Raw genomic sequence first — 144179 nt, forward strand, 5'->3', positions numbered from 1 at the left:
TTGTGTGTGGAGTTTTGTATTAAGACACAGTCTTAGCATAGAGGTTTACTTTATGCAGCTGGCCACTAATTCAACAGTTAACACTTTCAACACTCAATGTGTTTTAAAAAGTGATATTGTGTTTTGTTTTTCTAAATCATTCACAGGTAGGGATTACTCTAAATGTAACTTTATTATAAATAGATGCGTGGGTGTGTGTAAGTCTGAAAAACGATCCACTGATGTATGATCTAGTCTCTTTTCTGTTTATATTTGTATACAAATTAAGTATGCTTTATTAAATGAGTTTTAATTGAAAGTAATCAGACTGTTGTGACCAAGGCACAAAATGCTGCCTTCTGCCTGCACTCTTATCCTGGGCCCCTTCAACATAAAGATGGATTTGGGGAATATGGCCTCTTCCTGAGGCTGCAGATTGACCTAATGTTAAAATGCACTCATCCCAGAGCTGACGCTGCCGGGAGGGTAAGCCAGTCATGAATGGGACTGCTGATTGGCACAACAGCACACAGATTTACAAACTTCTCCATGACTATTGTTGTATCAGGGCCAAGCTAAATCATACACCGAGGGTAAGAGATGACAAGACCTTCACAATAACCTACTAAAATGTCTGAAGAGCTACTCTTTTGACATTCTTCTGTAAAATGTTTGTCCAGGCATGTATTTTATCTTTCAAATCTCAGATCTCAGCTCTGCCTACAAAGGCATTTACTGTACTCTGTGTGACATGTATGGCATGTCGACAACAGGATATAATAATGACCAATCACCTGTGACATACAGGCAACAGGTCGTTTTTCAAAAGCTGCATGCTTTATTAGCTGGAAGAATCACAACGACTTGTCTTGCAGCCCTTCGTGGAAGTGAGCAACATGAAATAATTTTCTGCCTTTTCAGTCCTCCTTTTGAATCCAATAGGGTCCACCGTAATAAACCACACACACTGCTGTAAGCTTTATACTTTATTGGAGGAGACTATGTGTACATTAATTCCACTTTCAGTGTCATTCACACCCACTGACCCAAATTACACATATCATTTTCTTTCCTAAACCTAAAAGGGACTCAAATAAATAAATAAATAAATAATCACAGTTATATATTATTCATAGTTTTCACATGATGATACACCCTTACAGCAACACCCACATAGAGAGCAAAAGAAGGCTTTCCTCTACTGCCTGCCAGTTATTTCAATGAGCTCTGGAACAAATAGAAAATTGACAGACTTGTGCTGCAGTTCTGTCAATGTTTTGCCCGCCAGGTCTTCAAGCCAGTCATGACTGAAAACTATGAATTTACAGTTCTGATATTTTAAGGTTGTAATTTGTAATTGTCTAAATTACATCACAATGAAATACTTCACCAGAAGCTGACACAGTATAATACATTGTTAAGTTCCTTAGGAAATAGCATAAAAGACTTGAATACAGATGACATTAATTTTTAAAAAGTTTTTTAAGAAGGTGAATAGTACTTATATAGTGATTTAATGGAGTAAATCTGATGTATTGTATCTCTGCTGTAGCCTAAATCATAAAATACACAGAAACTACCACAGCCTGATAAAAAAATATTCTGTTTCTTACCTTAAATCTTAAGTGTGACTACAAATAATTTCATATGGCACTGACATTTGTGTAATTAAAGACCAATGAAAAACTTTTTTCTTCTGACAAGTTGGTCTCTTTTGCTTGAGTCTGTCTTTTCTAGCAGTGATTAACTGATAAGTTGTCTTTTTAAAAACTTGAAAATTACTAAAAAAAAAAACATACTTATCATATTGTATTGCCTGTTGGCTGCTCACAAATGAGTCAAGAGCAAGGCTTTACAGTGGCGGCTTCTTCAGAAAGCATCAGATATATTTAACGCATACACACACACACACAAAAACATCTTGAGGAATGTATGTTTTATACTCAGCTTTCACACAGCAGATCTGAGAGCTGAGTTCTTTGATCGCTATCAATCTGCACAGGAATTCCTCAACAAAAGCAACGTTTCAGTCAGATAGTAGCAGCAAAAAAACAAAAACAAAAAAAACTGATTTTCATTAATAAATCTCATAAAGAAATATGTATATATATATATATATATATATATATATATATATATATAAACAGTATACACACACACTATTTTTCGTGTTCATTATCATTATTATCATGCAATTAATTTTTTTTATGGGATAGTTTACCCCAAAAATGAAAAGTGCCCTATGATTTAATTTAATAAAGGTCCATATTTAAAACTTCATAAACTGTAATCTCTAGTTTACGCTAACTGTCGTGCATGAGAAAGTGGCGTTCCATCAGACGAAGGATGTTGTATAGTGTAAGCTTCGGTGAGAATGTGTTTCCACTTTTTGTTTAAAGAAAAGGAAAACCAGTCTCTTATTGTCTTATATCGAAATCCTTCGACAATTTTCTTGACATATCCCAGTTTGATATTTCTTATCTGTGACTGGTGTTTTGTTTTGCTCTCTCCTCTGTACTTCTGCGTTCATCACTTCTCACTGGAGCTTACGCTATGGATATATCCAACGTCATCCACTGGGAAGCCACTCTCTCATGTATGTGTGTACGACACTTAGTGGAAGCTAAAAATTACGGTTTATAAAGTTTTAAATATGAATATTTTTCTAACAAAAACGCGTTGCTTCAGAAGGCCTTCATTAACCCTGTGTAGAGTACTTTTTATGATGAATGGCTGCACTTAATTGGACTTCAAAATCTCAACATCCATTCACTGTCATTATAAAGCTTGGAAGAACAAGGACATTTTTTTTTTAAATATATATAACCACAATTGTATTTGTCTGAGTGAAGAAAGTCATACACACCTAGAATGGCTTGAAGGGGAGTAAAGCTTGGGTTCATTTTCATTGTTTGGTGAACTGTCCCTTTAAGGTGCATAGCCTTAAAAATTATATATTTCAAATCTATATATTAAATCCAAACTAGCCCCACACAGTAATGCAGTCTTTCTCTGTATATCCCTTTAAACAGCTGCCTATGTATCTGTTATGTGACTCAGGGAAAAAAAAAATGTTAAACAATAATTAAGCATATGACCAGTTCACTGCAGTGCTTTCAGCCTAAAAGTTATTAGTGCCGCCTGGCAGATAAAATCCACTTATAGAGCATAATTTTCTCTCAGCTGACATGACAAGTGTCTACAGCTGTAATTAAAGGTGCAGCACGTAGTGGAGTGGAGTTTTGAGAACTGTTTCTCCAGAATAATAAAACAAACCTAACATTCAAACTCAGTCTGAATTTGCTTTAGTGTTTGAGCATGATTTTGATGAGCATCATGTTTGATCATGACCCCTATAGGCAACTGAAAGCACAGCACGCCGTTATAAGATGCTGAAGTGATCAGTGGGAGTGGCTCGTCGTGAGATAGATACCTTTTACTGAGACGTTAGCAGCCACAGGCAGGTAATCTGTACCTGTGCAGAGAAGGTTTGGAGGAACAGAGCAGATCTGTTTCGTCTGTTTTGCGCCAACGGGACTGCGACGTTTTATGTTGTTTCTTTTTGCGCGTGAACTACTGGAGTCGAGAATTTTGGACATATTGTGCACGAGAAGGATTTAACAGTCTGCTGTATTTACGAGAAATGGATTCCAACGGCATTGCTGAGAAACAATGTAAGTGTTTAATGAAAACTGAAATGGAACTTTTGCTGCAACTTTATTAAAATGATTCGGAAATGGTCACGCGTGTCACAAAATTCACTCTACACACTTTTGAAGTTCAGTTTGGGAGCAGTGAATGTTCAGACCTGTTCACTAAAGCTGCACGCGCTCTTGAGTTTCAGCCACGCGCAACTGAATGTTAACCATTACAAAGCTTTAGTCCTCGCACTGATTTATTAGATATTAGATTTAAAGGTCGATGTTGCAATGTAGAGGGAAACAAAGCGATGATAAACCGATTTTATATGCCATGTATTAGATATTGGATTTAACTTGTGCACTAAGTTTGAAAATACTTTTAAAAAAATCACACATTCTTTGTTTTCAGTCAGCTATTTCTGTGGATGTAGTATGTTAAACGCATGAATGGGTGGTGTATAGTGTAAATTGAGTTAGAGGACATAATATGGCTGCCACACCCTTAGAAACTTTGTATTGTCGTTTGTTGGGTGTGTTTGTCCCTCTCTTACAGTGCTCCAATTTTGCAGCAATATAATAACCTACTAGACTTCCTATTAAGGATGGGGCACAGGAGAGGTGTCAGTGGCCTGGAGCAACATTCCGTCGACTGTCTCACATAACATCCCTTTCATTACTTCAGTTCCTCTGCCTGAAACGTCTGTCAAATTATGGGTTTACTCGCTTCTTTAAACCAAGGCTTAACTCATTTTAAAGTGTTTGTCTACAGTTCAAAGTTTTAGAAAAAAAAAGTTTAAAAAGAGTAACATTTGTATTTGGAAAACAAAAAGTGAATTTATGCAGGTTTTTTTTTTTTTTCAGAAGGTGATAATATGCAACAGTAAACGTGACCTACGTTTGGGTTCTAAAAAGCCTAAGACCTCTAAATAACTGTGTGCTTGTTGTGTACACACCTCCTGAATCTCCAGTATCTCTCTCACCCAGACGGATATGAATAGGACCTAACTGTCTTTTAAAACTCTCTTTTACTGAAATGACAGCAGGAAGCAGCCTTAGGGTTTGTGGGGGCAGATAGAGCCACTACAAATTGTTGTCTTATAAAAAAAAAAAAGCTGTCATTCTGTATGTACATACTTATATGAAAAGACAGTTAGGCCAGAACTTAAAAAAAATAGATGCATAAAAAACTATTATGCAACTTCAAATGTTTACAGTGAAAGTGAGGCATAAAAATGCAGATTGTTAAATTATGTTAAAAAATATATAAATTAAGCATCAAAGTCACTTGAGTTAACATGATCTTTATCTGTTTTATTTGAGCATTTATATATACTATTGTAGTAATTATTCATATTTTGAAGCAGCTTTTATTTTTCATATTTTTAGTTTTCATTTGAATATTAGTTTAGGTTTTATTTTTAACTGAAACTTTAGATGCCAAGTTAGAATCCAAGATTACATTTTAGATTACATTTTAGATGCCAGTGTTTTAAGTTACTCTCATCAAATATTTAAATGTTTTTTTTTTTTTTTCAATTGATAAACTATTTTTAATGGTTTGTTTTAACAGCAATCCTATCATTGACCTGGCCCTATACATGTAAACATCACCTAAAAATATATGCATTTTTATGTTGACATTGCAGTACAAATACGCCACTCTGAATAAAATGCTCTTGGCCGACTGTCTACCTTTTTATAATATTTGAAAGGAATATTTGTTTTCTCACTTGGTTTAATAGACTATGCCAAATCCCGCCAGTGAAGCATTAACCACTTTTATAAATTTAAGAAGCCCCTGTATAATTATGAAGCGGTCATAGGCTACACCAGCACATCTAAATCCTAAGATCATGGGAGTGTGGCTGCTGTGTTTTGGACCGGAAGTGATGCCACTAGATGGCGCCATTGCCTCTGCACAGAAAGACACGCTAAAGCCCAATACTTCAGCAGCTGTCACTCACAGGGGGGTTGTTGGGGGGCTATGGCCGCGTCAGAATTTTAATAGCCCCTCTTAGCACCGGTAGAGAGAAACATTCTGCCGCCGTGCCTGCACTCATGTGTATTTCTTTGCGCTTTTGACAGTCGTCTCAAGTATACTTTAATTATTCATTTAATTCAACATTATAGTCGTCTCAAGTATACCTTTAATAAGCATACTCGTTAAATATTTATTTAATTCAACATTATTGACGTGTTGTTAGAATTCGCAAACAAATATAGCCATTCGATGAGATCACGTATCACTACAGTGTTTTCTAGGGATGAACTTTGCATTAGTACACGCCCTGAGACCGCGGACAAGCGAGTGAGACTCAGCAGCAGGTCATTGGGATGTGTTTGCGGCTCGCTTATTCACAAGCAGTTTTAATTTCTGTCTCGGAGTATTCACAATATGCAGTGTGTACGAAGACAGCCAGCGCGGAGCCAGTCTCGTGAGTCCTTACACCGCGCGCAGATCAAAACAACAGCGAGCAACAGCTTGAAGCGTCTAGGTAGGACAATAAATATAACGATAATCTTATGTGTATCTCTGCAGTAAGCTTGCCTTTACATTGGCCTTCAGTTGGTCATATTATGTATGCAGTTAATTGACACGCACTATCTCGAAGGATATCTTGCAACGAATAAATTCTCTTTTCCTTTTGTAACTTGCCTATCTAGAATACAGTGTTAGTGGGGAGCTATTATAGTAAATAGAGCAAAAACACATCACACCTATTGATTCGTGGTTGTGTTTAAAGTATACACACCACGCCTTTGTAAATAACTCATTTGTGCTATGGTAGTTTGACCTAAAAGCTGGTCTTGGTTGGTGTCAGGTGTCTCTTTTTTTAGGCAGAGTCTTTTGTGTTTTACATAAAAGTTTAAGCCACGTTTTCTTCCTCAGCAGCTGGACTCATAAATGGTTGGGTTCCTTCCTCAATTGGACCAGAGAGAGACAATACAATCCTTTTGTTTGTTCTGCCTTCCTAAAAAGGATTTTGTGATGTGGGAAAGAACCCACAAATCTGTCTTTCAGAATGAGCTTTGAAAGAATGACAATGTGAGCGCTCTTGCTCTTGCTCTTGTCCTCCCCACAGGTTTGGAGGATGACAAGGACCTGCAGTTCCTGAGGAGTGGTGGAAATCTTTTGAAGGTCCGCTCGGGTTCATGGAAAAAGCCACGCTACTACAAACTCCAGGACGACTGCAAGACCCTGTGGCATGAATCCAAAAAGACCCTGAAGTCCAAACAGACATGTGAGTCACAAAAAAGGGATGTGCACAGGCCAGGGGTGTGTCGGAGTCCGCCCTTTCTTTGCATATGTGCGCTTGTGTCCTGGACTGACCCACAATGTGTTTTGTTTGTTAATGTGAACGTTGATGAGTGTTTCTCAGAGAAGAGACTATAGCACTTCCCCCCTCTATTGGATTTAATAGCAAATCCTTATTTGTAAGTATAAACGTGGTAAAACTAATGCATACAGACAAAATGAAGTTGTGCATAATATATGTATAGGAAGTATAACATCAATGTCTTTAGCATTTTTTAATATTAGATTATATATCATAAGAGACTTCAAAAACTGTGAATATCACTACATCATAGTAATGTCTGTCATAATGATGCACTTTTATAGATTTATATATTGTCTTTGTTAAATGCTTTAAAGCATTGCCAAGAATTGTATATAATTTATAAATGTAATCAATTTAAATGGCTAATAATGAAACAAATGTTTCACCAAATTAAGTATTTGTGTACAAGTTGTTTTACTACAGCAGTTTAACGTTATATTGTCGTTTTGTGACTGGTGCTGTAAAGGAGACCTGGGGCTATGTTTAAAATGTATGTATATTTTTATGCAAATGCCTAAAATCAAGCTTGCAGTGTTATTTTATTATGCATGACCTCTTCTACATAGAATTTCCATATTCATATTACTGTGATCCAGCATTTAACAGCAGACACTATTAGAAACTAGCCAAAAAACTAGCTTTGATGAAAAATGTCTTGTCTTTCAGTTTATTTTTACTCGTTTTAAGCATACAGCGCTTTAAACATATTTTCTTTATCAGAAAAAATAAAACTGAGATCCTCATTAACACAATTTTTGGATCAGTGAATCAAAAAAATAAATAAAAAGATATAAAAACATCCAAATATATGATCATTGTCCGGGATCAGTGGGAACCACGCTGTTACACATTACTCCATTATATATTTTCTGTATTTAATTTTATAAAGTACAGTAATGCTCATGTTTCTGTATCTTTTTTCCTCACTCAGTCTCTGTTGAGGACATCGAGGAGGTGCGAACAGGTCGGCAGACGGACAGTTTGAAGAAGCACACAGAGGAGTCTGTGGAGGGTCGAGCGTTCTCCATCTTGTTTAAGAGCCAACAGAAGAGCCTGGACCTGATCGCCAGCTCTGAGGAAGAAGCCAAGAAGTGGGTTGATGGCTTGGAGAAAGTCATCTCAAATATGAAGAACCTCACTCCGCAGAAGAAAACGGAGCAGTATCCTTTTCGAAACGCCTGTGATTCTGTGGTGCATTTTGAGCATTATTCTTTCAGATATCTTTCTAATTGTCCTTACATCAGAGTTCTAGCTGGATCTACAGCTGTATGCGTAAAGCAGATCAAAACTTTGATAACAAGATCAGTCAGAAAGAGCTGAAGAGCTTTCTACGAGACATCAACATTGAGGTGGATGAAGACTATGCTGCAATGCTCTTTCAGGTAATATTTGATTCTGCAGGAATCTAACCCAGTTTACCCATCTATAATGTTGTTCTCTCAGGGCTACAGGTGCATCTCATGCATGCATTAACTAACAATGAGCAATACATTTTATACAGTATTCATTCAACTTTAAGGTAAGTTAATAAAAAAAACATCTTAGCACAGATCCATTAAACTTTATTAAGAGATACAACTTCAGCTTTTTTTAATTTGTTAGAAAATGTTGAAAGTAACATTAACTAAGAAATGGAACCGTATTAGAAAGTGTTACCTACACAAGAAATAGCTCGACTAGAAACACCAGTTTCCTCTCTTTCAGAAATGTGACAAATCACAGTGCGGATTCCTAGAGGGCGAGGAGATTGAGCATTTCTATGAAATCCTGACCCAAAGAGAGGAGATTGAGGTCATCTATGGAGCGTATGCAAAGACAGACGGTCTTATGAGCGCCGCTGACCTGCTGAACTTCCTGTTGAACGAACAGAGAGAGGACGCGTCTCCGAATGATGCCCTTCAGCTTATTGAGAAATATGAGCTTGATGAAAATGGTAATGCCTCAGAAAAGACACTACAGACATTTTAAATGTTACAACATATGCTCTGATCTTTTGAACTTTCTATTCATCAAAGGGTCCTGAAAAAAAGCATTTACGTTTTATTTTTTAACATTAATAATAATAAGAAGAAATGTTTCTTAAGCAGCAAATCAACATATTATGAATGATTTCTGAAGGATCATGTGACACTGAAGACTTCTGAATGGAAGTATAGCAAGTATATCTTCTTTGTAATTGCATGTCTGTGTTTGCACTTCTTGTAGCCAAAGCCCAACAGCAAATGACAAAAGATGGCTTCCTGATGTACTTGCAACAGCCAGAGGGGCTGATCTTTAACCCGGCTCATAAAAGTGTTTACCAGGACATGAACCAGCCTCTCAACCATTACTTCATCTCCTCCTCTCACAACACATACCTGCTGGAGGACCAGCTCAAAGGACCCAGCAGCACCGAGGCGTACATAAAGTAATGATGTCGACCATTCAACATTTGTTTGCATTTTAATGAAATAGTTTAAAGATGAATCACCTGATTTAATTAGCTAGTTACTAGTTTCATAATGAAAGACTCTGAATGAATGAACCTTTCGAAAAGCAGGTTTTTATGGCTTAGTTTTGGAGTACCAAGTTGCATTATCCCTCCACAGAGCGCTTCTCAAGGGCTGCCGCTGTGTGGAGTTGGACTGCTGGGATGGATCAGATGGAGAGCCGGTCATTTATCATGGATACACTCTCACCTCCAAGATCCTCTTCAAAGATGTGATCAAAGCCATTAAAGAATATGCTTTTAAGGTGAAAATATTATTAACATAATGAATGTAAACCGCTGTCATTTCACCAAGATAATCTAGTGATGGATTTTGGGACTTGTAGAGCTTGTCCTTCCGGTGTACTTTCGGTCAACAGTGTGTTTTTAACTTTTCCCCAGACGTCCGAGTATCCTGTGATCCTGTCTTTGGAGAACCACTGCAGTGTGGAGCAGCAGAAGATCATGGCTCAGCACTTGATCTCCATCCTGGATAGTGCTCTGGTCACCAAACCCCTCAGAGATCAGATGCCCACGTGCCTCCCTTCCCCAGAGGTTAGTGATTACTAGATGTAAGTAAGTAACCTGTAGATGTAAGGCGCAGGAATCTGCTTGGCCATGCTATACAGGCATATTTACATGCAAGATTATGTAAGGGATACCGTACGTTAATCTGGTTCTTATAAAATACAAAATAAACCTGACAGGGTGCTCAGGAAACCAAGTCTAATAGGGTTTGTTGTGTAAAAACGACTTCTTGATTGTATGTTATCCTGTTTATTACACACCCAATCGCAGTATTTTTTTTAAAAAAAACTTTATATATATATATATATATATATATATATATATATATATTGTATCTATGATATATTTTGTTGAATGTGTAATTTGTATCTGCCATGTAATAGCCAATGAAGCTGATTTAGCAATAAATTTAAATACAACCAACCAACGATACCTGGAACTGAAGATCCAATATTTCCTCATAGAGATAACACACACACACACTAATATCAGAGAATATTGGTGTTGTCAGAAATTAAATTAGCAGGTATTAAAATTCTATACTGTTGTCTAAAGTAAAATTTAAGCTAAATCATGGTGATGCTAGTGAATTATTGCATTTAAAATTAAATGAAATAAACTGTTCAAAAAATGTATTGTTTAAAAACAAAAAATTCTACATCTGTATATACTGACAATTTTTTATTTATATAAATATATATATACATACACGCATACATATATATTATATATACATACACACACACACACACACACACACATATATATATATATATACACACACACACACACATATATGTATATGTGTGTGTGTGTATATATATATATATATATATATATATATATATATGTATATGTATGTATGTATGTATGTTTGGAGTAAATGCACATAGGAGTATGTGCCATTTATTTGTTAAATCTAAATTGCTAATTGCACATTTACTTTTAGCAGTTTAAAAGATAGAGATTGATTTAATCCAGTAGCAGTGGCTTCATACGTGAGACCCAAGAGAATTTTCCAGCCTGTCTGAACTGGAGATGCTTCCAGGATGGAATTCTGTACGGAATGTCTGGAATTTATTCAGCTGCTCTCTACTTGAAATCATCGCTGCATTTCAAACTCTCTTTGTTTCAACCATTCACACTATTATAAAATGCCAGCTCTTCATAAAAAAAAAAAAAACAAGACTCACACCTTCAATTATGTTCACGTTCAGCATGTGAAATGAGGAAATGCAGAGTTCCTGTGATAATGTTGGTCCATCATGGTTTTGTGGTGAACTGCTTTTAAAGAGCATGCATTGGATTACTATGGTGACTGGTGCTTCGTCTGCTGGGGAGCAGGTGATTATCATAGTTTACATAACAGTGTTTTCCATTCCCCTCCGGCAAGGTGTGGCCTGTCCTGGTCACTGTCACAGTCAACAATAGAAACACTGCTGCTCTACGGCAAAAGCTTCTTAAAACGGCTGTGTTAGAAACACCGAATGAAACGTCTAAATCAATATGCAGTAAATATGCTCTTCAGATTTTGTAGATATATTCAAATGTCATGCTATTCTGCACTTCCTTTTGGTGACACTAGTTTAACATTTAACTGCTACCTGAAAAAATAATTACATTAATAAAAATTAAAACGGAATCATCAAAAAGAGGCAAAGCACATAAATCACACGCATAACTTTCATTGGACAGAGTAATTTGGTTAAAAGCATCTGTTAAATTAATATATGTAAATAGGAGCTGATGGCAAAATCAGCAGGCTCAGATTTAATGGCTGTGTTGTGTATTCTTCAGGAGCTCAAAGGCCGGTTCATAGTCAAAGGGAAAAGACTAGACAAACTTGAGGACATGTTTTCAGAGGAGTCCAAAACAGCAGAGGAAGACAGTGTAACAGAGGAAGAAGATGATGAAGGGGACCAAGAAGACCAGGAAAAGAAGTCTACTGTAAGCTGATTTCTGTGCTCTCTTTCTTGCATTCCTATGTGACCATGGAAAGGGGAAAATATTTTTAATTAAATCATTTATATTGATTTTACTTCATTAAATAAATACACATACCTAAAACAGAAAACAAAGTCGCTGAAGTTGGCGAAGGAGCTGTCTGATATGGTGATCTACTGCAAAAGTGTCCACTTCCGAGGGTTTGAGGATTCCCGGGACAAGCAGTCCTTTTATGAGATGGCCTCCTTCAAAGAGGGAGAAGCTGTGAATCTGGCGGAGGAATCAGGTGCGATGTCATGACTAACACAGGCAAACACGTATGAAACGCATAAACACATGTCGTAGGATGCAGGCTTGCACAGATTTATTACTCTGCAAAATAGTCAGAAATGTGCATAAGCTGACAGATGATGGTTGTGCTCGAGGGAGACCTTTGACACAACTTTGAATATGGAAACGAGCAGGTGACCAACAAGGAAAAGAGCCATTCAGATTTTTTAACTTTCAGACTTTACTAGACGGCAAAAAGAGAGAGCGATTTTATTCATAAACAAAATTATCTATTAAAATAAAATCTTCAAGTCTCGTTATTTAGTAAATTAAGTAATGTATGGTAATTTACACAGAAGGCAAAATGTCTCTAAGATTATTTAGAAAATAATAATAATATTTGTATTCTGAATGGATTAAACTGATCAAACGGACAGGAAAGACCTTTACAATGTTAAAAAAGATTTCTGTTTTCAACTAAAAGTTGTTCTGTTGAACTTTCTATTCATCAACAGTTTCCACACAAATATTAAGCTGCACTTTTTAAAGCATTTGTAACACTGTTGATAATAATAAGAAATGTTTCAAATCAGCATATTCACAGTTTTGAAGGATCGTGTGACACTGAAGACTGGAGTAATGATGCTGAAAATTCAGCTTTGCCATCACAGGAATACAATTTAAAATGTATAAAAATAGAAAACTGATATATATATTTTTTTTAAATGTATTTTGCAGAAAATGCGGCCTTGGTGTATATAGCAAGTATATATGGTATATGATGGTTGACATTTTGACCTTTCAAAAACCTGCCTACACGTCTGTTCATCAACTACCCAGATACATTCCCCAGCTAATAATTTTATTTATCTGTCACAGCAAACGATTATATCCATCACAACACAGACAAACTCAGCCGGATTTATCCAGCAGGACTGAGGACGGACTCCTCAAACTATAACCCTGTGCCTCTGTGGAACGCAGGCTGTCAGATAGGTAACGAAGATGTGCATTTTTATACCCACCATACAACTGACACTGAGGCATGTGCATATTCAAATCAAGTCATGGTAGAAGTTGATGTTAATGTCTCTGTGCTAAATTCACAGCCATTTTAAAGCTTTATGATTTCTCAGATTTATCTCTCTTTTCTCCAGTGGCCCTTAACTTCCAGACCCCCTGCCCAGAGATGGATCTGAATCAGGGGCTCTTTCTCCAAAATGGACGGAGTGGTTATATCCTCAAGCCTTCTTTCCTACGAGACCAAGACACTAAGTTTGACCCCATCACTCTCCCCGAGGGACCGTGGTTAAAGAATAAGTCTCTTCATCTGATGGTAATTGATCTGCACCTGTATTTTAGCACATGGACTGCGTCTTTGTGTTATGTCAGTTGCATATATTTTTTTAATTAGACTTTTGCAGTTACAATGCTATGTGTATTAAATGTTCACTGTTGTTCTGGTTTGTCTAATAGGTGATCTCAGCCCAGCAGTTACCCAAAGTGAGTAAAAGGAAGTCCTCTATTGTTGATCCCATTGTGAAAGTGCAGATCTACGGTGTGCCAGCTGATACGACTGTGGTGGAAACGCAGTACATTCAGAATAACGGTACAGTAACGCTCTAAATGTGCTCAGTCAGGACTCTCCTCGCGATCAAGATGTTGCCTAATCGCTCTCTGTTGTCTCTCAAGGCTTCAACCCCATGTGGAATGAGAACTTCCAGTTTAATGTGCGAGTGCCAGATCTAGCCCTCGTGCGCTTTTTGATTGAGGACTACGACTCCACTTCCAACAATGAATTCATTGGCCAGTATACACTTCCCTTCAACAGCCTAAAGAACGGTTAGTGGGTTGAAATACATGCTCATCTCTGTTTGGGACTTTTTTTTTATTAAAACTTAAATTGCTGTTTTTTTTAAGTATGCATGATACATATTACTATAGCCACATAAGAAAACAATCAATAGTATTGCACGTGGTGTATTGTGTTTATATTGTAAGTGGTGTATTTTTTTGTTATACGACAGGATATCACCATGTGCCACTGCTCACTGAGAAAGGAGACCACCTTTCCTCCGCTGGGCTTTTCGTTCATATCATGGTTGTGGATGCTGAATAACATGATGGTGTCTGAGATGATCTTATGTGGCTTTATTCAACAGCGCAGACATCTCAAAAGGTCGGCAAAAAATGAGGCAGCTTGATTCTTATGGGTAAATGAGAAATCGTGGGAATAGAGCAACTTTTCTAAAGGTGCGAAATGATGGTCTCACATAACAATAACGCTTTTGTACTTTTTACAATTTGTAACAACATTTATATTTTTTAGTATGCCAAATAAATGATTTAATATTGAGTGTCAGCCTTTAGTCTTAGTTAAACTGAGCACTGTTTTTAGTAGATTTTAGCAGAGGAATAATTTGATTGGGATTACAAATAAGACCACTCCATCCTCTGGGTAGTTTCTCTAGATAATGTTTTAAGCCTGCATTAGAGGTTGTATTTTTGTCTTATGTAGTTCCTTATAACATCTGATTAATGTTTTTATTAAATGAGGTAATCAATTGTCGTATTTTTGGCTGATACTAATAAAATCAGTGATTCCGATAAAACATTACCAACTGTATGCATCCATGTAAAGGTGAAATAAATGTAAGTTATTCAAAACTGTAGTGCTCAAGTACTTTTTGTTCGGTAATTGCTTCAACCAGGCATGGAGAAACTGTGATACAACATAATATTATTGTAATAATCATCAGGATCAGTCCTGTTAGATCTGGCAGTTTAGACCTCTACAAAGCTTTATTAGCGTGGACATCCAGGCCACATGAAAGCAGAACCACCACCACATTACTTTGGTAACATCACTGAACTTCCTATTTGGCAGCAGCTGAATTGAGAATTTGAAAGAGTATCACTTCATATTATGAATATGTCCAACCTTTTAAACCATGTTATGATAAAGCACATTAAATATTTAAGACTATGCACTTTTTGATCTTGTGATTCCTTTGTATGGGTGGTCTGTCGTTCTTTTAATCGTCACGCTGAAGAATGTGATCATCAGGATTTACAAACTTGTAGAGTTCATACAGCTCTCCATTAAATCAAAAGAAAACACCACATACGAAAGACATTCATAATTCAACCCCAATGTACTGAAATCGTAAAGCTTTTTTGTTACTGGCATTTACACTTATTTTCTAATGAAGAAATTACAAGGTTTTAAGGTGACAAACTTGTTTACAATAATAAAACCCAATTACTAAGCAAACTAAAGCTAAACTAAAATCTCTCAACCATTTAAGATATGCTAAATTACCTATTTGCTTAGGCAAAATGGTAAGACCTGAGGATAATTAACCTTTAGCACACTGCAATATAAAAGAAGTCAAATAGAAGTCATGGTGTTGTTTTTTTAAAAAGGTGCTTTAATAGAACACGTCAGAGTCCGGAAGAAAACTTACGACAACCATGAATCAATTCAGCTTGAAATCTAGTCCAAACATCAGCACTGTACAGCCTTTCCAAACTGATTTCAAACCCCCGAGTCAATCCGTGGCCCATTTAAAGTGTCTTGTATGGCTTACTGAAAAACATATCAAAGAAAATAAGGCATCATTTAACTGGATGTAACCACTTGAGATATTTAAGAAAACATGGTGTATTACAAACAGCACTTGACAGTTCAGGCGTGAATAACACCGAGAACAGAAGCAAACATCATCAACTGTGAGCAAAACCGATAGTGTTTCAATCCTGTCAGATCACCGGGAGTCTACCGTGTTCAAAGAAAAAAGGTGAAATTTGCACGTGTGAAAAGTATTGTGGTTCACAATTAGAAAGAAAAGCTAGAAATCTGAAATATTGGCAGGCAAAATATCCAGCAGATTTGAAAGCGCCGACGATTGATTGAAGAGGCTGTACAGCACTTCAACAAGCAGAAAACAGCAGGTGTGGGCGAACATGAGCATACGTCTCAAATACTGACAGAAGACGTGAGAATGAATCGCTCTCCGTCACAGAACAGGATGAAGAGAGTAAGAGAGGTAGATGATGAAAGACTGGAGAAAAAAAACAAAACAAAGAACAATGTGAGGTGACCAAACTGTGACGTGGTGGACTCTGGGCTGAGAGAGAGAGAGAGAGAGAGAGGTTATTGCCTGTTCAGCAGCGGGACATCCCGCCACTGCTACTCTCATCTTAGGCACTGCGGTGATGGAGAGTCTGCACAGCTTGCGCCAAACACCTTTTTTAAACCCCCTCAGAATCTCACTGGGAGAAAAGAGCTCTGCTTAGCTCCTCAAGAGAGGACAAGAACAAACCCTTTAGGGTCCTACTGTGTCTGTTCTGCCTTTGGACGATGCTCTGGCACGAGCTGCACAGTGCTCTCGTCCCTGGGCTGGTACTGGTGGTACCCTACAGGGAGGTCTTTTGTAGTGTAGTAAACCGTGGTAGCAGCAGGGTATGGTGTAACAAGTTAAAACTAATTAAAAACGTAAAGATGGACCTTTATCAATTCTCAATAACTCACGACTCAAGCAGAAAAGAATTAAAAATGATAAAAGGGATACATTTGCAATTGTGCATCTTGGTTTCCATAAAGGACACTTCCCCTTAAAAATACTACCTGGGGGGAACAACTGCAGTGGATGTCTAGGCTACTTCACCCAAAGGCATTTAGATCAACGTTAAAGTTTCAAAAAAGACAAGCGGCTAAAACTCGATGTTGTCAACTGGGATGATCAAACATTTGTCTCCGGCACCAATATTAGTGTCAGGCCTTTTTGCTGAACACAAATGTACTTCAGCATCAGATCACGAGACAAATATTAGCGATTGGCACGATACAATCTTCGGTTCAAGATTGTTTCTTCTGGGTCAGTTGGCAAAAGAGGCTGTGGCATAGGAGACGAGTATCCCAACAAGTGCAAATGCATTCCTTTGCGCTTAGAAAAACAAACTAAACATATACAAGTCTAGATAATAGTCTCAGTCTATATAATGGCACAAGCTAAAGCAAAATAAAAGGAGCACAAGAAGAACAAAGATGGAGACGTGTACCAAGCCTTACATAATTAAAAATCTCTGGCCTCTTTAACAGTGCTTTTGTAAAAAAAAAAAAAAAAAGAGTCCGACCTGCCTCCATTTTAAAGCATATAATTCTTGTAAAGATTAGGTTCTCTGGAAATATGTTGTGTACAAAATGTTAATTTCCCCCGTAAAAATGACATTCAAAAAAGGCACTTTGTTGGGTTGGAGAGGAAACCCCACAGTCCTTTAACCCTACGGATTTCTACCTGCATAGCAACACCTCAGAGAATGGTTATGACTTGGATATTTCATTTCAAAAAAGGGAAAGAAAAAGCAGTTGTTGATTTTTTTTGGTTTATCATAAGCACTTTTCAAAAGAGAAATATTTGAGTGTCCATTAAATGTTCAAAGTCTGTTAATTTCCTGGTGGTGTGGGTGAGGTGAGGACTGCAGGCTGGAGGAGAGAGGCGCTGGGAGCCGAAACACTGCGGCTCAGACTGCTACCTGCCCCTCAGGTTCTGCAGCACACCGTACACATCCTCCTCTTTGCTCAGTCCCTCAAAGAAAGGCAGCAGGTCCAGGAGCTCCGTGTCATTCATGTCATCAAACCACGACTGCACGGGAACCTCCACAAGACAAACACACACACAGTTATGACCTGACATTATATTAGCTGGTTATAAGACAATCTCATTCATGTTCTGAAATGTCACTAGTCCCCAATATTGCTGTATTTTGTCACACTGTGCAGTTCTTTCACTGGTTTAGGGAATGGAATATATAAATTATAAGATTATAAAATTATTGAATTTTTTAAATATAAATTGAAGTAATGTTTCATAATTTTTTGCATTTGAAAGTTGAATTATTTTTTATTTGTGGCATAAATGCCATCTAAATATGGACCTCGATTACTTATAAAATACTTAAAATTGAAAAATTTATACTTATTTTGCCATTTCTTCACTTATCAGTAGTCAGCTTTTTCTAAAATATCAATGATTCTCAATGTGTGCAGTCTGGTGTATACTAAAGGTACTCTATGTAACTTTTGGCAATTTTGGGGTTAAACTGTGGAAGATTATTGTTTTGGTTGTGATTTTTCTCTGCAGATTAAAGGGTTACTCCACCCAAAAATGAACATTTTGTCAACTCACTTCCTGCTCGTCTTCAGAACACAATTTAAGATGTATTGGATGAAAACCGGGAGGCTTGTGTCATAACGTTACGGTTGAACCACTGATGGCAGAGAGATGGACTTCTGATGATGTCTTTCATATTTTTCTGGACCTTGACAGTGTAATTTACTTGGCAGTCAATGGGACAGTCACAAGCCTCCCGGTTTTCATCTAAAATATCTTAAAATGTGATGTGAAGACGAATTAAGCTTTTACAGGTTTGTAACAACATGGGTGTGAGTGGTTAGTGATAAACTCTTCATTTTGGGGTGGAGTATGCCTTTAATGCAGTTATGAATATGGTTAAGACATGTTTTTTTATCATTAATAAAAAAATACAATCAAAAAAACTATTTAGCTTTAACTAAACATTGTCATATGAACAGTCAGTTTAACCATGTAAAAAAAAAAAAAAAAACTACTCTTAAACTGTGTTTGATTCACTAAAAAGAATCATTTGGGAGACTACATTGGCTCTGAAGTATGGTTGTGATTCACTAAAAGAACCTGACTCATAAGAGTCAACCATGACTCTGAATTCCATGGTTGTTTTTTGTTTTTTTACCCAACACTACTACACACAAGAGTAACCAAACTACGTTTTGGTTGAGAGTTTCATCAGTAATAAAAACTCACAGCGTTTTCAGGATGGAAAATGTAGGAAGCAGGGGAGTTGTCCACAATGATGACGTTCCTGAGCTCTCTCCCGAGCCGACTAAGGTCTTTGACGTAGTTCCCTCGGTGGAAAACGCAAGATTCCCGGAAGAGTCGCGTCCGAAACACACCCCACTGGTCCAGCAGATCAGCAACCGGGTCAGCATACTGAAGCACACACAGATACAACAGACACTTACAAACAAGCTAACTGAGGATCTTCAGGCTGCTCATGCACCGATTAAACAGTCGAGTCACTGTAGAATCATCCAGCTGCTCCCTGCAACAAATACAATTAGAAAACGAAGAAAAAGCAAGCTGCTAGGGCAATGTATTTCCATGTCTATGCAAATGAAAATGTCTACAAAGAGGACTGCAAGGAAACCTCATAGTCAGATATGTGCCTGTCAGTAAGAAAGCTTGCTATTAAAGCCGATGAGCCATTATGTTCTCGATATAACAGACACGGAAGCAACCAAGACACGTGATCTAAACTACAGCGGGCCGCATACATTCTCAACAGCTGTTGTGTCACTAACAGCTACGGGAAGAACAAAACACATCGGAGACATCAGCTACAGATACAGCGACAAATGAAACTTCACAGCGTAGTGTAAAAGAGGCCAAACTGAAACAATGTGAGCTTTCAAAGGTGAAGGCAGCAGCGACTGCAACTACTGCTACACGGCACGCATTCTGGAAGAGTCACAGTGGCCATAGAGACACTTACCCATGCATTAGCGGCTAAAACAAACGCAGGCCACACAGAGACAGAGAGGGGGGTCAGATATTAGCAGAGCAGGTATGCATCAACACCCACCCAACAGGCCTTATATCACCCAGCAGGGGTGCATCACAGGATTTTCTCCCTTTATTAACATTTAGACTGTTTCAGGCACGGAGTTACGAGACGCTGAGTCTTTTGACATGTTTGTCGACATTAAACGCGTCAGTGTCATAGTGTGGTGGACAAACCTTGGCTAGACTGGCTGTGAAAAGCACACATTCAAACAGCTCGCCCATTTTCTGCAGGAACTCGTCAACGTGAGGTCTTTTGAGCACATACACCTACGAGGGGAGACATTGTGATACACAGAGCCATTTGAGTCAGTTTAAATGATAAAGTGCTCATAATGCACATAATATAAAAAGTTATAAAAAAAGTATTATATAAAATATATAATACAATAATGTGATATCAGAACAGTTGAAGTCCATTTTAACTGATAATAAATGTTGATAATACAAATAATAAAACATTATGAAAAATAATACAGTGCAAAGCAATTTAAGTCAAATTAAATCCTAATACATTTTCAGAATACATCAAATATCTAAACAAAATAACACAGAAAATACGGTGAAACACAGCCGTTTACAATTTAATAGGGAAGGATTATTAAATATATTCCTAACAAATATTTATAATATAAAACATAATGGTAAAATCTTTATGAAACCATTCACTATAAAATCTGAAAATGTATAGATAAAATATTTTACATTATACAAATAGTAATAAAAGTCACAAAAATATATAATATTGTGATGCACTGATCCATTTTCATTGAAATAATAAACAATCTGTATAATCTATATAAATCTTTATAAAATATAAAACATTACAATAGTAGTAGACCTATATATAAAGCATTTATAAATATATATATATATGCTATAAAATATAATATAATAAAACAAGGCATGTTGTTCTTCAATCTGAATGTTGAAACACTAACCAGGGACAAATCAAGCACAGATGATTTGCATCAGCTCCATGAAGACACACGACTGCCACCTAGTGCAAGTAATCATGAATAGGCCTCCCAGGACAGCCAGCCTATCCTGGATTACTTGAACGAGGGAACAGCCACTCAGCCATGTTCAGCCCTCCATCTGATGAAGCCGACACTGACATAAAACCCATAAATGGCTTCATAGCTACTACAGAATACACTAGAGCATCTATAATTGAGCAGACGTTCACATCTTCAGCACTCTGATGTTAGTGTAATATGAAACCTGTGCATGTTTCCATCATTACTGTACCTGATGCACTGTACCATCGATCTCCACTGGGACGATGAAATCAGCGTTGCTAATGGGCTGTGAAAAAGAAACAAATGTTATGACAAGCAACCCAACTACGTAAACCCACCCAAACTTTCACATGCTTTCTAAAAAAATCCATGCAATAAAGTATGTATTAAATTGAAGACTTATCTTCTTGCAGGCATGCACTTGCTATTTCATGTGGTTATCAACAGACTTTTGTTTTGAGCATGAACTCAATCTTTTCAAATACAGAATGTTTAAATACCTAGAATAAACCATATCAGGTTGCATTTGATTATGAATCCATTCATTCTAAAATCCTTGCACTACTCAGCCAGTTTTATCACCGGATTCTACAAAGATAACATCTTTTAGGAGCTTCTAACGGTTTTAGTGACAGTACCTATTAAACATTATTCCAAACAACTTCTACATGACAGTTGCTAACATCCATTTTCTCTGAATCATAACTTCTCTCATGCTTTGTCTTTCTTAGAAATAAAATAAATCCTCGAGTGAGCTTTTGTCACTTCTACTATCTTAAAATATTACATAACCATAAACGAACAATAGCTGATAAACATGACGACTGCAATCAGAGATTATTGATGTGTGATGAGCTCTATTTAGTTATATTCTGCATAAGCAAAATGAAAGTGCAGTGACGAACAGCAGAGGGCGCCCGTGCTCCTTCAACACAAACCTGCCTCATCAGATATTAATAATCAAGTGTGAGAGAAGTTTGAGAACTGCACACTTCAAAAATGATGCACTTCAAGGCAAATTTAACCAACAAAGCCTGACATATAAAATAGTCAGAAAAATCTTTCTACAACAAACAAACCACCCCGTACCAGTATTATTGTAGTAACACTGAGATCCTATTATAGTTTTATTAATAATTTGATTACATTTTTACTTTTATAGTTGTCACTTGTTGTGTGTTTGTCATTTTTAGTAGTTCTCTTCATTTCAGCTTGGCAACAAGCTGAAATGAAAGTTTATTTTATTTCAATGAACAAAAATAGTTTTAATGGTCTTCATTTTAGTTTCAGTTTCATTTAACTAAAAACCCTGCCCCACACTAAATGTCCGAGCTTCATTCACAGATCAAAATGCTGAGAAGCACAATACTGAGTTTCACAATTAGTGTTGCTGTTCAACCCTCCTCGGGACCGAGCCGTCACCAAGCATCACAGGAAGCTCTGACCGGATGCACATATATCCCTGACACCAAATAGGTCACAGTGGCTCAGGGTCACTGAGCAAATTACAGATAGAAGTCACAGTTACATTACATCTGTAGACCATCCCTGGTTGTTTTCGTTAGGCAAAAAAACCTGAAAAAGATCTGAACTAATTTCTACAGACAATAATTCATGAATTACCTTAAACGAGCTGTGCACCAGTGTCTCATCCAAGTCTATTACCACACACTTCTTCCCAAAGTCGTTTATGTTAACTTCAGGGAGGAGGTACTTCTCTGGAGGCTGTGAAAATGTAAAACGGAGAGAGTGAACATGATGAACATGGAGTAACTTCAGTGTAATGAGTGAGAAATGAGGCATGGGGGGTTAAGCGGTGATGTGTGAAGACTGTTATCAAGCAAAATGAGCTGAAAGACGGGGGAAAGCAGCACCATTCGCAACCATCTACACATTTCCTCTAGAAATTTTAAGGGAAAGCGTCTGGCGTTTTAGGAAGTGTGTTTCCTGAGCTGCACAGATGAGGCTCACACAGCAACATCCCAGCGCTTCTGAGCGGAAGTGGAAAGGATTACCGCCGTGCGTGGGGATTAAAAGGCTTTTCACACATGTATCGGAGATGCAGGATGGGTAAGGTTAGAGAGTGAGAGAGTGACTTCAGCACTGGCTGCCTTTATGAAATCATCGTTTTATTCATAAGCTGTGGGTGAATGGGTCCCTCACTGCACAGTCTCAATACAAGCAGAGGCAATCTTGTTATAGAGGGAGGCAGTTTGCCTAATCTAAATCCCTGTCTCTTTAATTAGATGAATCAAGCTTAAGAGGAACCGCTGGAGTGCAGTCATGATCCTGGTCCGAACTGCTGAATGAACGCAGAAAGACACTAGAACACTACTGAATTCCTAGTCAGCACACAAACAGTAGATCAGTAAATCCCAATCTTCATTGGGGGGTAGGGGGATTGCTCCTAAAATCTCATGGCAAAATCATTAAGGGACTGTTCAGGAGATCTGACCTTCACAACTGGACGTAAACAGTCATAGTGAGCCTCCACTGAGATTAACAGCCAAACAGACACACTAATGATGATCAATTAAAGACTGCAGTTAATCGGCCAACATATATGAGCCTTTGGAATGGAGAAGTGAGTCTCCTTAATATTATAAAAGATAAAGCTACAGGGAAGCCATTTGTAGGTTGATTTCCAAAAAAGTAAAAACCAAGACTTTAATAATAAGGCAGGCCTAGTTGACAGATTTTTGAATGAAACTAATCTTTGTATACTACCTTCAAACGTTTGGGGTCGGTAAGATTTTATAAATGATGTATAAGATTTTATACATTTTATAAATGTCTCTCATCCTCTCCAAGGCTGCTTATTTGATCAAAAATACAGTAAACACTAATATTGTGGAAAAAATTGTACAACTGTTCTTCTTCAAACTTCTATTTGAATATATTTTAATATGTAATTTATTCTGCAGAACTTTCAGCAGCCATTGTGTTTTATTTTTCAGGATTCTTTAATTAATAGAAAGTAAAAAAAACTAAAAAATTGAAATATTTGTGTATCATTTCATACTGTCACTTTTGACCAATTGAATGCATCTTTACAGGATAAAAGTATAAATGTCTTTTTACTTTTTTTTCTTTTCTTTTTTTATCTGACTGACCTCCAAAATGTTTAACTTTTGTTAAGGCAGCTTTGTTGAATTCTTCATAACATCAGTAACATTATTTTAAACAATGAACCAACCGGTAATATTTTGCATCGTATGGCATAGTTTGCCAACAAACATGTTTTATGAATTTATTTCGCTACATTTTCAGCTTGTTTCAAAGTTTTATTCTAAAAATTTTTATGAAAGAAAATAAATAAAATAAAATAAAATTGTGAAGAGGAAACTGAAATTAATGAAAATATAATTATTTCTAACAAATATAAAATGAATTGCTAAAAATGGGCAAGTGAAAATATTGACAGGGCAAGTTAAATATAAAATGTACTGTTGTAAATACTTTAATGCTAATGTTGAAAGTTTTTCCCAGCACCTTTAAACGGCCGAGAATACAGTGGAAAAACATACTCCCAATTGTTAAAAAGTAGGAGGGTGGACATAGCCAACACGTGTTGCTAAATGCCTTAACCCATAACTGTGTGGAAAAACAGAGCATGCAAGCATCCTTCAGCCAAAGTGCATCACTGTCCACAGAGCCGCTACAAAAGCCGCTTCGAGTGTACAGTGCTGCATGCGGCATGCGACAGCACACAGACAGATGGCACGAGTGGAGTGGATTCATACATACACTGGGGATAGGGATGACCTCAACCTGGTCACACTGGGACACAAAGAGATGAAGACAGACGAAACAAACAGGAGAGGAAATGAGGTGCTGAACCACAAGACAAATGGATAATAATTCAGAAAAATGTGATACAGTCTGCACAGAAAAAGAGAGAGAGAGCTGTGATGACTTCTGTTTAACATCAGCAAACCACACACGACGCCTCGAATAGAGTCTCTGAATCAATACGCATCTGACTGACTGTAATCACTCCCCGTGTACAGAGGATGTTTGGGCGTCTCACCTTTGGTGGAGCTCCGTTCTCTTCCACGGGTGGGGGCAGAGGGCTGCTGTTGTTGTTGGGGGTGGTGGGGGGCTCGGCATCGTAGCTTCTCAGGCAGCAGAACAATGAGCTGAAGATGCTGCGAGTCCTCTTCTTCTTCAGACTGCTGTTAGACAGCGAAACTGACAAAAGAGCGGGCAGAGAGAACGGTTTAAACATATGACTAGTACAATAATAATTCACTAGTCACTAATAATTCACTATTGGCAACACTGGTGCGTTAGCAGCTTGTTCATTTCAGGTTGTCATTTATAATAAATTCATGTCATTTACATGAGTTAACTTTTTACTGTACATTAATGATTAAACTTCAAATATTTACAATAATACCACACTAGTTACTGGACAATCAAAGAGATTTTATATTTTTTTCTGAACAACACACTGCTAAATGAACTCTTTAAACATTTGTTATATTGTGAACTATTATTACAGGTTGAAATAATGTTTTTTTTTTTTTTCTTTTTTCTTTTTTTTTATACATTTTATAAATGTTCGGTATTCTGACGATGCCTTTCATACTTTTCTGGAGCTCGACAGTGTAATTTACTTGGCAGTCAATAGGACAGTCACAAGCTTCCCGGTTTTCATCCAAAATATCTTTAGAGAAATGGCTTTTTCCCAGTGCAGGATATCACACGGGATCTTCAACAACTTTCAGATTACTACCACTGATTATGGACTGGCTTTACACCAAAACACGGCACATAATGAGGCGACATCAAAGACCCTCACAGTTCTCCTCTCCTCATTCACACACTAATAATAATCTGCCTTCATTCCAGCGCCACAGCGGAGGCTCTAAATGCTAACACTGAGGTCACCAGCAAGTAAAGGCCCTTTAAAAATAGTGACAAGCAGGAAAAATAAATGCAACTAGACCCCACTCGCTTACAAACCCCACCCCATCCCCTTTAGGCTCTTAAACCCCCCGTCCCTCCACTCATTGGCTGCCGACTCCAGAACCATTTTAAGGGACAGAGGCTATTTTCCCTCGTTCCTGAAGCTTCAGTGACGACTTCAGAAGCATAGCTGATCAGGAGAGGGGGGAAATTTAAGGGAGAGAGGGAAGAGGAGAGGAAGAGCTAAGAAAATGAACAGCCTATGAGAGCCGTGCATTCCTCTCCCGCCCCTTTAGCCATCTCAAAGCTTCAGGAGAACATCTCAGGCTTTCCTTCTCAAAACCTCAAAAACCCCAATTAAGTATGAAATCGAATGCCTTATCGAATGCATCATAAATTAAGGCAACAGTAAAGATTCAGGTGTTATCTTGAGTGGATCATTTTTTCATAAATGGTAGGACAGCAGCGTGGCTTCACTCAATAATACTGTAGGAGTTGACCTGTTCAGCATCATGCTTTGAGGTGTAAAAACATATCTTGAAATCAAGGTCTACTAATATACTGACATAATTGTGGACAGAATGCAAAAAAAAAAGATCCCTGTCAGGCAACGGGACAGAGACATTGATCACTGTGGCGGACTTCTTCAGATACCATCAGAGCTGAAGGCATGAGAAGCAGCAGCTATCTTGAAAAAAAAAAAAAAAAAAAAAACCGAAATACTACTGGCTTTAATTACTTCTGGCTTAATATTAATGTACAATATTAATCAATCTAATCTATATGTTGGAAAGACTCATTAAAGGCTTTCAAGACTGATGTCTGGTCTGGATGAGATCAAAGCAGTATATGTGAGTCGCAAAAGGCATTTAAAGTGTTGCCTTATAGGCCATCAAGAGCACAAGGACCATTTTAGATGGTTCGACTTAATTCTGTGCTGTTTTGAGAGGGCAGCTGTTGAAGAGCTTCTCTACTCAGTCACCCAGAGGTCAAAGGTAAAGCACTGGAAGTGCTCAATCCAAATGCCTGCTGTCACAGAGCCGGACATCCTCTGACGGGCAGCCAAAAGCAGCCCAGCAAAACAGCCTTCATAGCTGCATATCTCTGCAGCAGAAACATATTAACTCATTTTTTCTTTTTTTCAATCTTCATATAAAATATTTATATTTTATTTAAGGTGATATACCATAGGCACACCTCAAATTTTTTTTTTTTAATGCACAAGTCAATTTTTGGGGGGGCTATTTTACTTTCATCGTTTTTTTTTTTTGTTTTTTTGTTTTTTGGGAAAAGACTAATGGAAAGGAAACTGTGTTTACAGTGTTTATTTAATAAAAGGGGCTCAGTAGATATCAATTGCATATGTTTAAAGGTCATTTTCTCAAAATTAGTTTCTCATGCACTGAGCCAGAAATCTTTAGTTTCGCTTTAGTTATACCAAGTTTTATTCCTATTTTTTATTCCTATTTTTACATAAGGGTTTGTCCCTATATCTTTTGCCTAATTTATATAACATTTAAATGTCTAAAAACATGGGAAATGTCTTTTAATAATCATATTGTTGACAGTAATTTTTGAATTACGGAGTGATAAAAAAAAAGATATTCAAACTTAACTCTGTAAAATTCTTTGACTCTGACATGTCAACAAATGAAACAAGAATTTTATACCTGGCTCTATCCAGTGCTTCAGATGTATTTTCAAAATTATTTAGCAAATTAGTGCCAACATAATTACATTGCCTCATTTGCCCACTTATGACATTTCTTAAAATGTGTGCCCTGTTCACCTGTGGTTTCTTGCTGTAAATTGCATGAAAATGTTTGTTTACCCCCTGACAACCTGAAGCATCACACAACTGACTAGCCTGCTGATCAAGAAAAAATGTAGGCAAACGAATGGCATTCCTACTGTTGCTGACTTGGCTGAAAGAACAACAAATCAACCACTTCTTAAAATCCAACTTTAAAAAAATCCACTTTAAAACGCTCTAACGTTACTTGTGCAATTACTGAGTACTCCTGCCTAGTGACAGAAAGAAACATATTTGTGTTGCTCTCCCTCCACCTCTCGGGCGACGCTGACAGAGCCCAAACTTTCAGTCTCCAGCGGTTTACATTGAGCCTTTACCGCCACTCCATTATATAAACACATAGTTCTGCTTCAACAATAACACACAGCCATATAAAAAGCATATAAAAAGTCATAACAAATGGCCTAATTCTTGCTTCTGTTATTACAAACGGTAAGGAAATGCCTGAAATGTTTCTTGTCCGCGGACTGAGTCTCGCAGCCCGCTCGTTTAAAATGGTGGGTAAAGCTAACAAAACGCGCTACAGCGAGCAACTTCAACACACGAAAACACCTCTCACCTTTCTCAGCATTTGACGAGAGTATCTCCTCCTCCTTGGGGTTCGTCACCTGTGTTATTATGGACGTGCTGTCCATGGAAACGAGATGTTAGCTCCTTTTTCCAGCGAGTTGTGGCCGTGTCCGTGTTTGAGGTTGTGCTAACAGCTAACGTTAGTCGAGTTAATGGCAGATCTCCAGCCAGCAGCAGACTGCTGTCGCTCAGGCTAGCGTGGGCGAACGGACGGCACCCGACCACTAATCTTTGCGTTTTGTTGCATTAAAATACGCGTCGCGGACACACATTTGATCAATCAGCCCGTACTGACGCGCATAACAAAAATCAATTGCGCCAGCGCCGAATGGCTAAACAAATAGTTGGAGGCTGGATTGCTAATATAAGATAGCGTTAGCGAGCTGACCATGAAGCCTCAAAATTTAGGCTGAATAAATGACCCGCGCGATTGCGTTTAAACTCCTGGAGCTATAACGTTAGCGGGGAACGCCGACATCTGTGCGTTTAAGCGATCGTCAAAAACTGCCTCTTCATGTTTTCCCGTGTTTTCCGATGTCTGCTTCCAATATGGAGACGGCGACTGTTTGATATTCACGAGATAGAGCTGAGGAACAGCAGGAGGAGGTATTTTCTGGGAACCCCCTCCCTCATATTAAAAATAAAAGCACGGCCATCGAGGCGCACGCAGTCGCCCAATGGCAGAGTCTGATCAAAGTTAACGGATTTCACCATAAACGCGCTCAACTGTGGAGTTGCGACATTCATTCATCATAAGTTAAAAAAAAAATACAATAAGAGAGGAGTAAGAGTGAGATATGGAGATTCATGGAAGTAGCTCTCTATTGCTTTGGTTTCTTCCTACTGTATTGACCAGCTTTAATATGTGAACAAATAGTGAAATTCTGTTATTTACAGTAAAGAAATTTGTATAGAATGTAAATAGGCATCAGCATCGCACCGTGAAACTCAATAAATGCGCAACATTTCTAGAGCTAGGCTATTATAAAGTTGGAAGAGGGCTACATTTGTGTCTGTGAGTTTTAAAGGTGCTGTATGTAATTTTTTGACTGTTCCAAAGCATAAAAACAACATAATAGCCTACTAGGAAACATGCCAGGATCACATACTCGTTTCATTGAAAAACAATGGCAGTTATTCTACTTTAAAAAATTAGCATTCCATGTCGGAATGACTGTTTTTGTCTTGATTTGGGTGATTCTGCCCACTGCCAGTTTACCCTAAAGTATTTCGATTCCCCAGGTTGCCAGAGAGCGGAAAACAAGCAAACTGGGGTCAGTGATCGCAGATTCTACCCGGCCTTAAAAGCCTCGGCATCCATCTAAAAAGCTCTAAAGGTGATGATACACAGGGAACTTTTTGAGCAATGTTGCTAGTGGGTGATACATCGGCGCTTTACGGGGAACACAACATTACGTGTTAAGACCCATTCACACCAAGAATGAAAACTATAAAGATAATGAAATTTGCATCCACACCTAAGTTGTCCCTTGGGTAATAATTTTACACAATGTTTTCACAATTTGTCAAAAAAAGTTTTTATTAAATGAAAAGTCAGCTATTACTTTTAAGCTTTTTTTTCCTTCTGGGGCGTGAAATGGCTAATTAAACAGTATTTTGATGAATGTGTTTTTGTGCTGGCACCTTGCCTGGTTTAGGCAGGGGGGCAGGGTTTCATATTTTTTTGAAGCACCCCTGGGCGCCGCCATTGGCTAGCAAACCCCCACCTGCTGTTAGCATTCCACTGACTCCCATTCATTTTGGCGTCACTTTGACAGCGAATAACTTTACATCTGAGGCGTTTAAAGACTCCATTTGTCCATTAATTATTTCTAAAGAAACACGATAATTTATAAAAGACTACATTACCTTGTATCTTACGGTATGGTCCCGTAGAAGCAGTTTTTGTCCAAAATAGGTCTCTGTCGTACAGAAAAATTACCGTATGGACAGGAGGAGAAGTTCGGAGGCAATCTTTTACTGTCTATGAGGCTATCGGGGGGACGTGGAGGCATAAAGTCAAGGGAGATGAATACTTACCTTAATCAGAATACTTGCCAAAATTTGCTCCTGTTCACGCTCGCCTTCTCTGGAAGATTCGGTGGGTGATTCAGGTTTTTTTGGCACAGCAGTTAGAAGACTTACAGGTTGCTCATGTGGCATCTACGTCATCAAGCACAGTTTGAGTCTGCTCAGTACGCCCGACCCCCAGGAAGTGGGTGCTTCTAATTGACTTCATCTTTCTCTGTTGAATCCAATGGGGTCGCTGTGTCCATTTCTTTTACTGTCTATTGCTGAGTCCCAATTCGCATACTATCCGTCCTAAATAGTATGCGAAACTAGAATTAGTACGTCCCAAATCGTAGTATGTTGAAAATAGTATTCCAAAGATACCCGGATGGTCTACTATTTCCGGTTAGAATTTGAAGTGCAGATCAATGCACACTCTAAGTGCTAATATTGCCCACAACCCATTGCGTACGGGAGGGAGGAGCTTTGCGATGGCTTTGTGGTGATGTAAACATGGCAGCCGGGTGCAGCAGCGGAGATGCGCCCTCAGCTTTTAAGTGTAAGAATTCAAATGTTTAACCCTAATTAAAGTTATATTTTATTTTGTTACACGCATTGCACATGAACGTCAGAACCAGCCGCCTCACAAACGACCTGCGTTTGGTTCTACGACGACGAAGCCCTGCTTCCTCACTCCTCAACTTGGTAGAAGAACACATAGTAAAATGTATTGTGAAAAAAAACGATGAGAAAAAATGATGGGAATAGTAAATCATTCAATTTTATTGGACATAAAGAATGAATGAAACGTTAACAGTTGTGGTGTGCGTAACTAGTCAACCATGTTGTCGTTCATGTTGCATGACGTCATCGAAGTATGTCCCAGAGCGTGCATACTCTTTTGCTACACACTCAAAAGTATGTACTTTTCCCTCACAAAAAAAGTACATACTTTTAGGTCGTAGTATAAGTAGGCGAATATGGTTCTATCATGGATAAATAAAGAATAAACCCGCCAGCAGGTGGCAGCAAATCCCTGTTTTAATTAATGATTTATTATTGAATCATTCAAATCAAAGGTTTCTTTCTAAACGGCTGAAACAAACAAATGGACCATTCAATCACTGGCTCACATGATTCATTCAAAAACCGATTCATTCAGAGAATGAAACACCACGTTTCTGTTGTATAAAAGTATTAACATATTTATGTGCTGATATTCAGAAAAGTACATTGCTTGTGCAATGAATATAGAAACATAAAAACTCATACACTATTTTTTCTTTCATTGATTGAATTATAAGGGCACTCTGACTGCATTTTTATACAGGTTATGGTTTAATCGCACAGTGAATGCTTCTAGACTCTCAAGATGTGTTTTAGTTTGTTTACTTGTCATCCTTTTTTTGCTGACATAGCTCTGCTGTCGTCTACCAGTCCCTCAAAGTCACACATTCAGCACAATTACATTATGTCAGGGGCATGCCTGTAAATTCTAATCAAGAAAAAAATCGTACCATTTGTTGTCTTTTTTAAAAAAAAACTTAAAATGTTGCGTTTGAATCATTTTGCATGAAAAATTATGGAAACTTGCTTCTGCTTATTGCATCTAGTTACGTACCGAGTTCTGATTAACCAATCGACGTTATTTAGTTCATGAATTATCACAAGTAGATCATTTTAACATTCAATTTGTATGATAAATTTTACATAATACACAACATTATTAATTTAAAGGGGACGCCTATAGGGGAATGGTGGTTTCAGTGGGGGCATGCTTTTTGTCATTTTTTTCCAATGGGGAGGACATACAATTTTGTACATGTTTGTAAACTCTATTTCAGACCTGCTAAGTGCACGATTTTGTTATAGCAGGATGGTTTCTGATTGACTGTCAATGTTTTTTATCATTCATCAGCTGAAAAAAATAGTTCTGGAAGTGATTCCAACAGTATTGTTTCTCTGATCCTTTATTGTTAGACTTGTGGTGTGGATTCTGCTATTCTTTAATACTGAGAAGGATTTTTAGAACTACTTTATCGTTAACCTTGTAGTTTTTGTCCTGGGTGTGAACGGGCCTTTAGACAACAAATCTTAGACAACTTAATCCAGATAATTTAAACGCAAATGCATTTGAAGAAAATTTGCCAGTTATCACGATTAGAAGATCTGGCTTCTTTCAAATCATCTCAGATGTGTAAAAAAATAAAGCTTGGTACGAAGAACGGGCCTCTGTATGAGGAGGAGGGGGCGGGAAACAGTATTTTGAATTTGGGATGCAGTACCCAGTTCAACCGCTAGCTGTCAATATTACATACTGCACCTTTAATAGTCCATATGGGGAGTCGAGGGCTTGCCCTGTAACAGTTATTTCCATCGCATGTCTCCATCTGCTGTTCAGAGAAATTTTTGCAGTTTTGTAAAAACCTTTTCTGCCACTTTCAGAGTTTATAATTTCGCACGTGTTTCCCTGGTCCGCTGTCAATCATTATGTTAAAACTGAAAGAAAAACAGAAAAAAAAAACATTGACCACAAACAACCTGGTCTGTATTTAATGTTGTGCCGGTCAGTTCAACAGAAGAGCAAAACATTTTGAGTAAGAGCACATGAAACATAAATTGTCACATAACAAAAGCTTTTTATGTTTTGATTAATATATTTTTTTTTTTTACAAATTGTCACATATTAACAAAAGCTTTTAATGTTTTGATTAATATTTTTTTAAGTTAAGTGTAAACAGATTAGCTAAGGTACTAAGCCATTGATTTATTGTTTTGTAATTAAATTAGAGCAAATTGCATACTTTGTAGAAATATTTTACAGTAGCATATGTGTGATTGTTACCCGTTTTAAAGTTTTCCAAACCTTTGACAGTAATTCGTGTTTAACGTTATATGTGCAAAATTTTGACAAAACCAATACTGATAGATATAGGCTACTGATTGACTTGCTGATTAATGTAAGAGAACATAATAACTGATTTAAAGCGTTGTGAGAAGTAGGCTAGCCATCATCTTTTTAACAAATTATGACAAATTAAACCTATAACAGATATAGTTTCCTTTTTTGTTGACCAGCTGGAAAATGTACACTAACGGTTAAAAAAAAGTTTGAACTCATTAAAATTAATGCTTTTGAAAGAAATCTATTATGCGTACCAAAAAAATAACATAAAAAAATATAATAATACAGTAAATCTTATATCAAAAATATTTAAACACCTACCGAAATATTCCGACCATTTGGCCGCTATAATGCCAATTAATGGCTGAAGTAAATAGTTCTCTGTTTTAAGGGACTGCTTCTGGACAGTACTGGCTACTTCCCACAGACCAAAAGATAACAAAAGAAAGCATTTCTCCAACCGGTAATCATGCACCTGTCCTTTAGCCAACCATTTAGAGCTGGTTCTTACAACTGTGCGCCTCTTTGATGGACTGTTCTAGTGCCACCCCTCAGTTCCTGCAGTTCCGATCCGGATTATAAATACACTCTCTACACCCCTCCCGCAACATCCACACCAGCCACTGCTGCCTCTCTCTCACAGTGCACCATCGGCACTGGGAAACAGGGACGGATGTAGGAGAAGCCCCTTTACTCACCCCCTTTATACTTTTCTTTTTTCAATTTTGTGGGGGTTGACATCTGTCTTCAGACATCTGAGCGGCTGAGAAAGGCACATACGAGGTTAGTACTGAGAAAGTGCACTTCTTTTTTAATTAGCCTACTGCACTTACTGTACACAGTGCTGTAAACAGATAGTAGTCCCATTGATCATATATGAGGCGACGTGTGGGCGTGTAGAGCTGAGCAGCATCATTTTCATTTAAAAGGACTTTCGTTTTGCGTGTAATAGGCTATATTAGTTATTCGACACAAATACTCTGATTTTAATTGAGCAGGTGCACGCATGATTTCCTAATTAATTCAGTGTTCAAAATGAAATTAATTTGGGAGTTCTGTCGTTGGTTTTTCATACTGCTGAAGGATCTCCTGATGTGTGGGAGATCGCATTGCGCTGCAGCTGGCGCTCTGAACCATAAGCGACTGCTCGGGCTAAAATAGGAAGAGGTTGTACGGTGCAGCTGACTGTGCTGTTTCTGAGGAGCCGTGAAAACAGGCACTCCCATTTAAGTAACTGACTTACAGTCTTATCTTTTGAGAATTAGACTGGGTGTCAACTCTGTGGGTGTCTTATTCTTTTTAGTTTTGTTATGTCTGTATACTATTGTAAGTAGATTGCCTGGTTGAGGCAATGTCTTGGTGTTGGCGTATAATAATTTATTTCTTATGCATTAATTATTGCTGATCATTGTGTGTGAACTTCACAATAGCTAATTATTGTAATTAGCAGTCTTTAAGGAGTGTCTTCTCTGACAGAAAAAAACAGCATTACTTTTACTGTTGGTACTTGGCAGCGAAGCTGCATGATTTAATACAGTATAGTTTACAGTAACTAACACTATGGTGTTATTTCACTGTAACGAATGAACTGCGCAAATAAATGGGAGGCTATTTTAACATGTAAAAGGCTCATAATTTAATATGCTTTTGCTGTAGCATACCATTTAAACGTTTTAAAGCATTACAGATCACCACACCTTTATAAATTGGATTTTGCAAACTAGTTCTGCCAGAAAAGCTTGATTCTGGGTGTCAAAATCCGAAAGCTTAACAACCGTCAGAGTATTTTTTGTTGTAGTGACTGTGAATAATAATCATCACAAATTACAACGATATGAATCATTTTTTTATAAAGCTTTAAATGAAAAAAATATCTATATATAGCCTACAGTTTTGATTCCTAGCACTTTATCTTCTAAATCATACATTTTTTAAAGCAACTGAAAATTTGTGACATCATTAATATTAATATTCACGTCACGAAAGTCTCCTGTGATTGGACAGATATTTTCCCGCTGACATCGTTAGGTGAAAATTTGCGCAGCCTTCTCAGACAGTCAGCTGTTGCTTAACAGTATTTAACCGTGGAAATTCAAATTGTTTTACAGTTTTAGAGCTAAAATGTATCACTTCACCAAAAATATATCTTATTAAAATTCGAAAAGTAACTTTTGACTTGTTGTAAAGTACCTGAAAGAGGACAATAAGTGGATATCTGAGGAGTGAGAGTGACGTTTGACCTGTAACGCTAACGGTCCTTAGTGAGTATGGAGTTGAAAAAAAAAAATACTATAAGAATTATGATTTGACATCCTTATAAATCAAGTTTTATTAACATTTCCCATAAAAACATCAAAAACAACCTTAACAAACTTGTGGTGGTAATTTGTATCAGCTTCCATTGTATTAACCTCATTTATATTCAGCAGTGGTCAATGGTTAATTTTAGTAAGAGTTTAACAGGATTTTAATGTTAAGATGTCTCCTCAGGTTAACCATGGGGATCAAGACAACCCTTCCCAAGTCTGAGCTGTACCTCTACACTGCTGTCCTTTCTCTTGCGCTCTTATGGGCAGGCAGCTGGATCATTGAAGCCTCCAGTGGTACACATTATTTTTTATCTCTCACTTTTTCTTACTACATTAATATCACAGAATTATGTGGATCACATCCATCATGAATGCTGTAGAATACAATGAGTAAATGTGCATTTGCTTTTGTTTATTGTAAATCAGAGCACTGTATTATTGTTTCTCTGTGGGCTGGGGAGACTGTTTTGCTTATTGACATCCGAGCTGGTAATGGAGCAAACAGCCATATCCTGCCTCAACCTTTTTTCAGATTGATTATGTCTAACGTTACTTTTCGGTAATGTTATATACACTGAAACATCAGTTTAGACTTGGAGCTAAATGTACCAGTCCTTTACTGATAGCCCTCGGCAACCCCTAACTATCAAATAAGATCTGTTATGCAATTTGTGTTATCTTGGAATTCATGATACAAAGGTTTGTCAGATTTCATAGGACCATTTCAAAATCTAAAAATATATTTGAGAGTCTGGATTATCACAGAGAAGCCTCTGAATACACAGGCTGGCAGAATTTACCTTATGTAATGCTATTAGGTTTTGCTCTGGAGCTCACCCTGTTTGCTGGTGAATTATGTGAATCTGATGTCCATTGTACACATTTCAGTAATACATTGATTACATGGTTAGCGGTCTGCAGAACTGGATGCTTACACAACAACACATACGTGACCCTGGACCAAAAACAGTCATACGGGTCAATATTTTTAAATTGAGATTTATACATCATCTGAAAGCTGAATTAATAAACTTTCCATTGACTTATGGTTCGTTAGGATAGGACAATATTTGGCAACAACTTTTTGAAAATCTGGAACCTGAGGGTGCAAAAAAATCAAAGTATTGAGAAAATCGCCTTTAAAGTTGTCCAAATGAAGTCCTTAGCAATGCATATCACTAATGATAATACATTTTTATATATTTACAGTAGGAAATTTACAAAATAACGTCATGGAACATGATCTTTATTCAATATCCTAATGAATTTTGGCATAAAAGAAAAATCAATAATTTTGACCCATACAATGTATAACCATGTGACTTATGACAGGGTCAGATATGGCACTTTTTAAAGAAATTAAACAAAGTTTGGCATCTTTTATTATCATTATTATTATTTTATTAAATAGGAAAGAAACATGGCAAGTTTTATCATTTAGACATGAATGCACCTTGCTGTTTTTGTGAAACTTTTTCTTTCTTTTTTTTTTCTTCCAGAGAATGTAAACAGGAAGGCAGTTAGGGAGAATGTGAAACCAGGATGGCATTACTTTGGCAGAAAAATGGCAAGTATATTAGATCCCCTACCTCTTGAGAACATGTTTAAAAGCCTCCACTAGATGTATTTGTCTGAGGCCTTAACGATTTTTAATGCCCTGTAGGTTTAAGCAGATGTACTGCATTTGTGGTGTGTGGGTTTTTTCCCACATATTCTTTCTTCTGTAATTTTTACTGCACTCTATTTTTCTCTGTATTTTATTTTTCTCTTATTTTTTTTAATTACAAAATTAAAACACTCTGTGGTTTATAATGCTAAGTGCTTTATAATTATATTTTGATTTGATGTATATTACAAAAATTACTTTGTTGAAATATATTCTGACTCTGTTTAAACGCTTCCTGTGACTGATTCTCTGTCTCTTTAGGATGCATCAGATTTTGAATGGGTGATGTGGTTTACCACTTTCCGCAATCATATCCTGTTTGCCCTCTCTGGTCATGTGATCTTTGCTAAGATCTGCTCAATGGTGTCTCCAAAGGTACTGTATGGGGTTATTCACCTTATGCACAATGATCAGGTCTTTTAAGATTTAAAAGTGAAGATATTCTGCTATTGATATTTGTGAGTGTTTTGTGAATATTGCATGATTTTATGTATTGAGTCGGAATAATCAATAATAGAAAAAACACATTTTGATATTAACAATGCATGTGTGTTAAATGATCTAATTTGAATGTTGTGTGAAATGTTACATGCTTTCGTGTTTCTGTCTGCTGCCCAGGAAGACTGGTATAGATTTATTCAAGGTAACTCTGAAAGTACTTGTCATTTTATTTTTATAACAGCTACAACTCAAGCTAATATTTGACTATTTTGTCATTTCTAACGCTAGAAACAGTAGCTGTTTAAGTCCAAAGAAATCCATTCATCTGGATTAAATAGGAATTTTCTTCCTAACCCACAGAACAGATCTTTGATCTATATGCTGTATGGATCTCTGGCTGTGCTGCTTACCATGGGATGGACATACATCAGTCTCATCCTGTCTCACTGCATCATCCTCTACAGCGTGGCTCTTGTCAAGAGAAAGTGGCTCTGCTTTGTGGCTGGACTTACCAGCCTGGCAACTTTCAAAATGGAGCCCTTTAACACCTGGCAGGTGAGAAGGTCTATAGCCATGAATGATCATCCCTCTATTATGATTCACAGTTGTTGAATTAACACTGAACTGTCTGGAGCTAAATAATAGTACTGTTGTCTCTTTAGAGCTGCGTTACAGCAGAATTTGAATTTGTCTCATATTTGAAGAAGTTTGCAACATTGATTCTAATGATTTCCTGTTTACTACTGTGAAGCTGCTTTGAAACAATATGTATTATGTAAAGCACTATATAAACATGTGAAGTTGTGAATCTATAGCATGCATTCATAATGTGTGTATTTTTACAGCAGTTTGAATAATGTTTTTGTGTTTTTTTTATAACCCCTTATATAACATCTTCTTTTCCCCACAGCCTAACCACAAGTCCCACTGTACTTCAAGTGTCCACGTGCATAAACAAATGTAGTTATTTTTGTCATTTTGATGTTGTGATGATTTGTATGTTTTGATGCAGGAGGGCTTTGTGACAGGCTCGTTTGATCTCCAAGATGTCCTGTTCTATGGAGGCTGTGGATTTTCCATTATGCGCTGTATGAGCTTTGCTCTAGAGAACTGTGAGAAGAAAGATGGTAACTACAGTTTCATAGATCTGATCAAATACAACTTCTACCTCCCCTTCTTCTTCTTTGGACCTGTCATGACCTTTGATCGATTCCATGAGCAGGTGAGACCTGTACTTCATTATTCTCAAGAAAACAAGCATTTTAAAGGTCCAGGGACCAGTTGCATAAACATAGCCACTATTTAGGGCCCGAGCACCAGTGGTGTAAGGACCCTCTTGTTTAAGATTGTGTCTTAAGAACTAGCTTGACCAACTAGCAGTTAGCCAAAAAGTAATCAGTCTTACTTTTCTTGTTCAAACTGGGTCAATCTATCTTTTTATAACTGAAAAAGTAATGACCTGTCTTGAAGAAAACACACTAGATGACTAACTTTTTTAAGACTAGTCTAAGCAGTTAATGCAATTGGCCCCAGATTATGGAATCTTATAATACTTTATAGAACAGAATATTTTAACGTAATAGTGTTGATAATGTCACTCTGGTTAGGTATGCACTGTAATGATCCCTCTGTTATTTTCAGGCTAACAACCCTAACTTGACACGTAAAGAAAGAGAGATGTGGAACATCACCATTCATGCTTTGGTGCACCTTGGGGCTATATTGGTGGTGGATGTCTTCTTCCATTTCTTGTACATTTTGACCATCCCTAGCGATTTGAAGCTTTTGAAGCAACTGTCTGACTGGTCTCTGGGTCAGTGTATAGCTAGAAAAAACATTATGTTGCAAGTAGTGTCTAATTATTCGTGAATGCAATTTTATTTGTTTACTATCAGTGAAGTCTGATATTTTTTATTTTTATTTTTTTTGCTATTCAGCTGGTTTGGCGTACTCCAATCTGGTGTATGACTGGGTGAAATCAGCTGTCATGTTTGGTGTCATTAACACTGTATCCAGACTGGACCATCTTGACCCTCCTCAGCCTCCTAAATGCATCACAATGCTCTATGTGTTCGCTGAAACGTAAGTATAGTCATCAACAGAAGAGAAACAGAGAAAAGCAAGAGTATGTTTTTAGATGCAGTTGATGTATGAATAACCAGTTAACCAGACATTGACTTTTTCAGACACTTTGACAGAGGAATCAATGACTGGCTGTGCAAGTGAGCAAATAACCAATGCCATCTGTGTATCATCACATGTATCATTTTAATATACCGTATATATTGCCATATCAATCAAATACTCAGGAAAAATATTCAACTTGACAACATGTGTCTCCTGTATCTGTTAAAGATATGTGTATGACTATATCGGAGAAAACCATGATGCCATCTTCAAGGAGCTCCTTGCAACCATTTGCACCTTTTCTGTCACAACTCTGTGGCTCGGACCTTGTGAGCTGGTTTACATCTGGTCTTTCTTTAACTGCTTTGGCCTAAACTTTGAACTGTGGGTGGCTAAATTATTTTCTCTGCCACCGTTCTCCACCATTGAGGTAAGATCCCAAGAATTTGAACATTTGGGTTTTGAATCATGGCACTACCAAATGATTCTCTTTCAATATCACATCATGACTGAATAGCCTACATTTCACTCATATGAAAATAACAGCATTCAGTTCTAAGTTCAGCCAAAATGTAATGCTACATTTTTTTTTCAGCGGAATCTTATGTCTGAGGCAATGTCACGTCGAATCAGGGGCTTGTTCAATGCTGTTAACTTCTGGCAAATTATTCTGTACAACGTCCTGGCACTGAACAGTCTGGATTTTGCTCAGCTGGTCGCTAAGAGACTGCTTCTTAAAGGTAAGTGTTTTGTTTTAAACCATTATGTAATCTTTCTTACATATCTAAGTAACTATATATGATGTGTGTCTGTACGTGTATATATATATGTATACATACATACATATACACAAAAATATTAAAATGTCAAGTATCGGCACAAAAACTCCATAGTAATAGCACCCTTGTGATTCCCTCAGGCTTCCCCTTGTCCACTCTCTCGGTGCTGTTTGTGACTTACTGTGGTGTGCAGCTGATAAAGGAGAGAGAGAGAAGGCAAGCTCTGCTGGATGATCCGGAACCAGTGCCACCCCCAGAGGAGGGCAAGCAGAAGGCTGAGTAAAGGACAGAGAGCTCATTGAATCTGATCCAGCTCTTGAGGTCCCTCTTGTTAATTCTGCCCATGAGCTTTCATGCCAGATCAGTGCAGTCCCATCACTATGGTGACTGCTTTGCACAAGTCTGTTTTAAAAACACAAGATGTTTTTAACTGTGAATAGTTCTAAAGTGCACTTGCTTTAGCCAAATCCAACCTGGTCTCTGACATACTCTTGCACAAACAAACCAACAAGTGCATTTTTTATTTATATTTTCAGTGGATATAACTATTTAATGGATGGGATTGCTAAATATTTTATGAATAAATAATATATTGAACAATAAAATGAAAATGTACAATGTTTTCAGGGTCGTCTTTTATTTCAGCCCTTCTCAATATTCTTCATGTTTACAGCAGTGTTTTAGTTGTTATTCTCGTTTTTATTCATTTCAATCTTAGTTATTTTAGTACATTAGTTTAGACAATGAAAATTAGAAATGTTTTCTCAGCAACTAGTTGAAATAAAGTTTCTTAAATAGTTTTTGCTTTCGTTAAATGTTTATTTTTATTTCAAGTAACAACTTTTTCATGGTTTTAATTTCAGTTTGAGTTACATATGATAGCCCTGGTTTACATAAAAATACATATATGTTAGGACCAACATGTTAAACATACCTTTATTTTACATGGTTCTGAACTTCTTGAAAAGGATAGTCACAATGGTACCCCATTAAACCACACAAAGCTTAGTCACTTCACCACATTAAACTTTGTGCAGTCACATTTTTCTGTTAGTGGTGTCACACTCGAGCAGATGATATGGTGTGGACACATTCCCCTATTAGGCTTTGTGCTACATCTAGCTTTGAGTGGCACACATTAGATTTGAGTTGAATAATGGGCTTAAAATATACACTGATGAATACTGTAGGTCTGCTATGCTTTTAACAGCACACTATTACATATCTCCTAGTTTTCAGTCTCCCTTTTGAGTTTTTGTCACCTTACATGGGTTTTAAGCACAACTTAGACTTTCCTTTGTCTTTATACCTAAAAATAGATTTATTATTATTTATATATTTTTATTATTATTATTTTGCCTTATGATTCCATGAAGAAAATGTATTATCCATGGAATCTTTCCATCAAACAGAATGTTGAAAAAGATTCTTTGGATTATTAACATGTTCTATAGACTAAGAAAAAAAAATGGTTCTTTTAAGAACTATTCACTTAAAAAGGCTCTTCGGGGAACTCAAAATTATTTTTCTATGTCATCACTACAAAACCTTAGCATATAAAACCTTTTTAAGAGTGTGCCTTTAGAAAGTTTTATAGCTTTAAACTGTAATAATTATATTAAATGCCCCCTTACAGAAAATGCATAAACACAAATATGTTTGTGATTAATTGGTTCAGGGTCAAAATGTAAACAAGCTGTAGTCTAGTGATTCAAGTTTTCCATTCTTGTTCTCCCTGCCATGTGCAGTCCTTCCTACCTGAATTTGTATTATTATTATTATTATTAATTCTATTAGAACTGTAACAAATAAAACACTCTTGCGCTCATAGTGCCCAGGTTTGAGTCTAGCCTGGGAAATGTCCTGTTGACCCATCTCTCCCTGTGCTTTCCTGTAAAATAGAAAAGTAAATTCAAAGGTTGTCACTGCTTGTTCATATGAGTTGATGCTAAGAGATGAAGGAGCCCATAATACTGAGTAGCTCCACTAGATGGACATTATCTCCCAAAGCAACAGGAAGTCCTATTTCTGTTTGTCTCATTTTGAAACTAGTCGTAAATGGGTCAGATTTGCATGGGTCAGATCTTTCTCTCTGTAACATTCTTTTCAAGTTATTCACATTTCCCAACCATCTTGTGGTGCCCTACTGTCCTTCTCCATAAGATCCACAACTTCATAGTCCCAGTGAGCAACATGTCAGCTGTTGGCCTGATCGGTTTGGCCGGGGGGAAGGGAGGGACAGCTTGTATTTCAGGCCCTAAGTGTGGTTCATTTGTGCATTTCTATATATAGATGGACAGTCGGTAGCTGATAGCTTGTGACAGCTGAGGAACTGAGGCCACACCAAATCATCACGTCCTCGGCCATTTCTCTTTTAGAGTAACGGTGTTAATACAGTCAGTTCAGTTCTGCACTGGGAGAGGATCAGGACAGCCCTCCCTCCTACTGAAATATCACATCAAACCATAACAAGATGGCCTCCTTGTCAGTGGACCCAGTGACGGAGCCACGGATGTACCAGCAAACGCTCCTACAAGATGGGCTCTGCGATCTCCTGGACGCTAACAAGTTTGTGGACTGTGTTCTGAAGATCAAAGACAAAGAGTTTCCTTGTCATCGGCTAGTGCTAGCCGCTAGCAGCCCTTACTTCAAAGCCATGTTCCTTTCGGACCTGGAAGAGAGCAAAAAGCGGGAGATTGTTCTAAAAGACATCGAACCTGGGGTCATGGGTATGATCCTGAGGTACATATACACCTCGGATATCAACCTGACTGAGCATAACGTCCAAGACATTTTCATGGCGGCCAACATGTACCAGATTCCATCAATCTTCAGCGTGTGTGTGTCATATCTGCAGCAGAAGCTGGTTCTCAGTAACTGTTTGGCCATCTTTAGATTGGGACTGTTGCTGGACTGTCCTCGTTTGGCTATGGAGGCGCGGGACTTCATCTGTGACCGGTATGCCCTCATCACTCGGGACCAGGACATCCATCAGTTGGGTCCCGGCGAGTTGGCAGCCATCATCACATGTGATTCCCTAAATGTGGAACGAGAAGAGTTGGTGTTTGAATCTCTCATGGAGTGGGTGGAGTATGACACGAATGAGAGACTGAAGGACCTGCCACAACTTCTACACTGCATACGTTTCCGTCTTATGCCGACGAGTTACTTTAAAGAGAAAGTCGAGGGGCACCGATTGATCAGGACGAATCAGGAGCTCAAGAAGGAGCTTCAGATTGTCAAGGATGCACAGAAAGGAATGCTACATAGGGTCAAAAGGGTCAAGAAGGAAGGCGAGACAGCAGATCCGGAGGACGAGGATGAGGAAGGTTTGCTGCCGGGGATCCTAAATGACAATCCACGTTTTGGAATGTTTCAAACGGACCTTATATTGATGATTAGCGATACAGGAACGGTAGCGTATGATGTTGGCGCAAACGAGTGCTATTTGGCGTCTTCATCCACTGAGATCCCTAAAAACCACTGCAGTCTTGTCACAAAGGAAAATCAGATCTTTGTTGCTGGAGGTCTGATGTACAATGAGGAGAACAAAGAACAGCAGTTCAGCTCCTACTTTCTTCAGGTAACGCTTGGTCATGTCTTGTGTATGATCCTTAATATGTTTGCATTACAAATCAAGCATCATAAATCTCTGGTTCCAAAAATACATTTGTGAGAATGACCCTCAGGGTCCATTTAGCTTCAGAACAGCTGATAGAGCTTTGAACCTCATGTGTCATGTTTTTAATGTTGCCTGCATGACATTTTCCTCATGTAATTCAAGTGAAACCTTGGAAAGTGATTGTGTCACCAAATTGAATAATCGTATTTGTATGAGAAAGGAACCACGCTTTTAGATTATAATCTTTTAATCTGAGCTCTGCTTCATCCAACAGTTTGATTCCATGAGCTCTGAATGGTTGGGGATGCCCTCACTACCAGACCCCCGCTGTCTGTTTGGTCTGGCTGAGGCAGAAAACTCCATCTATGTGGTGGGAGGAAAAGAGTTGAAGGAGGGAGAACGTGCACTAGATTCTGTTATGGTCTATGACAGACAGTGAGTACAATCATATAGTGCATGACATACATTCACAGAGCTTATTCAATCTGAAAGCGGATTGCACAAATTGTGAGAATGTTTGTGCGTTCACGAATGTCATGAATTCTCATTCAACAAATCTGGTGCCATTAGTTATATTAATTTGTTTTTAACATGATGCACTATAAATATGTTGCAGATCATGGCAGTGTTTTCATCACATAGTTTAGTGCGACCTGTGTAGTCAGATTTATGAACAAATTACTCTATTGAGTCTGTTAATTTAAAGGGGTCATATGATGTTGCTAAAAATTGTGTATTTGGTGTAATGCAATGTGTTTATGTGGTTTAAGGGCCTTACCATACTATGATGCCGTGTGTCCCTGCGCGATGAGACAAAAACAATAAAACCCATTACAAACGAGGCATTTGTTACATCCAGTGGGGACATAATTGCTGATTATAATGACTAAGGGGTCGTTCACATATTGCGTTTTTTACGTGCTCAAGTTTGTTATTTAAAATCTAGGTGCACGGTATGCGCGCTCATAATTGAAGCAACGCACGTGGTGCGAAGTGCAAATTTTTTCTAGGCGTGGCACACCGCATCGAGTTAAAAACATGTAAACATTTCAGAATACCACAAGCGCACCGCAGCTCTTGTGACAAGAACCAACCAATCATCTTCCTCACCTTTTTTCGTTATTTTGAAACATCAGCAGAAAAATGGAGAAGCTCATCATTGTGGTCCAGGGATTTCCTGAACTTTATGACATGTCAAGCCCTCATTAGCGCTGCGCCTAGCGTTTTCCACGCATTGTTACGTGCGACATGTGAACGGCCCCTTAAACTGTCTTTTTACACGTTGCGTTGCATATTGTGCTGCATAAACATAAAACCATGTCTGCATTTTTGATCAGAGAAAAGACAAACAATAAGCGCTACTCTACACTGCTCAAAACTCGCGTTTGAATCAAAAGTGGCTAATCCTTTACATATGAAAACGTACTTACAGGCTGTGAGTCAGAAGCACCAGACTTTCCTTGCAAAGTTGGAATTGCCCCCACTTTATAGAAATAAACACCAGCATTGTAAGCTACCCTCTAAATAATTTTTTAGCTCAAATGTCATGGAATCAGACACGATTCCATGACATTTCATCTAAAAATAAAAAATGTCGTCTGAAAGTTGTAGTTGGTAGTCAGATTGTGATATCACAGACAGTGGAGAATATATCTATGTCTTCTATCTACTGTATGTCTTCAAACATCAATCAGATGAATGCATCTCAATAGACAGGATGTGACAGAGTGATGGAAGTCATATGCACCTTGGTGCCTTCCTCCCTTCCTCCCTTCATATGCTGCCTGTGGAGACCTGCATTTAGCTTTTGAATGTCAAGAGTTACCAATTTGTATCAGTTTAGAAAATCCTCAACTGTGAATGAACTAAGCGAATCAACCAGAGCCACTATTGAATCAACATTGGACTTACTTTATTGAACTAACTCTCCATATCAATAAATAATTGCTTCAATACAGCCATTAGGCAGATCAATTTTACTTGATGGGCCACTTTAAAAAAAAAGTGTTCTCTGTTTAATATGTATACCTCACAATCATGTCTTTCATAACTGTTATATCTTACCATAAGCCTTATGGTGTGAACTTGATAAGCAACTTAAATAGAACAATTTTTTTTCCTCTCATATTTCACATTGGTCCTAGCCAGAATCCCTGATCAATTTGATGTTATCTGAAATGGCTGAATGCTGATAATTATACATTTTCTCACAGGTCATTCAAATGGGGAGAGTCAGACCCTCTTCCGTACGCAGTTTATGGTCATGGAATTGTTTCACACAAAGGACTGGTCTATGTGATAGGTGGAAAAACTGAGAGCAAGTGAGTGAAGAACCTGATTTTATCCTAGTTTACAAACACATTATGCCAGGTTGTCTTTGGTTTTCATAACCAGACGTAAATGAAATGTGATGCATAGGAAATGCCTGAGGAGAGTGTGTGTCTATGACCCCTCTAAATTTGAATGGAAGGATATGGCACCCATGAAAACCGCCCGCTCACTGTTCGGCACAGCTGTTCACAAAAACAAAATCTATGTGGTGACCGGAGTCACTGATGATGGCCTGACTAACAGTGTGGAGGTCTATGACATCGCCAGCAACACGTAAGTCACACTCTTTTGTCATATTTTCTCAAGACTCCTCAACTCAGGTACTCACTTGTTTGTCTCCTGCGTAGCTGGTCAGATTTCGTGGAGTTTCCTCAGGAGAGAAGCTCTCTTAACCTGATTGAACTGGGCGGCTGCCTGTACGCTGTGGGGGGTTTTGCTATGATGCCCAATGAGACCACAGACAAACTGGAGCCCACTGAAATGAATGACATATGGAAGTGAGTATTTATGTTCAGATCAAACTGGTTTAATGAACTCATAGAGCTAATGAAACTTGGTCATACAGTGGGTATAGAAAAAAAATCACCCCCTTTAAAAGAATCACATTTTGTTGCAGCCTGAAATGAAGACGGACACGATTTTTGTTTTATCTAGCTATATTTACTTTTATTTGCAACTTATAACATCTAACTGAAAGATTCAGTATAATACCAATGGTTCAAGGCAAAAAACAAAAACAAAAGCAAAAACACAATCACTGAACTGGAAAAAGGATCACCCCCTTGTGTAAGTATTTTGTTGAACCATCTTTTGCTTTAATTACAGCCTTTAGTCTGTTGGGATATGTCTCTACTACTAACTTTGCACATCTAGATTTTGCAATATTTGGCCATTCTTCTTTGCAGTTCAATTTGATGGTGATTGTTTTGTTTTTTTCCTGACATGTTGGTGTTACAGTATTGTTCAAAATAATAGCAGTACAATGTGACTAACCAGAATAATCAAGGTTTTTCGTATATTTTTTTATTGCTACGTGGCAAACAAGTTACCAGTAGGTTCAGTAGATTCTCAGAAAACAAATGAGACCCAGCATTCATGATATGCACGCTCTTAAGGCTGTGCAATTGGGCAATTAGTTGAATTAGTTGAAAGGGGTGTGTTCAAAAAAATAGCAGTGTGGCATTCAGTCACTGAGGTCATCAATTTTGTGAAGAAACAGGTGTGAATCAGGTGGCCCCTATTTAAGGATGAAGCCAACACTTGTTGAACATGCATTTGAAAGCTGAGGAAAATGGGTCGTTCAAGACATTGTTCAGAAGAACAGCGTACTTTGATTAAAAAGTTGATTAGAGAGGGGAAAACCTATAAAGAGGTGCAAAAAATGATAGGCTGTTCAGCTAAAATGATCTCCAATGCCTTAAAATGGAGAGCAAAACCAGAGAGACGTGGAAGAAAACGGAAGACAACCATCAAAATGGATAGAAGAATAACCAGAATGGCAAAGGCTCAGCCAATGATCACCTCCAGGATGATCAAAGACAGTCTGGAGTTACCTGTAAGTACTGTGACAGTTAGAAGACGTCTGTGTGAAGCTAATCTATTTTCAAGAATCCCCCGCAAAGTCCCTCTGTTAAAAAAAAGGCATGTGCAGAAGAGGTTACAATTTGCCAAAGAACACATCAACTGGCCTAAAGAGAAATGGAGGAACATTTTGTGGACTGATGAGAGTAAAATTGTTCTTTTTGGGTCCAAGGGCCACAGGCAGTTTGTGAGACGACCCCCAAACTCTGAATTCAAGCCACAGTACACAGTGAAGACAGTGAAGCATGGAGGTGCAAGCATCATGATATGGGCATGTTTCTCCTACTATGGTGTTGGGCCTATTTATCGCATACCAGGGATCATGGATCAGTTTGCATATGTTAAAATACTTGAAGAGGTCATGTTGCCCTATGCTGAAGAGGACATGCCCTTGAAATGGTTGTTTCAACAAGACAATGACCCAAAACACACTAGTAAACGGGCAAAGTCTTGGTTCCAAACCAACAAAATGAATGTTATGGAGTGGCCAGCCCAATCTCCAGACCTTAATCCAATTGAGAACTTGTGGGGTGATATCAAAAATGCTGTTTCTGAAGCAAAACCAAGAAATGTGAATGAATTGTGGAATGTTGTTAAAGAATCATGGAGTGGAATAACAGCTGAGAGGTGCCACAAGTTGGTTGACTCCATGCCACACAGATGTCAAGCAGTTTTAAAAAACTGTGGTCATACAACTAAATATTAGTTTAGTGATTCACAGGATTGCTAAATCCCAGAAAAAAAAAAATGTTTGTACAAAATAGTTTTGAGTTTGTACAGTCAAAGGTAGACACTGCTATTTTTTTGAACACACCCCTTTCAACTAATTGCCCAATTGCACAGCCTTAAGAGCATGCATATCATGAATGCTGGGTCTTGTTTGTTTTCTGACAATCTACTGAACCTACTGGTAACTTGTTTGCCACGTAGCAATAAAAAATATACTAAAAACCTTGATTATTCTGGCTAGTCACATTGTACTGCTATTATTTTGAACAATACTGTATATCTTTCACTTGGATGTTATAAGTTGCACTGAGTAAATACAGCTGGATAAAACAAAAACTGCGTCTTCATTTCAGGCTGCAAAGCAACAAAATGTGATTATTTTAAAAGGGGTCATTCTTTTCTATACTCACTGTATATTTGAAAATAAAGTTGAAAATTGAGATTTAAATTGTGATTTTGCTGACAGGTTTGAGGAGGAGGAGAACTGTTGGAATGGGATCCTGAGAGAGATCCGTTATGCAGCAGGGGCCACTGTGCTTGGAGTTCGTCTGAACACCTTGAGACTCACCAAGATGTGATCTACTGTCATCTGTTGACAAAATACAGAGTAAACAATGTTGCCCACATCTTCATACATAGGAAATAAGCGCAATACATATTCCATTGAATCAAAAATAAAGTCACAGACTTAGCTTGCTTAATGTTGATACATTAGTTATAGATCTTAAAGGGGTGGTTCATTGCGATTTCATCTTTTTAATGTTAGTTAGTTTGTAATGTTGCTGTTTGAGCATAAACAAAATCAGCAAAGTTATGAAGCTGAAAGTTCAATGCAAATGGAAATATTATGTCTTTAAAAATTCTGTTGTTCTTAGAAGTGGTTCTTAATACTGTTCCTCGCATCGCTCTGCATCTCTCTCTCTCTCATTCAGCTTAATTCCAACAATAAACTCTTCCAATTATACACTTAATTTCACATAGCTATGAGAAGCATTAAACATGGATGCGCGTGCAGTTGCCATACTGTGTTAAAGCTTTAATTAGGATAAAACCTTATATTAAAGAATAACATAAGCAGTAGCATTTATAAATAACAGTGTATCTAAAAGTATGAGACAACAACAAACAACAAAACATAAGCAGACCATTAAAAGTCGTGCTTGCACAGGGTCTGCACGGTCCTCCTCAATAATATCCTTTGCTTTTCAATTGGGCTCAAACTGATAAGTGATATTAACAATGCTGTTATTATACAACAAGAGCACATGTGTTGAGGTGAGGGGCAATTTAGCCAATCACAGCACACTGGGCTAGCTAACCAATCAGAGCCCATCGCCTATTTCTGAGGGAGGGGCTTCATAACAGCAGGAAATGATCAGCACGTTTCTCAAGCAAGGGACAGAGTGGTGTGGAATGTAGGTAAATTATGTGAAAAATAATGCGTTTTTTAAAAAAAACGAAGCATTAACATGTTAGACTGGACCCCATAAACACAATCAAGCCTAGAAAGAAAAAAAAAAACAGTGAACCACCCCTTTAAGGTTTGTAATGGAGCGGTGTTTGATACTGCTATTCCAAGAAAACTCTGCAGATGGAGACAAACACAAGACCATCTATTTTTTCATAAGAATGCATAGTCATTTCATAGTCATTTAGGATAATTAGATTAGGGAATTTGACTTATTTAAATATCCATGTACACTGATTGCTATCATTCTGTTATGTTATTTTACATGACTACTACAACTGAACATTTTGCAATTATGACCAAGTACTGCAGTATGTTCTGACATTATAAGAAAAAGAGAAATAAATGGCAGTGACTGAACAATAACCTAATATACTCTAGACAATGACCAAAATAAAATGAAAACACAATTGTCTGTGGTAAATGTCAACACAAATATTGTCATGCACCCTCCAAAGCCACATGAAAATAAAAAAGTAAAGGTGAAAGAATACTACGACTTTTTTTCTTGTTGATACTGCTCAACATCATGAATTTCGTGATGGGTCCTGGATGGAGCTTGAGAGTCACTTTTTCATCATGAATGATAAACACAAACACTCTGGAATGAAGAGATCCGGACACCTCTAAGGTTTTGGAATGTTACGCATATGCCAAAATATTCTTAATTACATAGAAATTAAAATACTACAGCAATACTACAGCAACAAAATAGGATTGTAAAAAATATTGTTGTGTAAAAAGATTTACAGATCTGAAACTCTAGGATTCTTGTGAAAAGTGCAAAAATGATCAGATAAAAACAATAAAAAATAGATTTTTAATTCAGAAGAATCAAACATTAGAGTGTGCATGAGACTTTGAGAAGGGGAAGAACACTAAATATTGGAGAACTGACTTTTTCATTAATAATATAATGCAATCTCTTCTAATTGACCTGTTAAATGGCTGCTGTTGTTTTTATGACCTACAAGTTCAGCCTAAACACATTCATGAATCTGAACACCACCAAAAACACAAACCCTCAAGGATGTGAATTTTTTTAACAAAACAAATGAGCCGTTTGCTGGACTCATAGATTTCCAGCTGTTGAAAGCATACAAATAATAGTCATTCACAATTTAGAGAAAGATGGAGAAACCATTCAGTTAGATTTTTAAGGTGCGTCTGAAAAAATAAAACAAAAAATTCTAACAGAAATTATAAAGCTATCACAAAATGTTTATGTAACCCTTTAAACCAACCAGTAAAGTGCCAGAAACAGGATCTCCTGACTGAACATTTTCACCAACAAAACTGTGTCTTGTATATATCCATATACGTATATATATCACAGGTCTTCACCCCAAACACCAATAGTGCTTTTGACAAAATCTGACATAAAATAAAGCATCTAAACCTATAAAAACAAACCCAAAGTTTTATAAACCAAATATGCTTTTGTCTATGTTATTATTCTGTTAATATACTGTACATAGAAGCACATATGTCTTACATTTAGTGTTCTACATCTAGGTAGTTTTAGTATTTTACTTAATACTTTTTGCCTCTTTAGGGATTATCATAGCATGGAGGACTCCGTCAACAATAGAAGGGATATTAGAAAGAGTATCAGAGAATATGATGTGAAAACTAAGACTTACATGAAATCTTAGACTCATATAAAGTGTCGCTGAATCACAAAGAAACAATATTATAACACAGAGCAGTAGTTACAGGTTCCTGGAGTCTGTGCTTTCAGTGGAGTAGAGCGGCGTAAGGGAACGCAGCTGAGAATGTGACGGACCCCCGTCCACTGAGTGGAGCACAGATGATGGAAAAGAGACTACACCATGCAGATGTGGGTTAATATCCCTCAGTGTTTCCATCCCAACCAGCAGTTCTCCCATTTGATTGGTTACACCAGAGGGGTCCAGCAGGGGAGGGTTCCTGTCCTGGGAACACTTCTCTCTGTGAGCTTTCAGCATGTTGGAGAAGCGGAAACGCTGGCCGCATGTTTCACAGGGGTAAGGCTTCTCTCCTGTGTGTGTACGCCGGTGCCGCTTCATATTAGGACGACTTGTGAAGCTCTTCCCACAGATCTCACATATATATGGTTTCTCTCCTAGGAGAAAACACAGCAGATCTCTTAGACTTGCTGTATAAACATTTTCAAAGTGCTGTAAGTGTGTACGAGCGTCTCACCTGTGTGTGTCTTCATGTGCTCATCGAAATACTGTTTCATATTGAAGTCCTTCCCACAGCGCTGACACATAAACTGCTTGTGTCCGATGTGGACGCTCAAGTGAGAGCGCAGTTGGTACTTGTACTGAAATCGCTCACTGCAGACCTAAGACAAGGAGTGGACCAATTTCAAACAGGGCCAGCGACTGACAACGTGCACGGTTACTTCCTGGTTTCCGATAAGCCAGCTCAGTCATTTCCGGTCAACTGTCAAAATCAATAGTCCTATGAGTGGAATGCCAATGAATCCATTAAAAAATTATAAAGAAATGTTTTGTTTGTCTTCGAGGACCAAACGTCCATTTATATAGTTTCAAGAATAACAAATTCGAGTGTAAAAAATTAAGCGAGTGAATCTGATACACTGTGACGCGCGAGTCATTGCTGTGATGGACAGTGATAAAGCAACATTTTTTGGCACATTTTTTCAATCCATCTTTATGAATGAAAAGTGAATCTTTAAAGTGAATTTTATTGCACAGCTGTAGAGTTTAGAAATAATAAAGTCTTTAGAACATTATGTTTTAAAAATGTGTTCATGACTATGGAGGTAAGTTACTGATTATCAAGAATACTGTTATGATGTTACGAGAAAGCAGTGTTCAGTTGTCAGCATTTAATGTCTAGGTGCTCTCCAAGGTGCTCAGCATATAAAACTATATGTTGTTGAATGAAACTGTATTTTAATGCCGCTATCGTTATATACGTTGTTGCAATTATTTTGTTTCTCAGTTTCCAACAAGAATGAAGCAAGAGAGGTTTCTGTGACCATCTCAGTCTCTATCTAAATATACCACAACATCAAATGATTAATTACCGTAAGTTTATGAGCTGTATATATTTATGCGTAAGTTTTAAAGATGTTTCTGTGCATTTGTTCGGTTGACATAATAAAACAGAATGTTTTTGTCCTGGATGCTTATTGGTTAATTCAGCTGTTCTAAAATATCCTATGCTTGGATCCAGAAACCCATCTTCACCCAGTTATTGTTTATATCACTATGCAGAAATTATTTATTGTTTACAGATTATTTATGTTATATTCACATATCAGTATAGTTAAAACTGATTTTTTAAAATACTGTTAATAACAATGGGCAGTGTTTCAGACTGATTTAAATTGGTAACTAATTTATTCGTTTAATGTTTTAGATTTTCTAAAAATAACCTGCTCATAAGAATAATTTCTTCAATTATCAGACTACACTAGTAATGTTTTGTTTGTTATATTGTGCAGCCAGTCAGGACAGCTCAGTAGAAAGTCGTTGTTGATGTTATTTTTGTGTATATAAACATTTACACACACACGTTTGTTTTTGTGAAAAGTGGGGACATCCCATAGGCGTAATGGTTTTTATAATGTAGAAACTGTATATTCTATCGCCCTTCACCAACCCTACACCTAACCCTAACCCTCACAGGAAACTTTGTGCATTTTTACTTTCTCAAAAAAACTCATTCTGTATGATTTATAAGCGTTTTGAAAAATGGGGACATGGGTTATGTCCTCATAAGTCACCCTCTCCTTGTAATACCTGTGTCATACCCATGTCATTATATAAAGTTGTGTCCTGATATGTCACAAAATCATGCCCACACACACACACATATATTTATGTTTAAACCGAAATAATGTCCAGAAACTACTTGTTGTTCTACTTGATTGTATATATATATCCTCAAACTATGTAGTCAGATAAATCTTCGAAATATGAAGTAAAAATAATTCTTGAGATTTTATGAATCGGAATTGTTCAAATCAATATAGAAATTATTCTGAAAAATGGTTCTTTACCATTCCCTATTGTTTACTTACTGGCATCAGTGACTATATCTGATAGTAATAGAAAGACACTTGAATTTGCTTAAAATATTCAATTAGCTGAAAAATAAATCATTGTTACAATAAATTTTAATGTGTTTTTATGAAGAAATAATGACAATAGTCCCAGCTTCATCTACTTTATTGCTTAATTTGACCTTACCTCACACTGGAAAGGCTTCTCTCCTGAATGCTGGAGAGAGTGGACCTTCAGTGACATGCTCCTTTTAAAAGACTTGCCACATGTCTCGCAGGTAAATGGCATCTCTTTCGTGTGAGCTGAACAAGACAGTGATTAGTCAGATAATTAAAGTTTACTGTTTAAAGTATAGACTATGAGTAAAGGTTTGAGAGAGAACATGGCAGTAACACAACTCACCAACCATGTGCTTGCGTACATGAGCCATTGTGTAGAATTTCTTCTCACAGATCTCACAAGTGTACTTCTTCTCAGCATAGCCATGAACAGTTTTATTGTGCTCATGGAGCGACCAGAGATTCCTGAAAGCTTTTCCACACGTTAGACACTACAAAATGAGACAAAGAGTGAAAGCAAATGCAATCATGTCCACTGCATTAAGTTGTGCATTTATATAGATTTGAATGTTCCTGGGTCAATTACAAATAAAAGTGTCTGCAATAAAGAAATACTGAAATGGGTAACTTTACAACGTTTAATTTGTTAACTATATTCAATGCTTTAACTAACATCAACTAACAATAAACAATACATTTGTTACAGCATTTATTAATCTTTATAAACATTAGTTAATAAAAATACAACTGTTCAATATTAATCCATGTTACCTCAGGTCCATTTACTAACGTTAATAGATATAATGGTTATATAATATATAATACCTTATTTTAAGGTCCAATTCTCCCTATTAACAAAACATTAACTACGACATTTGACTCCGCAAACTCCTAATTTGCTGCTTATTAATAGTAAGGTAGTTTTTAAGTTTAGGTATTGGGTAAGATTAGGGATGTAGAATATGGTCATGCAGAATATTTGCTTTATAAGTACTAATAAACAGCCAATGTGTTGTTTATAGGCATGCTAATAAGCAACTAGTTAATAGTGAGAGTTGGTCCCTAAACTAAAGTGTTACAGATACACATTTTAATAATGCATTAGTAAATGCTGGAATCATTGATATTAATTAAGGCTCTAGAAGTATTTTTCATTATTAGTTTATGTTAACTAATGTGTTTAACTAATGTAAACAAATTTGACCTTATTCTGAAGTATTAACAAACATTTGATATTCAGAAATATGTATTTTCTGTATTCATGTTGGTGAATTCATTTATATATATATATAAATAAGGTTTTCAAATGTCATTATGAATTTAAAAATACATATTTGTGTATAAATCTGACAAATTCTTAATTCCTAATATTAAGTTTTAAGCCTACCTGTATGTTCTTCTCACAGTCGGTCTGCTGATGCAGCAGTAGCTCGCTCTCCATTAGGAAGTGTTTGCTACACTTGTCACAGATATGCTTGTGGTTATGTGTCCCGTTCATGTGTTTCTCCAGGCACCGGTGGTTGTTGAATGTCTTGGGGCACCACACACAGGTGAAGCTCTGAAACTCTAAGCTGTCCTGGTCCAGATGCTCCTCACTGTGCCCTCCATCTTGCCTCTCTCTCACACTTTTTCTCTTGGAGACCATTGTGACAGCATCAGCGGAAGCTCGGGTTTGTCGTACTGGTCTTTCAGACATAAATGCAGGTAATGTGTATTCAGCTTCCTCTTCACTGCTGCCGTCAAGTCTTATATCATCATCTTCTTCACTTTGCACACATTCATCTTCTTCCTCCTCCAAAGCCACATTGTCTCTTGATTCCTCAACATTCTCATTACTCCTCCTTTCTTTGCCAGGAAGCTGTTGTGCTGAGGGCGACTGAACTGCAGCGCTTCCCTCTAAACCTTTGGACACATTAAGTGTTTGGTTGTTCAGGTTCAGCTCTACAATAATTTGCTCTCTATTAAATGAATCAGGATCTTCAGGGTCCTTCAGGTTTTCTGTTTCCTTCCCTTCTATTTTACAAACACCTACTTGCACTGGACGCCCATCGCCAACCTGAACAGCATATGGGTTTGCTTCACTTTTCCCTCCATGGATCCTGGCACAGGTCGGGTCCTTCTCTTGCTTAATCTCCATGTGGAAGTTCACCGGGCTGCTGTTGGTCCTGCTCTGAGCGCTGACTTCCTGTTGGGTTTGGCCCACAGAGGGACTGATTTCCAGCAAGCCTCTAGTAATGAGTTCCTTGCAGGAAGTGGCGACGTTACTCATCTGAAGCACTGTGGCAGCCTTGAGCACATCTTGGGCATTGCAGCTGGAGACCAGCAGCTTGGAGGTGTAGATGAAGTTGAAGATCTGCTGCAAGCCTTGAGGCTTGAGGGTCTCCAGAGAGAGTTCCACGCGCCGCAGCTCCTTACTCGACGCAAACAGTGAGTGGAAGAAGGGGCTGTAGGCTGCTAGGACACCCTTATGGGCCTGGAAAGAAGTCTGGTGGTGCAGGAGGACAATGTCTACGTCACATAGATCTGGCTGAAACAGACGCTGCTTGTTCAACCTGTCCATTAGAAAGGTGCAGTGAAGGGCCACATCCTCAACGAGGGAGAACTCTGCAGATGGATGCTCAGAAGTTTTCTCCACTATGAGCTAGAACAGAACATCAGACTGAACTGAGATTCGCATCAACTTCATCGTTTAAATGTTAGATATTGATTTACATTGCAATCGAACAACAGGCTGGTGTTAATTGTCATTTAAAAGGTAACTCTCAAACAAATTATACATTTTAAATTCTATTTCAAATAATATAAAACTTTTTCTAAACAACATAATTTATTATATTATCCTTTTTCTAAACAACATAATTTATTAAATTATATTATTGATTTATACACTTAATTATATTTAATTTTATAATGTTACAGAGCAACATTGCATTTGAATTACATTAAAACATCAATTTCAATCAATTTCATCAATAAAACAGAGATTTCATGAAACAATGTAACAGTAACAAGTAGTGTTATGGCAACAGTTTAAAAGTTAACAGCCATTATATTTTTTATGAAAAATGTAACAATAACCAGAACAACTAGTGTGTTTGTGTGTGTGTGTGTGTGTGTACAGATAAAGAAAGATAAAGTTGTTGTCATCAAAAATGCCATTGTCTACACTACAGTGCTCATGAAACCATGCACTACAGTTAGCACTAATATTATAATATAGTCATCCAATTATACAGACAAGCAAATATTGAAGATAAAATATTCTTTATATTATTCATTAGATAAAATATTCTCTTTTATTTCTTTCATAATGTCAAGTTTGATATTTTTATCTTTTGTTTAATTATATTATTATACCCCCCAGACAAAACAATAAGTCATGGTATTCTCTTAAATCATGAACTATGACAGATAGCTACTCTCTCATGAAACAATAGGCAAAATAAAATTTAAACGGACACCTTTGTTTTCCTTCTGTAGCCCTAAAGGGTTCATAAAAGTACCATACAAGTACATTTTACTATCTTTAGGCTACATATTACCACTCTAAGGTCTACTAATAAATATGTTTTAGAGAGAAAAAAAAAAACAGTTACAAAAGGCGTACCTTTAAGGTAAGACGTTTTTTCCCCCGTACAGTAAGTGTAGTTTTAACTAAGGTTTGTATAGAAAATTTGAACAGCTGTTTCGATAATAACATGAATTACACCAGCATCTTTTCAAAAAGTAGCAAAAAGTTGCTGAAGGTCTCGACAGATGTGGAGGCTGCATGATATCAGCACATCTGCATGCCATGCACATCATCTTTGAGATGTGACTGACGTGTGTCAGGTTCTACAGGCCGCTCGAGTAAACAGTCAGAGATCTGTGAGAGAAGGAATGGTCTTACTACCATGATGCTTCAGTGCTCTCTGCCTCGAAGGAGCACCGTCTCGCCTCCTTAGCATTTCAATGCTTGGTTTTCAAGAAATTAGCCGTCTTATATCCGCTCTGCGTTCTTCTAACCATTTTTGACATCTTTCCTTTTTCTCCATGTCCGCATGCAGAAGGGCTCGCACTCTCGGCCGGGGGAGTGATGATGATTGGAGGTCGAAAATAATATGGGTCGTTTTGTCTGCAGCTTTAAAGCGACAGGGACGTGATTAAACGAAGGGAAAACCACTATCCGCCGCTTTCGAAGCGAAGTTATGGTTACAAATGGCAGAATTAATCGCTTAGGTAGAACACATTTTTGGATGCGTCCAAACGGTCTCCTTGAACACCTGGCGCCCGCTGCGCAGTCGGAGCCCACAGCGGCGGGGTCAGCGAGTCCACAGCGGAGCGGAGTGAACCGGTTCACCGCGGACAGAGCCGCACTGCGGCCGCGCGGGGTCGCTAGAACACAGCTTCTCGGTGGACGCTCTTATCGAAGGCACCGTTGCGCTCACAGCTGTTCCTGAGATGTTTCTATGACCCCCCAACCACAATTTATTGCATCTATGAAAGAAAGTTACTTTTTATGTATTGAACATAAATATCTAGTTTATCATACCAAAGTGTTTATTAGTGTCAGACTTGATCCCAGATTTGGTCTCTGCTAGGTAAAAATCACAAACAATCAAAAACGCTAAATCCAGTCTAAACTGGTTGGCTGGTCTTAGCTGGTTTAAGATGGAAGTTGCTGGTTTTGCTGGTCTCCCAGCCTGACCAGCTGAAGAAGTGGTCAAAACCCCTCTAAAACCAGCCTGCTGTCCAGCTATGACCAGGCTGAATGATCGGTTAAAACCAGCTAACCAGCTAAGGCTATTTAGTATAATTTTAGGCCTGTATAGTAGAGTTTAGTTTAGTGCTGTAATGTAGTGCAGCTGACATTAGCTCTGCTTGTTTTAGTTAATGTAATGTTTTTAGGTTTTGATAGGAAGAAATCATAATCAGCTCGAAAACACTGTGCATGAAACACTTTCCTATTGAAACAACATCAAAATCTGCTTCGACAGTAAACTGTGCAGAGCTGTATTAAGGGACTGGATTTGAAATGTATCTCAGCTGAGTGCATTATTTATGTTTATAGTTAGCCCTTATGAATTCTATATTTAATTGATGTCACTTATAACATATTATTATATTTATTTATTTATTTATTTTTGTAAATGGCCCACATATAAAGCCCATCGGGCTTACTGATATTTAATTCATTCTATAAAATATCTAGACTAAACTTCAGACTGTCGTCTTAACCTCTATATGAGACTGTAGTTCTATAATGTACAAATAAATAAATAAATAAAAACGAAATGCCCTAAATATAGACATGCAAAAATTCTAAAATGTTTTATTCTTATTTTGTGCAATAAATTTATCCTGCATTCTATTGTCAAGATTTTTATATGTCCTTTAACCTTTAGTTTTGCAGTCATTCTCTTTGTCTTTTGTGTTGTTTAATAATGCACAGTGTGTGCTGAAAAAAAAAAAAGTAACGGCTCTGCTGTAACACATTTAGTGTTAAACATTTAGTGTCAAAAGATTAGAGCCGCTGGACATCAGAAAAGTCCTCAACAACATGGTGTAAGAGGAAGGTTGTAAACCTTACAGTGATGTTGACTAAGCGAATAAACATAAATCACAGGGTCTATAAAAACTTGTCAGTAAAGGGCATCTAAAAATAAGCCTCTCAAACAAAGATGGTTAATGAGTTATGTGAATATAATTATAATATCCCATACAGTCGTTGAACATAATTTCCATTTGTAAACCATTATCAAATTCCATTTGAGGCTTTTGCACATGAGAAGGGGTTGCATGCTTATATAATTAATACTTATATTGTCTTAATTAAAATGGTGTGAATCTAGGCTTAGTTTTCAGCCCTCCTCCGATGGGAGTCATTCAATTCAATTCAGTGTAATCCTGGGAGACACTGCTCCTGTTGGCTCATCTGCTCACATCTAAAAACATCATTTTGTTTATGCATTGAAGATCTCACTGTAATTTTAAACCACGCTTGACCAGGCTGAGTTTGATTAATCTGTCCGGTGTGCTCACTGGTTCAGACACTGAAAATGATGCAAGGAGATTTACACAAAGGGGTGAAGATTGAGAAAGTGTTACGAGAATAATTTAAAAAGGGGTTTGATAGATAAATGAATGACAGATGTGTTTTAGAATGAGTTCTCCTTTACCTGTCACTTTCTGGTTTCTCTCACTCCATCACTCTTGCACAATATTTGATTTAAACTTCATGAGAAATCCACAATATAAGAAAAGAGAACAGTTGCTACTGTGGATGAATTAATGCCAGAATTAACACAATCTGTTCAGTTTTTACACAGAAACAAGATGGATGGAACTTAGAAAAGGCAGTTACCTGTTAAAACTGAAAATCTGTGCTGGTGATGATCTGTTAAATGTAAAAAAACAAATAATACATTATTTAATAAATAATCAATCATTTCCTCTGACCAGCATATAAATTCTTTTATATAAAGAGAAAAGGCATACTAAGATCTAATGTAATAAAAATGATCTGTATACTTTCTATGACAGTATCCACAATACACTTTCATAAAACAGCAATAACACATTTCCTCTTAAATGTACATCTTATTCACACTGAGGTATGAGAACTGTGCATGCAGACATGCAAGAGCATTTTCATGAAAGCAACTATGAGTAATGTATTTTTTTTTCATCTTTTGTCATTGATTTTACGCAACAAGTCCACAGTTACACAACCCATGTAAATTTACACGATAAACCACTCTTATAAAACATACAGCATGATGCATTATGCATCTGCTGCACAAGTAAACATGCTTTTATGGCTCTCGATGAGAGACGTCTGTGTTTGCGCACATGTACACAGACACACAAGCACATGACATGAATTGGGATGCAAAAACAGGATTGCAGCAGAATGTCAGGCAGTCTAAATCATATGACTTTTTTCCTGGAATAAGGAAGAAGATAAAAATAAAACCCAGTCACTAGAGACCCAAAAGGTCACCGTTCAGTTTTACAGATTATTACGAGTCTGAGAAATCTTGAGCAGCATAATGAGGGCACAGTAAACAGAAAAACACAGACAGAAACAAAATGAGCTCTGATCACATCCTAATGATGCCAGTGTCACTTGCTTTTCAGAGTCAGTAGTTTGATGAAACACAATCAAAATGTCAAAGAGTCCACTTTTACTTGGATATTTCTCTCCTGATTGATGTGTGTGAAAGAATGGCTATGAAGATACATCATATGCCAAACCATCGTCATGAGCCTTGAGCTGCACGGTTTCCCTCATGTTCCTACTAAGCGGTGAGATGTGCAGATCCTACAGGAATGATGGCAGAGCAGCAACCTGCAGATGATGGAAGTGGTCCGAGTGACAGCCTTTCTGATAGAGCACAGACTCCTTGGTTTCTGTGTCTCGTCATAGATGGAGCATCTCTCAGCACTCAGACGGTGGAGAAGTCATCTTGACAGGCAGAAACACGGCGTGTGGACGGGCTGGATTTTGTCATCATGGTGATTTGGGAGCTGAAGTTGAGGCCGTTGCTTGCCATCGAGGGCTGCTGGTACTTAGTGTCAGCTCCCAGAAATCTCTGCATGTGCCACCGCCTCCACTTTCGTTTGACCTCAGACTGAACCTGGAGAGTGTGTGTATGGGGTCAGTAAAATCTCTCTATTTTTCAATAATCATTTTTGTTAGATAAAGTTTTTAAGATCATGAGAAGCAAATTCAGTCATGTGTTGCTAAACGTATGACTTGGCAAGTGCAATTCTCTCTCTAAAGAAAAAAAAAAATTACGTTACATTCTAATAATATTACCTCTCCATTTAGAAAACAGTACAGGACAGCAACACAAAACCCCTGAAGAAAGAAAAAGAGGACAATCAATTTGAGCAGTTAAATTATTAACAGGTTTATGTAAAAAATCATAAACTCAGTCCAAACACATTTTAAAACAAATGATAAGAATTAAATATAAAATCATTTTTAATTATAAATCAGACATGAATAAAATTACCATCTTAGTGTACAAAAACGGTTAGTCTCATTTGACTTTAGAGAAAGATGGATGTAAGTCTTTGAAGAATTTCAAGGGTTAGTAGGAAAAAAAAGAAAATTCTCTTATCATTTACTCACCCTCGTGTTTTTCAAAACCTGTTTCCTTCTGTTGCACACAAAAGAAGAGCTTTTTGAAGAATGTCTATTGACAACTGGCTACTGACATCTGTTTGGTTACCAACATTCCTCAAAATATATTTTGTGCTCAACAGAAGAATGAAACTTTTGGGGCAACATGGAGATGAGTAAATGACCGAATTTTCATTTTTGGGTGAACTAAGGCCATTTTTGTATATCCTCATTCAACCTGTTTATGTAGCTGCATGACAAACATGGAGGGAATAAATATCACTGGGCACGTCTGGGGTTGAGGCATGCTGGCAGATCCCACGGTGAGTCTAATGCTGTGGCCAATCTTAGTATTCTCTTGGCATTTAGGGAATCCAAACTAGATAAGCAACGCTTATACAAGAATACAACTGTGGGTAAAAACATGTTTCAGTCCCCTGCTGCCTACCTGAAAGGACCCCAGAATCAAGTCAAAAACCAGACGCACATTAGACTCAATGTGACGAGGCATAAAGGCAAAGATTATGTAGTTTATCCCGAACAAGGGAATCAAGAGTAGAGTTGATTTTGCCAGTCTCCTGTAGACCAAAAGAAATGAATATGTTGTAATATGTGTATATTTCCAGTGGGTATAGACCCCCCCCCCCCCCAAATAATCACATTTTGTTGCTTTGCAGCCTGAAATGAAGACATACACAGTTTTTGTTTTATCCAGCTGTATTCACATCCAAGGGAAAGATCTAACACCAACTTGTCAGAAAAATAATCATAACAGAATCACTGAGTTGGAAAAAGGATCACACCCTTGTGAAAGTATTTTGTTAAACCACCTTTTGCTTTAATTACAGCCTTTAGTCTGTTGGGATATGTCTCTACTAACTTCTAGATCTATATTTTGCAATATTTGGCCACTCTTCTTTGCAGAACTGCTCAAGTTCAGTTCAATTTGATGGTGATAGTTTGTGGACTGCAGTCTTCAAGTCATTCCACAGATTTCCAATAGGTTTAAATCTGTTCTCTGACGAGGCCATGCAAGGACATTCACCTTTTTCGCCTTCAACTACTGTGTGCTTTGGGTCATTGTCATGATGGAAAGTAAACCTTCTTCCCATTGACAACTTTCTGGCAGAGGGCAGCAGATTTTCCTAAAAAATTTGACAGTATTTTCTCTCATCCGTTTTTCCTTCAATCCTGACTAGTGCTCCAGTCTCTGCTGCAGAGAAACACCCTCATAACAGGATATTACCATCTCCATGATTTACTGGAGGAATGCTGTTATTTGGATTCTGAGCTTTTTTGGATTTCCTCCAGACATATCGTTTGGTGTTCAGTTCAAATAATTCAGTTTAGTCTCATTTGCCTCAGAATCTTAACGCTGCGTTTTGGCAAAGCTCAGTCATGACTCTATGTGGCCTTTCTTGATGAGTTACCTTTTTCTTGCAATCGTCCAATACAAGCCACATTTGTGGAGAATTTGTGATATTGTTGTCACATTCACACATTGAACACTCTTTGTCATAAATTCCTGCACCTGCTTCACAGTTGCTGTAGGCCTCTTGGTCGCCTCTCTGACCAGTTTCCTTTCATTCGGTTTGGAGCGAAGTCCTGATCCAGGGAGGGGCTGTGTTGTACTAAATACATTCCATTACAGACCTCACTATGCTTCTAGACATTGATAAAGCCTTTTAATTGTTTTTGTATCCATCTCCTGACTTGTGCATGTCCACAACTTTATCCTGGGGATCTTTCGACAGCATCTTGCCACAGATGATTGTTTGTTTCAGTTGCACTACCAAGGATTGAGATGATCCAGGAAAGCTCTTTTCATGCTGAGATATGTCCACATCTGATCACAGTTGAAAGTTTTAACTACTTTTTGTGCCATTGAGAAAGTGATTGGCTTGTTAGGTGAGTTTTTTTCTTTTTTTTTCTTGACATGCTGGTGTTATATTGTCAGTCAGGTGGATATACAGGTGGATAAAACAAAAACATTTACAGTGCAGCAACAAAATGTGATTCTTCTATACCCACTGTGTATTGTGAATGTAAGACTGTGATGTCTGTGGTCCAACACAAAAACTCACGAGTACTGGTGTGATTCATTTCTTCCAATATCCCGGCAGCTGATTTTCTGACGAAGTATCCGGATGATACAAATGAAGAGAATAAAGTTCATCTAGAAAAACAGCATCAACCGATTAGGCGCTGTTTTAAAGTAATTCATGCACCACATGTCATATCTGTGAGAATAAGATGCTGATGTAAGGTCACTCACCAATATTGTTACTAATGTAGGGGTTTTTATAATCCACCACAGATCATCATCAATAAAATCCCAACATCTATCAACAGAAAATAATAGAATGAAACTATAGTAATGGAGTAAAACATCTGGGTTCCGTAAGTACAATTCCCAAACGTTTTCTGCATAAAGAAATGTTTTTAAGCAACAATGTATAAAGCGTTTGAGACAGACATACCCTGAACTCAAAGGTGGTTATGTAATTGTTAATAATTTAGTTTGTTTGTGGTGACTACTTAATAGTCAAATGTCTGGGAAAGTATCCTGAAAAGTGATTTTCCAGTCAGTCACTGTTGCTGCCACTTTATATTGTGACTCTTAAGCAAACACTTCTGAAAAAGTTGACTCTCACTGTTTGAACAGTCCACATGAATATTGGATGCAAAAACAAAGAAAGAAACAATAAAAACATGGCAATGAAAATTCAAATATCCACATAAATTCTTTTCAACTGTCTCCTCCCATGAGCTCTGCTCTAAATATAGACTACTGACCTCCATGAAGGCACGTCATTTATCATCAAGGAACAGCCCTGAGTGAAATTTACAGTGTCAGCTATACTGTAGCTATTGGCAAAAGGTGTGCAGAAGACAGAAATTCAACTGAGCTCTTAAACTCATTAAAGTAGTTATTATTAGTCCTTTACCCTGTTTTAATTGTTACTCTTAGGTAACAGTGGCTACAACAACCAGAGAGGATTTTTATGGTTCCCATGAGTGTGTATATAAAAACATTGCAAAGTATCAAAGTGCCGTTCTGCGAACAAGTTACATTTACTCACTCAATATCATGTAAATAAGCTTTTGTGATGCTCCAGACAGTTATGAAGACACCTGGAACTCCTGCAACACAAACACACATACGGACGATGAATATTGACATTTAGCGTATTTGCTAGAAGGCCTTCCTTATTTAAGTGGCCCATATGATCATTAGGAGTTCAATAAAACAAATGGATTGCCAATTAACCTCAAACCTTAACTGACCCTGAGATACAGATCTGAGCCTACTTATCCTAAATTTAAAGAAAAGTGACATGTGAATCGTTTGCCAACACTATACAATGACGTCAATGGAAAGGTTAATAAGGTCCTATTGACTTTAGTGATCAATTTGTCATTCACATTTGACAGGTGTATCTCTCCTGCCATGAAGACTTATGAGGCCGAGGGGCAATATATCTTAATGCCACTAAGCACATACACACCCCAGCCAATGAGAATGTACCACCAGAAGTACTTCCTCTCAGAGAAGAAGGATACGGCCAGGAGAACGTGCAGATACAGTCCCTCCACTAGTAACCAAAAGAAACTGGCCATGATGCCATACTGGAAGAAAACCATGGCAGCCTTGCAGCCCACCTGTAAAATGCAGAGAGGATTTTGTTTAGAGCTATTATGCACTTGTGTAAATTATAACAGGAACTGTGGTCTTGCATGTTTACTGTGTACTTAAACAAAGGGAATGCCTTTGCGCTTGTGTTGCATGTGCAAGGCACTAGAAAACATTGTGCAATACTTCCAAAGAGGGGCATTAAAAAGAGTGTAAACACATATAAAGAACAGCTGTATGCTGCTTTGTTAATGTTTGACACTCTTGTAGCGCGTTGACTGTTCCGAAATGTCCTACATGCAATTATCACCTAAAAGTGTTTCAGTTATTGCAATAATCACACAGTCCTTAACAATCTTTGGAGGATTTCAAAGAAACAATCACTAATAAATATTAAATCCATTTTAATTAACAACAACGTCTAAGCCTGAATAATCTCCGGGGCGCTTAAATGTCAAACATGTTTTTGTGACCTTGCAAGGATGTTTACAGAGGGGATACCGTGCCATCATGAGTGTTTGAGTACCCTGTTGTGAAAGATGTGACATATTCTGTTGGACGACAGCTGCATGCAAACGGCCCAAAACACTCAGATCCAGATGAAGAGTGTTTATACAGGAAAACACACAGGGAACACATTACTAAACCTTTACACACAGGCCTTTTATTAGCCAAATAGACTCACTTTAATTAACCAAATGTCATCACTTTTCAATTGTTAAAGCTTGAACACTGCTTATGGTTTTAATAATCATGAAAATGGCACTAAATAAGCCAAACATGACCATGATGTTGGGTAAACACAACGTTGGCCATATTCAGACGAGGAAGGTAATTTACAAACTCTTCAAAGATCTCGAAGGACTGCTCAAATACTGCTACACCTGGCCGCAAAATGAGATTAAAGAGCACTTTTCCAAATGCCGTTTAAAGAGCAAACCTTATTACGAGAGCAATTTACTAACGACAGTGTATCGATTGCGAAGATGGTGCTTTTTGTTTCTTGTGAGAAAAAAAAATCAATTGCATTCACCTGATGTGATTACATTTAGCTAAGAGAGTAGTAATAAAGTAGAATGCAACTAAAATAAAGTGTAAACATTTTTTTTAGCGGGTATAAATGTAAAGAATGTGCTTTATGTGGTTTTATTGTGGTCCAAAATATTAAAGGGGGTCATCAGATGCCAATTTTCCACAAGTTTATATGATTCTTTAAGGTCTTAATGAAAAGTCTGTAACATTGTTTGGTTACAATTTCTCAATGGGAGTGTAAAACACCCTTTTTACCCTGTAAAAAACAGCTCTTTTAAGAGCCCGCCGTTTTGTAGCATTTTCCTTTAAATGCAAATGAGCTCTGCTGACCCCGCCCCTCTGTTCTGAGCCACTCTCTGAGGGACTGTTTACTTTATTGTTGTTGTGTCCAAACTTGCATACTTTTCTAGTGGTGATATGTAAAAGAGTAGTATGTTTGAATTCATAGTATTCATAAAACAGTAGGCTAAAATTCCTGAATTACCGACCACTTCCATGAGATTCTGAAGTGCGTGTCCAATGAAACAATATCCAATGAGGCCAGGGAGATGAGATGTAACTATAACATGACAATGATAACAAATGTACATGTACTTACATTCAGATTACACTCATACACATTATCACAGTTATAGCCACTGACTGTGCATTACCCTTTATTTAAAAAACACTTACAGATCCATGGTGACAGTCATCAGGTTCCTCCACCTCATACAGGACTACATCCTTCATAATTACAGCCACAGCCTTCAATATAAAGGACATGAACAGTTGAATATGGATGTAGTTCCTTGTGCAGTGGAGTTTTCTTAGAAGCAAAGAGAGAAAGAGACACAGTGAGTTGTTTTAGCATAATTAATGATATGCAGAAACACAATAAACCATGTGCTGAAAGCCCTGCATATACTATATATAGACAATGCATTATAATCACATGCACGACACGTGAACACAAGTGTCATATGTTCATGTTAAGAGCAGAGCTACTAGTTCTGTCTACTGTGCTTGTCTTTTGCCTTTGAAAGAGGCACAGGAAACTCATATACTATGTGTATGAAAACTTTAATACAACTTAAGAACTGTGTTACTTCAAGAACTAAGTGTGAAGCAAGCCGAAAGAGGAAGCTTTTCATTATACTTGAGCTCGGCCCTGACCTCTGAATTCACTGAGGGGAACATCCACTGTGGTTAATTTACTACTGAGAAAACTGTGCAGTGCGAAGCTGCACGTTAGAGGTTACAAACTGCTAAAGCCTTTTTGTTTAGGGTTGTGCAATAATGGAAAGGGTGTAAAACACTATCAAACGTCTGAATCGGGGCACTTTCGCAATGCACTGTATTGTTAAGTGTGATATAAAACAGGGCATTTTGAACAAGGTCACCTGGCTTCACACTAGTATGATTTAGCAGAACATCGATTCGCTGCTAGATCAGAGTTGAATCAATCACAAAAAATGTAAGAATGTTAGTAATATGCTTCTTTATATGTATATAAAACACAAGTATACATTTTGTGACTTTTTAGTCTATTTACAGAAGCCATCCTTATTTTACTCTTACTTTAAGAATATTTTACATTGACATTGCATAAGAACATAGTGAACATGTGCTTCAGCCTACTTTTCAAAAGGAAGATAAAATATTTGAATATATAAATTCACTCCCACATGAATACAGTCTATAAAATATGCAAATGCTTTCATACATTGTACCAACATGTAATGTGTTATAACTTATAAATATAATCACATATCCCTCAGTAATAAGCATATATATAATAAGTATGTTGTCTGGTTTTACTTGTTTGTATTTGTAAAAGAATACTATTTTGTAATACAATTCAAATACATTTTAGTTTCACTTTTAAATACATAACACGATGCATTCATTGTAATAGTCTGCTGTATGGAGGACTTACCTGAAAAAGCACAAAATGATGATGGCGATGATGAGGGATATAAGAGACACAGTGTGACCAATAGTGTATCCAATTCTCACAGAGTCCAGGAATTCACCCTATGAGAAAAAAAAGTGAATAATTACTAACTGTCACATTTATATCAACAATTATGTCTTGGAGTAGCTTCAAATACTTTATTTGACAAATGTAGTATGTTTAAATTACTAGTAGTACGTCTGGATTCTATACACATTGATACTATATAAAACATGCTTTATTAAACAGCGACCAAGTAACTAAATATTCAAAAGAAAGTGCTACTCAGAAAGTATGCAATTTCAGAAGCAGACAGTCGTTAATGTGTCTAAATTGTGAGTAACTCAATTTAACATTTTAGTCTGAATATCAATAAAGCTAGTATTATGGAACAACAGCATGCTCTTGCTCATGTGATATTGCTTAAATTATTACAGCAAACTGAGGTTAAGAGCCAGATAAACTAAACAGGGCATATTAGCCTAAAACTGCAATACCATAATAGTGAAGATGTGAGTGGAAGGTCCACATTAAAGAACACAGATAATAATTCCCATAATGACTAAAACAGTCTACCAAAAGCAGTGTAAATTGGCAACTATCGCAGTCAAGTGCAAAATGGGTTAAAACATTTTTTTGGGGGGTGAATAATAGCATTGAGTAAACTGACTAGTACACACCATAATAAAACATGCTGCATAATTTACTAATACCCTCCTTCTGTAAATTTGCATCTGAAATGGAAACTCCCACAGATGCATATTCTATTCGTCTTTAGCAAATTCTGACAATAGTTATTATATACCAAAAGAGGGTTTGTGCTGGTGCAGCTGTTAGTAAATCTGGCCCTAAGTTTCTTATCCTTAATTGACTGATGGCTTTTTTGGTAACTTTGAGAAATATTGATTAAAATGCATTGAGTGCCAATTAAAGCAAAAATGCAAATGTACGCACATTTCCATCCTCTGTGATATTGGGATCATAGCCACAGTTATATGCAATGACAACTGGGTTTATTTCTGTCCAGCCGTTGGCAGTGCAGCTCTTCGATATGTTTCCTGGAAAAGGGGCAAAATGGCAGTGAATACGCAGGTCAAAACAGAGAGAAATGAAGAGTGTTAAAACACTGGATTCAATCACAGACTCATTCCGCCAATAATCACTGCTAAAAACACACAGCCAAAGATGAGGCTGGCGATTACTGCAAAACAAGCAAAGCAAATGAGCACTTCATGAAACTCAAGCAGCCAATCAATTAATAAACAGGAAATTTCTTTATTCATTGGAAAACTTGGAAATGTTTTAGATTTATCTTTTTTTTTTCTTCTTTTTTTGTGCATATTGCAACATAAAATTAGCATTTTTTGGAACAGTTTTCCTTGCAATTTGTGACAGCAGATTTCAGTGTCTTGAGCATCCTCTCAGGCCTGGAGGACTTCAAACTGAATGGGGCTGATTTCTGCACCCAGCCTGTTTTTGTGAAGTAAAGAGTAGGCAAGCGCATCATCAGGTAATCATTCTCTGCAAAGTGAAGGAGGAAAAATAACAGTCTTATCACTGCCTGAAATACCAGCTGGGAAATCCTTTTACTCGCTGGACACATTATGACGCTCTCATAATGACCCTTTAGATCCTCCTCTCACTTTTCTGCACTACATGTGATGTTCATGTCACACTTATCAAATTCATGACCTTTCTGCCATACACTTGAGGCCACGTTTTTGAGGGTTGATGTCACAACAGAAGATGAATAGAAAGGAATGGAATTAAAAAAAAAAAAAAAAAAACAGCACCACCCAAAATATTCCCAGTATTAAGAGGCAAGGATTATATATGTCATGCAGATGATTTTTGAAACGTCATGCAGATGTTTAACTCGGCATTTGGAAATATTCTGTTCACAACAACAACAAAGAAAAATTATATACTGTATATATATATATATATATATATATATATATATATATATATATATATATATATATAAGCTATTTTAAAGGAACAGTCTACTTAGAAAAAAAATAGGCTCATTTTCCAACTCCCCTAGAGTTAAGCAGTTGAGTTTTACAATTTTTTTATCCATTCAGCCGATCTCCGTGTCTGGCGGTAGCATTTTAATGTTAGCTTAGCATAGATCATTGAATCTGACCGTTAGCATCTCGTTCAAAAATGATCCAAGAGTTTCTATATTTTTTCCTATTGAAAACTTGACTCTTCTGTATTTACATTGTGTACTAAGACCAGTGGAAAATGATTTTCTAGGCTGATATGGCTAGCAACTATACTCTATTTCTGGGCATAATTATTAAGGAACTTTGCTGCCATACAATGGATGCATCAGTCGCAGTGATATTACTCAGTGCCTGAAAATAGTCCCAGCTAGGTAACTTCCAATAACCCTTTTTAGGCGCTGCGTAATATCATTTTAAATGGGGAAAATATAGAAACTCTTTGATCATTTTTGAGTGAGATGCTAACAGTCTAAACAGATTCAATGACCTATGCTAAGCTAAGCTAAAAGTGCTACAGCCAGACCCAGAGATCGGCTGAATGGATTCAAAAACTGTACAACTCAACTGTTTAGCTCCAGGGAAGTTGGAAAATTAGCCTATTTTCAAAAAAAAAGTTGAGTGTTGTGAAAATACTGGCTGTATTTTTCTCTAACAAATTCCCAGAGGATGATTTTCCTCACAATTAGAGAAATAAATCATGAATAAAACATCAGCTTCTTCTCCCCTGAAAATGTTACTCTCATTTGTAGGAGCCTTGTCAACCTTGGGGAACGTAAGGTCATTAAAGAAGATAGGAATAAACCTCTAGAGAATAGAACAGGCTCCACTTATAGACAGTGAAACACAACAGTATACAGGGATTGATGTAAATCTGCTGTACATTAATTAGAACAGAATGCTTGCAACGAAATGTCACGAAACCAGCTAGTAGCTAACCACAAAAGCCTCTAATGAGTAGCATTTCGTACAGTGGAATCTACATATGGATAAGGAATCAGGTGTTTTTTCATTCTCCTTTTTCACCATACATGGCTTCATCAATTAATTGACAGCCTGTTCTAAATTAAAGTCTCTACAAATAATTCAACTTAAAATTGCTACTGCATCAATGCAGTTTTCATCTATTTACCAAGACCTTTAAACATATTAAACTGAACAGAGAAGTTTTATTTTATTTCTGAAGTTAAATTCCAGACCCATATCCAATTAAAACGGCTCTGTGGGAAGCAAGACAGAAAAACAAAAAATCACTGCAGAACACAGACAACATTTTGAAACGTTTGACATTCATTTGGCAAGTTGCAGCGGATAACTTGAAAAGCTCATTATCAATGTGCCAGCATTATGTGTAGCTGATGATGTTTACTCCTGAGAGCAACAAATCTATATTTAGACTAAGTGAATACTGAGGACATTCACACATCCTGCAACAGGAATACATCAAACATTAGCTTTATAGTGCTAACAAATAAAAAGATTATAGTCAAATACACTGAAGATAAAAGAAAAGCACAAACAGCTCCTACTCATCTCATAATAGTATCGACAAACCATCAAATCCAATGATGACTAATTTTTTATGCAAATCCTTGACAATACCACTGTTATTCAGTATGTTTTTTCATGAAAAATCTCCTCATCTAAATACAAGTGCATTAAAAATGTGTAATCTCAAGCACAGAGACAGATAAGCTAATGCTGCTAGAGTCTGGATTAGTTTTCATTGAGGGATTGTCAGAAGAATGCTTTCATCATCCCGAAAAACAAGACAATGAGGACTGTCGGTGCCATGTGTGAAGATGGACCGAACATGGGAGCTAATCAACCCACACTTTTGTTATTTCAGAGCGTGCCTTTGAAGAGGTCTTCTGCCTCGAAGCATGCAGAGACACACACTGGGCCTCAGGTTAAAGCTCGCCTCTGTGGAAAACTACGCAAGATTCATTGCCAGCCTGAAGGGTTCTGGTTCTGGTAATGTTTTGGTCCTTGAACAAGTGTTGATGGCAGCATGACTTGTATAAACATGAATCAGACTGGGCTTTTGATAAAGCTCTTTGAGCAAAGTGTTATTACAGCTTTCTGCAGTGAAGGTGGTTGTGTAGGTGTGTCCTTCTCTTTCAACCGCAAGCTGCTTGACGTATTGTGACAGCAGATCTAATAGTGGAACTGCAGTGAGAATTTGCAAGAATGTGGGTAATTTAAATATGCTGGTTTCAATACAAGTTAAGCTCAATCAACAGCATTTGTGGAACACCTCCCAAAAATTATTTAGTTTCCTCCCTTGTTTTGGTAACAAAACATTGAGGTACAACTTACAACAGAAGTGGATGGGGTAAATTTTTGTTGGGTTTGAAAGCAAAAATGTGAAGTTGATTTGAATTATTTTGTTACAAATTGTGCATTCTTTGAGCCGTAAAGCTCGGTTCGGGGTTTTAAGGTTAAGGTCTTGTGTTGTCATGATGAAAATGCACAATTGGATGCAACTTTACCAACAACTAAAAACACTGAGATGAAATAAAATATAAATATTGGATGAATAACTTTCAAATAATATAATCAAGGAAATATATATATATATATTTTTTTTTTTGCATTGGCTGCTAACTGAAATAAACTTTTAAGCTGAAGAACTAAAATTATTGATTAAAAACTACAATTAAAATACAAATTTAAATTAAAAACTGAAAAAAAATTAATTTAATAGAAATATAAAATATTACACATACTGTATATAATATAATACAAAAAAATACTATAAACAAATTAAAAATAAAAAGCACATAATAAAATGAGTAACAAAAAATTGAAAACATAATAAAATGACTAAAACTGAAAATACAAAATAAAAGCTACTTCAAAATAATCATATTGGCCCCATTCACTTCTATTGAAAGTGACTCATTGTAGACAATAATAATTATTATTATTATTAATTTTTTTGTGGTAGTCAACAGGACACAAATTTTAGGACTTGGTTTTCCTTTGCTTGCAAGCATATAAAGTGACCGTGAACAGCTTTGGCTTGGTAAACTTTACTTTCTGAACATTTATAAGAGGTGTGATCATGAGGTCACTGCACTACTGACAGCGTGTTTGACTAAAGCATGAAAGTGAAGTCTGAGTTATGAGCAAAGAAACCACTCTGAAGAGCTGAGAAGATTAATGACTGTATGTTTGCTGTAAAGCTCCTGGGTGAAAAGTTCACATGCATTAGGACACTACAAGCTCCACCCAAAATAAATTTATGACATGTTCCTGGATCTGTTCCTGCCAAGTTTCGTAACACTTGTTTTCCTTTCCATGCTCCTATAAAAATGAATGCTTCTTGATTAGACCATAACACAAGATCTGGTAGATTCTTTTGAATCTATAATGTGATACTACCACTGGACAGATTAAGCTTCAAGGAAAGTATTTTACTCCTGCTGGATAGGAACAGCTGGAATACCAGGAGTGAGATTTAATCTTCAGGCTTGATTACACAAAGCATTAGTGCTATTAGGAAAGAACCATAAATTGATATTTCTACACAGAGTGGTCTCAAATGAATTCATCTGAACAAATTAAACCACTTTAAAATCTCTGAATGTGACTAAACAAATGTGTCTAGAGCTTTTCTCAGAAATAACCTCACTTTTCTGAGCCTTTTTCCATTATTCTTCACCAACTGCTCCCAAGGTGACTTTTTTATGGAAGTGTGAAGCCATTTCTCTGTAAGTTCACACAGGTGAACATCCAGAAAGGGATGAAAAGTCTTGAAATCTATTGTTTTATCATTTGAAATCTAATAAAATAATGTATTCAATATTTTGTTTGATAAGTGGTTTTACACTTTCTATAAAATAAGTGCTAGAATGTTTGGTATTGTCTTATTAAACTGCAAATAGATTCAAGTGAGGCTAAAGTAATTTTTAGGGTCACTGTACATCTGTTTGGCAGACAAAAGGAAAAAAGGGAAACTACACAATACGGTCTAATCAAGCTTTGGTGGACAAAACTGTGCATTATTCGTTCTGAGGGCATTAAAAGAAATGAATACAATGAACTGGCTTTCCAAAAGCAATCCAATCTAATTTACAGTTGCATAACTTTCACATAGTTCTGATGAAATAAGCTTAATCGCAGTGATCACTGATGCAGCGTAAACTCTAGTGTGTACTGTAGGAACCCAGATAAAACAATTGTAGCTAAAATCATCAACTGTTTTTTAAACACTCTTTCTGGACAATAAACAGGGAGCATTTCTGGGAAATCGGGGCTAAGGAGAACAAATGTTTCCTTTGATTGGTCCAGAAAGCCTCAATCTGTTTGCTATAAATTAATGAGGAGTTTTGTGTCCACTGCATGTCCTTTGTTCTTCTCTCTGGTTCATAAATTGTTCCATCAACATGTTCGTTATATATGTCTCTGTCTCCCCTAAAATCCAACTCAACATTCCCAGTCAGTTAGTTATCAGATTTTTCCCATCACATGATCTTCAAGTCAGCCCACCCCCAATCTATTACACGCCTCTCAGAACAACATCACGAAACCCCACCATTTCAGCAACAAAGAGAAGTTATCAGAAAACTGAAAAATAAGTCACTGGAACATGCGCGATCACACACGAACATGATAAAAGCAGCCGTTTGTTTGCATGCTTTGGTAAAAATTCAAATTCAAAAGCATCGTCGGGCCAAAAAACCCTGGCCGTTGGCCCCGAGGAAGCCCCGGCGAGGCACGATCAAGCACCGGAAGTGACAGTGGAAACGCGACTGGCCCTGGCACGCACTAGCACGCCCGGTTTAAGCTCGACAGTGGAAACACGGCTAACTCCATGAGGAAGATAAATCCAGAGCATTTCACTAAATCCCTCAATCCATGTTTTGGATTTCTTCCAAAAGCACTCTCTCAGAGCACTTAGGTAAGACATGCCCCTTTCAGCAATACACAGTTATGACCTGGAAGCCATTAGATGTGTGTAAACAGTTCATAGGATGAAAATTAAGGTTGTAAATCACAGCTGAAATTCTGACAGAAAGCACAAGTGAGAAGGACATGGAAATAAATACATTTAAATTCTGGTTCATCCTTATGGAGATCCCCTAAAGAAAAACAAAGACAAATTCTATAAATGAAAGTCCATGTGTCACAGCTACTTTTTCGACTTTATAAGAGCTGAACCAAAAGTGCTGTATTTTCCACAATGATGTGTCATTACAGAAATGGGCCCTACATTACATGCCGCTTTTTAAGCAGGATCATTTTGAAAAAGGTATTGATCCGCACGGTCATTTTCACTCACTATTTCATGATTATTGAGCAACCCAACCTCTTGAAATACTTTCATTGGTGTTCTTGTGGCAAACTTAACAGCTATAGACAGTACTCAGTTCCTAGACATTTTATTTCAACTTCAAAAATGAATCTGTGTGCTTGAAGGGAAAGGGAAAATTTAAGAGGTAGAGTAAAAAAAAAAAAGAAAATTATTACTGAAAATATGAAAATAAAAGCTGATACATTAACAATGTAAGTCAGTAGTACACATTCAGAATGTATCACGTTGCTTCTAAACAACCCACACTTTTTTTCACCTTCAAAAAAAGTGTACATTATGTCATGTATTTACCGTTCAAATTTATATATCATGCGCACCAAGGCTGCATTTATTTGTTCAAAAATATACTTGAAATATTATTACAATATAAAATAATTGTTTTCTATTTGAATATATTTTAAAATATATTTTAATTCTGTTATGGCAAAACTGAATTTTCAGCATCATTACTCCAGTCTTCAGTGTCACATGATCCTTCAGAAATCATTTTAATATGCTGATTTGATGCTGATTTGATTACTGGTACCCACTATTAATATTGCGTCTTATTATTAATGCTGAAAACAGTTTTGCTGCTTTATACTTTTGTGGATACTTTTTGTGATACATTTCTTTCACGATTTTTGATGAATAGATAATTAAAAAATTGCAGCATATATTTGAAAGAGAAACCATGTGTAACATTATAATTGTGGTTACACTCACTTTTGATGAAATTTTATGAATACACACACACACACACACACACACACACACATATATATATATATATATATATATATATATATATATATATATATATATATACATACATACATATACAGAGGGTATGGATAGTATTCAGACCCCCTTAAATTTTTCACTCTTTGTTATATTGCAGCCATTTGCTAAAATAATTTAAGTTAATTTTTTTCTCCTTAATGTACACACAGCACCCCATATTGACAGAAAAACACAGAATTGTTGACATTTTTGCAGATTTATTAATAAAGAAAAACTGAAAGATCACATGGCCCTAAGTATTCATACCCTTTGCTGTGACACTCGTATATTTAATTCAGGTGCTGTCCATTTCTTCTGATCATCATTGAGATGGTTCTACAACTTCATCTGAGTCCAGCTGTGTTTGATTACACTGATTGGACTTGATTAGGGAAGCCACACACCTGTCTATATAAGCTCAGAGACAGAATTGTGTCAAGACACAGATCTGGCCATGGTTACAAAAACATTTCTGCTGCATTTAAGGTTCCTAAGAGCACAGTGGCCTCCATACTCCTTAAATGGAAATGTTTGGGATGACCAGAACCCTTCCTAGAGCTGGCCGTCTGGCCCAACTGAGCTATCGGGGGAGAAAAGCCTTGGTGAGAGAGGTAAAGAAGAACCCAAAGATTACTTTGTCTGAGCTCCAGAGATGCAGTCGGGAGATGGGAGAAAATTGGAGAAAGTCAACCATCACTGCAGCACTCCACCAGTCGGGGCTTTATGGCAGAGTGGCCCGACGGAAGCCTCTCCTATTCTGGACGAAAACCTTCTCCAGCGTTCTCAGGACCTCAGACTGGGCCGAAGGTTCACCTTCCAACAAGACAATGACCCTAAGCACACAGCTAAAATAAAGAAGGAGTGGTTTCACAACAACTCTATGACTGTTCTTGAATGGCCCAGCCAGAGCCCTGACTTAAACCCAGTTGAGCATCTCTGGAGAGACCTGAAAATGGCCGTCCACTAACGTTTACCGTCCAATCTTTCAGAACTGGAGAGGATCTGCAAGGAGGAATGGCAGAAGATCCCCAAATCCAGGTGTGAAAAACTGGGCATCTTTCCCAAAAAGACTCGTGGCTGTATTAGATCAAAAGGGTGCTTCTACTAAATACTGAGCAAAGGGTCGGAATACTTCGGACCATGTGATATTTCAGTTTTTCTTTTTTAATAAATATGCAAAAAGTCAACTGTGTTTTTCTGTCAATATGGGGTGTTGTGTGTACATTAACGAGGGAAAAAAATTAACAATGATTTTAGCAAATGGCTGCAATATAGCAGAGCGAAAAATTTAAGGGGGTCTGAATACTTTCCGTACCCACTGTGTATATTTATACATACAGTACTGTACAATGGTTTAAAGTCAGTTACTGTATTTCTATCTTTTGCTGTAGTGTCAGTAGTAAATATCAGTTTACATTTTCCAAACATTATTTTTTCCATTAAATGTAATGAACTGTGGCAATGTCTCCAAGACATTTCAAGATACCAGCAAAGCTACAACACTGTGCCAAGTATTTGGCACTTGTGTAAAAATGCTGTAAGGTGAGGATGTCCTTAAAAAATAATGTCATTATTTATTCACTTCTATTAACAACTAAATTAAATCAATATTTGGTGTGACCACACTATGCAATTTAAAAAAAGCTTTTGTCCTAGGTGCACCTGTGCATTGTTTTTCATGTAGCTTTGCAGGTTTCTTGAAATGTCTTGGAGACATTGCCACAGTTCTTCTGGATTGAGTCTGTCTCAGTTTGTTCTGTTTCTTCATGTTATTCCAGACAGACTGATGATGATGAGATCAGATCTCTGGCACTGGCTGCTGTCAGACTCCTTGTGCAAACAAAAATCTCACTGGATTATTCCATTTAATGGCAAAAATAATGTTTGGAAATGTAAACTGATATTTGCTGCTGACACACTACAGCAAAAGATAGACCTAACTGACTTAAGATATTGCCATGTCTTCTACTTCGCATCCATAACAAGCACAGCTACCTTGATATCTACAGCTCCCCTATCATGTTCAGTTGCTAAATACACAGCTAATCCTGATTACTAAACACAACCACAGAAGGCTTACTAAACAATATTAAAAGTTACCCATGGCTTTCCTCATTAGAATAAATTACAGCGGTCATGAATTCTCAGCAAATAATTGGCCCATGAGGCTCTCCCCTGAGAAAGTCTCATGAATACAGATTGTGTGTCAATGTCTCTGCTAAATTACAGAAGCAGGTCTCAATAGCCAGGCAATCTTTCTCTTTTCTCTAGAGTTATCAAAAACTAATCAGACTAACTCAGAAGAAGGCTTTGGGATAGTCTTTAAACAATGTGACAGTTGTTTTTATGATGCTAATTAAGTCATAGTGAGGACATTTGCTTTCTCGGAAGATAAGCCTCCAGAGACGTTGCAGAACATTAGGACTTTAAAAGACTTCATCAAGAATGGATAGAAGTGGAATAATGGTGAAAAACAGGTTTATTGGAACAAATTTAGCATCTTCATACTTACAGAAAAAGTACTGACATACCTCTTTGATCACTGACATGGCTGAAGTAATTCGGACAGGGGATGGTGACCAACTCTCCAATCCTAGCTGATGGCCAGCATGCTAGATCCCATTCTCCTGTACAACCTTATCAAAAAGTGAAGAAAAACTGATTAGGAAGTAATCATGATAATCATGCTAGAATTGTCTGATAAATTAGTTGATATAGGTCTGTACAATATTTTTGGTTCTTGACACATCAAATGTCTATTAAGTCCTCTTAAGGCCAACTGACATTGTACTGTACTGACAGATGCAGACAAACAACAACAGACACATTGGTCTAATTTTGTCGGATCATTGTGTTACCCCCGTCGATGTCTGTTTGTTGCCGTCTGTCAGTGAATTAACCCCCAGTGTTTTCTGAGCAGTTCTGGAACTCTGAACGGATAGATTAAAGTTGTGATGTAATCTTAGTAGTGACTGATGTGTCATGTTATGTTATGGCAAACATTCAAAAGAAACGGACAATAGAAAAAGAAAAAATCCATCTATTCATCAATTGCTGACTGGATGAAGGCCTATCTGATCCAGTTAGCTTGCAGTCAGTTGTAAGAAAAGGGCTTGTTTAATCGGACTGAATGATTGGAGAAGACCATCATACATCAAAAGAGAAGTCTGGGATTTCACCGGAAGCTCAAATCATTACATTTTGCTTTTAAAAAATTTATCAGAAGAAACAGAAGTATGAAGGCTCACAATAAGATCAATATCATGCATTTAGATAATAGTGCATGTTCATTTTATGCATTTTATGCATTCATTTTATGGTTTACACCACTAAATCAAACTGATATTAGAGATTTTATAACAGACTGGGCTACATGACAAAGAAAACCTAATCAAACACGGTGCCATGGGAGAGAGTTTTATCAAAGTTCATCTCACAGTCTGAGAAAACAATTTGCATATTGGTCTCTGATATATTACTCAGGGGAGTTTTATGATTGAGATTTAAATAACAGGAAACAAACACAAATGACAACACTCAACCTTGAACTTAATCTTAAACAACCAGCTTTTGTAACTGCTTTGTCCGTTAAGAACAAAATCAATATTAGATCTGGCTGGAACAGGCAGCATTTTGGTTTGATGAGGTACATGCCCAATATCTTGATAAAGTCCACTTATAATTTACTCATTCTAGCTTTTTCACACATACAAATCACACAAAGCCCTGTGAATGTTTCCAGTAATTAAAGTGCTCCAATATGTGATGTGTTATTAGAATTCGCTATTAATTATATGTTATCATAGCTCATCTGTGGTTATTCTCTGCCTTAATGAACAGTTATGATAAAACTTGATATTAGTGTTGATCTCCTTTTCATGTTTTTCATTAATGACAGCAGAATCAGACCTTAATACCGAAGTGAAAACGCTGTTTATTTAATTTCGGTTATTTTTAAAATAAGCATCATTAGTTGGAATCACAAAGATTGAACTGAACTGAATTCTGTTGGTAGCGCATGAATGTGCTCTCAGACCATCTGATTTACTACCTAATAATGATAAAAATAAAATAAAATAAAAAAAACTGCTGAGGCAGTGCTCTAAAACCACTACTGATTGAATCATACAGATAAACACTGATGTTGTGAAGATTGTGCTTCACAGAATGATGTTTCTGCCTACTTAACTAGCATGCCTTTGTAACCTCTTCCGATACCAGATCAGACAAACAAACACAAAACAATTATTAGCTGCCCATTTCACAGTATCTACAGTAATGAGAAGAGAGAAGAGAGAAGACCGCTGCATGCAGTCTGTGGGAAGAAATTAGGGGAAAATATTGACAATTTTGCAGATAAAGCAGCTTAGCTTAACTATAAGTTAACATGGCACATAATGTAAAAAACAAATATTAAAAAAAAAAACTATACATGGTTAAACATTAAAAAAAATGTAAAATGTATTATTTTAGCAAACTGTTTGTTGCAAAAGTGCAAAGTGTTTTTCTAAACATTATTTTAATTTCATGTGCATTATGATGGTTTTTGTCTTTGTACGTATGACTCTGTTCACACACAGTAGTACTAGATGTAAGGACAGGTGACTTACAATGAACTCTGATTCATCATGTGGATTTCTGTTATACAACCTGTATTTTTATGGTGGTTATCAGTGCAATTTAAGGTAAAAACAAAGTTCCTTTTAAGCAAGTCATTTCACTCTGTGTCCATCTTTGAAACACCTGTCAGGCAAATATTTCAGTCATGCAAATCATGCAAAGCTCCTTCAGTGGTGTGTTTAGGCAGCACACAAACCATGGCAGCTGCAGTGATCTGATGACTTTACTAATCATTATCTGGCTCTTTTATTTAGAAGACGGGACTATTCTGCCATGATGCACATTGCACTTTCTCCTATTCATAAGTAACATGAGTTTACCATCTTTGCATATCCAAAGTCTTTGGTAAAAATTTTAATTTGGTATATTAATGTCATATCACTTAATAAAATATATGGTTGTAAAATACACACTAATATGTCAAGCTGCGATACTTCAAACATTTCCACTATACTGTCATATTGAATTTCTGGCAACCACAGCTATTTTTACTGTGTATTGAACAGGCTATTTTTACAGTGCATATCACCAGAATACAGTCATCATTGTGTCTTTACATGCCTACAGTTGTCATATAGTGATTTATGTGCCATGTACGTACCTGACGTGCTGTTTTCCAGCTTTGACAAACATTCTCTTTTCTCCGCTTCCAGCTCCCACATGACCTCACACATCTGGACAGACAGCATCTGTTTAAATCAATAACACAATCACAAGATTCTGACATAAGATATACGTTTAACTTTCAATAAAACATATCTTAATTTTTACGTTTCAGATTGCTTCACATTTATGAATAGCAACAGACTTTGATCACGTAACAAGCTGCACATAATGACTTTTTGAAGAGGACGAAGTGAAATGGTTGCACTTGTGACACTGCCTCTCCCTTTTCCTGAGTGTCGTGGAGATTTGATGAAGGGTAGGACAATTCATGTCATTCCTTTGTTTTTACATAGCAATTTAACAAGTGTAGCATAAGTTCCTGCACTTACTGAGCTCTTAATAATGTCTCCTTTCACCTCTGTCAATCCCTAAAGGACTAATCTCTGGATATCTATATGGCTGAACAATTCATAACATAAATGATTTGTTGTCAAGTTGTCTCTATGCAGCTGTATCCAGTTTTCCTTAAAAATGTAGGCTGTATTATACAAGAAACTGCTCTCCTGGATTCTTTCATACAGCACCAGAGGACAGTGAGATTTATGGCAGGTATTCGCTGGCAGATGAGACCATTGAGAGGTCACATCAATCAAAGAGTCACAGCAGAGCTATGGTTACTCCCAAACCTGTCCATATTGCCTACAGAAAGTATGTCCATCTGGGTCAAATGTTACTCTGGTACCTGAACGGTCAGTGTGTGTGATCTACAGCAGTGTTTTACAACTTGTTTTGCATGGCAGTAGCCCCATAAATAATATTCAAGAGCACCTTCTTCAAAACTGGAACTGAAATGTGTCCCATTTAACTTTTATTACGCTGAATATCATTTGTTATTATGGTTCATTTTATTATCATCACTTCTAAACAAAAAGATAATCAATAATATGGGTGAAAACAGCCTTACCTTGTGTCACACATTTAAGAGATTTATAAAACCAGCACATATTATTAAGCATTATTTTTTTTCTGTTGTATATTTTTAACACAACAGAATCTAAATCTTTCTATGTACTGGACTGATGTTGAAACATCTTGAGATATGTGCCATTCACAATATCTTTTCCTCAATGCTGTATGTTCAGTCAGTTGAAAGCACAGGTTCTTTATAGTTCGTGTATGTGCCCAGAGCAAACAATCACCTTCTTTTATACTGTACTGTGTAGAGTGACATATTCAGAAGTAAATTCAGTTGCATGGTAAGCTGTACTTTATAGAGACATGAGTCACTACTGTCTGCAGTGGGGAAGGAGCTATGATCAAGGACAGTGCTGGCATGGACACAGTGATGATGAGGGTTGTAACCATGGCGTCAAAATAAGAGAAGAAAATCATTCTTTACATGATTTCAAATAGCATGATTAACACTACTGACATCCAGTTTAGATGGTAAGCACATGCTGAACATAGAGGAATCTTTCCATTGTAACACTGGTACTGTGAATGCATGCTGTTTTTAGCAGTATCAGTCTGGAGCACTAAACCTGAAGGATTTATAAGTAAATACTGACTGATTTCCTTGGTTCTCCTATAGACACGATTCGATTTCTAACATTAGCAGCACAAAAAAAGTATTATGCATAATTTTAACAATATATATTTAAATCTATTATCCACACAATTATGTCCCTTCTGCTTATAGCATTTATCTTAAATTTGATTTATTTCGTACGGATAATGCAGTTCCGAAAAAAAAAAAATCTGCTCTGTGATAGGAAACACACAGCAGCAGCTGCTCGGAGACAGAAGAGCAAACGAGCAGCACAGTTTAACCCAGCTTTAGATTTGAAAAGCACAATTCTTCCTGGAGATTAGTTTGAGGACTAGGTGTGTTAAATAGCTACTTAACAGCTTTTCTTTTGTCGATGACTAATTAAATAGGAAACTTGAAAAATGATAAAGTGTTGATACTCACAGGTCCTACCGAGCAGGTTAGGTACAAAATCAGCATTCGTTTAGACATATCCATTTTAGCCGATTCAGCAGTTGCCTGAGAGCGCTTCGCAAGAGTATGGATGCAGATAGACAAGTTGACTGACGAAAAGTAAATGACAAAGAATCCAAAGCATCAACCAACTATGCGCCGTGCGCGCGGGTTCACCAGCCGGACTTCACCGCCAAACCTGTCCATGTTAATCCCTAATATGAAAAAACCCACTTCATTCATAAACGACTCTGGAATAATATGAAGCCATTCACAACAGGCGTTTGCTTGAACCACATACGTGACGAGCGCGAGGTGGACTGTAATTCCAAGGCTGTCGACTCGCGTCCTAAACCCTCACTTCCAAAGTAGGAATGTGTGTGTGTGTGTGTGTGTGTAGTCTATACAATACTATGTACAGTCATAGCCAAATGTTTTGGCAGTGTTACAGTTTTTTTTGCTTGTTAATAAAGTTTGCAGCTTCAGTATTTGTAGATTATTTTCCACATGTTTCTATGGTATACGAAGAAACAATGATAAGCATATCATAAGTTTTAAAGGCAACAAAATATGAGTCAATATTTACAGTGTTGACCCTTGTTCTTCATAACCTCTTAATTTCGCTATGCCATGCTGGATATTAGCTTCTGGGCCAAATCCTGACTGATGATCAATTCTTGCCTTATTAGTTCTCGGGGTTGATCACAATTTCCGGGCTTCTGCCTGTCCACTCGCATTTGAGGACTGACCACAGGTTCTCTATGGGATTGAGATCTGGGGAGTTGCCTGACCACGGATCCAAAATTTCAACATAATCTTAGAGCCACTTCTTTATCAGTCTTACATTGTGACATGGTGCTCCATCATGCTGGAAAATGCAGGGATCATTACCAAATTGCACATGGATCATTGGAAGAAGTCACTCTTGCAGGACGTTTTGATTCCATTTTTTATTCCTGGCAGTGTTTTGGGCAGAATTATGAGAGAGCCTACTCCCTTGGTTGAAAAGCAGCCCCACACATGGATGGTCTCAGGATGCTTCACTATTGGCACTACACAGGACTCATGGTAGTGTTAATCTTTTCTTCTCCAAACAATCAATTTTTCAGATGTCCCAAACAGTCGGAACGGAGCTTCATCAGAGAAAATATCTTTGCCCCAGTCTTTTGCTGTCCAATCCTTGTACTTCCTGCAGAATTTCCGTCTGTCCTTGACGATTTCTTGGAGAGAAGAGGCTTCTTGCTGCCCCTCTTGACACCAGGCTGTTGTCTTGGACCTCACTGTCCATGCAGATGCTCTCACACCAATAAAGATTTGTGAGCTCTTGCCTTCTCAAGTTGCCAATAATCACCACTGGAACTGACTGTTGGAAGTGCCTTGGGAATGTTTTATAAATGTAAATGATTTCCTGGGAATTGTTTTCATTTACAGAGAACTCAAAATATCTTGTATATATGTGCTTATTGCATGAAATTAATCATTTCAAAAGTATAATGGAGAGTCTAATATAGATTAACCACCCCATGAAGATCGTATATGTTCAATTCTTTTCAAAAGAACCTGCCAGAAGAAGAAGAGAAGTGACTCAGTGCAGCCAGCAGACAAAAACATTCCCAAGGACATGTTTGTTAAATGGTGCACATGAAAATAACTGATAGTCCTCTGAATTCATCAATCCTGGGATACTCTCAGACCTTTAAAAAATGTATATATAGCCTACTCCTTCAGATGTACCACTCAAACCATTTACTAAAGAGATGCACTGACTTTATGACGTGTTGCGCCAGCAAACGAAATTGCACCTTTCATCATTACTATAACAATAAATTATTACAAGCAAAGGTTTCATACAACAGAAAAAAAACAAAAGTCAACAATTTATGCAAAATTTGTGCAACATTTCTGTTATTTATTCACTGATATTTAGTGGCTAAAAACAAAAGGTGTGAAATACGCATTCAACTTGCCATGCAATAAATGAGTGACTTTGCACAACAACATAAAATAATTTTTTTTATGTGCTCATTATGGCCCAAGATCTGTGAATACCAATTTATACAAACATGAAAGAAGCAAAAACATATTATGTTCAACTTTTGTGTAATGGTATCCTGGTTTTTGTTGAATGTGCTTTTAACTCTAGTAAAATAGTATCATGGTGTTTTGTAGCGTTTCGTTTGGACGAGTCACAGAACTAACTGGTCTGAAGAATGACATAAAATTCTACTCCGTGGAATGAATCAGCTGAAATGTTACACAGGTGCTGCTCTTATAATTAGAATATCATCAAAAAGTTGATTTATATCACTAATTCTATTAAAACATTTAAACTATTCCAAATGTTTATTTCTTTTCATTTTGATGATTATAACCGACAAGTAAGAAAAATTAACTATCGCAGAAAATTTGAATATTGTGAAAAGATGCAATATTGAAGACACCAGGTGCCACACTCTAATCAGCGAATTAACTCAAAAGACCTGCAAAGGCCTTTAAATGGTCTCTGAGTCTAGTTCTGTAGGCTACACAATCATGGGGAAGACTGCTGGCTTGACAGTTGTCCAAAAGACGATCATTGACACCTTGTACAAGGAGGACACAAAAGGTCATTGCAAAAGAGGCTGGCTGTTCACAGAGCTCTGTGTCCAAGCACATTAATAGAGAGGCGAAGGGAAGGAAAAGATGTGGTAGAAAAAAGTGTACAAGCAATAGGGATAACCACACCCTGGAGAGGATTGTGAATCAAAACCCATTAAAAAATGTGGGGGAGATTTACAAAGAGTGCATGGACTGCTGCAGGTGTCAGTGCTTCAAGAACCACTACACACAGACGTATGCAAGACATGGGTTTCAGCTGTCGCATTCCTTGTGTCAAGCCACTCTTGAACAACAGACAGCACCAGAAGCATCTTGCTTCAAAAAGGACTGGACTGCTGCTGAGTGGTCCAAAGTTATGTTCTCTGATGAAAGTAAATTTCAGGGTCCCAGAGTCTAGAGGAAGAGAGGAGAGGCACACAATCCACGTTGCTTGAGGTCCAGTGCAAACTTTACGCAGTCAGTGATGGTTTGGGGTGCCATGTCATGTGCTGGTGTTGGTCCACTGTGTTTTCTGAGGTCCAAGGTCAACGCAGCCGTATACCAGGAAGTTTTAGAGCACATCATGCTTCCTGCTGCTGACCAACTTTATGGAGATGCAGATTTAATTTTCCAACAGGACTTGGCACCTGCACACAGCGCCAAAGCTACCAGTACCTGGTTTAAGGACCATGGTATCCCTGTTCTTAATTGGCCAGCAAACTCACCTGACCTTAACCCCATAGAAAATCTATGGGGTATTGTGAAGAGGAAGATGCGATATGCCAGACCCAAAAATGCAGAAGAGCTGAAGGCCACTATCAGAGCAACCTGGGCTCTCATAACACCTGAGCAGTGCCAGATTGATCCACTCCGCATTGCTGCAGTTATTCAGGCAAAAGGAGCCCCAACTAAGTATTGAGTGCTTTACATGCTCATACTTTTCATGTTCATACTTTTCTGAGATACTGAATTTGGGATTTTCCTTAGTTGTCAGTTAAAATCATCAAAATTAAAGAAAATAAACATTTGAAATATATCAGTTTGTGTGTAATGAATGAATATAATATACAAATTTCACTTGAATGGAATTAGTGAAATAAATCAACTTTTTGATGATATTATTATAATTATATGACCAGCATAGTGGCATATGATACTGAAAAGTGTTTATATAATCTGAATTGAGTTGCTCTTTCTTAATTCTGACTTCTGAGTCCTAATTTTAAGGCAGTTTTTTCTTTATTACTCACCTACTGTGTGTAATCAACTTACCTGATCAATAATGTGTCATAAAATTATCATGTCATTATCAAAAAAAAAAAAAATTCAGAAAAAAAAAGTTTAATGATTATTGCTTCACACTTTATTCACTCAAAAACTCTAAATCACAATATATATTGTCAGTCATCAATGGAAATAACTTCTGTATTTTTAGTTACACCCAAAAATTAACTTGGGAACAATGACTGGGTTTTTCGTGGATTATAAGCCAAGTCTTTTGGTTACAGCTGCTTCATTAGCCTGCGACAACATTATTTGTTTGTAGACTGTATGCTACAAATTCTTCTAGGTACAGTATTGTACTAAATAAGCCTTATCTCATTTAAAATTAGCATGTTAAGATATTTAAAGATACAACAAGAAGATGAATGGCACTGAATATTACACTTAAAAGTGGAGTCTGAAAACCAGTCAGTATTTGGTGTGACCATCATTTGCCTCACGCATGCAACACAAATCTCCTTCTCATAGAGTTGATCAAGGCTGCGTTTCCAAAAAGCTTCTTAAGCCTAAGTTCGTAAAAGCGATCGTATGACTGATCTTAATACTATGGTCTGTTTCCCAAAAGCATCGTAACTTAAGTAGCACTTGAAAATCATCATAGATCTATGAGTGCTCTGGGGTTATCGTAAAGCCCTAAGTGCATCGTAAGAATAGACAATCGGCAGATTACAACATTCATTTTATTCAAGTGCAATATGATGATAATATAGGCTACGGATTTGATTGTACTTTATTGTACACTTTATAGCTCTTTTTTTTTATTAATTTATAAAGGAAATAATTAAAAAAGGCAGAAAAAAAGAAATAGACATCTAAATTAAATGACTGAAAAAACAGTAATATAGGAATTATGATTTAAAGACTGGGGAAATAGGCCTTTTGTGTACATAGAAAAAGTCTAGATCTAAAGATCTATGAGTTCAGCTCATGAAAAATGGGGGCAAAAACAAAAGTGTTTTGTTTATAATTTTTTTCAGTGTATAATGTCATAAAAGGGTAACACTTTAGAATAAGGTTCCATTAGTTAATGTTATTTAATGTATTAATTAACATGAACAAACAATGAATAATACATTTATTACTGTATTTATTCATCTTCGTTAATGTTAGTTAATATTCATTGTTAGTTCATGGTAATTCACAGTGCATTAACTAATGTTAACAAGCACAACTTTTGATTTAAATAATGCATTAGTAAATGTTGAAATGAACATGAACTAAGACTTATAAATGCTGTAGAAGGATTGTTCTTGCTTAGATCATGTTAACTAAAGTAGTTAACTAATATTAACTAATGGACCGTATTCAAAAGTGTTACCCATAAAAGTCTATAATAATCTTTTAAATAATAATTAGTCACCAAAAATGTTTATTCCATCATCTTACTCACTCTCATAGATAAAAATCTGATTCTATGGCATTTTATTCACCTTAAAGCTGTGCCTCCAATAAAAAATACTCACTAGGCAAGGTCAAATCACAGAGGTGAAGGAGTAAAAGCTAATTAAATCATAGAGGGCTGAGGCTTTGGATAGAAAAGAGGGTAGCAATTCATAAGCATTTGGTCAAATAAATTCCCCAAATGGGTCACAGACAGACACAAAAGTGGTCCTGTTGAGTGGATTTACCCTCCAGCAACTCAGTATGAAATATGTTTAGAGATCAGTTAAACAAATTAAATATCTTTACCTGAAAGAAATCAGAAGCAATGATGGATGATTGTAATAGTCTATGGCTTTTTTCAAAACTGTATAACTAGCACTTCTGCTAAAGTTGTATTAGCTATGCAGATCATTCTTACTTCTGTTTTTGCACACAGAAACATATTAAAGTTCTAAGTTGATTACATACTGAACATTTTTATTGTAATGCAGATATTTGTGTTTGGCTGAGAGCTGATTAGACAAACAAATTCCAAGTGTTAAACCTGCTGTTTGAATACCATAGACTCTGCACAAGTTGAGGCCTGCGCAAGGAATCATGTGCCAGTGTTTTGGGAATATCACAACCTGTCTCAAAAAAGAGGGATAGATAGAGAGAGAGAGAGAGAGAGAGAGAGAGAGAGAGAGAGAGACCTAAATCTACAAATCTGATTCCAAAAAAGTTGGGACACTGTACAAATTGTGAATAAAAACAAAATGCAATGATGTGTTTTTTTCAGAATACAACATAGATGACATATCAAATGTTTAAACTGAGAAAATGTATAATTTTAAGGGGAAAATAAGTTTGTAAATTTCATGGCATCAACACATCTCAAAAAAGTTGGGACAAGGCCATGTTTAGCACTGTGTGGCATCCCCTCTTCTTTTTATAACAGTCTGCAAACGTCTGGGGACTGAGGAGACAAGTTGCTCAAGTTTAGGAACAGGAATGTTGTCCCATTTTTGTCTGATACAGGCTTCTAGTTGCTCAACTGTCTTAGGTCTTCTTTGTCACATCTTCCTCTTTATGATGCGCCAAATGTTTTCTATGGGTGAAATATCTGGATTGGAGACTGGCCATTTCAGTACCCTGATCCTTCTTCTACGCAGCCATGATATTGTAATTGATGCAGTATGTGGTCTGGCATTGTCATGTTGGAAAATTCAAGGTCTTCCCTGAAAGAAACAAAGTTGCATATGTTGTTCTAGAACTTGGATATAACTTTCAGCATTGATGGTGCCTTTCCAGATGTGTAAGCTGCCCATGCCACACGCACACATAACTTGTCCTTGTCCTCTTTAGTCCGGATGGCATGGCATCCCAGTTTTCCAAAAAGATCTTAATTTGATTTGTCTGACCACAGAACAGTTTTTCACTTTGCCACAGTCCATTTTAAATGAGCCTTGGTCCAGAGAAAACGCCTGCACTTCTGGATCATGTTTAGATATGGCTTCTTTTTGGATTTATAGAGTTATAGCCAGTATAACTCTATAAGCCAGTACTTATAGCCAGTAACGGCGAATGACATGGTGGATTGTGTTCACGACAATGTTTTCTGGAAGTACTCCTGAGCCCATGTTGTGTTTTCCATTACAGTAGCATTCCTGTATGTGATGCAGTGCCCTCTAAGGGCCCGAAGATCACGGGCATCCAGTATGGTTTTCTGGCCTTGACCCTTACGCACAGAGATTGTTCCAGATTCTCTGAATCTTTGGATGATATTATGCACTGTAGATGATGATAACTTCAAACTCTTTGCAATATTTCTCTGAGAATCTCCTTTCTGATATTGCTCCACTATTTTGCCAATTGACCTAATAAGTTGCAAATTGGTCCTCCAGCTGTTCCTTATATGTACATTTAACTTTTCCTGCCTCTTATTGCTACCTGTCCCAACTTTGTTAGAATGTGTAGCTCTCATGAAATCCAAAATTAGCCAATTTGGCATGACATTTCAAAATGTCTCACTTTCAACATTTGATATGTTATCTATATTTTATTGTGAATAAAATATAAGTTTATGAGATTTGTAAATTATTCCATTACTCTTTTACTCACAATTTGTACAGTGTCCCAAGTTTTTTGGAATCAGGTTTGTCAATTTTATGATCATATTACCCCAATTTTACAGTCTCTGCACTGGCTACCTATTAAAGGGTTCAGTATCAGTTACAAATTATTATTACTTAACTTAATGAGTCCATGAATGGTTTAGCTTCTGCGTACCTAACTAGCCTCATACCACGCTACAATCCATCACGCTACCTAAAGTCTAGTAAAACTCTGGAATAGCCTGTAAGGGAAACAGGTCAATTTAGTTCAAAGAGAATCATTTAAGATTTTAAAGGGAATTTGAACAGAATCACTGTTTCACGGCTGATCACTGAGACGCCCTGCGATTCACTGAATGAGCCGTTTAACATCAAATCTGCGCTGGATATTAATATCCAAACTATAGTGAAAACACTATCAGTTAGCACAGTAACAAGATCGGCAGTTTAAGACATTAACTTGTAAGCACAAAACACAAGATACTTCTCTTTTCAAAATGAATAAGGCTTTATTAGATAAATCTAAGACATATAAACTAATCTAACACATAAACGCACGCACTCACACATTCACACAAGTTGCAGGAAGATCGAAAGTTAGGAAAAGATGAGTTTAAGAGAATGGAAATATGGAATCCCAAGTTTACAGCAATATGTTAAATTGCATAGACATGAACAACCATCAATCACTCAATTAACCCTTGCATTGAGTTCCTCAATGAGGTTAAAATTATATTAGATACACCAGCACAAATGTCTGAAGGTACATTGCCTGTGTGAAGGTGTCCCTTTGTTGTCGTTGAAATGGGTTTTCCAATGTTGCTGATTGGCTGGAAGTTCAGTAGTCGCTGAAGTGACGTCCTGGGGAGCCCGTGGTTGGGCGTTGGCTGAAGACGCAGAGTTGTGTGGCTGGTTGAAGTTGAACTCGATGTTACAAAACTTAACTCAGAACATGAAACTCTCAAACGGAAAAGAAAAGAAATAAAGTTTGACGAGATTAGGTGGTGTTTCTTCTCATCGTGGCTAAGTAGCAGCAGGCGTGCAGGCTGAAGCACGCTGCAACCGCGCTCAAAGAACAGTGATGACAAACAGCATTGCTAAAAGTTAAAGCTAAGAAGCAAAGCTAAAAGCTTAAAGCTGGCATGACTGATAGCAAAAGCAAGGCTAGAACTAAAAGCAAGATTTTATGGTGTCCTAAGTATTTAAACTGGCCTGTTGGCCACACCTCAAATGTTGTCTTGACCAATCAGATTGGGGGTATCATAAATCATATGTTATCTTACCAAGCAACGAATATGATACATTTGACAAATAACTGATGGTCAGGACTATTTCAAGCAAGCAGATTCGATTACATAGATACTAGACATGAATATGTATACTTAAGCTATCCCATAGTTATTAAAAGACATACACAATAAGTGATTATAACATGTGTAGGTTACATATAAATTAATATGGAGTTAAGCGATGGACTGATATTCATTTAGAAGTCATTTTGGAGTTCATTTTGGTCCATATATATGTACAAAAGACAGTTTCTTTGTCATTATCTGACAAAGATTTCTGTGGAGACCAGAGGTTCAAAGGCCCCTCCCCCCTTAGGAATTTTAGTCTAGTTCTGCTGGGTGGGGGGGAAGTCAATAGATCTTGTGTAGTAGTCTCATGGGTTTACACGTGATGTCCGGCATTGCCTTTCAAATACGAACAACAAATTTGACAATCTCTTGTCCGAATTGAAATTCTCAATAATTGTTCTAGTGGTGTTAATGTTGAAAGCTGTTCTGTGAAAAAGTTGGTTGGTCATCTTGCTTGGGACTTTTGGCACTAGAACTGATTTATGACTTCCTGAGGAATTCGGCTCATGTTTCAAACACAGCCCTGATCGACTCTTTAATTTGTCTGGTTCGAGAAATTTCTGCTACAAGCCTTCCTGATATTGGGTCTCATTCATGAAACACGAGCAGAACGAATTTTTGTGTAAATCGCGTGTAAAGTGGTTTTGGCGTAAATTTTCGGATTCATTAAAACGTTCGTATTTTCCAAATGTTAGTTGGTACGAAAGAAATCTACACCTGCTCCAAGCCACGCGTAAATAGAGCGTTTAACGTCTGAACAGTTTTGCTCATTAATACGGCTGCATTTTAATTCACCTTAATCGGGTACATATTTACACAGCATTTTGAAAAAAAATATTATATATATTAATTACATAAGTTTTTTCTTTTAACTTTTATTATGAGAGCCAGTAATAGGATCTGTAATATGCTTCCAAACTTCCTTTTTTAGGACCTCATAAGCCACTAGTACGCTTGAAAAATTAAATGTGGCGTTTTGAATGAACTTCTGATAATAAAACTTCAATTTTTGCAGCTGAGAAATGTTTCTTTTTCAGTCGCTTTTGAGAAGACGTTGAAATCCTTCGTTTGGTGTCATAATATGATGCTCATATATAGTTGTCAGTCGGATTTAATGGGCGTGATTTATGGTAATTGAGAGTGAGCGTGCACGCGCGTCCCATTTACGACTGATTGGAATTCATTAACACACACACACACATTTCACTATCACATCTGACGTTTACGAAGTTTTTGTGAATCAGGAGAAGAGTTTTAGGGAAGTTCTCTTTACGCGCAAATCACTCAGATATTTACTCGTATATTTACGAATGTTTCATGAATGAGACCCAATGTTCGGGGTTCAGACACACTCTCTCTGTTTAAATCTAGATCTAAAACACATCTCTTTCACCAAGCATTCGTATAATATATCTCATAATTTGTGACTGAAGTTGTATCTGATCAAATGCGCATTATTATTCTTTAGCTTCAGTTAAACTATGTTATTAATTTTACCTGGTTGGAACAGCTATCCTAATTATGTCTCTATTTGTTTCTCTGTTTTGCCATGGGATTTACACAAGCTTCAGTCTGGATCCAGAACACCTGAGAAGAGATGATGCCCACCCTACAGAGGACCTCCAATGATGCTAGCCCTGAAACAACAAACAGAACTAACAAATATTGCTACAAGTGTGATTGCATCATATAATAATTGCTCTTAATGGTGTTCATCGTCTGGTTGACTACGTCTGGTATTAATTTTTCAGAAAATTCCTGTTATATGCACACAAACTGACAGTCACCACTGAAAAGATTCTACCAATTTTTTTTAAGAAACTTAAGTTTCTTTATAGCTGCTTGCCAATGATTTTAATCATAAAAAGTGTTATACAAATAAACTTGAATTTAATTACATTTTGCACATCCAACTGATTAAAATGATTTAACGATTCACCACAAAAAAGGTATTTTCACTGCAGTAAGCCAGACACTTGAAGTGTTACTCCACACAAAAATAAAAATGTTGTCATTAATCACTTACCCCCATGTCGTTCCAAACCCATAAAAGCTTTGTTCGTCTTCAGAACACAATTTAAGATGTTCTGGATAACTGTGAGGCTTGAGACTGTCCCATAGACTGCCAAATCAATCACAATTTCAAGGCCCAAAAACTATGAAAGACATCCGTCAGAATAGTTCAACTGCCATCAGTAGTTCAACTGTAACATTATGAAGCAATTAAAATACTTTCTGTATGCAAAGAAAACAAAAATAATTACTTTATTCAACTATTTGTCTCCTCTGTGTCTCTCCACATAACTGTAGCACCATTTTGGAGAATATGAGCTGAACGCAGGCTGCGTACGCTCTTCTGTCAACATAAATTGAATAAAGTAGTTATTTTTGTTTTCTTCAAAACAGATAAAACTGAAACACTCTCTTGCTTTAGACTCTCATATCTGTCCATGATGTCATATTCTGTCATGTGGTGAGTTATCTAAGTGGCAGATGTCAATGATTTGTTTCCAAGCCAAGACAGAGGTCTTGACCAATGTGATCTCTGTGGAATTTAATCTCAGAGCTTAATGACTGACAATCATCTTGCCCATGATTATCCAAATGTGTTACTTACAGCTGTGACATGAAATTCAATTAGGTTTGAAATACTGTGAACTAATGATATAGTAGTGGTACACAAACAAAATTAGGGACAAAAAACTCCTTTTGTTCGCCCTTTACTTCCTTTTTTACTTCTGCATTATACTGAAGTCTCCTTCACAAGTAACAGGCCCTGCACTTGTGGTTACTCTCCAATAATGATTTAAAAGTCAGCTCATGTTTCTCTGTTGCAACAACTGTTTTCTGCAGAACAATGAGGACACACGTTGCCTCCCCCAGCCCCATGTTCTTCTTTTAAGAGCATGAGACAGAAACAGGTTTACTGTTAAATGCTGTTAATTTACTGCAAGTGCTTAATTTACAGATAATCAACTGTAAATTTACATGATTTAACTTTAGTGAAATAGCAAGGAAATTTGATGGAGGAAATTTTAAGAAAATAGGTCCTATTTTCACAGCAATTGTTTATGCAGTTTACCATGATCAATAGTGCAACACATACAGCTGACAATAATTCTACTATTTATTTAAAACTGAGAATCCGCAATACCGCAATAGATCAGTTCTTAAAATAAATGACACCTCAACATTTCAGCTTAATCATAGAGGAAGTGACTTTTAACACAGTTTTTTTTTTTACTGTGCTTCAAAGCAATTAGGGTGAGACCTCATTGTTGCTGCCAGATGATGCTGGTTAGTACTGAGTCTACTTAGGATAAGGTAAAATTTGACATTTTTAAATGAACACATTAAAGTGACTTTACAAGTACATGTAATTTTACATGTAAATCCATTTTAATATTTCTGTTTCATTTTGGGAAGATATGACAGCAAAAGAGATCTGTGGTAAGAAATTTGCATTCATTTACTGCTTTTTGTGCCTTGGTTTGTTGTTATCTGAAATCATATTCAAATCATATCAGTCAATACTTTACTTGACTTATTTTCATCCACCTTTGTCATGTTTTTTTTTTTTTTTTTTTGTGATTTTCAAGATTATTTTGGCTACTGGCCTCGCTACTTCTTGTTCTGTGTCTGGGTCATCGACATCGCCATGATATTTTTGGTTTATCACTTGGAAACATGTTTGAAAGAAATAACAGAAAAATTCCAAAGGGACAAACGTCAAGAAGAGGACTATATCAACTACAGAACGAGTGGATTTATGTGAGAGCAAACCAGCTGAAGCAATCATTGAACAATTAATGTAAAATTACTTGCATACAAATATAGCAGTACAAAGAAAGAACTGAATTCATGTAATGGAGCATCTTAATATAGACCTATTTCATTCAAATGCATAATTTTTGTGTGGAAATCTGAGGAAATTTAAAATAAGTACTGACGAATCATTACTTTTTTTTTCTTGCAGTCTTAACATTTGTATACTTTTGAGTACTAAATGTCCCCAACACTTGGAATTTCATCAATGTGTTGCAATAAAAGATGCATTTTGACCAGGATCTCTGCTGGCTAAATGGGTGTCCTAAGCAGGATTGTATTGTTGTGACCCCTACCTCAAATATTATTGAAGTAAGAAATCAAAAATACTACAGAGGTCAATTAAAAAATAAATATATAAAATTAGCAATTACCAGGCCTTTAGCTCCCTTTGTGAGCATTTTTAATTACATACATACACAAAAAACAATAGACACCATCACAAAATGTGTTATGCATTTAATGGTTAAAAGTTGATGGTGTGTAATGTTTGTAATGGTATTTGTGATCTATATGGTTATATTGTTTTTTTCAGCAGGGTTGCCTCATTGTTTTATATAATGCACTTTAAGTCATTTTAAAAGCAGTTGTTGACTTAGGTTTTATTTAATAACCACAAAAAAACATTATCTTAAATACTTCATTATAAATTATTATTTGAAGTAACAAAGCCACGGTTAATTTGCCGTTACAATGACCAAAGGGCAACAACATGCATGACAAGATGCTTCAGTTCACATCCACACCGAAGTAAATGCACAAGAAGAGCCATGATCAAAGCATGTATATTCAGCAGACACAAATGTTGTGTGGCATCCCTGAATATTTCTGTAATCACTGTTGAAAGACCAGTGGTTTTAGAAGCTTACGATCAACACCAAGGTGGTTTCCAGAGCACGTGCACTAAACTAAGAGCTGTTTCTCACGAACCTTTAACAATGACATCAGATGCATTTCATGTATTTTATTGAACATTCATAAATGAGCTTTAAAAGCTTAAATCACAGAATACAAAATCCCAACTTTTTTGTATGTACTTACTATTGAAACATCGTATTACAAGTATTGTTGGCTCTTGTATGATATATTGCTTGTGATACTGTTAAGAAATTGCTTCTTTATTTAGTAATTTGCTTTGGATTAAAGCTTATACTAAAATATTAAATGTTAAAACAAATATATAAATGAAAGCAAATGATAATGTTGTCAAGTATAATATTGATATTTTGGTCACAAGTTACTATAAACATATGCATATAAACACAATCACATTATAAAATATGTTAAAATAGAAAGCTGTTATTTGAAAGTGTAATAGTGTTTCACAATATTATTGCTTTTTACTGTTCTTTTGATTATATAAATGCACACTTTTTGAGAAAAAATGGTAGTGTAGGCACACTAGCAATTTAATATTGTATATTGTATGCTGTTTCCTGCATATTTTCCATAAAACTGAGGACTCTGAAAGCATCTGTTCCAGCTGAAACACATTCATGCAAGTACTGCACACCTGGAAAGGTTAGCGTTCAGGGCACATCATCTTTGAAGTTGTTATGAGTGATGAGTGTTTATGATTTAAGGTTATATATCGGTGCCATTGTTTGGTGACATCAGGACCTCAGGACTGACTTCATGGTAGAGCGGCCGAGTCCTGTGTCTCCAAACCACCAGCCCCAAACGCACCACTAACACAATACAGGCCAACACGAGGAGCACCACTATGGAAAACAAAACCATGATACTGTAAGCAATGTGAGCAGCCTTCATATGTAACTTCTTTATGTGAGGTCTTATAGTTTTATGAGTTTGTGATAATGCTATATTTATGGTTAATCAACAAGACATGAATGTGTTTATCACTGACTAACCTGAAAAGACAGCGTTCCGGCCAGGTGCTGCTGCATCGTAATGCTTGCTTAGGCTTCCAATTAGAGCATAGATAATCACAGGGTAAACGGTGAGGATGTAACGGACATGCTTCTCTATAAGAAAGTTTTCAACTGTAAACCTGTAGAAGAACACGCAAAGAAACTTTGATTAGACACAGTGTGATGATCTAATGCCTTTAATCATATCTTCAATATGAGTCAATCACAAGATAACAAATGATTTGGTTTAAAAGATTTTAAAATGCTGTTGAAAAGGCATGCAAAGTTTTGCTCGCCTCGTCATAAAATGTTCAAATTATTAGATTTTTTAGGAGACGTCTTGACCTTAACTCATGGGCATGATATCATTTCCTGTTTTATGTTTTTTAAATGTATTTTCTTTACAAGTTTGGTTTTCTTACAAATAATAATAAAAGCCAAAATGCCAAACCCCTTAATAATCCTTAATTTCTTGTCAAGAATTTCATTTTTACATTATTCTAGTCTTAATTAATATATCAATGTATCACCTGACATTGGACTTTATGCTTCTCCTAAAATCTATTCAATGTTTTAAATATAATAAATAGCAGAAGATGTGTACTTCTTTCACTTTATGTATAAACTATATTTTTGGATATACAGATGAAAACAAAACACCATATCACAAGATTATATCAGAAAATAAATGATTATGATTACCATATAATTACTTCCAACAGAAGTATGCATAAAGAAGCTGTAGCAGCATTTGTTGGGGAAACTGATGCTAGATCCAACACAACAGTGAAGTTGAGCAGTGTGGCAATGGTTGTCCATGTTGCATAGGTAGCAATGCCATTTTGAACCTAAGGTACATATATATCATGGTTATTTCAGACATTTCAAATCTACAGTGCATCAAATTTACCTACTGTCTTTTGTTTGGGTTGATACTGTACTTAAATATCTTACATTTGAGATAATGTTCACGTTCACGTTCAAGTTCATTTTTTTTTTTAAATAAATAAATATGAGTTCTCTGCCTCTTGTCAAAGCTATTCCAAAATGATGTTCAATGCATACCAACACTATGATGCAGAAGAGGTCTTTTGGATGCTGCAGTTTAAGCCAAGATCCATGAGCTCGTAGACCAATACAAGAGAAGAAGATCATCAGGTAGTTGGTGAAAGCAATCAGGGCAAGAACGATCAGTGCAGGAATCATCAATCTGAATCAATAAAATACAAATATGTGACCTCCCGAAACATACATTACATGAAACCACAGGCAAAACACAGTTTAAACCTAGGATTATGCCACAAAATATGTTGGCTGCCTACAACTCACTCTCTGTCCCACAAGACCAGCCAGGTGCTGTTGAGGATCATGTTGATGATCCACGAGAGAAAGAATTCAGAGGGCAGGATTGCTGGACTTGAGTACAACCTGACCACCAATAATTCAAGAGACTGTCAAACTATAATAAATGGCTTTTGAACAGTGTGAATAAGCAAAGTGTTGATATGAGTGGAGTGTGTGTGGTTTGAAGTACCCTCTACAGAGCCAGGTCAGGATATATGCGTTCATCAGGAAGAGCCAGGAATAGATGACACCCCATATCGAAAAAGTCCATCCAGCAGGAGTGATCTCTGTCTTATATCTGTCTGATATATTTCCAGTGCTCCGCTGAAATGGACCTTTAAAAGCCAACGAGAAAATAATTGTATTTATGACTAATTACATATCTGTAAGTTAGATACATTACCTTTTCCTGATCCCGCGAGCGCGTTGATGATCAAAGTAGCAATGAAAGCAAACTGAGAAAGAACAATGAGCAAAATACGCACGATCCTGTGATCTCTCAAAAGAGACATGTTTTAGTCTAAGAAGTCAAACTATCAGCTAATGTGATTTTTGTATTGCTTGATATTGCGACTTCCACGTAAAATTAGCAAAGTTAGCTAACTTAGAGTCGCTGTTACAATGTGTGTTAGTTAAACTTAAAATATATATATATATATATTTCTGCGTGGAGATTAAACTGTCCTTCCTTTCGTCTGAATTATAATCAATACTAATAACTTAATTTTCTCAGAAAAGTTGAGAGGCGGTGTCTTCAAGCTTGTTTACGTTACAAAAGATGCGCTGTTGTGTAAGAGTAAGAGAGAGTAAGAGAGCCATCTGCTGGAGAACAACACGACCAGTGAAATATTACTAAAATATCACATGTGAGGAACGACAGAGTCTTAACGAGTTAAAGATAACACAAAGAAAAGAGGCTGTAGTCATCTGTTCCTGTATTCATATGTCAGTAACAGACGCCACCAATCAGACACGAACCAGAGCCAGATTCACAGAGTTAAACGTCACACATTTCTATAATCTGAACTGAAAAATAAGGTTTAGAATACATTCCTGAATTCAACAATAAAACATAAGTTCTTTACTCCAAAGTGCATTGCTGAAGGGATATTTGGTTGGAAAAATGGTTTTTGTTTTTTCAAAGTAGGCCTCTTGTTCTTTAGAAAAAGGACCTGAAGCCTTGCTTTGTGGATGTCTAACAGGATTAACACTCATCTTTTTTAATCATTTAAAGCTGGCCATATAAAATCATAGTCAGAAAAAAGAGTTGTTGATTATGTGTTTGATACATCAGGCATTTATGGCTCACGTACAGTTCAAGGAGGGAAAACATCTACAAATTCAGAAGCTTGAAAATAATTCAATTTGGTTCAGTTGTTGTTATTTATATGGCCCAAAATTTTGTAAAAAACAAAAACAAAAAACAGTGTCGTTTGTAATGCAAGTCAATTACATCTTTGTGAAAACTAGCAATGTAGTTATTTTTACCTTTATTTTATAATAATCAAGAAAGATTTCATAACAAGAATATAGCCTATATTTATTATGACCAGGAGGAGTGTTTTTACAATTACAGTTAAATGTTTTTTATTTGCTAAAAACTCAGAGCGCAGAAGGTTGTATTGAGTAGCCTACAACCGATTTGTGTGTGTGTGTGTGTGTGTGTGTGTGTGTTTTGCTTTCAGCAAAGTTTAGAGGCATTAGAAATGAATGTATCAACTACAGCAGGCTTTACAGGGTTACATACATTGAAAATATTTTCATTTCAAGATGAACAGCACACTGTCTGAAGTAGATTAAAAATGATGAATAACAGCAGGTTTTATTGATTTAAATGCCTCTCTTTCTCCTATTTACTTCATTTGTTCTAAGTATTCCCTGTAGATTATCACCACATTGAAGTAAGCGTTTGTTTTTACAAAATATAAAACTTCCATCAATGACATCCACGATCTGATCTTAAATCAGCTACAGACCAATGCCGTATACACCTGTGTGAAAGGAAGTCATGTGTTTGTGACATTAAGAGGTTTGAACGGAGTATTATTATTAGTAAAATATGTCCTGTCAGATTGGTAAAACAATTAAGACAACAACAGATCAAAACAATTAAAGGCTTCTCGACTGGTGTGAAGTAGCTGCAGTTCCTCTCACAGCCTCATGAGGGCGCCAGACTTCTCATATTGTGTTCCGATAATAAATCTGTCTCAACACCTGTCCTTCACAGGCTGGAAAGTGTTTAAAAAATAAAATCAACTCTACATGTCATTATCACTGACACAGGAAATAACATGAAAAAGCAACTAATGAAATTACATTTTAATTGCAGTATTTGACAACTTTGGAGTTGATTTAAAAACCTCTAAAATGAATATTGGAACTAAGAACTAATATAATAAAGCAAGTTACCTCTTTCCCTTGTTTAATGGGGTTATTTTTCCCCCTATTCTCTGGCCTCTTCTTCCTACTCAACTTAAAAGAGGTGTATATGGCTTTCCTCTTTTAGTCGAATCATATTTTATTATGGATGCGCATACTTTATTTGACATCTTGGACTGTTCAGCCAGGACAATTTTTAATATAACTTCCAACTGGATTCCTCTGAAAAAATAAAGTCATACACACTTCTTTTTCTTCTTCTTTTTTTTTTTTTTTTTGAAAACAGTAATACTTTTATCAGTTTGCGTTATATAAAAAGTAATTCCACTTATCTGTAGTTGTTTGAGAATGTCAGATTTAAAACCATCAAATGTCATTTGGTGTATGTTGATAATAAAGGTTATACTTTCAAAAGAAAATCTTGCAAATTGCACCTATACCAAGAACTAAATAAAATGTCTATCAAAATGGTTTTACTGCATACAGGAAGCACAACAGTGTAAACATCTTTGAAAAATCACTTAGTTTAATCTTAAATCTACAGAATGGAATTTATGAGGATGACACTGTCATTTTCTTCAAAATGTATGAGCCAATATGTGCTGAATATCTTGTCCCAGCGTTCAGTGGTGCCATGTGGGTATTGCTGTAAGGCCAGCTCCAAGAGCTTCTGTTGGTGTCCAGAGATCTTCAGCAGCACTGTGTAGCGTATCTGACCCGAATCAGACAAATTAAAGAGTCCATCAGGCATGTGGTTGAAACACGAGCCAAATTCCTCAGAAAGGCAACCGGAGTTCATATATAATTCCTTGCCAAAGAGTCAGAAGCAAGATAACCAACCAACCAACAGCTTTCAACATTAAAGCTGCAGTAGGTAACTTTTTTAAAAATATATTTTTTACATATTGTTAAACCTGTCATTATGTCCTGACAGTAGAATATGAGACAGATAATCTGTGAAAAAATCAAGCTCCTCTGGCTCCTCCCAGTGGTCCTATTGCCATTTGCAGTTACAGACTGCTCCCGATAAGAAACAACCAATCAGAGCTGCGGTCCGTAACTTTGTTTGTGTTCAAAATGTAGAAAAAATGTATATAATAAGCGAGTACACCATGAATCCATTTTCCAAACCGTGTTTTTAGCTTGTCCTGAATCACTAGGGTGCACCTATAATAAGTGTTTATATTCAGACTATTTTAGATTGCTTCGGGGGTACCGCGGCGGAGTAACCCAGTACCTTTGTGATTCTTCATAGACATAAACAGAGAGAAGTAGTTCCGGCTATGATGTTCTTCCGCAAGACGCAAGCAGTTCTGTTTATTAACCGCTAGAGCGTCAAAAGTTACCTACTGCAGCTTTAACACAACTAGAACAATTATTGACAATTTCAATTCGGAGAAGAGATTGTCAAATTTGGGGCAAGTAATTGAGATGCAACGCCGGACATCACATGTAAACCCATGAGAGTTATACACAATATCCTTGGATGACTTCCCCCACCTAGAAGAGCCAGACTGAAATTCCTAAGGGAGGCCTTTTAACATCTGGTCTTCACAGAACATCCTTATGTCAGAGAATGGCAACAGAAACTGTCTTTTTAATGAACTCAAAAAGACTTATAAATGAATATCAGTCCATCGCTAAACTCCATATTCATTTATATGTAACCTACACATTTGACTATCATGTTAGAATCACTTATTGTGTATGTATTTTAATAACTATTGGATAGCTTAAGGGTTCATATTCGTGTTTAGTATGTATGTGTTTGAATCTACTTGCTTGAAATGTATCTGACCATCAGTTATTTGTCAAATGTATCATATTCTTGTTATAGGAATCATGTCCAAAATTATACCCTGCGAGAGCGGGAAAATTCGGACCACGTGCTTGATAAGATAACATATGATTTATGATACCCCAAGCAAAAAATGATATCTGATTGGTCAAGACAACATTTGAGGTGTGGCCAGCAGGCCAGTTTAAATACTTAGGACACCATAAAATTCTGCTTTTAGCTTGTAGCTTTGCTTCCTAGCTTTTGCTTCTAGCCATGCTGTTTGTCATCACTGTTCTTTGAGCGCGGTTCCAGCGTGCTTCGGCCTGCACACCTGCTGCTACTTAGCCACGATGAGAAAAAAACAGCACCTAGTCTCGTCAAACTTTACTTATTTTCTTTTCCATTTGAGAGTTTTGTGTTCTGAGTTAAGTTTTGTAATGCCATGTCCAGCCACACAACTCCGCGTCTTCAGCCAACGCCCAACCATGGGCTTCCCAAGACGTCACTTCAACGACTACTGAACTTTCAGCCAATCAGCGACATCGGGAAACCCCCTTTCAATGACAACTTTACACAGGAGACGCAAGTAATACCTCCAGACTCTGATTTGTGCTGGTGTATCTAATATAATTTTAACCTCATTGAGGAACTCAGTGCAAGGTCTAATTAAGTGATTGATGGTTGTTCATGTCTATACAATTTATTGCTGTAAACCTGGGATTCCATATTTCCATTCTCTTAAACTCATTCTTCCCTAACTTTCGATCTTCCTGCAACTTGTGTGAATGTGTGAGTGCGTGTGTTTATGTGTTAGATTAGTTTATACTGTATGTCTTAGATTGATTTAATAAAGCCTTATTCATATTGAAAAGAGAAGTATCTTGTGTTTTGTGCTTACAAGTTAATGTCTTAAACTGCCGATCTTGTTACTGTGCTAATTGATAGTGTTCTCAATATATTCTGAATATTAATATCCAGTACAGATTTTAGGTTAAACGGCTCGTTCAGTGAATCGCAGGGCGTCTCAGTGATCAGCCGTGAAACAGTGATTCTGTTCAAATTCCCTTTAAAATCTTAAATGATTCCCTTTGAGCTAAATTGACAACTGGGTTTTTCTTTGGAGGCTGATGGTTTCTTCTCAATTTCACTGTTGTCATCTACAGCTGTGGGGTCCACCCTTCAGCTCAGAAAGCTTCACCAACCCTAGAAATAGAGACAAAGAGGACAGATAAACATAAGTGTTGTGACAGACATCCTTAATATATCTCAGTAGGTAAAAACGTACATGGTAGGTGAAATTTTATGAAAACTATTTGAATGAATGAATCAAACAGCTTACCTGATGTACTGGTGACACAGTCTTTGACTTGCTTTACCTTTGTTGTCACCTGTGAAGAAAAAAAAAAGGTTTATACTGAAACCATTTTGGATTAGCGGTTAACACACATCTAATACATTTTTTTTAAACATTTTTTTGAAAAAAGTCTCTTAATCTCACCAAGCCTGCATTTATTTAATATAAATAGCAAACAAAATAATAATGTGAAATATTACAATTCACAAGTATTACGCCTGTTTCACACATAATCCGTCTGCAGTGCGTCTGCAGTCCATGTGCATTACATGTGTGGTGCAGAAGCAGCACGGACTCATTGTGCTTTCACACAGGATGCGTTTGCAGTCCGCTACTGATCCACAGCTGTTTAGTCCACTAACACAACATTTGTTTATTATTTTGATTTCAAATCATGTAAAAAAAAAAATAATAATAATTTTCACCATTGTGACTCTTTTGTCACAGAACATTAACACTCTTTCATAATCATAGACATTAGTTTAAACTCAATAAATATAAACAATATATTATTCATGCATTTGACTTCTAGGTTTGTATAATAAGCTGCTCAAGCAAGCTGCAACACAATTAAACACAACAATTAGCCTACTTTTCTTGTTAGGATATCGCAAATATTTAAAATTAAAACACCACTGACAGAAATAGTCAACTCTCATGGCCTTTGCATTTAAATCTTTATTACAAGCAATCCCACGGGTCTTAATAAACTGTGTTTTTCTGCCTCCATAAAAGTGCATATATTATGTTGCCTTGTTTATCTAAAGGTGCTTTTTTTCTTGTTTTAAACAAAGCCAAAAACCCAAGTGTTGTGTTTAATTAGTATACATTTATCGTAAAATGACAGCATTTCCATGTCAATCCATGTTAATTCTTAACATGAACAATGCTCTGTCATTTCTGATGTCGCATGGACTACTGTGATGATGTTTTTATTGCCTTTCTGGACATGGACAGTATACCATACATAGATTTTCAATGGAGGTGCTGAGAGCGTCCTAAACCCTCACTTCCAAAGTAGGAATGTGCGCGTGTGTGTAGTCTATACAATACTATGTACAGTCATGGCCAACTGTTTTGGCAGTGACACAGTTTTTTTAGTTGTTAGTAAAGTTTGCTGCTTCAGTATTTAAGTATCAAATAAATTTTCCACATTGCTATGGTATACTGAGAAACAATGATAAGCATATCATAAGTTTTAAAGGCTTTTATTGGCTACAAAATATGAGTCAATATTTACAGTGTTAACCCTTGTTCTTCATAACCTCTTCATTTCACTCTGCCATGCTGGATATTAGCTTCTGGGCCAAATCCTGACTGATGGTGATCAATTCTTGCCTTATTAGTTCTCGGGGTTGATCATAATTTCCGGGGGCTGGTTTCACAAAGCTTTTCAGACCGGTCTATAGTGTAAGACAAGTCTAAAATTTACTCATAGACTAGTCTAATGCAAGTTAGACTGTTTCACAAAGATAAAGACTGACTTAATTTAGACCAAAAAATTAGAAACCTTACCCCCAGGCTAACTTAGGTCTAAGACTCTGTTACCTTGGCAACCAGCAGAAACAAACAGCCAAAAGAAAAGGGGAAAATAGCTCATAATTTGTGGTTTGCTGAAAACGTTATGGAGAGCACTATGAGAAGGGAAAGGGTTTTTAGGGACCGCAGTAACCTACTGGAAATTTATAATAATGAGGACTTCATCAGTCGGTTTCGTTTGCCCAAAGAAGTTATACTGAGTCTGACAGATTAATTAGTTGAAGTACTGAGCCCTGCCACTTCAAGAAGCCACAGTATCCCAGCAGTGCTACAGGTTTGCACTGCTTTGAGATTTTATGCTACAGGAAGTTTTCTGAATACTGTTGGTGACACAGTGGGTCTCAGCAAAGCTTCTGTATCAGGGGTGGTATACAGGGTAACAAGGGCACTTTCAAATAAGCTCCCTCAGTTCCCAAACCAAATGGCTGAGCTGAACAAACTCAAAAGAGGGTTCTTCAGCATAGCAAGATTTCCCAATGTTGTTGGAGCAATTGATGGGACTCATGTCAGAATCCAGGCTCCACCTGCTCATGAACATTTGTTTGTCAATAAAAAAGGATATGACAGCCTAAACATTCAGGCTGTTTGTGATTCTGATCTCCGGTTCCTCAACTGTGTGGCCCGCTGGCCTGGATCACTTCATGACTCTCGAATTCTGCAAAATTCTCAACTCTGTCTAGCATTTGAGCAAGGCATTATCGATGGGGTCCTGTTGGGGGACTCGGGCTACCCTCTAAAACCTTGGCTCCTTACTCCCTTCCTGAATCCTACTACACTTGCACAGAGAAACTACAACACAGCACACTGTTCAACTCGTAACACTGTAGAGCGGGCATTTGGTGTACTGAAGAGGCGTTTTCATTGTCTACATGGTGAATTGCGAATGGCACCTGACAGAGTGTGTAACATCATCTGTGCAACTGTAGTGCTGCATAACATAGCGAGGTAGGCCTACCTGAAAACAAAATCCACATTGCCATCCATTTTCAATAGGCCTAATTGAATTACTATTTACCACATGCTTCAACTATAATCAAAATTATTTATTTCATGAATCATTAGGGATCTCCGGCTACCTGAGCCTGAAGGTGAGGATATCAGAGATGACAATCTCAATGAACTGGAGGACAGAGAAGATTTAGAGGAGCAGAATGGAACTGGTCGATATGTGCGTCAGATGTACGTTGACAGGATTTTCAATGTCTGAAACAACAACAAAAATCATGTTCCCTGTCTTTACCTATTAGGCTTAAATGAGTAGCAAACAACTTAATAAATATAAAAATTTATTTTTAAGGTTTCTCAAGTGACATACTATTTATTCATTAAATTACACTGCATTCAAGTCTCATTTCATTCATATCAAAATCTTCAAGGTTATTAAAAGTACAACTTACTATACAAATTGTAAAACTATTAACTCACAAAACAAGTGACATACTGTTCATTCAATAAATTATTCAATAAATTAGTAGGCTACTCAAGATATTCAGGACTCCAGCGACTGTTTGTGAAACTCTAATTTTAATTTATCTCTCTGAAGCTGTAAAACTTCAATCTCTAGCAGCAATTTCCTCTCTTCCAGTTGAAGATTCCTGTATTGTTTGTCTAGCACCATTGACATGGTTGTTCCTCTCGACACCGATGTGCAAACCATGGGACCAGCAGCTGTAGCTGATGCTGATGCTGACGCTGACTCAGACTCTTCATCTCCTGTCCCCTCACGTCTCTCAGCCGGCTCCTCCACCACTGCCTCGCTTCGGTCCCAATTCAAAGACAGGGTCACTAAAAAAAATAAGTACATAACATTTTATTACTTGTAGGTTACTTCTATTATAGGCTGAGTCATTACGTTGTTCACGTTGATTTGCTGGATAGCAAGCTTACCGGTTCACATTAGCATACATTATTACCGGTTCATATTAGCATACATCATCAACTTGACTTTATAAGCATCAAATCGAAGGCAATAAAGCAAAAGGAAAAACCAAACTGATTTATTTATAACAATCACCCGCTGTTACCTGTATTCTCATCTTGACTGTCTGGCTCTTCCTCTTGATGTGGCGGCGGGGTGCTGCTGTCAGTGGCTGAGGGAACTCCGCCGGTTACGTCAGTGTTGACGGCGCCACACAATCCACTTTCCCGTCCTCCGCTTATCCCCCAAAACATAGGCGACTGTCCACCATATATATTCATCACCATTTCAGTGGTGTCTTTAAGTTTCTCTTGGGGTCCTCCTCCTGTTTTTGGATATTTGCTAAAAATATTTCCTTTTTGGCATCTTGCACCATGTTTTTGTATCTTTTCTGTACGTCTTTAACGCTCCGCTCAACGGTCGGATTAATGCTGTTTACTGTCGCAGCAATCTTTTTCCAAATTAAATTTTCTTCTTGTTACTACATTCTCCTCCGCCAAATTTCCCTAGTAAAATGTCCTTGTAACTATTATACTCCTCCAACAAACACATATTTTCTGCTGGGGTAAACTGAACTGACCGGTTAAATGCGCTTACTCGATCCGCCATGTTTTTTGTTTTGAAAAGTGTCTTATTTTACCCAGAATGCACTGCAGTGTAGTCCTACTTAAGATAGTCAGAGTCTTAAGTGCTTTGTGCAATGGTCTGAATTAGATGTCTATCTGAAGTCTGACTATCAACTATATCTAAGTCATAGTCAAAGTCTATCTTTGTGAGACCGGCCCCGGGCTTTTGCCTGTCCGCTTGCACTTGAGGACTGACCACAGAACTCTGGGATTGAGATCTTGGGAGTGGCCCTCGCCACGGATAGAAAATTTCAATATAATCTTTGAGCCACTTCTTTCTCACTCTTGCATTGTGACATGGTGCTCCATCATGCTGGAAATTGAAGGGATCATTACCAAATTGCACATGAATCATTGGAAGAAGTCTCTCTTGCAGGACGTTTTGATACCATTGTTTATTTCTGGCAGTGTTTTGGGCAGAATTATGAGAGAGCCTACTCCCTTGGTTGAAAAGCAACTCCACACATGGATGGTCTCAGGATGCTTCACTATTGGCACAACAACAAGAGTCATGGTAGTGTTCACCTTTTCTTCTACGAACAATCGATTTTTCAGATGTCCCAAACAGTCGGAACTGAGCTTCATCTGAGAAAATATCTTTGGACTTTTGCTGTCCAATCCTTGTACTTCCTGCAGAATTTCAGTCTGTCCTTGACGATTTCTTGGAGAGAAGTGGCTTCTTGCTGCCCCTCTTGACACCAGGCTGTTGTCCAAAAGTCTTGGACCTCACTGTCCATGAAGATGCTCTCACACCAATAAAGATATGTGAGCTCTTGCCTCCTCAAGTTGCCAATAATAACCACTGGAACTGACTGTTGGAAGTGCCTTGGAAATGTTTATATATGTAAATGATTTCCTGGGAATTTCTTTCATTAACAGAGAACTCAAAATATATTGTATATAAATGCACATGTGCTTATTGCATGAAATCAATTATTTTAAAAGTATAATGAGAGAGTGTAAGATTAACCAGTCCATGGAGATCTTATGTTCATTTCTTTTCAAAAGAACCTGCCAGAAGAAGAAGAGAAGTGACTCAGTGCAACCTGTAGATAAAAAACACACCCAAGGAAATGTTTGTTAAATGGTGCACATGCCGAAAAGAACTGATAGTCCTCTGAATTCATCAATCCTGGGATACTCTCAGATCTTTAAAAAATCTCTATATACTCTTACTCCTTCAGATGTACCGCTCAAATCATTTACTATAGAGATGAACTGACTTTATGACGTGCTGCACCAGCAAACGAAATTGCACATTTCATCATTAATATAACAATGAAATATTGCAAGCAAAGGATTTATACAACAGGAAAAAGACAAAAGTCAAAAATTTATGCAAAATGTGTGCTCCATTTCTGTTATTTATTCATTGATATTTAGTGGGTAAAAACAAAAGGTGTGAAATACACATTCAACTTGCCATGCAATAAATGAGTGACTTTGCACAACAATATAAAATTGGCCCAAGACAACATGACAGAAGCAAAAACATACTAGGTTCATTTAACTTTTGTGTAATGGCATCTTGGTTTTTGTTGAATGTGCTTTTAACTCTAGTGAAGTGGTATCCTGGTGTTTTGTAGCGTTTCGTTTGGATGAGTCACAGAACTAACTGGTCTGAAGAATGGCATAAAATTCTACTCCGTGGAATGAACCAGCTTAAATGTTATACAAGTGCTGCTCTTATAATTAGAATATCATCAAAAAATTCCATTCAAAAAGTGAACATTACAAACAGACTGGTAGGCTACACAATCATGGGGAAGACTGCTGACTTGATAGTTGTCCAAAAGACAACCATTGGCACCTTGTACAAGGAGGGATTGACACAAAAGGTCATTGCAAAAGAGGCTGGCTGTTCACAGAGCTCTGTGTCCAAGCACATTAATAGAGAGGCGAAGGGAAGGAAAAGATGTGGTAGAAAAAAAGTGTTCAAGCAATAGGGATAACAGCACCCTATAGAGGATTGTGAAACAAAACCCATTTTAAAAATGTGGGGGAGATTCACAAAGAGTGGACTGCAGCTGGAGTCAGTGCTTCAAGAACCACTACACACAGACGTATGCAAGACATGGGTTTCAGCTGTCGCATTCCTTGTGTCAAGGCACTCTTGAACAACAGACAGCGTCAGAAGCGTCTCATCTGGGCTAAAGACAAAAAGGACTGGACTGCTGCTGAGTGGTTCAAAGTTATGTTCTCTGATGAAAGTAAATTTCAGGGTCCCAGAGTCTAGAGGAAGAGAGGAGAGGCACACAATCCACGTTGCTTGAGGTCCAGTGTAAACTTTACGCAGTCAGTGATGGTTTGGGGTGCCATGTCATGTGCTGGTGTTGGTCCACTGTGTTTTCTGAGGTCCAAGGTCAACGCAGCCGTATACCAGGAAGTTTTAGAGCACTTCTTGCTTCCTGCTGCTGACCAACTTTATGGAGATGCAGATTTCATTTTCCAACAGGACTTGGTAACTGCACACAAAGTGCCAAAGCTACCAGTACCTGGTTTAAGGACCATGGTAGGTATCCCTGTTCTTAATTGGCCAGCAAATTCAGGCAAAAGGAGCCCCAACTAAGTATTGAGTGCTTTACATCCTCATACTTTTCATGTTCATACTTTTCAGTTGGCCAGGATTTCTAAAAATCCTTTCTTTATATTGGTCTTAAGTAATATTTTAAGTTTCTGAGATACTGATTTTGGGATTTTCCTTAGTTGTCAGTTATAATCATCAAAATGAAAAGAAATAAACATATGAAATATATCAGTATGTGTGTAATGAATGAATATAATATATAAGTTTGACTTTTTGAATGGAATTAGTGAAATAAATTTACTTTTTGATGATATTCTACATGTATAGTGCCATATGATACTGAAAAGTATTTATACAATCTGCATTGAGTTCCTCTTTCTCAATTCTCACTTCTGAGTCCTAAATTTAAGGCAGTTTTTTCTTATTACTCACCTACTGTGTGTAATCAACTTACCTGATCAACAATGTGTCATAAAATTATCATGTCCCCTTCCCATTACAAGTCTGACCTTTAAAACAAGAATCATTCAAGATATTTACACAGATGTTAATCTATCATACATTTGCAGTAGCCTTTTAGTGCTGCCAGTCTAAAGTGGAAATATGCCTTCACATGTGGAATGAATGATTTGAAAATGTCATTGGTTTTGGCCATGGCTTTTGTGATGGAGAGAGAATATAACACTTATCTCATGCTTCATCTATCACTATCTTCTGCACTCTTTCCTCCTTCAGTCCACATACTGTTCAATTGGAGGAACCCTGCACCACCCTCTCAAGGACTATATGCATTAAAAAAAGAAGTGAAAGTGAAAGTCATGTCATTTGCTAAGTATGGTGTAAGGTCCAGGCACACGGCCCAAGGAAGGTATCCAGTGCTGGATGAAAGTTTCCTGCGTGTTTGGTCTTTCAGCGCGTAGAGTTATTCAATTTAGGTTAAACTCAAATCTGATTCCATTGTATTATTTAATCTGACTCCATGATGACCTTGAATTTAGGTTGAAATGCAAATTGGTTGTATGCCTTTTTGATTAGTATTCTTCTGACATTTGATTATTCTAGTTAACTCTTTACTTTTATATTAACTCGTTCATTCGGGTGCTCATGTTGCTAACAAGGATACAACGTAATCTACTAGAGTCAATAATTACAGAGTAAAACAGAATAGAATCAAATGTAACAATTTATTTTCAGTCAGGTAAATATGTGTCCTGCCAATTACTTATCCAATTGAAACATATCAAATCATATCATTATAAAACATCAAATTCTCAAAGATTAATCTAAAAGTAAAATATGCATCCCTGACCTTAGAAAATACATACAGTGGTATGAAGTGAAGAGACACACCACACTACAGGCTTTCTGGCTACAGAATCGCCCTGATCCTCTAGCTGCAATCGTTTAAATACCTCAGACCAAGAAAGAAAACATCCCCCAAGATGGAGACAGGAACTAACAATTAGAATTTGCATTAACTCAGGTCCCAAGCCTGGGTGATTTTACAACTCAATGGGAACAGGGGGTAATTTACATGGAGGGCCCTAGGAAAGGGCTCTCCCATCACAGTAATCAAGATATCTCTTGACTCTTCAGATCTGTATTATCTTCTAATCTATTTTTGTAAGATTGAGACCATTGCACCAGTTGCACTGAGACATTTCAAATGATACCAGACATGAGTGTTAGTTCACTTGCATTGACATTTTCATGTAATACATTTTAGCAGACTGATTAGAAGGAAGGATGGGTGAAGGGATATTGAAACAATTGGCCAGAAGGGGAGGAGCCGAGGAGGTCTCCTGCACCTCCACTCTGTAGGGTGTCTCGAAGATACCCGTGTATGTTTGTATTGTCTATTTCTCAGGAGATCAAAGTATCTTAGGTTCTTTCATCCTTACAATGATAACCCATACTCTGAATTGGTGCTCTGCATTTAACCCATCCAAGTGCACACACACACAGCAGTGAGAAGTGAACACACACCAGATACAGTGGGCAGCTATAGATCCAGCACCCAGGAGCAACTGGGGGTTCAGTGCCTTGCTCAAGGACACTTCAGCCATGGGTATTGAGGGTGGAAGAGAGCGCTATTCATTCACCACACCCCAACCCCCACGACCACCCACCACAACTCCTGCCAGCACCAAGACTCGAACCTGTGACCTTCGGGTTACAAGTCCAACTCTCTAACCACAGCTGCCCCAAAAACAAGCTCTTACTAACAAGCTCAATCTCATATATCACACAATTTAAACTTTGAAAATGACTTGTCATATCTTATGAGCTCACATGTGAAAAAGTGGTGGAAATATTTATTTAAATTGTAATATTATGATATATTACATGCATATCTTAACGCTTCTACTACAAAATAAAACATGCAAAATAGTGAACCTATAGCCAAAAGTTAAACACTACAATAATATCACAGTAATATTAATACTCAAGTAATCTGATGTAATTTAAACTACAACTGATATTTAAGATCAAAAATTGCACCAGCTCCATTTGTTTGACAGTGACTCATGTGATTCAAGAAACGTGAAAAAGTATTGCCGGTTCCTGACACTGGGTTTCCATTGACCAATCAAACTGAGTAATCCAAAAAAACAATTCTGAAAAATTATTTTATGATTATCGCTTCACACTTTATTCATTCAAAAACTCCAAGTCACAATATATATTGTTAGTCATCAGTTGAAATGGAAATAACTTTTGTATTTTCAGTCACACTCAAAAATAAACATTGGAACAATGATTATAAGGATAATAAGCCAAGTCTTTTGGTTACAGCTGCTTCATTAGCCTGCGACAACATTATTTGTTTGTAGACTGTATGCTACACGTACAGTATCAGACTAAATAAGCCTCATCTCATTTAAAATTAGCATGTTAAGATATTTAACGCTACAACAAGAAGATGCATGGCACTGAATATTACACTTAAAAATTATAAATGTAACACTTTTGTTTTTGCCCCCATTTTTCATGAGCTGAACTCAAAGATCAAAGAAAAAAGCTTTTTACACAAAAGGCCTATTTCTCTGAAATATTGTTCACAAATCTGTCTAAATCTGTGTTAGTGAGCACTTCTCCTTTGCTGAGATAATCAATCCACCTCACAGATGAGCCATATCAAGATGCTGATTAGACAGCATGATTATTACACTGGTGTGCCTTAGGCTGGCCACAATAAAAGGCCACTCTAAAATGTGCAGTTTTACTGTATTGGGGGTCAGTATTTTGTGTGACCATCCATTACGCCATCCACTCACGCAGTGCAACACATCTCCTTCTCATAGTTGATCAAGGCTGCGTTTCCAAAAATGTATGTATGACTGATCTTAATACAAAAGACTGATCTTAATACAAAAGCATCGTAACTTAAGTAGCACTTGAAAATCATCATAGATCTATGACTGCTCTGGAGTTATCATAAAGCCCTAAGTACATCGTAAGAATAGACAATCGGCAGATTACAACTTTAATTTTATTCAAGTGCAATGTGATTATAATAGGCTAAGGATTTGATTGTACTTTATTGTACATTTTATAACTCTTCTTTTATCAATTTATAAAGGAAATAATTAAAAAAGGCAGAAAAAAGTAAAAGACATCTAAATTAAATGATTGAAAAAGAGTAATGTAGGAAATATGTTTCACAGACTGGGGAAACAGGCCTTTTTATGCCTGTTTTATGTTTTATTGTGGATGACCGAATTCTTCTTTTATCTGCAAAACAAATTTACCTGCGGGTATGAAATAAAGATACCTTGACCTTGATCTTTTGTGTACATAGAAAAAGTCCTAGATCTTTGAGTTCAGCTCATGAAAAATAGGGGCAAAAAAGAGTAATGTTTATAATTTTGTTCAGTGTATAATGCCATAAGAAATTCTATAATAATCTTTTAAAAAAGAATTAGTCACCAAAATGTTTATTCTATTATCTTCTTCACATAAGCACCTTTATAGATAGACAATCTGATTCTATGGCATTTTATTCACCTCAAAGCTGTGCCTCCAATAAAAATACTCACTAGGCAAGGTCAAATCACAGAGATGCAGGAGTAAAAGTTAATTAAACCATATGGTTGAGGCTTTGGATAGAAAAGGGGTTAGTGATTCATGATCCTTTGGTCAAATAAATTCCCCAAATGGGTCACAGACAGACACAAAGGTGTTCCTGTTGAGTCAATTTACCCTCCAGCAAGTCAGTGTGAAATCTGTTTAGAGATCAGTTTGCAAATTAAATACCTTTACCTGAAATAAAATCAGAAGCAATGATGGATGATTGTAATAGTCTATGGGGTTTTTTGTCCTTGAGAAGGAGCAAACTGTATAGAACTAGCACTTCTGCTAAAGTTGTATTAGCTATGCAGATCATTCTTACTTCTCCATATGTTTTTGCACACACACAAAAAAAACATATTAAACTTGATAGTTAATTACATACTGAACATTTTTATTGTAATGCAGATATTTGTGTTGAGCTGATTAGACAATCAAATTCTAAGTGTTAAACCTGCTGTTTGAATACCATAGACTCTGCACAAGTTGAGACCTGCACTAGGAATCATGTGCCAGTGTTTTGGGAATATCACAACCTGTCTCAAAAAAGAGGGCGAGAGAGAGGGAGAGAGAGAGAGAGAGAGAGACCTAAATCTACAAACCCGTTTCAAAAAAGTTGGGACACTGTACAAATTGTGAATAAAAACAGAATGCAATGATGTGGAAGTTTAAAATTCAATATTTTTTTTTTCAGAATACAACATAGGTGACATATCACATGTTTAAACTGAGAAAATGTATAGTTTTAAGGGAAAAATAATTTGATTTTAAATTTCGTGGCATCGACACAGTATCTTCTTTTTCGTCTGCAAACATCTGGGGACTGAGGAGAAGTTGCTCATGTTCAGGAACAGGAATGTTGTCCCATTCTGGTCTAATACAGGCTTCTAGTCGCTCAACTTTCTTTGTCGCATCTTCCTCTTTATGATGCGGCAAATGGTTTCTATGGGTGAAACATCTGGACTGCATGCAAGCCATTTCAGAACCCGGATCCTTCTTCTACGCAGCCATAATGTTATAATTGATGCAGTATGTGGTCTGGCATTGTCATGTTGGAAAATGCAAGGTCTTCCCTGAAAGAGACAACGTCTGGATGGGAGCATATGATGTTCTAGAACTTGGATATAACTTTCAGCATTGATGAAGCCTTTTTCAGATGTGTAAGCTGCCCATGCCACACACACTCATGCAACCCCATACCATCAGAGATGCAGGATTCTGAACTGAGCGCTGATAACAACTTGGGTTGTCCTTGTCCTCTTTAGTCCGGATGACATGACGTCCCAGTTTTCCAAAAAGAACTTCAAAATTTGATTTGTCTGACCACAGAACAGTTTTCCACTTTGCCACAGTCCATTTTAAATGAGCCTTGGTCCAGAGAAAACGCCTGCGCTTCTGGATCATGTTTAGATATGGCTTCTTTTTGGACCTATAGAGTTTTAGCTGGCAATGGCGAAGAGATTGTTCCAGATTCTCTGAATCTTTGGATGATATTATGCACTATAGATGATGATAACTTTAAACTCTTTCCAATGTTTTTCTGAGAAACTCCTTTCTGATATTGCTCCACTATTTTTCACTGCAGCATTGGGCAACTGGTGATCCTCTGCCAATCTTGACTTCTGAGAGACACTGCCACTCTGAGAGGTTCTTTTTATACCCAATCATGTTGCCAACTGAGCTAATAAGTTGCAAATTGGTCCTCCAGCTGTTCCTTATATGTACATTTAACTTTTCCGGCCTCTTATTACTATCTGTCCCAACTTTTTTGGAATGTGTAGCTCTTATGAAATCCAAAATTAGCCAACATTTGGAATGAAAAGTCTCACTTTCAACTTTTGATATGTTATCTATATTATTGTGAATAAAATATAAGTTTATTAGATTTGTAAATTATTCCATTCCTTTTTTACTCACAGTTTGGGACAATTTGTACAGTGTCCCAACTTTATTGGAATCAGGTTTGTAAATTTTATGATCATATGACCCCAATTTTACATTCTCTGCACTGGCTACCTGTTAAGTTCTGTATCAGTTACAAGTTATTATTACTTACCTATAAGGCCCTAAATGGTTTAGCTCTTGCGTACCTAACTAGCCTCATACCACGCTACAATCCATCACGCTCCCTAAGATCACAAAACGCTGGACTTTTGGTAGTTCCTATAGCAAAGTCCACTAAAGGAGGTAGAGCTTTTTCACATTTGGCTCCCAAACTCTGGAATAGCCTTCCTGATAATGTTCGGGGTTCAGACACACTCTCTCTGTTTAAATCTAGATCTAAAAAACATCTCTTTCACCAAGCATTCGTATAATATATCTCATAATTTGTGACTGAAGTTGTATCTGATCAAATGCGCATTATTATTCTTTAGGTTAAACTACGTTATTAATTTTACCTGGTTGGAACAGCTATCCTAATTATGTCTCTATTTGTTTCTCTGTTTTGCCATGGGATTTACACAAGCTTCAGTCTGGATCCAGAACACCTGAGAAGAGATGATGCTGACCCCTCAGAGGACCTCCAATGATGCTAGCCCTGAAACAACATACAGAACTAACAAATATTGTAAAAATAAGTGTGATTGCATCATATAATAATTGCTCTTAATGGTGTTCATCGTCTTGTTGACTACGTCTATTTTTCAGAAAATCCCTGTCATATGCACACAAACTGACAGTCACCACTAAGAAAATACTACTAAATATTGTAGAAACTTAATTTTCTGTAAAGTTGCTTTGCAATGATTTGTATCATAAAAAGTGCTATACAAATAAACTTGAATTTAATTGAATTTTGAATTTAATTGAATTAAAATGATTTAACGATTCACCAGAAAAAAAGACTTTATGCAAAGAAAACAAAAATAATTACTTTTAACTATATGTCTCCTCTGTGTCTCTCCGCATAACTGTGGCACCATTTTGGAGAATATGAGCTGAACGCAGGCAGCGTATGGTCTTCTGTCAACACAAATTGTTGAATAAAGTAGTTATTTTTGTTTTCTTTAAAACAGATCAGATCCGAGATCTCCATCCGGAACCGCTTCGCTCCCCTCCGCGAGACAGGACGCGACACTGTGATCATCGGAGACTCCATCGTCCGACACGTAAGTGCTACGTTAGCCGAAGGTAAAGTGCACACTCATTGTTTGCCTGGTGCTCGTGTTCTCGATGTTTCTGCGCAGATACCCGCGATCCTGAAGGCCGACGAGAGCCCCAGAGCGGTCGTGCTTCACGCCGGGGTTAACGACACCACGCTGCAGCAGACAGAGACGCTGAAGAGGGACTTCAGGAGCCTGATCGAGACGGTTCGCAGCACGACGCCCGCAGCGGCGATCATCGTGTCAGGACCACTGCCCACGTATCGATGATGACACGAAAGGTTCAGTAGACTTTTTGCTTTAAATGAATGGTTGTTGTCATGGTGTAAAGAACAGAAACTGCTATTTGTTAATAACTGGAATCTTTTCTGGGAGCGTCCTAGGCTGTTTCTCGCTGATGGATTACACCCCAGCAAAATCGGAGCGGAGCTTCTCTCTGACAACATCTCCAGGACACTTCGCTCCATGTGACTAGTAAGTCAATTCTCACATAACTATTATGATGAGTTTTGTTCCACCCGCTAAAATGATAAAAGTACTTGCGCTGTAAAAACAATTAAGACTGTGTCTGTTCCCCGAATAGTGAGGTCAAAATATAAATATAATGTAGGATCTAGAAAAAATCTTATCGTAATTAAACCAGAAAAATGTAAAGTAAATGAAAAAAAACTATTTTTAAAGTTTGGGCTCATAAATATTAGATCACTCACACCAAAAGCAGTTATTGTAAATTAAATGATCACAGATAATAGTTTTGATGTACTCTGCTTGACTGAAACCTGGCTAAAACCAAATGATTATTTTGGTCTAAATAAGTCTACTCCACCAAACTACTGTTATAAGCATGAGCCCTGTCAGACTGGTCGTGGCGGAGGTGTTGCAACAATATATAGTGAAATTCTCAATGTTACCCAGAAAACAGGATACAGGTTTAACTCTTTTGAAATACTTCTGCTAAATGTTACTCTGTCAGACATGCAAAAGAAATCTAATGTATCTCTTGCTCTGGCTACTGTGTATAGACCACCAGGGCCATATACAGAATTCCTAAAAGAATTTGCAGATTTCCTCTCAGACCTTCTAGTTACAGTTAATAAGGCGCTAATCATGGGAGATTTTAATATTCACGTTGATAATGCAAATGATACATTAGGACTTGCGTTTACTGACCTAATAAACTCGAAGAATTTCAGTCAGGTTTTAGGCCCCACCATAGCACAGAAACTGCATTTGTTAAAATTACAAATGCCCTGCTTCTTGCGTCAGATCAAGGCTGCATCTCATTTCTAGTCTTACTTGATCTTAGTGCTGCGTTCGACACCATAGATCATGACATACTCATAGACCGATTACAAAACTATACAGGTATTCAAGGGCAGGCTCTAAGATGGTTTAGATCCTACCTGTCCGATCGCTACCATTTTGTTTACTTAAATGAGGAGTCATCTCATTTATCATCAGTAAAATATGGAGTGCCACAAGGATCCGTCCTAGGTCCCCTTCTATTTTCTATATACATGTTGCCCCTTGGTAATATTATTAGAAAATACCGAATTAGCTTCCACTGTTATGCTGATGATACTCAGCTATATATCTCAATGAGACCAGATGAAACTTCCCAATTATCTAAGCTAACAGAGTGTGTTAAAAATGTAAAAGATTGGATGACAAATAATTTTCTCCAATTAAATTCGAATAAGACAGAGATATTAATTATTGGACCAAAAAACATTTGAATCTTGTAGATTACAATCTGCAACTAGACGAATGTACTGTTACTTCCTCTACAGTCAGAAATCTGGGTGTTATATTAGACAGCAATTTGTCTTTTGAAAATCATATTTCCAATGTTACAAAAACTGCATTCTTCCATCTTAGAAACATTGCCAAGCTACTAAACATGTTATCTGTTTCTGATGCAGAAAAGCTAGTTCATGCATTCATGACCTCTAGACTGGACTATTGTAATGCACTTCTAGGTGGTTGTCCTGCTTCGTCAATAAACAAGCTACAGGCCTAATAAACTCCTTTGGAGTCAAGCAAAATGTCACTGGGCCCACTCATCGTTTTAATCATACACTAGATTTAATTATATCGCATGGAATCGATCTTACTGCTATAGATATTGTACCTCAAAGTGATGATATTACAGACCATTTCCTTGTATCATGCATGCTGCGTATAACTGATATTAACTATATGTCGCAGCGATACCGTCTGGGCAGAACTATTGTTCCAGCCACCAAAGAAAGATTCGCAAATAACCTGCCTGATCTATCTCAACTGCTATTTGTACCCAAAAATACACATGAATTAGACGAAATTACTGACAACATGGGCACTATTTTCTCTAATACATTAGAAGCTGTTGCCCCGATCAAATTGAAAAAGGTTAGAGAAAAACGTACTGTACCATGGTATAACAGTAATACCCACTCTCTCAAGAAAGTAACTCGTAGCCTTGAACGCAAATGGAGAAAAACTAACTTAGAAGTTTTTAGAATTGCATGGAAAAACAGTACGTCCAGCTATAGACAGGCACTAAAAACTGCTAGGGCAGAGCATATCCACAAACCATTCAAGCTGGCGGTTATCAAGTCTCTTATTAAGAAAACAAAACTAGATCCTAGTGTACTGGCAAATTATAGGCCTATTTCAAATCTTCCATTTATGTCTAAAATTTTAGAAAAAGTTGTGTCTGCTCAATTGAGAACCTTCCTGCATAAAAATGATCTGTACGAAGAATTTCAGTCAGGTTTTAGGCCCCACCATAGCACAGAAACTGCACTCGTTAAAATTACAAATGACCTGCTTCTTGCGTCAGATCAAGGCTGCATCTCATTTCTAGTCTTACTTGATCTTAGTGCTGCGTTCAACACCATAGATCATGACATACTCATAGACCGATTACAAAACTATACAGGTATTCAAGGGCAGGCTCTAAGATGGTTTAGAGCCTACCTGTCCGATCGCTACCATTTTGTTTACTTAAATGAGGAGTCATCTCATTTATCATCAGTAAAATATGGAGTGCCACAATGATCCGTCCTAGGTCCCCTTCTATTTTCTATATACATGTTGCCCCTTGGTAATATTATTAGAAAATACGGAATTAGCTTCCACTGTTATGCTGATGATACTCAGCTATATATCTCAATAGATGAAACTTCCCAATTATCTAAGCTAACAGAGTGTGTTAAAAATGTTAAAGATTGGATGACAAATAATTTTCTCCAATTAAATTCGAATAAGACAGAGATATTAATTATTGGACCAAAAAAAACTACACAGAATCTTGTAGATTACAATCTGCAACTAGACGAATGTACTGTTACTTCCTCTACAGTCAGAAATCTGGGTGTTATATTAGACAGCAATTTGTCTTTTGAAAATCATATTTCCAATATTACAAAAACTGCATTCTTCCATCTTAGAAACATTGCCAAGCTACGAAACAGGTTATCTGTTTCTGATGCAGAAAAGCTAGTTCATGCATTCATGACTTCTAAACTGGACTATTGTAATGCACTTCTAGGTGGTTGTCCTGCTTCGTCAATAAACAAGCTACAGTTAGTCCAAAATGCAGCAGCTAGAGTTCTACGAGATCAAGAAAATATGATCATATTACCCCAATTTTACAGTCTCTGCACTGGCTACCTATTAAGTTCCGTATCAGTTACAAATTATCATTACTTACCTATAAGGCCCTAAATGGTTTAGCTCCTGCATACCTAACTAGCCTTCTACCATGCTACAACCCATCACACACCCTGAGGTCACAAAACGCTGGACTTTTGGTAGTTCCTAGGATAGCAAAGTCCACTAAAGGAGGTAGAGCTTTCTCACATTTGGCTCCCAAACTCTGGAATAGCCTTCCTGGTAATGTTCGGGGTTCAGACACACTCTCTCTGTTTAAATCTAGATTAAAAACACATCTCTTTCGCCAAGCATACGAATAATGTATATTTTAAATTGTGAGTGTAGTTGCATCTGATCAAAGGTGCTTTTTTATTCATTAGCTTGGGTTAAACTAACTTTACTTTGTTGGATCAGCAGCTATGCTAATGATGTCTCTATTCTGTTTCTATGTTTCGCCACGGGATTTACATCAGGTAGTAACTAGGATTTACACAAGCTCCAGTCTGGATCCAGAACACCTGAGAAAAGATGATGCTGACCCTCAGAGGACCTCAGATGATGCTAACCTTGAATCAACAAACAGAACTAACAATTATTGCTAAATGTGTGACTGCATCATATAATAACTTAATTAATAATATTGATAGTTCATCGTCTAGCTGACTACCTCTTGTATTATTAGGGGCCAAGCACCGAAGGTGCGAGGCACCTATTGTTTTTATTATTATTTTTCTTTTTTCTAAAATGTGCACAAACTACTAGCTACTACTAAATATTGTAGAAACATAATTTTTTGTAAAGTTGCTTTGTAACGATTTGTATTGTAAAAAGCGCTATACAAATAAACTTGAATTGAATTGAACTGAATCAAACTAAAACACTCTTGCTTTAAACTCTCATATTCATGGTGTCATATTCTGTCATTTGGTGAGTTATCTAAGCAGCAGATGTCAATGATTTGTTTCCAAGCCAAGACAGAGGTCTTGACCAATGTGATTTCTGTGGAATTAAATCTCAGAGCTTAATGACTGACAATCATCTTGCCCATGATTATCCAAATGTGTTTCTTACAGCTGTGACATAAAATTCAATTAGGTTTGAAATACTGTGATAGTGAGTGGGACACAAACAAAATTAGGGACAAAAAAACTCTTGTTGTTCTCTCTTTACTTCCTTTTTTACTTCTGCATTATATTGAAGTCTCCTTACAAGTTACAGCTTCTGCACTTGTGGTTACTTTCCAATAATGATATAAAAGTAGTGTGCAAGACAGAAACAGGTTTACTGTTAAATGCTGTTAATTTACTGCGAGTGCTTAATTTACAGATCATCAACTGTCTACATGATTTAACTTAATTGAAAAAGCAAGATTTTGATGGAGGACATTTTTAGAAAAATAGGCTGTATTTTCACAGCAATTTTTTTTGCAGTTTACCATGATGAATAGTGCAACACATTCAGCTGACAATAATTCTACTATTTATTTAAAACCGAGAATCTCCAGAGGCAATACAGAAATAGATCTTATGTTCAGTTCTTAAAATAAATTACGCCTCAATATTTCAGCTTGATCGTTGAGGAAGTGACTTCTAACACCATTTTATAGACTGTGCTTCAAAGCAATTAGGGTGAGACCTCATTGTTGCTGCCAGATGATGCTGGTTAGTACTGAGTCTACTTAGGATAAGGTAACATTTCAAAATTTTAAGTGAACACATTTAACTGACTTTGCAAGAACATGTAATTTTATATGTAAATCCATTTTAATATTTCAGTTTCATTTTTAGAAGATATGACCGCAAAAGAGATCTGTGGTAAGAAATTTGCATTAATTTACTGCTTTTTGTGCCTTGGTTTGTTGTTATCTGAAATCATATTCAAATCATATCAGTTAATACTTTACTTGACTTATTTTCATCGACCTTTGTCATGTTTTTTTTTTTTGTTTGTTTGTTGTGATTTTCAAGATTATTTTGGCTACTGGCCTCGCTACTTCTTGTTCTGTGTCTGGGTCATCGACATCGCCATGATATTTTTGGTTTATCACTTGAAAACACGTTTGAAAGAAATAAAAGAAAAATTCCAAAGGGACGAACCTCAAGAAGAGGACTATGCAAACTACAGAACGAGTGGATTTATGTGAGAGCAAACCAGCTGAAGCAATCATTGAACAATTAATGTAAAATTACTTGCATACTAATATGACAGTACAAAGAAAGAACTGAATTCTTGTAATGGAGCATCTTAATATAGACCTATTTCATTCAAATGCATTGTTTTTGAGGTAATTTCAAATAAGTACAGCTTGATGTATTGCAGCTTTTCTGATAAAAATACTTTGCTTAGTTATACTGAAAAGATAATACGCTTGTATAATATCTAAATACATAGACCTTCCACAAAAAAAGTCTGATACGGAGTTTCAGGGGGTCTGGATATTATCCCTAAATAACCCCCTTAAAGGAACTGTTCACTCAAAATGTGAGAAGACTCAATATGTTATATTTTTGTGTAAAAATAATAATAAAAGTCTCTAAACTTCTTTTGTTGACACCTGTGAAGGAATTCTTTAATTTATCATCACACTTCTTTTTCTTGCAGTCTTAACATTTGTATGCTTTTGAGTACTAAATGTCCCAAACACTTGGAATTTCATCAATGTGTTGCAATAAAAGATGCATTTTGACCAGGGTCTCTGCTGGGTAAATGGGTGTCCTAAGCAGGATTGTATTGTTGTGACCCCTACCTCAAATATTATTGAAGTAAGAAATCAAAAATACTACAGAGGTCAATAAAAAAAATAAATATATAAAAGTATATAAATAATAAAATATGAAATAATATAATATAATAAAGTAAATAAATAAATTGTAATTAAACTGTATTATTTACAAATTAAATTTGTAGGTCTGACTAGATAGTTACCTATGGCTATTATTTTATTAATAGTTATCTGATTGATTTTATACTCTCAAGCATTTAGAAATGTTGCAAAATAATATCATCTATAGCAAAAAGGTGGCCAAAAATGAAAGATTAAGTGGATATTTGAATTAAATGTTTGGTCAAAAGCCTAAATGAAACGGCAGCAATTACCAGGCGTTAAGCTCCCTTTGCAAGAATTGTAATAACATGAATGAAAAAAATAAAAAATAAAAAATAATAGACACCATAACAAAATGTGTTATGGATTTAATAGTTTTAATGGTTAAAAGTTGATGGTGTGTAATGTTTGTAATGGTATTTGTGACCTATATGATTCAATTGTTTTTTTCAGCAGGGTAAAGGCAGTTGTTGACTTAGGTTTTATTTTATAACCACAAAAAACTTTATCTTATCTTAATACATTTTAAATTATTATTTGAAGTAACAAAGCCAAGGTTATTTTGCGGTTACCATGACCAAAGGACAACAACATGCATGACAAGATGCTTCAGTTCACATCCACACCGAAGTAAATGCACAAGAAGAGCCATGATTAAAGCATGTATATTCAGCAGACACAAATGTTGTGTGGCATCCCTGAATATTTCTGTAATCACTATTGAAAGACCAGTGGTTTCAAAAGCTTACGATCAACACCAAGGTGGTTACCAGAGCACGTGCACTAAACTAAGAGCTGTTTCTCACGAATCTTTAACAATGACATCAGATGCATTTCATGTATTTTATTGACCATTCATAAATGAGCTTTAAAAGCTTAAATCACAGACACAAGAAAACAAAATCCCAACTTTTTTGTATGTACTTACACTTGAGACATCATTTTACAAGTATTGTTGTCATACTCTTGAATGATATATTGCTTGTGATACTGTTAAGTATCTGTTAATAAAAGCAAATGCTAATATTGTCAAGTATAATATTTATATTTTGGTCACAAGTTACTGTAAACATATGCATATAAACACAATCACATTATAAAATATGTTAAAATAAAAAGCTGTTATTTGAAAGTGTAATAGTGTTTCACAATATTACTGTTTTTTACTGTTCTTTTGATTATATAAATGCACACTTTCTGAGAATAATTTAAACTAAAAAATGGTAGGCACACTAGTAATTTAATATTGTATATTGTATGCTGTTTCCTGCATATTTTCCATAAAACTGAAGACTCTGAAAGCATCTGTTCCAGCTGAAACACATTAATGCAGGTACTTCACACCTGGAAGGGTTAGCATTCAGGGCACGTCATCTTTGACATTTTTATGAGTGATGCGTTTTTATGATGTATGGTTATGTATCGGTGCCACTGTTTGGTGACATCAGGACCTCAGGACTGACTTCATGGTAGAGCGGCCGAGTCCTGTGTCTCCAAACCACCAGCCCCACACGCACCACTAACACAATACAGGCCAGCACGAGGAGCACCACTATGGAAAACAAAACCATGATACTGTAAGCAATGTGAGCAGCCTTCATATTTAACATCTTTATGTGGGTTCTTATAGTTTTATGAGTTTGTAATTTAACAACGCTATATTTATGGTTAACCAACAAGACATGTGTGTTTATCATTGACTAACCTGAAAAGACAGCGTTCCGGCCAGGTGCTGCTGCATCGTAATGCTTGCTTAGGCTTCCAATTAGAGCATAGATAATCACAGGGTAAACGGTGAGGATGTAACAGACATGCTTCTCTATAAGAAAGTTTTCAACTGTAAACCTGTAGAAGAACACGCAAAGAAACTTTGATTAGACACAGTGTGATGATCTAATGCATTTAATCATATCTTAAATATGAGTCAATCACAAATTAAAAAATGATTTGGTTTATAAGATTTTAAAATGCAGGTGAAAATGCATGCAAAGTTTTGCTCGCCGCGTCTTAAAATGTTCAAATTATTTGATATTTTAGGAGACGTCTTGACCTTAACTCATGGTTTTATGGTTTTTTTTTTATGTATTTTCTATACATGTTTCGTTTTCTTAGAGATAGTAATAAAAGCCAAAATGCCAGACCCCTTAATAATCCTTAATTTCTTGTCAAGAATTTCATTTTTAATCTTCATCATTCTAGTCTTCATTAATATATCACCTGAAATTTGACTTGATGCTTCTTCTAAAATCTATTCAATGTTTTAAATATGATAAACAGCAGAAGATGTGTACTTATATCACTTTATGTATAAACTGTATTTTTGGATATACAGATGTAAACAAAAACAAAAAAATTGTAAGATTATAGCAGAAAATGAATGATTATTATTACCATATAATTACTTCCAACAGAAGTATGCAAAAAAAAAAAGCTGTAGCTGTCACAACGCAGTAGAGACGGCGCCGTGGAAAGAGCAAGTTCTGGGTCCAAGTGCAGGGAATAGACACTTTATTATAAACGAGAACTAAAAGGCCAACACGGCAAAAACAAAACAGAAACAACCACAGGGAACAAGCCGAAATAACACAAGCACTAGAAACATACGTAATACAACTAACATACAATAATCCAGGCAGGCAGAGTGGTGTGTGAGACAAAACTATATACTTGTGAGCGTCAACCCCCGCCTTCTCGGGGGACTTGTGAACGGCCACCCCCGCCTCCTCGGGGGACTTGTGAGTGTGTCAACCCCCGCCTCCACGGGGGACTTGTGAGCGGCACCCGCCGCCTACTCGGGGGACTCGTGAACGGCAACCCCTGCCTCCTCTGGGGACTCGTGAGGGGCATCCGCCGCCTCCTTGGGGGACTCGTGAACGGTAACCCCCGCCTCCTCGGGGGACTCGTGAGCGGCATCTGCCGCCTCCTCGGGGGACTCGTGAACGGCAACCCCCGCCTCCTCGGGGGACTCGTGAGCGGCATCCGCCGCCTCCTCGGGGGACTCGTGAGCGGCATCCACCGCCTCCTCGGGGGACTCGTGAGCGGCATCCGCGGACTCGTGAGCGGGGTACTCGTGAGCAGACTCGTGAGTGGCATCACTGAACATCCGCGTACGGTACGACGTATGGTACACGTCAATGCGTATGCTATGCCATACCTACTACACGCACCCGAAACAGGAGTATAAATTGGCCTTACATACCAGTCTCCTAGCATGCTATTGACGTTAGAGAAGTGTATAGTAGTTTCTCGTGTAACTTTAGAGACGGTCCCTAGATTTGCGAATATCAAACGTCCAACGTCAAGCCAACTTTATGCCAGCGAGTGATTGACTGATTAATTGATTGATTGATTGATTGACTGATTGACTGACTGACTGACTGACTGACTGACTGATTGATTTACTGACTGACTGAGTGACTGACTGATATGAGTGGAGTGTGTGTGGTTTGAAGTACCCTCTACAGAGCCAGGTCAGGATATGGGTTACTACAGTTTTACTATAATAAAACCATGGTTATTTTTCGTAAGGGTTACAATGTGTGTTAGCAAAACTTAAAAACACAATATTTATGCGTAGATAAACTGCCCTTCCTTTCTTCTGAATTATACCAAATACTTTTTATTAACTTAATTTTTTTAGAAAAATTGAGAGGTGGTGTCTTAAAGCAAATATTGATCAGAAACATGCTGTGCTACTGTTGGGAGTGCCTGCAGATGTAGAGGGGCCACTCATTGAGGAAACTATGCAAACAGTCAAAGCGTTAGGAAGAGTGAGAGTTAGGGATTGTAAAGAAGGGCTTACTCCAGGGTTTTTACTTGTGCTATGTGAGTGCAAAGAAGTGGTTGATCCTTCTCGCGTGCCTGAAGAAGTGATACCTGAAAGGGGTGGGGCACCTTGGAAGATGATTGTAGCGAAAAGTGCTGAGGGCCCCCCTGCTGGGTTTGCTGAGAAATTATCAAAGCTGTTAACACAAGAAGGAAAGTCTTTCACTGATCTTCAAGCTATGTTTTTGACGCCCAGCTCTAATGCAGGTTCTCCAGAAGCAATAATCCGTGCAGTGGGTGAATTGCTCGAAAAAACCTCAAAACCTGTCAGTGATGGAGGTGCATACCGACGTTTGAGGATCTTTTCAGGTACTGTTCCTACTCCAACAGGGGAAGAGGCCTTGGAGAGTTGGATGGATCAAGCTAGAATGATGATCGTGGAGTGTGAATGCTCAGAGAAAGAGAAGCGCCGACGTATCATTGAGAGCTTGAAGGGTTCAGCCCTGGATGTTGTGAAGGCTATCAGATTTTCAAGCCCAGATGCAACTTCTCTTCAGTATCTCGAGGCTTTGGAGGGAGCTTTTGGAACTCCTGAATCAGGAGAAGATATATATTTTGCTTTCAGATTACTGAGGCAGAATCCTGGTGAAGCTCTTTCTGATTTCTTGAAGAGAATAGAGAAATCCCTGACCAAAGTAGCACAAAAAGGTGGGTTACCCTGGAAGAATTTGGACCAAACAAGAGTTGAGCAGCTAATTCGGGGAGCTGTTGAATCTGACTTGTTGTTGCTCCAGCTGAGATTGAGGGAGAGACGAGAAAAGCCACCTATCTTTCTAACTCTGCTGAATGAGATAAGGGAGGCTGAAGAAAGCGAAGCTGCCAGACATAGTCTGGGTTTCACTGTAAAGCCAGTTCCCCGGCCACGAGAGAGACAGCGTAGTTCAGCTGTAGTGAGAGAATTGAAAGCTGAGATTGAAGAGCTGCGGACAAGAGTGGCAGAAGGACCTTCTAAAGTAATTGTGCCAGAGGCGATGTTGGAGTCACAGCCCATACCAAGTAGGAGAGGGGGTGACACATCAGTGGATCCAGAAGTACACTCACTAAAGAAACAGGTGCAAAGACTAGAAGAGCAGTTAGCTTCACTGAGTGTTAGGCATTTGCCACAGACGACAAGAGATCCACGATCACTGGAGCAAGCTGATACTTCTGTGAAACCTAGATTTGAAAAGGCTAAAGAAATTACTTCTGTTACAAATGTGGAGAAGATGGCCACATTGCTCCGAAATGCAAAGCTCCTGAGAATTACTGTCTGGTGATACAGAAGCTTGTGCGATCATTACGGAAGGCTAGAAATGAAAGAACGGATCAGAGTAGTAGTAAACACACCAGTGATAAAGCCAGCTTTTCCCGCAAAAGCCAGACAGTTGTGGCTGAGAAAAGTAGTCTTCCTGTAGGGTTGGTGGGTCCAGCTCTGACGATTACTATGAAGATCAATGGTCAGCCCTGTGAAACCTTACTAGATAGTGGATCGCAGGTCACTATCATCTTTGAGCCATGGTACTCTGAAAACCTGTCATCAGTACCCATTCAGCCTCTATCTGGTTTGTCTATTTGGGGCCTTAGCACAGCTAGTTATCCCTACAAGGTATATGTCTTGGTGGATGTTTCTTTCCCTGCTTCTGTCATGGGCGTGGAAGAGACTGTTTCCATCCTGGCATTGGTTTGTCCAGAGCCTGAAGGGCCTAAACAAGTGCCTGTGATTATTGGGACAAATGCAAGTTTTTTCCAACGTCTGATTGGATTTGGCACAACTGGTCATGAGACAGAGGAGGCACACACATTAAGGATTCGGTTTCACAACTCAGAACTAGAATCACCTACAAGAATTGACATACCTGCTGGAGAAGTAAAGTGGGCAGGTCCAGGTGCTTGCGTCATACCATCAAAAGGAGAAATGTGTGCTGTTTGTGCAGTTGAATCACAAAAACCGCTGGAGAAGGAAATTTCTATGGTAGAAACCCCTTCAGATGATATACTGCCTGCAGGACTGTTCATTCTTCCAGTTGTACTGCCTTCTTCTGCTGTAGAAGAGAACAAATTCAAAGTGTTGATCAAGAACGAAACGAGCAAAGAGGTAACAATACCATCTGGAACGGTCTTAGCTCATGTGTATCCTACAGATACAGTGACTGTGGCATCAGTTACCCCGACAAAAGCCAAGGCAATTGATCCAAAAGTGTTTGATTTTACCAAGTCCACCATTCCAAAAGAGTGGGAAGAACGATTTCGTCAGAAACTGTCTGAGAAGGGTAATGTCTTTTCTCAGGAGGAATGGGATGTGGGACTGGCAAAGGACATTAAGCATTGCATCCGTCTGAGTGACACTAGGCCATTTAGAGAGAGATCTCGGCGAATTGCTCCAGCTGATATTGATGATGTCCGTCGACACCTAAAAGACCTGTTAGCTGCGGGGATTATTAAAGAATCCCGAAGTCCTTATGCTTCCCCAATTGTAATTGTCCGTAAAAAGAGTGGAGCAATACGCATGTGTATCGATTATCGGACTTTGAATAGCAGAACTCTTCCTGATCAGTACACGACCCCACGCATAGATGATGCATTGGACTGTCTTGCAGGAAGCAAGTGGTTTTCAGTCTTAGACCTGAGGAGCGGCTACTATCAAATAGCCATGGCTGACGAGGACAGGGAGAAGACTGCTTTTATATGTCCTTTAGGGTTCTATGAGTTTGAAAGGATGCCACAAGGAGTAAGTGGAGCACCTGCAACATTCCAAAGACTCATGGAACGTGCAGTTGGGGACATGCATCTGCTAGAAGTGATAGTGTACCTTGATGATATTATTGTCTTTGGGTCCACTTTAGAAGAACACGAACAGAGGCTTTTGAAAGTCTTAGACCGTTTGGAGGAGTATGGTCTAAAAATCTCACTGGATAAGTGCCAGCTCTGTATGTCTCAGGTCAAATATGTGGGCCATATTGTCTCTGCTGATGGTGTTGCTCCTGACCCGGAGAAAATCGAAGCAGTCGCAAAATGGAAGGTGCCCACAGATGTAAAAACCTTAAGGTCATTCCTAGGATTTTGTGGGTTTTACCGACGGTTTGTTAAAAACTACTCTGGGATTGTGCGACCCTTGACAGAACTCACCAAAGGGTATCCTCCAGCCAAAGGGGGTGGGAAGGTCACCACAGAGAGAAAGTACTTCAAAGAGTCAGAACCATTTGGTGAGCGGTGGGGCAAAGATTGCACTGAGGCCTTTAAAACCATTATCCACTGTCTTACCCATGCCCCTGTCTTGGCATTCGCTGACCCTTCCAAAACCTATGTCTTACATGTAGATGCAAGTGGGAATGGCCTAGGTGCAGTACTGAACCAAGAGTATTCGGAAGGACTTAGACCAGTTGCATACGCTAGTAGGAAACTGAGTACAACTGAGCAAAGGTATCCTACTCACCAACTGGAATTCTTGGCACTGAAGTGGGCCGTAGTAGATAAATTTCACGATTACCTTTATGGGGTAAAATTTGTAGTTAGAACTGACAATAATCCGCTCACGTATGTCCTGACTACAGCTAAATTGAACGCCACAGGTCATCGCTGGCTAGCGGCATTGGCTACATACGATTTTAGCCTTCAATATAAGCCAGGACGTTATAACATCGATGCAGATACATTGTCTCGCTATCCTTTGGAAGGTGGGTCACCTGATGGTTGGACTGAAATATCCCAGTCAGGAGTAAAAGCAATCTGTCAGAAGGTGACAAGTGACAAAGATGAGGGATCTTTCTTCAGATTGGTAGATCAGTTGGGAGCCGAGTCAAGCATTGTTCCGCCTGTTTATGCATGTTTTACACAGCTGGAGCTGGGAACTCTGAAACAGTTGACACACGCTGACCTTGAGTTGGCTCAAGACAAAGATCCAGTCATTGGACCAGTAAAGATAGATGTGGAAGAAGGAAAGGTACTTACAACTGGTGCAAGTGCTAACCCACAGATGACTCTATTACGGAGACAAGGTCCTAAGCTGGTCATCCAGAATAAGCTGCTGTACAGAGTGTTCATCAGTCCCTGTGGGAAAGAGAAAAAACAGCTTGTTTTACCTGAACAGTTCCATAAACAAGTTATGCATTCGTTACATGATGATGCAGGACATCTGGGAATTGAGCGGACTACAGAGCTTCTGAAGGACAGATTCTACTGGCCACAAATGACTTCTGAAATCGAGAAGCATGTCAAAACATGTGGGAGATGCATAGCCAGAAAGACATTGCCTCAGAAACGCGCTCCTCTGAGTAATATTATTAGTGATGGGCCAATGGAACTTATATGTATTGATTTCCTGTCAATAGAGCCAGATTCCAAAGGTATTGCTAATGTCCTGGTCGTCACTGACCATTTTACACGCTATGCCCAGGCCTACCCAGCTAAGGACCAGAAAGCAGTGACAGTCGCAAAGATTCTCTGGGAGAAGTTCTTTATGTATTACGGACTTCCAGCCCGCATACATTCAGATCAAGGGAGAGACTTTGAGGGTCGGCTTATTAAAGAGCTTCTGGGAATGCTGGGGATCAAGAAATCAAGGACGACACCTTATCACCCTCAGGGAGATCCACAACCTGAACGATTTAATAGGACACTACTCTCCATGCTGGGAACTTTGAATGCTGCAGAAAAGCAAAAATGGAGCCAGCATATCAGCAAATTGGTACATGCATACAATTGTACTAAAAATGATGCTACAGGGTACTCGCCTTACTTTCTTTTGTTTGGACGAGAAGCCCGCTTGCCAATTGATGTGTGCTTTGGTACTTCTTCAGAAGGAGGAGAAGGACAGACATATCAGAAGTATGTCGAAGAACTGAAGACAGATCTTCAGAAAGCCTACCAACTAGCTTCTGAAACTGCACTAAAGAATCATCAGAGAAACAAACGTCTCTATGATCAAAAAGTAAAATATCAAAGCATAAGGCCTGGAGACCGTGTGCTTATTCGGAATCTCAGTTTCACAGGAAAGCACAAATTGGAGGATAAGTGGAATTCTGCCTCGTACATTGTTCTTGAAAAGCTTGACAATTTGCCTGTATACAAACTCAAATCAGAGGAAGGAATATGAAAGTTATATGTATATGTAAAATTGTTCTACGCGTCTCTGGGAAATGAGCGCTCAATATGTGCATTTTTGTCATTCAGATACACATGATGTTCGCAGTGTTTTCCCCCACGCCGACTCCGCCCTCGCCACGCCCCCAGCGATGACTAGATGCCGACTGTATATATTCTATATATTCTATGCAGGGTGCGATTTGTGAAAAAAAGCGGGGGGGGGGGGGAGGGGGGGTTGAAACATTTTAATTGATAAAAATAAATAATGAGAACACGAACTAGATGACATCATGTGCTCATTAGCATATTTATGACGTAGGTGCGTCGTATTGTATTGCCTCCCTATGCTCACATACTTCAATTTGGTGCCTTGGTGAACTCAGTGAAACAAGAAAGAGGAAACAAGATGGCAGATGGGGGCATGCACAGTTTGGCGGGAGCTATGCGCTTTCTTCTAAAACCCCCAGACTATCTAATGCAGCCATCTGGATGCCTTTTACAAAGTTGGATAACAATTTTGTATATTTTAACACTATTAATTGTGTCTGTCAAGCATTGTCTGCAAGAGAATTTTTTCTTGGATGTCATTACAAGTGCAAATGGAAATGGCAAAATAATATGGCAAAATATCAATAAACTAATTGGAAAGCAAAATAAAATGGACAATGATAGATTGGAAATAAAAGTTAACAACGAGCTGCTATATAATCCAAAAGAATTAGCAACTGAATTCAATAATTTCTTTATTAATTCTGTCAATGAAATAACACAAATGTTTAGTTCCCCAGAGATAGTTTGTAAGCCTATTAATCCTGGACAGCCGGTCTTCAGGTTAGAGCAAATAACTGATCTTGAAGTGGCTAACATTAAGTCCATGAAACCATCAAAGGCCAAAGATGCATTTGGCCTTGATACATATTTTTTAAAAATACACAAAGACGTGCTGGTATGCCCACTAACACATCTGATAAATCTATCAATTAAAATGGCAGTTGTTCCATCAGGATGGAAGGTGGCTATAGTCTCACCAATTTTTAAATCAGGAGACAAAACAAACATTTCAAATTATCGCCCCATCAGCATCCTCCTTGTTGTATCTAAGGTTGCAGAAAAGTGGATCGCCAAGCTGCTGAATAAACATCTCAGTAATGGCCATTCTCTCCTGCACCCCATGCAATTTGGGTTTCGCCAGTACCACTCCACAGAGACTGCAAACTGTGTCTTTGTAGAAACAGTGAAATCCTTGCTTGATAAAACCACGTGTTGGTGCAGTCTTTTTGGATTTAAAGAAGGCGTTCGATACAGTAGATCATCGAGCCCTTCTGTCTAAACTGACTCACTTCAACTTTGCAGAAGATGCGCTAGTTTGGTTTCAATCTTACATGTCCAACAGAAGACAAGCTGTGAGTGTTAGTGGCACTAAGTCGTCTTACCTTGAATGTTCAGCAGGAGTCCCACAAGGATCTATTTTGGGACCAGTACTGTTCTCTCTATATATGAATGATATACCAAACATTTGTCAAAAAGTCAATTTCCAAATGTATGCTGATGATGCAGTTATTTTTACACCTGCTAAAAGCACACAGGAAGCATCATCCATTCTTACATCAGCACTGGAGAATATTCAGCATTGGCTGCTTAAATCCTGCCTATTATTGAACAAAAAGAAAACTGTTACCATGATTTTCTCAAAAAAAATCATAAAACTGGAGCAGTCCAATGTGTTCCTGGGGGGAGTGGAACTTGACCTTGTTGAAAAGTTCAAGTACCTCGGGGTCACACTGGACCCAACACTTTCATTCAAAAAACACATTAAACTTACGGCAAACAGAATCAAATTCAATTTACATAACTTTAAACAAATTAGACCATCAATGACAATTACTTCTGCTAAAATGTTCCTACATTCAATGATATTCTCATATACAGATTACTGTATCACAACCTGGTCACTCACTGGAAATACAATTTTAAAACCCATAGAAATGTTATTCAAAAAATCTATAAAAAATTCTTGATCAAAAGCCTCTGTCATTCCATCAGTGTAATATTTTGGGAAAATACAATATGCTCAATTTTGAAAATTTTATTAATTTTAAAAATAGCTGTTTAATTTATAAAGTTTTTCATGGATTGGCCCCACCTTCTCTTTCCACATATATCAAACCTAGGTCTGATAGAGGTTTTTGCACCAGAGCCTCATTTAGAGGAGATATAGAGATCTCACACAGAAAAACTACCTTTGGACAAACTGTTCTGTCTATCAGAGGAGGTCATTTTTGGAATAGCCTCCCAACAAATATTAGAGAATACTTACTGCACATTCAAAATGCACCTTAAAGAGTTTCTTAAAAGCTCCCAGATATGTCCTCATTTTGACTAATTTATTGATGTAATCTGCCTGAATGTGTGCTAATGTGTTTCTTGCTTGATACTGTATATTGTCTGTTCTTTTATGTTGTATTATTTGTATGTTGTTGTTTTCCTGCCTCGGGACTACAGGTGAAAATTAGCATTTATGCTATAACCTGGCTCATTTACAGTCTGTACAGAAATGTTAGATTGTTCATTAATGTGCATTGTCCCGAACAAATAAATAAATAAATTAATTTAATTTAATTCTCCATAAAACTGTTTTTATTGCTATATGTGAATGTTTATGTTGTCAGACAACGTAATGAATATTATAATGACTGAAACACATAAACTACATAACCAGCTCTCAAACATTAATCTGCACTAATGAAATCAAATACACATATGATAAAGTTCAGTGGTTGTGTTGTGACTGATTTTGGCTATACTTGCTTAGAAAATAGAATTAGAAGCAACAGAATATATTTCTTTTTTTTAACTGAAAGTGCTGCTGCTCTCTGCGCGCGCGTGCACGCTCACTCGCAGATGCAGAGAGAGGCTCGCGCTGGGAAAGAGAGACCTCGCGCTGGTACGCCAGCACCAGAGAGTCTCAGAGACGTAATAATGATTGGCCAAAAAGTCGCTAGATTTGTCACTAAAAAAGTAGCTAAATCTAGCGCCAAAGTCGCCAAGTTAGCAACTCCACTGCCCAGCGAACCGGCTTCAACCGTCTCGCAAGTGTTGATAGGCTATTACTCGTGAGGTGTAACCAATCAGCAGGTATGCAAAGTGGTGAATACAGAGAGGCTGTGCAGAGCCAGACAAAATAGCGCATTTTGATATAAAATTGACTTTATTCAAACTAAAGATCCGTGATAAGTTTTGTGATCCGTCTCACCACTATTGAAGCACTGATCACTTTGGGGAGGGGGGATTTAGAGGCAGGGATACATTGACCAGAAAGGGGAAATCCCACGCATCCCCCCCGCAAATCGCACCCTGATTCTATGTATATATTCTGTATATATTCTATAAGCCCCTTTCACACTGCACGTCGGACCCGGCATATTGCTGCAATATTGCCGGGTTGCCTCCTGTATGCAACCACGTCCCGGGTTTGATTCCAGCATTGAACCCGGGTCTGGGACCTAGTAACATTGCTGGGTTCGACTCGGGACAAGCGCTGTGTGAACAAAAGCCAGATCTAATGCCCTGTCGAAGTGATAAAGCGCATTATCGTTTTACCAGCTGTTTTGAAGAAAGATCAACATAGATCACACACCTCTCGCTGTCAGCGGTCGCGCTGCTGATGAGGCATGGCGGCGATCGCAGGAATCGCTCGTGATCTGGGGATGGCTCGTCCTATTTCCACCTGTGAAGTGAAGTGAAAGTGACATTCAGCCAAGTATGGTGACCCATACTCAGAATTTGTGCTCTGCATTTAACACATCCGAAGTGCACACACACAGAGCAGTGAACACACACACTGTGAACACACACCCGGAGCAGTTTGCAGTCAATTTGGGGTTTCGATGCCTTTCTCAAGGGCACCTAAGTCGTGGTATTGAAGGTGGAGAGAGCACTGTACATGCACTCCCCCCATCTACAATTCCTGCCGGCCCGAGGCTCGAATTCACAACCTTTCGATTGCCAGTCGGAGTCACTAACCGCCAGGCCACGACTTCGCTAACCTTCAGGCCACGACTACTTGTGTTCACTAGATCTAGAGCTCGTTCTCGAGACTTGGAAGCCCACACTGTGGTTTCTTTGCCTCTGAGGCAGGGCTCGCTGCAGCATTCATCTTTTTCTGAGGGCCTAAATATTGCTACAAGTGTGACTGCATCATATAATAATTGCTGTTAATAGTGTTCATCGTCTGGCTGACTACGTCTTGTATTAATATTTTTTTGAAAAATCCTGTCAAAGCGCACAAACTGACAGTCACAACTTATAAGCTACTACTAAATATTGTAGAAACGTAATTTTCTGTAAAATTGCTTTGTAACGATTTGTATTGTAGAAAGCGCTATACAAATGAATTTAATTGGATTGAATTGAGGAGATTGATGTTGTTTGTGTGACTGAGTGGCAAAAAAAGGAATGCCGAGATAATGCGTGTATTACATTGTTTTGTTTGATGTGAGTTTTTCTACACCAGACCATGTTGAGTCGTCTGGGTTTTACATGCTACATTTAATTCTGAGGAATAAAATGACATCTGACTATGTGAAGTGTAGATGTACAGGGGCCCTAGGTATGTAATTTCTTGTGTGAGAACACATGTTCACCTCTCTTCCTCTGAGGAGGTTGAGGCGGTCATGGGCTGCTGGGCGGAGCAGTCCCAACCAATCTTCCAGCCCCTCATGCCAGGGGTGTCACACCATGTTCCAGCCCCTCGTGCCGGGGGTGTCACTATTGTACTCCGCAGATGCTAGAGTCAGAGTGGCGCTCCCAGGCCGAAGGCTTCTAGTCATTTTTGCTGGATAGCCCTCATCATAACGTCCTGGCGCCTAAGCCCTAGGATGTTTTGAGGGCCAGCTCCCTCTGAGGAAGAGTGGTGTACACAGCATTAAACAGTGCCTGTCTCTCCTCAGTGCCCTCGGGAAATCGCTCTGCTTACACTGCCGGAGTTCCAGGGCGCAGCAATCTCCGGCGAGCACTTCTCTTAGTTACCGCTAGGAAATGTAGTGGTGCTAAGAGGCTCGCTACCTCTACGGAGGTCTCTAAAGCAGCTAGTACAGTTGTCCCCTGCTGGTCCGCCGCTTCAGGGCACCGAGCTAGTGGCTCTAGGCACACCAGAGACTCTCGCGAGACTGGTTCCCTTTGGAGGTAACATGGCAGTGTGGGAGCCCCTGCCAAGTGTGCTTCATGGGGTCCTGCCCTGAGCAGGCTCTGGTCTAGTCTTCCTAGCAGACGATGTGGGTCTGAGGACTGTCATTTTTAGGAGACTTCAGCTATGAGAGTCCTGATGCTTTGGTTCAAGAGCTCGGAGGGCAGGCCCCTCTGGGAAAGAGCGTTGTATACCGCATTACACGGTGCCCGTATCTTCTCAATGCTCTCAGGAGATCGATCTGCCAACACTGCCAGTGTTCCAGGGCGCAGCGGTCTCCGACGAGTGCTTCTCTCAATAACTGCCCAGAAACATAGCGGTGCTAAGATCAGAGGACTCGAGGCTTAGGATGGCATCCTGATCAACGCTTAGCATAAGCTTCTTCTGGCCGGAGGCCTCGGCCTCAGCATGCCATGGAGGAAACATGTAACCAGAGGGTTTCTGCCCACTGATTGGGCACTGGGAGGGGCGCGGTAGGCCACCATGGCCTCCACATAGACCTACAGGGTGGAGTGGGTCAACCCTGCGGAGAGCCTGCATGAACTCTAGCACTGTACTAACCGGGCAGTTAACTGGGTGAAGCTGGTGGTCTCCACACCAAGAAATGAAAAGCTTCCACTTCAAGGCATACAGTTTCCTCATTGAGGGATCTCTGGATTGAAGAACGGTCTCAACCCTTGCACATGCCAAGTCCGAGGACTGGTGTGTCACAATTTATCAAAAAGATGCATTTATCTCCATCCGTCTTCATCGGGAGTTCCTGAGGTTTGCTTTTGGGGACAAAAGCCTATCAGTACATATCTTCCACTGGCCTTGCGCTCTCACCCCACACTTTCATGACTCAACCACATAGACGATTGGTTGATATTAGTTCAATCAGAGCAGATGACGGTTCAGCATCGAGGTGTCGTTCTCACTCACATGAAAGGGCTGGGGTTAAGGTTTAATGCCAAGAAAAGTGTGCTTTCTCCAGTACAGAGAACCACTTATCTGGCTGTGGTGTGGGATTCAACGACGATACAAGCACGTATGTCACCTGCTTGGATCAAGTCTATCCTCACTGCAGTCGCGAGAGTGAGAGAAGGTAGGTCACTCACTGTCAAGCAGTCTTGGAGATTGCTGGGTCTGATGGCAGCTGCGTCCAACGTGAATACTATTGGCCTGCTGTACATGAGACCAATACAGTGGTGGCTCAAGACCATGGGGTTCTCCCTGAGGCCGCCATCCGACATGGTATGTCATCTTCCTGAGGATGCTTCGAGCACTACATTGCTTTCTCCCAGACCTAAGAGGTCACCACGTGTTGCTGCACATCGACAACACAGCAGTGGTCTTTTACATCAACCACCAAGTTCTGTGCTCATGCCATTTATACAAACTAGCGTACCAGATCCTTGTGAGGTCCCAGGGTGAACTCTTCTCGCTGAGAGCAGTCCACTTTCCTGGGCGCAATTCTTAACTTGGGAGCTGGACGCCATGGTACAGATGTGGCCGAGGCTTCATCTGTACATTATTCCATGATTCCTCTGCTCCCAGGAGTTCTCCCATTATGGCCGGGCAGGCTATGGTTCCTTGGCCTGATTTCTCTTTTTGACAGCACTCCATGGGAGGTTCCCGTCAGGAGAGATCTCCTCTCGCAGGTGAGGGTGCACCCCCACATTGATCTTAGAGGCTGTAGGTATGGTCTCTGAGGAGGCACAACTCTTAGCTTCCGGTCTCTCAACTGAGGTTGTTGAGACCGTTCTTCAATCCAGAGATCCCTCAATGAGGAAACTGTATGCCTTGAAGTGGAAGCTTTTCATTTCTTGGTGTGGAGACCACCAGCTTCACCCAGTTAACTGCCCGGTTAGTACAGTGCTAGAGTTCATGCAGGCTCTCCGCAGGGTTGACCCACTCCACCCTGTAGGTCTATGTGGAGGCCATGGTGGCCTACCGCGCCCCTCCCAGTGCCCAATCAGTGGGCAGAAACCCTCTGGTTACATGTTTCCTCCATGGCATGCTGAGGCCGAGGCCTCCGGCCAGAAGAAGCTTATGCTAAGCGTTGATCAGGATGCCATCCTAAGCCTCGAGTCCTCTGATTTCCCCTCTCCTGGGGATCAAGACTCACTCCTTCTGAAGTCTGGCCATTGGACAGGTTGTACCTGATTACTGTCAAGCTCCTGTCTCCTTCTCTTGCTTTAGCTGTGCTCTTCCACACTAGGCAGAGATTTGAAGTCTGGTGGCGTGGGCATTCTTGTTCCCCAAACGTTCTTGACGCAGCTTGAGTTCCTGAAGAGGAACGTCTAAGGTAATGTATGTAACCCTGGTTCCTCGAGAGGAATGGGACGCTGTGTTCCTGCATCTCTGGATGGCGCTCGCTTCATACTTTGAGGCTGACTGCTGGCTTGCCGCTCATGCTTTTATGCTTTCTGGTCGCTGACATCACCCGCCTATGACTTCTTGCCCATCCATTGGACTGATTACACATGTTTTTCAGAGACGTCACGCTGGAGGCATTCCCCAAATGTTCTCGACGCAGTGTCTCATTCCTTTGAGGAACCAGGGTTACATACGTAACCTTAGGTGTTCACACCGCCAGTGGCGAGAGCGTCAAAGTGGCCGAAAGTCATTCATTTTCGATATTCATACTTGATTATATAGGGCTTGGGCGTCGTGACGTCTTTACTTGGCGTGGCTGCCATGTTGATGGCCTCCTTTACTGCTACTCGTACTACTGTGCAGTGTTTAGACATACTCCCTCTCAGCCATGTGTCTTAATTTCATTAATAAAAAATATATTTCAACCATGGTAAACCGTAGCTGTATTGTGGGGGTGTAATAGCGCAACACATAATCGCCATGGGACAAAAAAAAAAGAGAGAATTGATTAACTTTCCACCAGCTTTCCTGTTTGGAGCCGCAACCACGGAGATCATAACATCTAAATATTAATGTATATAGCTTAAGTCAACATTGAAAATAAGGGAAATTTCCCAAAATACGGAAAAATTTCAACATTCATCTTTCTGTTGCTATCACTGTTATAAAATCATAACGTTACTACAAAACTGCTGCATTAACTAAGGGAGTTGTGAAACGTGACTTTGCTTACAGATTGGCGTGAAATTGTGCTCTCACAACAACCACGCTATCTTAAAAAGCCCAACATCACGGTAAGGTTGCTTTCAAGTAGGCAAAACGATGCTTTGAAATCATCTGTTTTGATGATTTACATGAAGAGCTCCACTCTTTATTGTGAATTTCATATGGATCCAAACCGTTAATAGGGCCGATTTTGTCCGAGCATCCCTATTTAGTGTATCCCTGTAAATCTCCCAACTCTGCTTCTTCTCGTTCGACTTGCTGTTTGTTTACATTCGCAAGGCCATCAACATGGCCGCCACGTCCCAGAATGCAACGTGGCGCCCAACCCTTAGAAAATCTTGCTTGATCAGTCTTGATAAAGATCACCTGTGGCCCCTTACTAATTATGTTTCAGTCTCTTGTTTGAACCAAAAGGCTGTCATTTAGACATGACTTGTGTGGTGTTTGACATGATACATTGAATTCTATTTATGTTTAGCAGCTCTTTGATGTTATGCTTATTTGATTGCTACAGCTGATTCCAGATGTATGATTTAATAATAATAATTCCTTACATTTATATAGCGCTTTTCTAGACACTCAAAGCGCTTACATAGTCAGGGGGTATCTCCTCATCCACCACCAGTGTGTAGCATCCACCTGGATGATGCGACGGCAGCCATAGTGCGCCAGAACGCCCACCACACACTAGCTTACTGGTGGAGAGGAGACAGAATGATGAAGCCAATCAGTAGATATGGGGATTGTTAGGAGGCCATGATGGTCAGAGGCCAATGGGCGAATTGGGCCAGGATGCAGAGGTCACACCTCTACTCTTTTCGAAAGATATCCTGGGATTTTTAATGACCACAGAGAGTCAGGACCTCGGTTTAACGTCTCATCCGAAGGACAGTGCTTGTTGACAATATAGTGTCCCCATCACTACACTGGGCCGCTAGGACCCACACAGACCACAGGGTGAGCACCCCCTGCTGGCCTCACTAGCACCTCTTCCAGCAGCAACCTAGTTTTCTCAGGAGGTCTCCCATCCAGGTACTGACGAGGCTCAGCCCTGCTTAGCTTCAGTGGGCAACCTGTCTTGGGCTCCAGGGTGATATGGCTGCCGGCATATGATTTAAGATTTGTAATTGTGTTTGCATTCATTAATAGTCTTGTTTATGGGTTTTAGAAACCAACAATTACCATCACTGCCATCTGAGAAATGTCTACTCCTGCATGTCACCATAAATAAAATGGGAAAGTACTTAATGACTAAATTAGTTTGAATGGACCCACCATTCCAGTAGTAACAGCCAAATCAGCCTAAAATGTCTGCTTAA

The 144179-nt window shown here is 37.8% G+C and overlaps 7 protein-coding genes and 2 long non-coding RNA genes across 13 annotated transcripts; 4 read left to right on the forward strand and 5 right to left on the reverse strand.

The window, feature by feature from the left end:
- Positions 1-3376: 3376 nt before the first annotated feature.
- Positions 3377-15819, forward strand: LOC113117140 (1-phosphatidylinositol 4,5-bisphosphate phosphodiesterase delta-1-like). Of its 2 annotated transcripts, none has more exons than XM_026285595.1 (15): positions 3377-3653; positions 6704-6862; positions 7893-8121; positions 8214-8343; positions 8666-8894; positions 9167-9368; positions 9550-9694; positions 9831-9983; positions 11754-11903; positions 12027-12186; positions 13050-13166; positions 13328-13506; positions 13647-13779; positions 13863-14012; positions 14198-15819. In XM_026285595.1, exons 1-15 carry the CDS (start codon positions 3623-3625, stop codon positions 14287-14289), a joined length of 2259 nt encoding a protein of 752 aa, XP_026141380.1. In that variant the 5' UTR covers positions 3377-3622; the 3' UTR covers positions 14290-15819. The 2 variants fall into 2 exon arrangements, with proteins under 2 accessions (XP_026141380.1, XP_026141371.1); XM_026285586.1 differs by lacking the exon at positions 3377-3653 and adding an exon at positions 5941-6115.
- On the reverse strand, positions 15585-28776 carry LOC113117151 (CTD small phosphatase-like protein). Of its 2 annotated transcripts, XM_026285607.1 has the most exons (8): positions 28140-28776; positions 24887-25047; positions 24604-24636; positions 22480-22581; positions 21086-21142; positions 20012-20104; positions 19019-19204; positions 15585-17830 (listed from the first exon to the last, which is right to left on the reverse strand). In XM_026285607.1, exons 1-8 carry the CDS (start codon positions 28213-28215, stop codon positions 17705-17707), a joined length of 834 nt encoding a protein of 277 aa, XP_026141392.1. In that variant the 5' UTR covers positions 28216-28776; the 3' UTR covers positions 15585-17704. The 2 variants fall into 2 exon arrangements, with proteins under 2 accessions (XP_026141392.1, XP_026141401.1); XM_026285616.1 differs by lacking the exon at positions 24604-24636 and having other exon boundaries at positions 28140-28771.
- Positions 28777-33652: 4876 nt separating this feature from the next.
- On the forward strand, positions 33653-41009 carry LOC113117163 (protein-cysteine N-palmitoyltransferase HHAT-like protein). 2 transcript variants are annotated; one of them, XM_026285627.1, is made up of 12 exons: positions 33653-33848; positions 35556-35668; positions 36874-36941; positions 37302-37415; positions 37842-38036; positions 38494-38703; positions 39123-39294; positions 39419-39563; positions 39668-39703; positions 39837-40038; positions 40204-40348; positions 40528-41009. In XM_026285627.1, exons 2-12 carry the CDS (start codon positions 35563-35565, stop codon positions 40668-40670), a joined length of 1536 nt encoding a protein of 511 aa, XP_026141412.1. In that variant the 5' UTR covers positions 33653-33848; positions 35556-35562; the 3' UTR covers positions 40671-41009. The 2 variants fall into 2 exon arrangements, with proteins under 2 accessions (XP_026141412.1, XP_026141421.1); XM_026285636.1 differs by lacking the exons at positions 33653-33848; positions 35556-35668; positions 36874-36941; positions 37302-37415 and adding an exon at positions 37606-37683 and having other exon boundaries at positions 40528-40761.
- Positions 41010-42649: 1640 nt separating this feature from the next.
- On the forward strand, positions 42650-50611 carry LOC113117187 (kelch-like protein 40a). Its single transcript, XM_026285670.1, has 6 exons — positions 42650-43970; positions 44284-44444; positions 46223-46330; positions 46428-46613; positions 46688-46837; positions 49117-50611. The coding sequence occupies exons 1-6, from the start codon at positions 42861-42863 to the stop codon at positions 49226-49228; spliced, it is 1827 nt and encodes a 608-aa protein (XP_026141455.1). The 5' UTR covers positions 42650-42860; the 3' UTR covers positions 49229-50611.
- Positions 50612-51144: 533 nt separating this feature from the next.
- Positions 51145-58536, reverse strand: LOC113117177 (zinc finger and BTB domain-containing protein 47-like). Of its 2 annotated transcripts, none has more exons than XM_026285657.1 (6): positions 58092-58536; positions 55587-56840; positions 54543-54690; positions 54327-54442; positions 52303-52447; positions 51145-52222 (listed from the first exon to the last, which is right to left on the reverse strand). In XM_026285657.1, exons 1-6 carry the CDS (start codon positions 58092-58094, stop codon positions 51831-51833), a joined length of 2058 nt encoding a protein of 685 aa, XP_026141442.1. In that variant the 5' UTR covers positions 58095-58536; the 3' UTR covers positions 51145-51830. The 2 variants fall into 2 exon arrangements, with proteins under 2 accessions (XP_026141442.1, XP_026141433.1); XM_026285648.1 differs by lacking the exon at positions 58092-58536 and adding an exon at positions 57807-58067.
- A 2103-nt stretch (positions 58537-60639) lies between these two features.
- On the reverse strand, positions 60640-84721 carry LOC113117191 (vasoactive intestinal polypeptide receptor-like). The gene is made up of 13 exons (XM_026285687.1): positions 84201-84721; positions 82224-82311; positions 79534-79638; positions 69866-69969; positions 68894-68991; positions 67651-67783; positions 65819-65972; positions 65393-65453; positions 64585-64651; positions 64394-64485; positions 62758-62887; positions 62001-62042; positions 60640-61818 (listed from the first exon to the last, which is right to left on the reverse strand). Exons 1-13 carry the CDS (start codon positions 84252-84254, stop codon positions 61627-61629), a joined length of 1320 nt encoding a protein of 439 aa, XP_026141472.1. The 5' UTR covers positions 84255-84721; the 3' UTR covers positions 60640-61626.
- Positions 84722-95275: 10554 nt separating this feature from the next.
- On the forward strand, positions 95276-97630 carry LOC113117197 (uncharacterized). Its single transcript, XR_003294136.1, has 3 exons — positions 95276-96228; positions 96331-96354; positions 96504-97630. It is a non-coding gene; the product is annotated as an uncharacterized LOC113117197 (long non-coding RNA).
- A 48-nt stretch (positions 97631-97678) lies between these two features.
- Positions 97679-100737, reverse strand: LOC113117192 (uncharacterized). The gene is made up of 7 exons (XM_026285703.1): positions 100348-100737; positions 100135-100279; positions 99930-100028; positions 99666-99810; positions 99303-99448; positions 98601-98740; positions 97679-98450 (listed from the first exon to the last, which is right to left on the reverse strand). The coding sequence occupies exons 1-7, from the start codon at positions 100454-100456 to the stop codon at positions 98314-98316; spliced, it is 921 nt and encodes a 306-aa protein (XP_026141488.1). The 5' UTR covers positions 100457-100737; the 3' UTR covers positions 97679-98313.
- Positions 100738-126282: 25545 nt separating this feature from the next.
- Positions 126283-128639, reverse strand: LOC113117209 (uncharacterized). The gene is made up of 3 exons (XR_003294137.1): positions 128097-128639; positions 127411-127550; positions 126283-127257 (listed from the first exon to the last, which is right to left on the reverse strand). It is a non-coding gene; the product is annotated as an uncharacterized LOC113117209 (long non-coding RNA).
- Between the last annotated feature and the right edge of the window lie 15540 nt (positions 128640-144179).

This window comes from Carassius auratus, chromosome 2, assembly GCF_003368295.1.
Source record: "Carassius auratus strain Wakin chromosome 2, ASM336829v1, whole genome shotgun sequence".
NCBI lineage: Eukaryota > Metazoa > Chordata > Actinopteri > Cypriniformes > Cyprinidae > Carassius > Carassius auratus.

Excerpts from the sequence above, each read along its gene's own strand:
- LOC113117187 (XM_026285670.1), top strand. The coding sequence starts at position 42,861 with ATGGCCTCCTTGTCAGTGGACCCAGTGACGGAGCCACGGATGTACCAG. Across the intron at positions 44,445-46,222 it reads GTTATGGTCTATGACAGACA|GTCATTCAAATGGGGAGAGT; the intron begins GTGAGTACAATC and ends ATTTTCTCACAG. Across the intron at positions 46,614-46,687 it reads TATGACATCGCCAGCAACAC|CTGGTCAGATTTCGTGGAGT; the intron begins GTAAGTCACACT and ends TCTCCTGCGTAG.
- LOC113117192 (XM_026285703.1), bottom strand. The coding sequence starts at position 100,456 with ATGTCTCTTTTGAGAGATCACAGGATCGTGCGTATTTTGCTCATTGTT. Across the intron at positions 99,811-99,929 it reads CTGGTCTTGTGGGACAGAGA|ATTGATGATTCCTGCACTGA; the intron begins GTGAGTTGTAGG and ends TTATTGATTCAG. Across the intron at positions 98,451-98,600 it reads CCGGAACGCTGTCTTTTCAG|TGGTGCTCCTCGTGTTGGCC; the intron begins GTTAGTCAGTGA and ends TGTTTTCCATAG.
- LOC113117191 (XM_026285687.1), bottom strand. The coding sequence starts at position 84,254 with ATGGATATGTCTAAACGAATGCTGATTTTGTACCTAACCTGCTCGGTA. Across the intron at positions 69,970-79,533 it reads CCATGTCAGTGATCAAAGAG|GAAACATATCGAAGAGCTGC; the intron begins GTATGTCAGTAC and ends CCCCTTTTCCAG. Across the intron at positions 65,973-67,650 it reads ATGACTGTCACCATGGATCT|GTGGGCTGCAAGGCTGCCAT; the intron begins GTAAGTGTTTTT and ends TGCATTTTACAG.
- LOC113117163 (XM_026285627.1), top strand. The coding sequence starts at position 35,563 with ATGGGGATCAAGACAACCCTTCCCAAGTCTGAGCTGTACCTCTACACT. Across the intron at positions 38,704-39,122 it reads TTGATCGATTCCATGAGCAG|GCTAACAACCCTAACTTGAC; the intron begins GTGAGACCTGTA and ends TGTTATTTTCAG. Across the intron at positions 40,039-40,203 it reads CACCGTTCTCCACCATTGAG|CGGAATCTTATGTCTGAGGC; the intron begins GTAAGATCCCAA and ends TTTTTTTTTCAG.
- LOC113117151 (XM_026285607.1), bottom strand. The coding sequence starts at position 28,215 with ATGGACAGCACGTCCATAATAACACAGGTGACGAACCCCAAGGAGGAG. Across the intron at positions 24,637-24,886 it reads AGAACGGAGCTCCACCAAAG|TGTGACCAGGTTGAGGTCAT; the intron begins GTGAGACGCCCA and ends TTTGTGTCCCAG. Across the intron at positions 21,143-22,479 it reads TGGTGCACAGCTCGTTTAAG|CCCATTAGCAACGCTGATTT; the intron begins GTAATTCATGAA and ends TCTTTTTCACAG.
- LOC113117140 (XM_026285586.1), top strand. The coding sequence starts at position 6,016 with ATGCAGTGTGTACGAAGACAGCCAGCGCGGAGCCAGTCTCGTGAGTCC. Across the intron at positions 8,122-8,213 it reads CCGCAGAAGAAAACGGAGCA|CTGGATCTACAGCTGTATGC; the intron begins GTATCCTTTTCG and ends TCAGAGTTCTAG. Across the intron at positions 13,780-13,862 it reads GCAGTACATTCAGAATAACG|GCTTCAACCCCATGTGGAAT; the intron begins GTACAGTAACGC and ends TTGTCTCTCAAG.
- LOC113117177 (XM_026285648.1), bottom strand. The coding sequence starts at position 57,899 with ATGTTATTATCGAAACAGCTGTTCAAATTTTCTATACAAACCTTAGTT. Across the intron at positions 56,841-57,806 it reads AAAAACGTCTTACCTTAAAG|CTCATAGTGGAGAAAACTTC; the intron begins GTACGCCTTTTG and ends GTTCTGTTCTAG. Across the intron at positions 52,448-54,326 it reads AGAAGCCTTTCCAGTGTGAG|GTCTGCAGTGAGCGATTTCA; the intron begins GTAAGGTCAAAT and ends TCCTTGTCTTAG.